Source organism: Erpetoichthys calabaricus, chromosome 14 (assembly GCF_900747795.2).
Source record: "Erpetoichthys calabaricus chromosome 14, fErpCal1.3, whole genome shotgun sequence".
NCBI classification, from domain to species: Eukaryota; Metazoa; Chordata; class Cladistia; order Polypteriformes; family Polypteridae; genus Erpetoichthys; species Erpetoichthys calabaricus.
Genome location: NC_041407.2, coordinates 25,715,413 through 25,859,591, shown reverse-complemented (window position 1 = coordinate 25,859,591; position 144,179 = coordinate 25,715,413). Strand labels below are relative to the sequence as shown.

Genomic DNA, 144,179 nt, shown 5'->3' with positions numbered 1-144,179 from the left:
GTGCAGATATAGAAAACTACTTTAATGAAACAGCATTGCATTAATATTGTAAAAATTCTAGATACGTCACAGTTTTAATAAGGTGAATGAGTTGTGTTTTGGGGAGTGAAGAAATAATAGCTTTGTTACATGCTGGACATTACCAAGCTGACTTTCAAATTCGCTGTACCTTCACTATGAAGCAAGTATGTTAAAATGTCTTGTATATGTCCAAATTAGACATCATGGGGAATTACTGAAAACAATGGGCATTTGGCTTATTGATCTTAAATGACACAATTTTTGGCTAAATTTTACAGGTTAATGAGGAGTGGAATAAATACTTCACTGTTATTGCATACAACATTTATGATGTATGTATCTGTAAGTGGAAAAAAATGATCAAAATTGCAAAAAGTCACTTGCTTGGCATGATTGATAAAAAGTGGGACAAAGTTGGATTCACAGAAACTAAACTCAAAGTGGACTAGGATTTTTTTTTTATGGAATATATAAATACAGTGCATGCCTTTTTAGGCAAAAGCACAAAAATTCATCAGTGCTTGGCGTACACAGGCTGCAATGGACACTGTTGGTGTGCAAGAAGATTTTCACAGTTCAGAGAGTAGCGTGACAGATACACATTATAATCTAACTCACAATCTGACCAATACAACAAATACACTAGTCCCTTAACATTTCTAATTTTTGGGACTATATTTTATAAGCAAAGGAGTAACAATGTTTTTGTAAAAAAATACAGTGTGTAGTAATAAAAAAAAAGAAACCGCAGATTCAGACTCCTAAAGCTAGAGACATTTACACAGAGCCACTATCCTCCAAGGTATTCTCATGGCTCAGAGCCAACAGCATAAGGGTGCTTCAAAGTGACTACTACATTAACTCCATCATTACATGCTGATCCCCACGGACTTTCTTGGCTTTACAGAGCTATAGACCTCATCTGATTCCTCTTCACTCTATGCACATGATCCAGATGTCTAATATCTGCAAATCATTTTGAAATAAGCACTGTATCTTTGGAAACAACAAGCATCATTTTCTGCTTGTGCTGCAGACAGATAATAGACAGACAGCGTAAAGTTATATAACACAACAAATATGTGGCGAGCAAAGCCATTACTTATTAGAATTTGCAGTATACTTTCCCATTACCCAGAGAACATTGCTATGCTTCTCAAAAGTCAGTGAAATCAAGTGTGTGTGTGTTGGTTGGTTTCCAAAACACAAACTGACAAATCTCCAGTTTTGATTTATGTGCAGACACTTCAGACAAATACATGGCCAGACACTCACAATCATCAATCAATACAGAAGAAATAGAAAACAACCAACTACACAAAGTATTAAGGAGCATAATGCTCCAGAGTTGATATCTGTTGTGCATGCCTGTCTGCTTCATATACAATCTCCTAAATTAAATATACTACTTAACACACTAGCTTGATATATTTTCTGGCAATGGGTGACTTTCGATGCTTTAGTATTTAAACATTGTTTCTTTCACAACAGATGTTAGCCTAATGAAATGATGGTGAAGATGGGTTGGTGAATGCTACACAGTAATTCTCCAAACTGTTGAAACCCTTTGTTAGCATCCTGAAAATATTTAACTTCAGAGAAGTATAAGGTGCCAGTTTTCAACATGAGTACCGTATATACTCATGTACAAGTTGGGTCTTGAAACCCAAAAAAAAATCAACCATAAAATCAGACCCCGACTTATACACCCGTTCAAAAACACGACACAGAAATTGCCTCCTCCAATTTCGCATCAGTTTCTCAGACACATCAAAGTTTGTTGCAGCAGCGCAGTTACCAATTTCTTAATTTAAAACCAACTTCATATTTTCATCTGATCGAACACTCCATCGTAGATAAGGGATGCTCTTACGATAAAGGTGTATGAGGGTGTGAGATACAAAAAACACAAATCAGTGCAAACGTCGCTTCGGAATAGTTCGGGTATTACCGTGTGGTCACATAGACACAATATATACTGTAGAAGAAAAAGGCCGTGTGCTCTGTGGTTACTCTCTCAGGTGGGCATTAGCATATCATAATCTCTTGGACCAATAGCATGAGTTTTCCACATTCGATTTATATGACTGACATTATAAAATACTGGAAATTATACTGTAAAATTAAGCCCTGACTTATCCGCATGAGAACTTAAATGCAAATATATACAGTAATTTCTTTCAAGGGTCTACAAATGAAGAGGAGCTGTAAATTCATCAGGAAAGAATTACATGAACAGGCTTCTGTTTTTCTAGATTACCAAAGAATTTTCTAGGGCATTTTTATTTATGTTAGGGCAGGTGCACACTATGGGAATATCGTAAGTTTGGTGCCCTCTCCCACTATCAACACATCTGTACAGATAGCCGTTTGGAAGCAGACAGAAAGCACATAGTGTATGTGGGGGTCAGAAATGGTTGGAGGCCTTTTCGACCATCTCACAATACTGTATAGCAAAACTTTACAGTACTCAGATTATCCAATACTCTGAGGAATGGATTCAGATGAAGAAGTAGCAGAAGGGTACATACATGCTGTACCCTTTGGAATATGCAGATGCTTTTCACTATACCACAGTACTACTTCTTTGAACAATGAATGGGCCCTCCTGATGCTGCTTGATCAATTTGTACTCCTTCTGACACATCTACAAACATTTTGCATCTAACTATGTAAGACTAAATATTAACTCACTTTCAAATTTGGTCAATGGGAACTGAACCAAAGAATCATCGTGCAAGACTGCTCACACTTGATCTTCCCTGACAGACAGTGGCCAAACTTTTTAAACAAGTTAAAAAGCCATCAGGAGCCCATAATCCACTCGGAGTAGGTCAATATCTTATACCTTACGATTAGCAACTTTATGACCATTTAACGACTTTCCAGTTGTCAATTTTACAAATCACTCAGGAGCCCACAGGTTGGGCTAAAATTGCATAGTGTACAAAAGCCCTTAAACCTTGAACAACTGGCTTTTTATCACCATGTCTGTCCTCTTTGAAGCCAATGAAGGATCTTCACAATTCTTACTTGTGTTGAACAGATGAAAGGTTTATTTTTACAATTATATATATATTTAGTTTCTAAGCAAAATAAACAGTTAGGGTTTTTTTTTAAAAATAAAATTCAGAAATGCACTTCATTTCACGTCCAGGATGTAATTTTTTCAGCCAATACTTTCTCAATGAATACAGACACACTAAGCCCCACTACCATCTTCATCTTACTGGTGAAGTGTAGTAACAGGAGGTAAGCATCTGAACATTTCCAACTTGCATCGGGCTTCAAGGAACAAACTGTAATCAATCTATAACTAGTATTATTGAATCAGATTCATTAAATTAAATAATCACTGCATGCACTGCTGTGCATTTCCTGACAATTAAAAAGCAACATCTCACCATCATGGTGTAAAACGGCATATTTTTCACTTCTGGTTCTTTTTCCATATTTACTTTCAACTTGTATAATAACAGAAAGCATGCTCTTTTTGAATCTCTTGGGAGGAGTAAATCTGATGTTATTTTAAAGTTTGTATTGAATGGTGCTGCAGATTTAAGATATACAGTAGATATAAAAAGTCTACACACCCCTGCTAAAAAAACAAAAAAAAAAAATTCAGAGTTTTTGTGTAATTTAAAAAATTAAACCAAGATAAATCCTGTCAGAACTTATTCCACCTTTATTGCAAAATTGCAATCTATATAAAGAAGGTGAAAACAAATCAGAAACTGTTTAGTGAATAAAAGGCTAAAAATATATCATACAAAAAAGCTGGTTGCATTAGTGTGTACACCCCCTAAACAAATACTTTTGATTGTATTACATCACTCAGTCTTTTTGGGTAAGAGTCTGATTAAATAACATCTACTGATAGTAACATAAAATAAAAACCTCGCCATATAATAAATACTTCTGCACAACAAATTAGGTAATACTACACAAACTGGAAACTCCCGAGTAACCATACTTTATATGAATATTTTAACCAAGTGCTACATGGGGCCAAAATGTAACACCAGAAAAGTGCACTCCATGGAGAATAAAAGAGTTTGTTATCTGATAGTTTTTATTCTGTGTATCCTAGACACAGCTTACAGTTTTCAAAACAAAACAAAACAAAAAAAAAACCTTTTAGGTGTATTATTAGAACAAGAGAAGTGTCAGAAAACATATTTTGAAAAACAGTATGTGGCTCTAAAATCCATTATTAAGGACAGAACTAAATTTGCCTAAAATGACTTTGAGGAAATGTTCTTAATTAAACAACTGCCTACATTACATAAAGAAAGCACCATTTCCCCCTCAGTCCTGGCATCCCGAGTTTCAGTTATCACACCCAGTTATTGTCTGTGTGGAGTCTGCACATTCTCAGGGATTCTTCTCAAGAGGCCCAGGTTAGGTTAACTTGCAACTCTAATTATGGGCCTGCAAGAGAGTGTGTGCCCTACAATAGCACATTCACCACGGCCTGGACCATAGTTTACAAATATTCATATGTATCTCTCTATTATATAAAAAATTTCTGGGATGACACAAAACTTTTTAGCCTGGGACGAGACGTGACTTTTTAGTCTGGGACGAGACAAGACTTTTTCAGAGATAATTTCAAGTCCCACAAGACAAGACTTTGTGCCAAGAGATTTAACCATGCCCTGGGCCGGAAATAAAAAACAATGAGTAGAAGACAAAGTAGAACGTTGTAAAGAGGTTCAAAAACGTTGCTGCAATACACATGCAGAGCAGGTTAGAGATTATGAAAGCACTAAAATTCAAAATTCTCAAAAACTGATAGTAAAGATCGCATTAGTGCAAACAAACGGAAATTATTACTCAGTGAAATAACAGAACAGTGAAAAGAGATCGAATATATAGACATAGGTGATATGTTTAGCTTAAAATTTAAGTTGGAGACTTGTTGATAGTATAATTCATGTTGCCATCCAAGTTTTCTTGGATTTCTATAAGAATCTGAAAGATCACGTTCACATATATAATAAACCAACATGTGATGAACTGTCAGCGATAATAGTTTCGAAAGACAGAGTAGATATTTGTGTTTATCCAAAAGCACAGCACGATTCGTCGCAAGTGGCAGATCCGGGAAATGATGAGTGTGTTTGGGGTTGGCGAGCAAAGCAAGCAGGGGGCAGAGCCACCTAGTGTGTGTGTGTGTGTGTATATATATGTACTGTATAAAAATAATAAATAAATAAAAACACAGATACCCTGTAAGCACATTTAAAAAATAAATGAACGGGCATTGTATTATTTTAATGACTTCCTCTGATACAGACTCTTTATTTTCCTGTAGCTCGCTACTCCTAAGTGGGATTCTAGGCTCAGCCTGCGTGTGGGTGTGTGAGAATGTCTAAAGCTGGTTCTTGGTCACATCAAAAACACCAAACCCTAAAAACCAACCCTAAACTGGATTAAGCAGATTTAAGAATGCTATGTTATTTATCTTTTATCACTAAATACTTCAGTGTGTGATGCTGTTATGTGTGCATATGGTACACACCATACCATCATCATCTTTTAATTTAATAATAAAAAGGGCATCACTTACTTTTAAAACCTACAGATTCCTTTTAATGAATGAAATGGAAAACTTTGAAAGAGGGGAAAAACTAAAGCAAGCTTAAAAAAAAACAAAAAAAAACACTGACATACACTATCTCTTGCCTCTTTAAAAAGTCAGAAATAAATTATTCAGAACAACAATGTTGATGGCACATCCTTCCCCATGGTAAATGGGCCATGAGGCTTCCTACCTCATCTGTTGACACCTCGGCGCTACTTGGAATAATGTTCACTGGGTGTCTTGGAATGCTGTTTGGAAATTTATCAAGAATCTGACTGTGGGCAGCTGGAGGAGTTTCATGGTGACCTGTCAGAAAAAATAACCCGAGGAGAGACAAATAGGATTCCAAGTTATAAACTAATACCAAATAGTTTCCGACTTCTGCCCAAACCATGTACAAAAAACACACCTCATTTTGCCAAGACAAAAATCTTGGTTCTTACCGATCAACAGCCAGTGGTTCCTCAGGTAGTTAATCCTGCTTTTCTCCTTCAGACCAGCGGGGGAATATTTCACATCAGTACTTGGGGTAATAAAACATTCCTCACTGCCCCCTATCGTCACACCTTCAGTCTTTGGTCCTTCAAGTAGTGGGAAAGCACTACCTCTAGGCTGCAAAGCCAAATAAATATAAAATTATTCTACATACCAGCTACCTTAAATGGGCATTCAATGTTTTGTCACTTACCACTACAGTCATGCCATCATGAACCAGGGAGGGGGAGGCATAGAGGCTTGTTGAATATTTACCCACATAAAGTGTTGGCCTGGAATATATATATTAAAAAAAATTGATTTAGGTGGTCTTTTACAAATTAGTGTATGCACAATTGACCAAGTAGTCTAAAACATGCATATGGGTAAAGATGGTAAAACCTACATAAGCTTGTTTTTAGCTTTAGTCTCTTTAGGAAAAGGGTATTTCCATTTAGTGATGCGTCCAGCGTCGCCAGAGAGGAAGCTTAAGTACCGCAGGGTCTCGACAGCCACATTGGTGTGGCTTACTTTCCTTAGTGCCTCTCGTTGCCATATGTACATTGCCACCACTGGAGAATTGTAGTTCTGAATCCACAGGACATCACCAGACTCACTGTCAACCGTAACTACTAAGCCATCTTCATTTGACACAAAATGAGACATTTCTAATGGGAGAGAGTCGAAACATGAGTGGAAGCCAAATCATGGCACCTTGAAATATTTAGGCCACAAGCTCTTACTGTATTGACTGTCCTTGTCTGGCACTGTGGAAGCATAATTAAAATATGTGGCATTCCAACGCAGCTCTTTGCTCTTTGTGTCATACATAGTAATGGTGTATTCTGAAGAAAAAAAAATGTGCACCACATTTCATACAAGCCAAAGGAACAGATCTCAAAAAGTAAGAAAATATTGTTGGAACCAAATTTGAATTACCTGTTCGGCCAAGATATAGGAGAGAAGAAGAAGGATGCAAAGATTCAGCTGATGAAGAAGTTAACGTGTGCTGCTTCTCTCCAGTCAGAAGATCCACAACGTACCAAAGGTCTTGTTTCTTTCCTGAAGAAAATCACGAGGAACAATGAATAAGTTTGAATTATACATTTCCACAGCCCAATGTGAGTAACAGTCACTCACCCATATACAGGATCCCATCAGAGCTCCGACAAGGTGAAGCCTGAACCAGCTCAGGAATTGTGAAAGGAAGTTTCTAGATGAGAGAGGCATACAACAAATTTATTAACTGTACTGAGGCAATGATTAGAGTAAACAGCATAAAATGGAATAGAAATAAATTAAGTAGCTAAGATTGAAAAATGACCGTATAAACTAAATAAGGCTGCAGGGGTGAGAAAGCATGAAAGCGAAACAGATCACACAAGCATATTACCATCAGTCCTTCATCATCCTTGCCTCCCAATGAGTAAAGGCTACCATCATGAGGGTCAGGGAGAAATGCTGGTCTATAATATTAAAAACAAGAGAAAATACTATGTACCATAAGTTGAGAAAGCAAAGAAAAGAACAGTAGGACTATGAAACCAGGCATGACAAAACTGAGCACAAAACCACACATCAGCTCTACTTTCTGACAGGAGCTCCCACAACTGCTAATTATCCAAATGTCCTCTGCTTTGGCACCACATCTCGTCTATTAAAGAACTGCCCATGAACCAAACAGAGCATGTAGGAGTTACCAGCACACAACAACCCTTCCCAGTTTGTTCTATTCACTTGCATCTTCTGGTAGAAGATTTGGGAGAAACACAAGATCACTGTTCATTTGTGACTTGACCTGCTTTCATTTTTTTGTGAAAATAAATAGCACATTAAAGTGTTATTCTTCAAATACTATAATGCTACAAACATAAAAAACACGACTTGAATGTTAGTAAAAGTTTTGTACTCATACTTAAAAAAGGTTAAAGATCATGTCACAATTTATCAAATTTAGATAACAAAGCTATCTTTGAATTCTCCCACTGGGAGCTACAATCTGGTAAAACATTCATGAAAAATGTTCCACTGGAAAGCCACATATCCCTTAGCACACAAACAAAAGATTTACTACACATTCCTTCCAACCAAGTAGCAACCAAAAAACCTAAGCCACTTTGTATTAAAAAGATGAACTAACAGAAGGAAAAGATTAAAAAAAACAACACTTACTCTGCCATGTGCATTAGAACTTGAAGGACAGGATCTGAAATTGAAGCCAGAGTTAGAGAGAGAGAAGGAAGTGAAGCATGAAAAATGTCATCTCACCTCCTTTGTTCTCATTTACCACACCACAACTTTAAAAGTATACAGGAACTCCTACAACTTTACACAATGTCCCCGTTACAATCAAGTACATTACATTGGAAACTGGCCAGTTGATCTTGACATTAACTGACTAACACATATTAACCAGAGGTCATTTCACAGTTCAGGGGGCCAATGCTGTTTTTATTAAGAGTGAACATTTCACAAAAATAAAGTCTCAAGGTTACTGACTGTGTTTGTGTTTGTATTCTTATCCCATTCTGTGTGTTCACGGAGACCAACCCGAGTATACTGATAAAGCACTTCTGAACTACTAAGATAAACATCTGCTATCTGAGAGGCCATTTCAGTTTCACTACATGTGTATTTCAGTATGGTGCAGAGCGAGACTGCTTCCCCAAAATGCACACGTGTTTGGTGATTTGTTATAGCAGTTAGCAGACTCTGTTCCTCTACAGCAATAGCAAGTTTGACCCAGAGGGCTCAGTTTCTCTCACCTTCTTTCAAAGTCCAATTAATTGATCCTGTCCTCTTGCTAACAGCATGCAGACTGCCATCAAGTGTGGACACGAAGAGTAGAGTTTCTGGCAGGGTAACCGAGTTGGCATCTGCAGAAAGCTGAGGGGGAGGGAAATAAAAGATAGCATTCATATTGGAACTACAAACATGTGGACACCTCTCAAGCAATCCCATACTGAAACTCTTTCCCCTGTGACTAACAGCTGGAAATCTGCTAGTGTTTATATTTTTCCAACCTTGAGAAACAGCAGGTAATATAATTCAAATAACTCCCCTTGAGCTTACTCAAATAAGTAGGATGTATCAAATTCTGCTTTCATTTGGGCTGATCAATAGGCCAATGACATGGATTACATTCAGATAGAGATATAGATAGATAGAGAGATAGATAGATAGATGTGAAAGGCACTATATCATACATACATACATAATTAATCCCCAAGGGGAAATTCACATACTCCAGCAGCAACATACTGATAAAAATGATATTAATTAAAGAGTGATAAAAATGCAGTGCAAGTTAAAAAAATGCAAGGTGGAGAGTGCAAGGCAGGTATAACAGACAATAACTTTGTATAATGTTAACGTTTATCCTCCCAGGTGGAATTGAAAAGTCGCATAGTGTGGGGGAGGAATGATCTCCTCAGTCTGTCAGTGGAGCAGGACGGTGACAGCAGTCTGTCGCTGAAGCTGCTCCTCTGTCTGAAGATGATGCTGTTATTACTTTTTACTTGCATGTCAGACTAAGGTGCAGACAAATCAGCATGCTGTGTTGGCAATGTGACCTACAGCAATTTATAAAAAAAACTAGAGGGTTTCGCTCGCCCACCCCCGAGTTTGGTGTACTGGATATACACTTTAAAGAGATGGTTAGTTTCATGTGAATTGTTACATATGCACTTTTTCTCACTTTTACTTTAAAATTTTTGTAAAAACAATACTTGTACTTTATTTGCGGCCCAGGGCGTGGTTACAACTCTTTCTTGCAGGACGTATAATGCTTCTCGTGTTGTGAAGGGTGTGTGGCTGAACGCACGCTAAGGAGAAGCAGTCGGATCATCTGCTGGCGAGCTGTGTGTTTTGCTTGTCGCTGGTCATTGTTTTAAGAGCTGGGAGCACATGAAGCGTGTCTGACAACAGCAATCCAACAGCTGCTAGGTTAGATGTCCGTGGACTTGTTTTAAGTGATGTCTCACCACCTTGTCTCGCATGACGTTGTAAAAACAATATTGTCCTTTATTTCCAGTCCCGGGCGTGGTTAAATCTGTTTCTTGCAGGACATATAACGCAGCTCGCATGGTCATTGGGGGGGTGCAGCTGAACGCATGCTAAGGAGAAGCCATCGGATCATCTGCTGTCTTTCTGCTGCTGTTGCGCTGCCTGTCAATCATTTAAAAGCCTGTACAGCAGCTGTCCTTTAGCCACTTTGCATCTATGCCACTCGTGTTTTGAAGGGTGGGGGGGATATGAAGGGATTTGGAACTGAATGCACACAAGGAGAAGCGGTCGGATTATCTGCTGGGTTTCTGATGCTGGCGAGCTGCAGGTTTTGCTTGTCGTTGTTTTAAGAGCTGGGAGCAAGTTAGGCATTTGTATCTCACCAATGCTTTTTTTGAACCTTTCGAATTCCACTGCTTTCATAATCTCTAACCTGCTCTGTATGTGTATAGTGCCAATGTTTTTGAACGTCTTACTCTTTGTTTTTGAACGGTTTACTCTCTGTCTTTTAATTTCTGAGCCCAATTGAACGTGCTTTTTTTTCCCGAATTCCACTTGTTCCAGGCTGATTATTTCCTTATTTTCTGAATTTGCACCTAGATTATTCTTTTTCTTTTTTGCATTTTTTTCTCTCCAACACTTTTGAGTCTCTTTTCTCCGCGCTGCTCTTTCTTCTTTGCTTAGTCTTCGACATTTCATCTATAACGTATTGTCCTTATACGCTTTATATGCGCTGAGAGCCCTGGATCTGTGTGTGCTCAAAGCCTTTACATGAGTGAGTGTTTTGCTGCCCGAGGTCTTATTTGATATTGGTTCTAAGTAGGGTGTGTCTTGCAAGAATCTCATGTTCTATGTCCCCGCGAGACGGTCCTGGGTCAATCTCTTGGCACAAAGTCTCATGATTAAGGCCCCTGCGAGACGCTCTGTGGCCAATCTCTTTCATCTTACGGGTCTTTTAAGTGTCTTCCGTGATCTTCACGTGAAGATCACGTCTCGTCTCCCTAGTCTTTCCCTTTCAGGATTTTTTTTATAATAGAGAGAAAGGATGCATAATCTGTATCTTCCTATTAATTTACCAACAAAACCAAAGATCTTCAGCAGATCACTGGTGCTACTGTTTGAATTGTTGAGATGTTGCTTCACTTTTCTCATAAAAGTACACAAACTGGTCATTTACAACAATATTTCTTGCCTTAAATGTTAAGAATGTGCATCTCATCTTCTGCACAGCACTTTCAATCACATTTCCATACTCTGACTGGTGACAAAATTTGCTGATCAGAAATCATATGTTAAACCTTGTGAGAGGCCAGGTGGTGATCTGCCATAGCCAATCCCAGTACAGGGCATAACCACGTAGAAGCGTCTGCTGCTCTCACAACTGGGCGATCCTTTGCTTGCAGAAAGTGACCTCTGTTGAAAACTGCAAAAATCTGTTTTTGTCAGTTAAAAAAAAAAATGCTGTGCTTTGAATAATTATTTCATGAAAATTAAAGATTTTGAAGGTTTTATTTTCATGGTAAGAGTTTCAATTTCATGTCCTTGCTTGAGAATTTTTTTTTTTTTTTTTTGCTTGTCTTGAGTTTGGTTGGCATCACGTTAACATTTTGAAAGTCGCTGATGGTAACATAATTGTTATAGGATCTTGCCTGGTGGCTTAGGTCTGCCTACAAACTACGAACTCCTTTCTCCAGGATACAGATTTACCCAGTGAACTAGTGCTTGAAGAAACTTTACTATTTGATACCCTGGTTTTGACTCTAGCTCTTGGTATTAACCATGTTTACATCTTAGTACTTTGGCTCAGGGGATGAAATAGGGTTTTCTTGTTGAATGACTTATTGCAATTCAATTCTGACTTAAGAATAAGTTTTCCTATTTGAAAAATTCTTTGTTTGCTCTGAAGTGTTTACCTTTTGGTTTCGAATTTATCCCTCGGTATTTCTGAAGAAGAAGTCTGTTTATTTTGTTTCTGAAGTAAACAGAAGTATCTCTCAGTTAGCCTCATTAAAATTTGTGTCACTGGGAAACAGACTGCGAGTTTGGAAAAGATGATGTTTGGTCGACACCTGTGGTGAATTTTCTGACCATTTTGTGTATTTCTGTGACTGACATAACAGATCTCTTGCTGGCAATTTTTAGAATTTGGAAAATATTTCTTAGATTTCTGCAAAAGCAATGGTTGCAAAAATTTCTTCCAAAACAGAAACACAGATATTGAGTGAGGAGTAAGGCAATGCCATTGTACCCCCCGTACACAGAGAGGAGTCCTTGGTTCACAGCATTTTTCCTGATTTTTGATTATGTGTACATTTAGATTTACTGTTTCTTATTTTACTTATTCCTCTCTTACTGTATTTTTCTTTTTTACCTGAAGTGCATATCAATAGAGCTTCTTTATTTCCAAGGTGGTGCCAGGCAGTTGCTATTTTAAGCCAAAGTGTTCCTTCAGTTCTGCTTTTGTTAGTAAGGCTTGCAAGTTTTTGCATTTGAAACCAAATTAGTGAATTTTTTGTTAGAAATAACATCTTTTATTTAATTTGCTCAAGCTGAAGAATGTCAGCAGTGCCTTTTATTTATGGGGAACTTGCAATTATTTTCTTGGTTTTCCTGGAGCTTGCCCATTTGTAAAGAGGTGCCAGTCTGTTGTCATGTCACATGTTTGGTATATGGAGGCAGTGATGCTTTTGTTGTTAGAGATGACAACTTATGTCGATTACTATTATGTTAGTTAACTGTCACCTATGCTAATATCTGGAAGGCTGCAGGTTCAAATCCAATTACTGCCAGAAGGGATCCTGCTTTGTTGGGCTCTTGAGCAAGGCTCTTAACCTGAAAATTGCTCCAGGGTGCTGTGCCATGGCTGACCCTGCACTCTGACCTCTAAAGGTCATGTGAAAAAGACAATTTCACCTCAACGATTAACAAAGTATATCGAATAAAAAAAAAAAATCTCTATTATATAAAAAAAAATCCTGGGACGAGATGCGACTTTTTCAGAGAGATACTTTCACTTCCCGTGAGACGAGACCTTGTGCCAAGACATTTAGCCATGCCCGGGGCCGGAAATAAAAGACAGAGAAGATGACAAAGTAGAATATTGTAAAGAATTAAAAAATGTTGGCACGATACACATGCAGAGAAGGTTAGAGGTAATGAAAGTACGAAAATTCGAAAGTCTCAAAAAAATAATAGTAAAGATCGTATTAGCGCTAAAAAAGGAATTACTCGGTGAAATAACAGAACAGCGAAAAGAGATTGAATATATTGTTCGGATTTAAACTTTAAGTCAGAGACTTGTAGATCATCTAAGTTGTGTTGCCATCAGAGAAAAGTAGTGTTTCTTCCCAATGAAGAGGCGTATTTGTGAGAAATAAAAGATTTGTTGTTTGGTGAAAGTGAAATCCACATACGCGAACGGCGGAGACGTGAAGTGGCTGGCGCGTAGCTCAGGCCGGAGGGTTGGCGAGCGAAGCTCCCTAGTATTAAAAGGATAAATTTGTTCTAAATCAGAGAATGTAAACCACTTGATGATAGTGTAAAATTATAGTAAAGAATACCAACATATGCTCAGTCGACTACTTTTGGGCCAAAAGGATTTTTTTCAGTGATAAAGAAATAAAAAGCCTGATCCCAAAAACAAACAATGCATTCCTCATAACTTCCAAAACCAGAATCAACAGTGAGGATATTGCATAAAATAGCAAACACCGGAAAGTTCATACTGAATACTGTAGCAGGCACTCTTCAAGATCTGAGTAATTCAAAGCAGTTCTTATGAATCTACATTCCTTTTGTGTGATCATCCTTAGAAATTTCTGATAAATTTACCTCCACAGTATCAAAATGTCAAATGAAAATGTACATCACTCAAATAGCATTTTTAAAAAGATGGTCGACAAATAGCAAACCATCACTGATAAAAACTCAGATGTTACCAGGATACAGGAATGTAGCAACTCAGCTTTCTTTGTAACAATGGCAAAAACACCATACAACAGGGCAAAATGTGCACATTCTCACCTCAGCTGACACAAGCAGCACACCTCTTAGGTGCAGCTAGCGTTGCACTGGTTAGACAGTCTTCAGGTGTTCTTTTGACAGTATATTATATTTCCATTACAATTCAAGTCTTTCATTCTCTATGTTATGAACTTTGATTTAGCCAAGACTAAAACCAAAGCAGCTTATCCAGTACAAAAATATTCCACTTCTTTTTTTCTTGATATTACCTTTAAACCACGTGGTGCTCACATCTACCTTTAACCAGAGTGTTACATCCACATTATAACCCAACAAACATAACAGTTTAGTCTTGAGTGAGTACCACCTCTCCTCAAAAAGAATGGCAGGAGTTAAAAAGGATTGATTGATAAACAACTGTAAAATCACTTTCTCCATTTCAGAAATGTGTTAATACTACTACTACTACTACTAATAATAATAATAAACTTGTAATTTTGTTGTAATTATTTTACAATGACAATCAAGTCTTTCAATTCAATAATAATGCATTTTATGTTTTGAGAGCTTTTCCCATATTCAAAGTATTTCACAGATATTCAAAATGAACAACAGGGAAAATGCATTGTAGTGGAAATGAAGAAGAAGTGGCACTAAACCCACTGTATACCCAGAATCCCTTGGACAGATTAGCCAACATACTCATCCCTTAATTTTCAAGGACATGTGCTCAACATGGATCAAGGTTAACAAGGGATCACCAAAGCTGGAGAAAACTGTCGTCTTAGGTTGTCCATTTTGTTCCACTCTCCCCTACTTACAACTTCATTTCTGGAGACTTCTTTTAAGGAGACAGAAGAAACAAAGTACTGTATATTGGGCAGAAATTTGGCAGTAACTCTTTATCACCTGTCCGCTCCCTCCTTACATTTCAAGGAGGGGTCACCAGATAGTCTTAAGCAGATTTCATTCTCCGCAAAACCTTACATCTCTCAGGATGACTGACTGTCAAATCTTGGGATGGGTTCTCCTTAGCTCAAACTTATCCTTATGTTTGCCCATTGTCTAAAACAGCACTTCTCCAACTATTTTCTTGCAAGGCTCCCTAAGCCAAAACAAAGAAGCTCACAGCCCCCTTTCCCCTCCCAATAAATTAAAGGAAAACTATCATAAAAATTCTTTGGGAGTGGAAATCAGCCTTCTGTACCCCCTGGTGTAAAGCTAATCCCATTCCAAACAGGGCTTTAAATGCATTGATTTACTTTGTACAGAGACTAAGCTCAGGTCTTAGCAAAATGAAAAACTAAATGGCACTTTCCTACAGGAAAAGGTGAGGGAATCTCAGAGTGGAAAACAGGGGACACTACAAGGAAAGGAGATTAAAGGGTAGCTGGTTCTAGCCTTCTAAGAACTCAAGGTCCTCATATCCTGCCAGACTATCACTGTCAGCTACTAGAAGTTTCAAATCAAACACAGTTTGAGAAGCACTGGTCTAAAAGATGGGAATGAATTAAGCCTTTGTTACAACGAATAGGTAGAGAGCTCTCTGCTTTCTTTCCTACTGTGACCCAAGAGCAAAATTACAACGATAGACATACACGAACAATGGAATACAATCAGTAAAACGTCACTTAAGTAGTATGATGGTCAGTGGGGGAGCTAAGGAGAGGTGATCCGAGCTGCCAAAACGGACCACCGTACATTAAGGTTGAAACGATCGGTACCCTTTACTTCATCAAGCATCAAAGCCCCAAGCTAAAACTTGTATAATAAATTGAATCAAGTTTCACACAAAATTCATTACTTTATAATTAACGTAATAACATGACCATACGGGGGGTCGACGCATTTAAAAGCAGCAAAATCCATAAAACAACGCAATAATGAAGTGTCAGGAGAGAAGAAGGGTCTCGCGAAAAAGCGGATTCTCACTGAGGTGAGGTCCCGCAGCTCTTGAAGTTAAGCCCCTTCAGAATTGCTTACTGTAGAAAAAACTCACCCTACTTCGCACTCCAGGAAAGCTTAACATTTCCGTTTATTTACCTGCTTGTGCATTTCATCAGGTCTCGGCAGCAGTACAGTGAAACACACGACTTGACAAGTTTCCGGAAGAGAGACCAGCATGTGCTTCTTCTGTGCCTGCTGATTACACTTCAGTATTTACATAGTTACTACTCGCTCTTTGACCCTGTGTTTTTCCAGGGTACCCCCTCTCTATGACATTACTCTCGCCGATCGGAGTGATAACGATTCCTAAATCTGCTTTCAAGGAATCCTATTTACAGCGAGTGATGCAAAAAAAAACGAACACGGTGAAAACAAAAACAACATAAGGCATCCGGCGCTCGTGGAGTTTGTGCAACAGACGGCACACGTTTACAGTTCGGCCAAGCTGGTTACTCACCATGCGAAGCAGGCCACAGCAGCATACTGCAAGAAGGAGTCGCCAGAGAATACATCCCTTGCTGCCCATGTCTCCTGTCCGTGCAGTTTGGGAAGCGTTTAGGAACGCAACTCCAGATTCTCACACGACGCCAGAGCCATCCCCTACTTCGCTCGTCTCTTCCATCCGTGTGGAAGGTTCGCCGCCACAACTTCCTGTTTCGTTTTCTGACGTCATACCTGACGTTACCTCCTCCCTCCAACCCCACGGCGCGTGCGCCACGTTAGATGTTCGAATCTTTCACTTCTTAGGCCGCTTCGAACAGTTGCGTTCATCGTTAACACCAGGAAGTAAGCATCCCTAAAATTTACATCAATTGAAGAAAATTGTTAACGGTCAGAAACTCTATCATGGAAATTTCATGAACCGGTTGTTCATTTTCAACTTCTACGGGACAGGGAAAACATGGTGGAAGGGTATATGCATGAGGGGTGCTGGAATACGTATTTGTGGCAAAATTATCATACATTATTGCAAATATATGCAGAGTGATCTAAGGACCTATTAACTAATCATGTAACGTTCAGCAGTCTTTGTTCCTTCTTGTAATGTAAGCCTTGGAAAGAGATTGTGAGAAGGATTACCAGTTTATTCGTCTGAATTGGTACCAGTAATTACTGAACTAAAATGGGTTAACAAAGTAATTTTTTCTTTTAAAAAAGGCAGTTATAGTATGTTCAGATTCTATAGTGGGGTGTTAAAAAGCTTGAAATAATTTCGATTTTGTTGGCAGGATTGACTGTTAGGAGTACATTCTGTACTGTATGAGTTTGTAATGTTGGGAATCGAGATTCAATCTCGCTGGGTCTCATCTCATGTGAGGAATGTGAAAATGAACGAGCTGATACAATTGCAAAAGAAGCGCTTAAAAATGGAGATGGGGATAGAAGTTGACTTCGTTAAAGAACAGGTAAAACCCATAGTTAAGAAAATTGTTCATTTAATATACAGCCAATCTGTGTCAAATCAATAGATTTTAGAAAAATGATCACAACTGACCATCTCCTATTTTCTTCATAACTACTGAAATAAAATGTCATTATACTCTATAAGTAGTGTGCAAAATTTTAAGCTTTCATCTTCATTTGTTTATGAGATATGGAGGCTTTTAAATTTATCCATACATCCATTTGTATGAAAACGTGCTAAATAAATAAATGTTGTTGTTAAAAAGAGGAAGTGGCCCTGATTTTACTGTAAAAGCGAGTGCTACTGAAATACAACAACATTCCATAAGTCATAACTTTGGAACTGTTAATGTTAGATGTATGAAATTGAGTGTTATTTAGTATTAGCCGTCTTCAACATCTAAAACGGTCGGTCCGCAGTTACACAGAGCTGGCCAGTTTGACATTCGTGGCAGAGTGACGGGCGCTGAGCAGGCTCCTGTCAATCATGGAGAATCCACTGAACATTATCATCTACAGACAGAGGAGCAGCATCAGTGACAGACTGGGGGGGGGTTGGGTAAACGTTAACATTATACAAAGTTATTGTCTGTTATACCTGCATTTTTATCACTCTTTAATGTAATATTGTTTTTTATCAGTATGCTGCTGCTGGAGTATGTGAATTTCCCCTATAGCAATTTTGGCCTGCTACACTTACTGGCCACTTTATTAGGTTCACTTTGCTAGTACTGGGTTGGACACCCTTTTGCCTTCAGAACTGCTGTAATTCTTCATGGCACAGATTCAACAAGGTGCTGGCAACATTCCTCGGTGATTTTGGTCCATATTGACATGATAGCATCAAACAGTTGCTAGAGATTTGTCAGCTGCACATCCATTGTGTGAAATTCCCATTGCACCACATCCCAAAGGTGCTCTGTTGGATTGAGATCTGGTGACTGTGGAGGCCATTTGAGTGCAGTGAACTCATTGTCTTGTTCAAGAAACCAGATTGAGATGATTTGAGCTTTGTAACATGGCACATTATCCTGCTGAAAGGAGCTATCAGAAGATGAGTATACTGCAGTCATAAAGGGATGAACATGGTGAACAATAATGAGGTAGGCTGTGGCTTTTAAACAATGCTCAGCTGGTACTAAGGGGCCCAAAGTGTACCAAGAAAATATCCCTCACACCATTGCATCACCACCAGCCAGAGCCATTAATACAAGGCAGGATAGATCCATACTTTCAAGTTATTGATGCCAAATTCTGACCCTAGCATCAAAATGTCGCAGCAGAAATTGAGACTTGTCAGACCAGGCAACATTTTTTTCCAATTGTCCAATTTTGGTGAACCTGTGTGAATTGTAGCCTCAGTTGCCTGTTCTTAGCTGACAGGAGTGACACCAGTGTTGGCTCCTGCTGCTGTAGCCCATCTGCTTCAAGGTTCGATTTGTTGTGTGTTCAGAGATGCTGTCCTGCATACCTTGTTTGTAACGAGTGGTCATTTGAATTACTGTTGCCTTCCTATCAGCCGGAACCAGTCTGGCCATTCTCATCTGACCTCCGGCATCAACAAGGCATTTTCACCTAGAGAACTGTCACTCACTGGATATTTTCCCTTTCTCTGACCATTCTCTTTAAACTCTAGAGAAGTTTGTGTGTGAAAGTCTCAGTAGATCAGCAGTTTCTGTAATACTCAGACCAGCCCGTCTGGCACCAACAACCATGACTCGTTCAAAGTTACTTCAGTCACCTTTCTGCCCCATTCTGATGATATGAACTGCAGCAGGTCGTCTTGACAATGTCTGCAGGCTGAAATGCATTGCGTTGCTGCCATGTGATTGGCTGATTAGATTTTCACATTAACAAGCAGTTGAACAGGTGTACCTAATAAAGTGGCCGGTGAGTGTATTTTGATAGGTATTGTTCATGTTATAGTTCTTCTTCAGCAACTACTGTATGTGCCCGTCCAAAGGAAATCAAATTTTCTGATTTATAAAGCATTAAAAAAATAAATCATTTCACACCTATATTTGAAATGCATATTTATTAATTAACTGTTTGTGTAACTAAGTAATTATGGGGCTTCTTAAATAGATTGGATGGCCGGTGATGCTTCAGGTGAGTCATATTAAAGGGGCTGAATACTTATGCCATTGATTATTTTGTGTTTTATAATTAATTTAAGCCACCTTTATTTTTTAAATGTGTATTGTCATCCCAGGCAGCTTTGGGCACAATATTACTGTAGATGTAACTTTTACGGGTGCCAGTCCATCACAGGGGGCACATTCATGTACACACCTACAGAGGGCAAATTTAGAGGTGCTAGTTAAGTTAAACAGGATGGCTTTGGGATGTGGGAAGAAAATGGAAATCCTTAACTAAAAAAACTAATGCAGACACAGAACATGTAAAAAATGCCACACAAAGAATGACTGGGCTGTGATTTGTAGCCATGAGTCTGATGCTGTGGAGCAGCAGCACTCATTCTTTACCCAACATCCTGCCCAGTTTACTGTAGAAATGAGTTATTGCTTAATACCCAAACACAGCAACATAGTTTAAAATATTTAAAGGAGTACATTTTAAAACTCAAAACCAAGCTGCTTGGTTTTCTTGTGTAAAAGGTTCACAAAAGGTACTTCAACCTCTAAAGTTCTTTTTACACTGGTGAACACATTGATACTGCAAATCCGTAAATTATTAGCCTTAATTCACACATAACACCCCACAATACTTACCTACTTGGCATTCAGTCAGCACGCATTCTCATTACAGACAGAAATGGTAGAGGCTGGCTACCTCAACTATAATAACTCAGTATGACTGAGGTAGGCTACCATAACTTAGCAAGGTCCAGAAGTGACACCATTCACAAGCCACACTCTTGTCGGGACACCTGTGTCCTTTACACCTGAATCGCTAACATTTTCAAACTGCCTTAGCAAAGGCCAAGAGCTGCACTCCTGCTGGGATGCCTATATCTTTGGGCCCCCCAGATTGCTACCTTTGCAAGGGCTGCACAAAGAATCTAACAGAGGAGGTCAGAAGAACCTCCTTCTAGGATTCCTTTATCCTTAAAGGTTAAAGTACCTTTCGTGAACATTTTTACTCGATAAAACACTTGGTGTAGTCGGCAGGATGATTTTTTTTTTTTAAGAGACGATTTCTTAATTACCGTATATACTCACGTATAAGTCGGGTCTTGAAACCCGAAAAATCGATCATAAAATCAGACCCCGACTTATACGCCCATTCAAAAATGCGACACTTAATTTTTACTTTATTTTTTTTTTACATTTTCTTGCCTCCTCCAATCTCGCATCAGGTTCTCTGACGCATTGAATTTTCTTCCAGCAGCGTAGTTACCAATTTCTTTTGCTACTTCAACGACGTTTAATTTAAAACCAGCTTCATATTTTCTTCTGATTGAATGCTCTACCGTAGATAAGGGATGCTCTTATAATAAAGGTGTATGAGGGTATGAGATACAAAAAACACAAAACAGTGCAAACGTCGCTTCAGAATAGTTCGGGTATTACCGCGTGGTCACGTGGGCACAATACACAGAAAAAAAAAAGGCCTTGTGCTCCATGGTTACTCTCTCAGGCGGGCATATCATAATCGCTTGGTCCAACAGCATGAGTTTTCCGCATTCGACTTATATGACTAACATTATAAAATACCAGAAATAATATGGTAAAATCAAGTCCTGACTTATCCACGGGAGAACTTAAATGTGAATATATACTGCATTAGAAAAACATCTAAGTTTCAGCTCAGTCATTGGAGTGTGTGATGTTGTGGAGCGTTTATAAGAATGGAAGCACAGTTACATGAGGGATTTCAGCAGTCATATCTAGTATGCTTTCTTGCTGTAGGGTTTCAGTGTTGTTGGATCCTTCCTTGCTAAAGCACCATTCATCAGCACCTTTATACAATAAAACAAGCTGTAATGAATGAAGCAGGAAAATAGTAAAGGACACTGACTCCCTTGGCTAGTTTTCTGTTTTGTTCCTTATGTGTTAGTGTATTCTGTAGAAATTATATCATAGTATTTTCAGGTTTATTATAGGTTTGGGAGACTCTGTGTGGAGTTTGCATGTTCTCCCCATGTCTGCGTGGGTTTCCTCCGGGTGCTCCGGTTTCCTCCCACAGTCCAAAGACATGCAGGTTAGGTGCACTGGCAATTCTAAATTGTCCCTAGTGTTTGTTTGGTGTGTGCATGTGTACTTGTGTGTGTGTGTGTGTGTGTGCGTGCGTGCCCTGCAGTGGGCTGGCGCCCTGCCCAGGGTTTGTTTCCTGCCTTGCACCCTGAGTTGGCTAGGATTGGCTCCAGCAGACCCCCGTGACCCTGTAGTTAGGATATAGCGGGTTGGATAATGGATGGATGGATATACAGTGCATCCGGAAAGTATTCACAGCACATCACTTTTTCCACATTTTGTTATGTTACAGCCTTATTCCAAAATGGATTAAACTCATTTTTTTCCTCAGAATTCTACACACAACACCCCATAATGACAATGTGAAAAAAGTTTACTTGAGATTTTTGCAAATTTATTAAAAATAAAAAAATTGAGAAAGCACATGTACATAAGTATTCACAGCCTTTACCATGAAGCTCAAAACTGAGCTCAGGTGCATCCGGTTTCCCCTGATCATCCTTGAGATGTTTCTGCAGCTTAATTGGAGTCCACCTGTGGTAAATTCAGTTGGTTGGACATGATTTGGAAAGGCACACACCTGTCTATATAAGGTCCCACAGTTGACAGTTCATGTCAGAGCACAAACCAAGCATGAAGTCAAAGGAATTGTCTGTAGATCTCCAAGACAGGATTGTCTCGAGGCACGTATCTGGGGAAGGTTACAGAAAAATTTCTGCTGCTTTGAAGGTCCCAATTAGCACAGTGGCCTCCATCATCCGTAAGTGGAAGAAGTTCGAAACCACCAGGACTTTTCCTAGAGCTGGCCGGCCGTCTAAACTGAGCAATCAGGGGAGAAGGGCCTTAGTCAGGGAGGTGACCAAGAACCCGATGGTCACTCTGTCAGAGCTCCAGAGGTCCTGTGTGGAGAGAGGAGAACCTTCCAGAAGAACAACCATTTCTGCAGCAATCCACCAATCAGGCCTGTATGGTAGAGTGGCCAGATGGAAGCCACTCCTTAGTAAAAGTCACATGGCATCCCGCCTGCAGTTTGCCAAAAGGCACCTGAAGAAAGAAAATTCTCTGGTCTGACAAGACAAAGATTGAACTCTTTGGTGTGAATGCCAGGCGTCACGTTTGGAGGAATCCAGGCACCGCTCATCACCAGGCCAATACCATCCCTACAGTGAAGCATGGTGGTGGCAGCATCATGCTGTGGGGATGTTTTTCAGCGGCAGGGACTGGGAGACTAGTCAGGATAAAGGGAAAGATGACTGCAGCAATGTACAGAGACATCCTGGATGAAAACCTGCTCCAGAGCGCTCTTGACCTCAGACTGGGGCGACAGTTCATCTTTCAGCAGGACAACGACCCTAAGCACACAGCCAAGATATCAAAGGAGTGGCTTCAGGACAACTCTGTGAATGTCCTTGAGTGGCCCAGCCAGAGCCCAGACTTGAATCTGATTGAACATCTCTGGAGAGATCTTAAAATGGCTGTGCACCAACGCTTCCCATCCAACCTGATGGAGCTTGAGAGGTGCTGCAAAGAGGAATGGGCTAAACTGGCCAAGGATAGGTGTGCCAAGCTTGTGGCATCATATTCAAAAAGACCTGAGGCTGTAATTGCTGCCAAAGGTGCATCAACAAAGTGAATACTTATGTACATGTGTTTTCTCAGTTTTTTTTTATTTTTAATAAATTTCCAAAAACCTCAAGTAAACTTTTTTCATGTTGTCATTATGGGGTGTTGTGTGCAGAATTCTGAGGAAAAAAATGAATTGAATCCATTTTGGAATAAGGCTGTAACATAACAAAATGTGGGAAAAGTGATGTGCTGTGAATACTTTCCAGATGCACTGTAGGTTTGGGAAATTTTGTGGACTGGTTGCAAAGAAATGACATGATGCAATCTAGGTTGAGATTTTCCGTGACAAATTGCTGTCTCTCAAAGGTGTGAAGCAGAGAAAAAAATAAATAAATGAAACTATTATTGTGTTTCAGTGAAGATGAAAGTAACATCTGCATGCAGCAGGAAAGTGATGTGCATGTTTGCTGGGGCCTACAAAATATGCCATAGCCATGGGGCTAGTAGTCTGAAACTGCACATCTAACCCTTGGGCCACAAGGTGAGATACACAGCCAAGCTGAAAACAGCCTAAGCGTACATTGAACATCCCCCCCCCCATATTTGAATTGGTGGATCTCAGGGAGTCTTTATCCTTAAAGCTTTGGTTAGAAGGCAGGAGCAGTCCCTGGACCAGATGGCAGTCTATCGCCATGAACATTCACTTACGCAGAGCCATCAATTAATCTAACATGCATGTCTTTAGGATAGGAGAGTGAAAACACATGCAGACATGCGGAAATGTGCAGACTCCACACAGACAGTCATCTTGCTGGGAATCTTCAGTGAGAAGTTCATTTATGGTAGGAATCCATAGTGTTTGACTGATTAGGCAGGATTGAGAATTTTGTTTTATAATAATCTAATTCAGAATTTTAAGAGACTCAGAGCCTACCATGTGTAACCACAAGGGGGCATTACTGAGTCCCAATCTACAGGCACAATAGCACCCAGCACAACCCCAGTCTCAAACAAAGGACTTTATTTCTCAATAAGCACCTTTCCAATCAAGCACCAACCAAATCAACACACGAATATACACAACTTACAAATTCTTCTCGACTTCTTTCCTCCAAGTGAGTTTTGCCCACTGTGTCCTGTCTCTAAGGCAATATGACAGCTTCTTTTAAGCTGGACCTGTGAATGCTTCCAGTATTCCACCAGTGGTCATCTGTAGCACATCTGGGCCATAGGGAAGCCAGGACAGTCCTCCCCTCTTACGTCATCCAAGGACCCTAGTCAGAGCTGCTCTTCTGCACTGTAAGTCCCATGCAACCCTGCAGGAGTCCTAACTGGAACCAGTCTGGAGGAAATGAATACTGGGTAACTTACTGCATCCAAAATCATGCTTATCCAGTCCCCTCTGGGGTGCAGATTGTAAAGTATTTCGGCCAGGTTACTGTACATCTCCACTCCCGCCGTTCTTCCATCATGGCATCCTGGCCAAGCAAGAGATGATATTTACACCTGAAAATATCATGTGTAAGGTAAGTGCCGGTCCATCGCAGGGACAGCTTACACACACCCACATCCAATTAACCTGATCTACATGTCCTTAGCATGTGGGTGTAAAAAGACACAGCACATGGAGAAGAGCCCAGACAGGCATGGGTTGCACACACTTACTCAATACAGACAGTGACCAGGCACAGGATTTTATCTCAAGGTGCTGGGAACTACAGCACTAACTATTACCCCTTATCCACTTCAACTGAGTACTGCCATTTAAATGTAAAAATCAACATCTATAGTGCCCGCGCTAAAGACATTTAGTGTCCCATGCAAATGTTAAATGATTTCTCTGGTCCACTAGTGTTACTAAGCCCGTCTTAAATCCTGAGGCCTTTAAGAATAGTCTCCTTTTTTTTTTTTTTGTTTTGCTCACAGTCATGATAATCATCAGTAAGACTGTAAGCAGCTGCGGTGTCTCGTCTGCTCCTCGGAAGGTATATTTATCACATTTGGGGAAGTTATGCAGCGTACCGTAAGCAATTCATGTGTCAATAAAGCAAGGAAATTACTAAGTGCACTGAGCTGCCAGTGTGGATGAAGCCACCCCTGTGGTTGCACTAAATACAGTACAATGTTTTTTGCACCTACGCCTCTTGTAACTTTAGCCTGATCCCAGCTTACCCACCACTGTGCTAAAGCAATCTGCAAAGACATCTCAATGAAAGCCAGCAAAGCTGTCAACAAACTGCTCCCGAAAAGATGATCTTATATTTACATGCCATTCCGCCTTAAAAAGATGATCTTATATTTAGAGTACATGCCATTCCGCCTTAACAGAATTTTGGGACTAAGTGGGGTGAATGGTGGCGGCTCACAGGGTCACCAGCAGATTTGTCTGAACGATCCTTTGGCTTTTCAAAATGCTATGAATGACAGAGGTTTATTATTGACAAATTAAGTTCTTCTCCTCCTTTGGTCAGTGGCCACCAGGCCTTAAAGATTCAAAAAGATTTTGTGTGGTATTAAATTAATTATTTTGCTGGAAAATCTTTTATTTTTGTTTTATGTAAAACCATATTTAATCTTACAAACTGTTAAATCTACCCAGAAGGCATTTATACAAATGAAGAATACGTTTAAAAGTATTGAAATTAAAAGCTACCGTCGGTCAAGGGTAAGATGGGAGTCAAGATGAAATCTTGGGGTGCCAACCGGCCTGTCCCATTTACTCAAAATAATAAATCGACCCAAACTAACAAATGCTCAATGGCAGGGTAAGTAAATAAAAGCAAAATGTAACCAAAGGCCGTAGTTTAAAGGCTCTGGAGGGCGGTCAGGCTTCATGGTAAGAGCTCAGTAGTGCGGGGTGGCTCATCTCCCAAAGTAGATGCCTCCATGCTTTTATAGCTCATTGGCCAGATGGGGCAGGGTCAGCAGCCCTCAATGGGTGTCTTCTCGAAGTAGTGGCTGACAAAAGAGGCAGAAGAGTCTGTGATTGTGCCCCCTGGTGTCCTGGGGTGGTAGTGCTTACCTCGGACAAGCCCGGTGATGCACATGTGTGACAAAACCGACATTACATTAGTTGCAACTAACTGATCAAAACACTCTAAAGCCCAATAATCCAATTCAATTCAGGGTTGTGGGAGGCCAGAGCTATGCCCAGCAGCACCTTGCACAAAGAGAAGATGTCAGTCCATCAGAAGGTTCACCTAAGAGCTGCCTGCATGTCTCTGAGAATGTGGGAGGAGAATCCACGCAGTTAGGAGCAGAAGGTGCAAACTCCACACAGATAACAAATGGGTGTGGGATTCAAACTCAGAACGTCAGATCCATAAGGCAGCAGTGCTAACCACTTCACCGCCATGCCACCATCTAGAAACCAACAGATAAAGAAACTTAAGATTTTTCTCTGCATTATGGGCAGAAGATAAAGATCAAACAGACGTTCCCTTTGTGTTTCCTTGTGCAGGATTCTGGCAGGATTTTAATTCTGATTTGCAGTCACTGAAAGTCCCTGCAGTGTACTTACAAAAGTTAGGTGTGTTTCATGTCCTATTGCAACACCCAAGGTGGGGGGGATGGGTGTACCCCCTAAACTGTATATATAGATTGGGGAAACCCCTACTCACTATTTTTGCGACTTCTAATATACGTAGGAAGCCCAAATTACCCATGCTCATCCTTTACACTGTACTTACAAACGTTAAGTAACGTCTTCTTTTTAGCGGTTCTCACCATTATGCCGTAAGGAACTTTCGGAACTGACCTCTCCTTTTGGCGGCTTCATTCCTTATTTCCATTAACAGACAATTTATTTCACGGCAGAGATGCACAAGGGCTGTCCCCGGTCCCCCTTCCTTTTTCCGTGCGGCCACTGTCCGCGCACCTATGCCGCGCTCACGTGCCTCCTCACTCGCTTCCTTATTTTCCTCAGCTGTTCATCGTGCTCACTGCTCCCTTCTTCTTTACTCCACCGCTTCAAGCCTGTTATTGTTGGCCTTGTTTCATGTCTTTCTGCTGGCCTTTTCGTTTACTCCACCACTTTACTATGAAACTTACAACCACCAAAACTTTGTAATGGCACCGGGCTTCAGATCTGCACAAGAACCTCACTGAGGCAACTGTCTTCACTGGAACTGGCTCAGGGGAGACTGGATTTATACCCTCTGACCTCCCATTCCAATTCAAATGCCTCCAATTTCCAGTAAGGGTCTGCTTTGCTATGACAATAAATAAGACACAGGGCCAGACTCTAAAAAGGTCGCCATTGACTTGTGTGAGAAGCAGCCCGGACACACACAGACGGACATTGTTTGTTCACCCAACACACGTTTATTTATACTATTTACAAAGTTCTATGTGTACAACCCAGTGCCTCCAGCACCAATCCCCCAAAGCCCAGGCCTCTCTCACACTAGTGCCTGCTTCCTTCAGGCCGCCTCCACTCTTCTCCACCAAGACTTCATCCACTCCTCGCCCGACTCCAGTCACTGTCTGAAGGAAGGCGGCCCCTTTTAAGCACACCCAGATGGGCTCCAGGTGCTCCCCGACGCTCCTCCGCTGACACTCCCCTGTGTGGCAGAAGTGCCGGCTGCGCACCAGGAAGGACTCCGGGTGTCCCCTTTCTTCTTCCCCCCAGCACTTCCGGGTGTGGCGTAAGTGCTGAGGTCCTGGGCTCTCTAGGCACTGGGGTGCCCCCTGGCGGTGACCACGGGCCCCTACAGGGTTGGGCTTCCAAGCCCTGCACCCGTGGCCCCCAACACAACCAGGGCAGTCGCCCCCTCGTGGTCTGGAGGAGGCACAAGCCCTCCTCTGGTCCTCTCGGGCGTCCCGGCTGGGTACCACCCCCAGCGGTCTTCCACACTTGACACAAGATTGCTTCTCACGTGGCCAACTGTACGTTGCATGCTCAAGAGTAGGCTCAGCAGACAGTTTGGTCATTTTACAGCCCGAGGGTAGAACTACAAAGTCGTTTACAAAGAGCTCCCTACATCCTAAAAATGTGCATTTCTCATACACAACATTTACAATCATAGATTAAACTCTTTACAATCATCAAATTCACTCTCAGTACTAAAATAAGCCTATGACAATTACATTGACAATCATCCATCCATCCATTTTCCAACCCGCTGAATCCGAACACAGGGTCACGGGGGTCTGCTGGAGCCAATCCCAGCCAACACAGGGCACAAGGCAGGAACCAATTCTAGGCAGGGTGCCAACCCACCGCAGATTGACAATCATGTTACGTTATTTTTAAAATGTTTCCTTTTCTTTTTCATAACTTCTTTAACACATGTGATGGACGGCCGGCATTTCAGTCTGGCCGGGACGTCCCTAAACAGAAAGAAGGAGGAACGCTAGGTGGCAGCTCACCTGGACAGCAACAGTTCCCCCGGATTCCCTCAAAGCATCCTGGGATGTGGAGTCGTGTGCCAGGGGGAGCTCATAAAGAATCTTACGACAACCCGGAAGTACAGTGCATCCGGAAAGTATTCACAGCGCATCACTTTTTCCACATTTTGTTATGTTACAGCCTTATTCCAAAATGGATTAAATTCATTTTTTTCCTCAGAATTCTACACACAACACCCCATAATGACAACGTGAAAAAAGTTTACTTGAGGTTTTTGCAGATTTATTAAAAATAAAAAAATTGAGAAAGCACATGTACATAAGTATTCACAGCCATTGCCGTGAAGCTCGAAATTGAGCTCAAGTGCATCCCGTTTCCCCTGATCATCCTTGAGATGTTTCTGCAGCTTCATTGGAGTCCACCTGTGGTAAATTCAGTTGATTGGACATGATTTGGAAAGGCACACACCTGTCTATAGAAGGTCCCACAGTTGACAGTTCATGTCAGAGCACAAACCAAGCATGAAGTCAAAGGAATTGCCTGTAGACCTCCGAGACAGGATTGTCTCGAGACACATATCTGGGGAAGGTTACAGAAAAATTTCTGCTGCTTTGAAGGTCCCAATGAGCACAGTGGCCTCCATCATCCATAAGTGGAAGGAGTTCGAAACCACCAGGACTCTTCCTAGAGCTGGCCAGCCATCTAAACTGAGCGATCGGGGGAGAAGGGCCTTAGTCAGGGAGGTGACCAAGAACCCGATGGTCACTCTGTCAGAGCTCCAGAGGTCCTCTGTGGAGAGAGGAGAACCTTCCAGAAGGACAACCATCTCTGCAGCAATCCACCAATCAGGCCTGTATGGTACAGTGGCCAGAAGGAAAGCCACTCCTTAGTAAAAGGCACATGGCAGCCCCCCTGGAGTTTGCCAAAAGGCACCTGAAGGACTCTCAGACCATGAGAAAGAAAATTCTCTGGTCTGATGAGACAAAGATTGAACTCTTTGGTGTCAATGCCAGGCGTCACGTTTGGAGGAAACCTGGCACCATCCCTACAGTGAAGCATGGTGGTGGCAGCATCATGCTGTGGGGATGTTTTTCAGCGGCAGGAACTGGGAGACTAGTCAGGATAAAAGGGAAAGATGACTGCAGCAATGTACAGAGACATCCTGGATGAAAACCTGCTCCAGAGCGCTCTTGACCTCAGACTGGGGCGACGGTTCATCTTTCAGCAGGACAATGACCCTAAGCACACAGCCAAGATATTAAAGGAGTGGCTTCAGGACAACTCTGTGAATGTCCTTGAGTGGCCCAGCCAGAGCCCAGACTTGAATCCAATTGAACATCTCTGGAGAGATCTTAAAATGGCTGTGCACCGACGCTTCCCATCCAACCTGATGGAGCTTGAGAGGTGCTGCAAAGAGGAATGGGCGAAACTGGCCAAGGATAGGTGTGCCAAGCTTGTGGCATCATATTCAAAAAGACTTGAGGCTGTAATTGCTGCCAAAGGTGCATCGACAAAGTATTGAGCAAAGGCTGTGAATACTTATGTACATGGGACTTCTCAGTTTTTTATTTTTAATAAATTTGCAAAAATCTCAAGTAAACTTTTTTCACGTTGTCATTATGGGGTGTTGTGTGTAGAATTCTGAGGAAAAAAATGAATTGAATCCATTTTGGAATAAGGCTGTAACATAACAAAATGTGGAAAAAGTGATGCGCTGTGAATACTTTCTGGATGCACTGTACTTTGGAGTCACGAGGACGGAAGCCTGCAGTACTTCTGGGCTACTTGAAAAGGATGATGTGGCGTTTGACCTGGAGAAGGAACACTTCCGGGTCATGGACTATTTAAAGGACTTTGGGAATCCCAGCACTGGGAGCTGGAGTTAGGAGGTTGGGTGACTAAGCTGCTGGGAGTGGAGGATTGTGATTATTGATTATTGTATTGATTATTATTGAGTATTGTGAATTGTGGAGTGTGCGGTGCTTTGTGAACTGTATTGGAAGAAAATTATTATTAAATTCTTCTTGGTGCTTTTATAAGTGTGTCTTGGACGTCTGTCTGGTGGGTTTCATGGGGCAACAGCACCTCTAGCGTCCACACACACTACATCTCTGCTGTGAAGTGTGGGTATTTTGCTAGTTAAAATATAAAATACAAAATTGATTAATGTTGTTTGTGTGATGTGACCAGCTTGGAAAACAAGGCCAAAATTTCCAAAACGTTGTGATTTTTTGGAGCTGAAAGAGACGTTAAAATTAAAAAGTAATTTGAAACTCAATCTGGAATTCATACTCCCAACACAGATTGGTTGTCATAAAATTGTCTGATTGTTGACGTAAAAATTGCACCTTTTCAACAGAGACAGGAACCAGAAACTAAACGGGGTTGGAGAAAATTGATCTGTTACTATTTATTTTTATTCTAAGAGCCACTCAGTCTTTTTATTATAGAAGCTTTCAAGCAGCCACTGGTTTGCAAATCAATGTTTTCAGGCATTTACAGGATATATAGTAGTAATTATTTCCTAAAAGCCTGAAGGCACCGTTTCATAAAACTGCTGCTTTGTTTTAGTCTTGTTAGCCGAGGCCCCAGCATATGTGCCTTTTATACAGCGTGCATATAATGCTTCATAATGTCAGCTGTTTAATTTTGTAATTTAGCGCGATCCACTTTATTGCATTTCAGGCTCTAATATAGGGTAAATAAAAAAAAATCATTAACTGGATAAAAACCCAGCATTTGAATGATTGAATTGAATTGTTTGATGATGTATAAAATAAACTGTGTGGGTAAATCAATTTAAAAAATACATAGTAACTACAATGGAGTGAAGCTAACCCAATACAACACATTCCCGATGGCTTATGGGTAACTCGAACATGCACAGCGTATCACTCTCCCGTTAGTCGAGCTGAAGCCAAAGTCAATGGAATATGGAAGCTCCACTGCAGGATTGCACCAGTGTTGAACAATGTGCCATAGTGAGGTTTCTTCAGCCAGAGGGAGTGAAACCTGCTGAAATTCACTGAAGGATGTTGGCTCGGTACAGAAGTGAAAACAGTCGGACTCAACGAAAAATGTATGAAGGGGTGGAAAAGGTTTAAAGTGGGAAGAACAAGTGTAACTGATGAAGCTCTACAACTTTAGTTAGTAAATGGGTTTAGTGGCTATTTAATAGCTCTTTTACCCCTATACATTTATTAAATGACCAATATTGTTGGTTTCCATTCATGTTAATCAGTTTGTATTTTCTTTTCTGTGTGTTTTAACAAATCTGTATCTGTATGTGTACTAATTCTGCATTTAGTAATTTGTGTAATCTATTCTTCTGTTTTACCTGAGAGTTTGTCTACAGCACTCTGCGCCTGCATTCACTGAAGTTGCATTGTAGTGTAATATATAATTTATTTATATTTTATGTCTTTAAGTTTTGGTAATTTAATTGAGTTTCCTTAATGCACTCATAAGAATTATAAATGCTTTGAAATCATTTGCTGATCTCCTGACTGACCAGTACAAGAAAGCTCCCACATATAATAAACTGTTTGAGTCATGTTGATATTTAGCAGTACCACATGTTGAGCTTTTAGTGGTTCCCCTTATTGTTGGTCCTCTAGACCAGTGGTTCCCAAAGTGGGGGTCGCGACCCTCTGGGGGGTCGTGAGACATTGGGGGGGTCGCGAGATGATTTCCAAGAAATCAAATACTTTTTAAAAACTTTTTAGAAATTAATTTCATTTTTTAGAAATAACATTTTATCCATAACTAACAAAAGATAAAAACTAGTAGTTAATAGTTACATTTAAAAAAAACATGCAAATTAAAAAGCCATCAGACTGTCTTGGAGCGAGTGCGTCGGTGTGTGTACAGACGGTGCTGGAGCGATGCTGGGGAAAAAGAAAGGTCTTAAAGCAAGAGTCTTACAAGTGGCGCCTCACGTAAAATTCACGCATTGTATTATACACAGAGAAGCTCTTGCGAGCAAAACACTTGACCCAGAACTTATACGTGTTCTTGAGACTTCGATAAAAATGGTCAACAATATAAAAGCGCATCCACTCAATATCAGACTGTTTGCCACTCTCTGTAACGAACTGCGATCGGAGCATGAGTGCTTGCTTTTCCATACAGAAGTCAGGTGGCTTTCGCGAGGGAATGTGCTCTGCCGCCTGTTTGAGCTGCGGGACGAAGTGCGCTTATTTCTGATGGAGCATGGGTCCCAGCTCGCTGATCACCTCACTGATCCTGACTGGTTAACAAGGCTAGCGTATTTGGCTTGCATATTTGAAAAACTGAATGGACTTAATATGTAATTTCAAGGTGAGAACACACACATAATTTCGCTAAATGATAAAATCCACGCATTCAAGAGAAAACTTGAGCGCTGGACTGTGCGAGTTGAAATAGGAAGGATTGATATGTTTTCTGAGCTGGATGAAAAAAGTTATATGGTTGTTAGAGCGTTATGTTCTTTTTTGTTGTCATGCTCTTGTTTGGATAAGATATTTTGTTGAAATTAAACAAATGAGTAAATTACTATTATAAAAAATTATATGGTTGTTAGACCATTGTGTTCTTTCGTGTTGTCATTCTCATGTTTGGATAGGCCTATTGGCGCATGTGCACCGTTGCGCGCAACATTTGTATACTTTAACCACTTCCGAGGATAGTGGGGGTCACGAGTCACTGGCACGGTTATTTTGGGGGTCGTGAGCTGAAAAGTTTGGGAACCCCTGCTCTAGACCAGGAGTGGCCAACCCGCGGCTCTTTGCCTGGTTTCATGCGGCTCTTACGTTCATATCGAAGTTTGTGTTTTTTTTAAATGTTCGTGTTCGCTTCGCTTGAGTTCAATACAGTATTTTCGTCAAATGCGCATGTGCGTGATATGAAAATACCGCAAAGTTTCCTAGTAGGGGCAAGATCATTTAAGTAAACAATTTGTGTCAAGTTCGCTCTCAAAATGGCAGGGAAAAAATGCACAGCAAAATGAAAATATGAAGATGAACACATAACGTTTTTAACAGAGTGGGAGAGTTTATATTTTTTTTGTTGAACGTAATGGCAAGCCATTCTGCCTTATACTGTATGTCAGGCGTCATTAGCGCATTTCAAAGCTTCAAAATCTTCAGCGCCACTTCAGCTCACATCGACCAGGAATTTCCAAAAGGGACTGAACTTCGCAAGCACGAGTTGGTCATCTTTGAAAACTCAGGCAGAAAAGCAGATAAAGTTTGAGTTCTGGAAAAGTGTGCCAATGGAAAAAATACCCCAATGTCAAACGGGCTGCGCTTAAGATACTGTCAATGTTTGGGTCAACATACGTCTGCGAGTCTGTGTTTTCTACCCTGAAACACGTGAAATCAAAGCATCGATCTGTTCTGACTGACACCCATGTGAAAGAATTGCTTCAAGTGGCAACAACGGAATACAAGCCAGATTTGAAGAGGATTGTTCAAGGCAAGGAATGCCAGAAGTCCCACTAAGCAACATGCATAGTAAAAGAAAAACGCGATTGTAAATTATTATATTTTTGTTTGTGGACTTGGTTGAACTGAGAGTTTGTGTGTGTGAGACAGTACACACAATGTTCATTGTTGAAAATGACCGGCCTGTGGTTTTAGTACTGTAGGAGTCAATTTCTGTCATTATCATGTTGGTGTGTGACATTTACAACAAATCTGGCTGAGCAGAGGTGTGTGTGAGGAAGGGATGGATAATGTTCATGTGTGCCCGTGTGTATGATGTGGCTCTTTGCGGTAACACAGTAAAAAATGTGGCTCTTGGTCTCTGACTGGTTGGCCACCCCTGCTCTAGACCTAAAAACTCTCTACTTTTTTTTTACATTTTTTGCAGGGAATTATACCCTAATGATAAAAAGTAAAACAATAGATGTGATCAGCAAAAAAGATCAGAAGGACTTGAAGTTGTGCATGACACATCAACTGACCCCAGGGGTTTACCCCTAATAGAAATGCGTGGGGTCAAAGTTCCTCCTGTTCACAAAACTTCAAAAAAAAATGGGGATCGGTAATATAGATGTGGAGTGTTGTTTGATGCTGTTTTGAGGTGGCTAATCACGAATATTACATTTTTTTTTATTTGATTTTTTACCGGTGGTCCTAACCCTCAAAGAACCAATCCTGGAAGGTTACCAACAAATTTCAAATACAAGCATGAGGGGCGTTGTTTTAGACTACTCCAAGGTCAGTGATTACAAATATGATGTTATTTCTGATTTTTAATCCCTGCTGCTGGAGTATGTGAATTTCCCGTTGGGATTAATAAAGTATCTATCTATCTATCAACAAATGACAAATTTCTATTACAAATAAGAATATTTAGACTTTAAACGTTTAAACTGAAGCATACATTTTGATATTGCAAATATCTGATGCAACTATTCTTATGTGTTATGTACTTCTACCACTGCTACCACAACAAGTAAATCATTATATTTCTTAGGAACACTACAAATTAGAGCAACTTGTACTAATTCAGACTTTGTTCTTAGTTCTTTTTATGGACGTTACACTTTATTCTTAATATTATGATTAAGATGTTTGATTATATTGACAGATATGCTTTATTGACAGTATAATACATCAATAAAGATTTATTTTTAAAAAATCAATAGTCCTTGTCTTAATGCATCTAGAACAATGTGGCACTGATGTAATTCTGGGCATCTCATTATTGGATAGTTGGAAGTAATTCATCTATCCTTTTTTTAAAATTAAATCTTTATTGATATAATATATTTCAACATTCATTGTCTGTAGAATCCCACTAATAAATGAAATACAAAACATACATGTGTACATTTACTCATAGGGGTGTTTTGTAAATGTTATGCACAAATATTTTAAAATAAAGTACATTGAGATTCAATGCTTTACAATAGTGTATAATTTTTGTTATTTTTTTAGCATCTTCACTCTTTCTAATGTACTAATATATTGTGCAAATTTAACTGTATATTATGTAATGTTAGGCATCTTCTTGAACCACTGGACTTTTTACAATTTTGAATGTGGAATTTTCCTTAAATAATAAAAACATTTAAGGTATACCAACTTAAATATATACAACATCGACTCCACATAGAAATGGAAAAAGATGAAGAGGAAGAAGAACAAGAAATATATATATATATATATATATATATAGTAACAGTAGGGGGCGCTAGAGCTCCCTTGAACCCTCAGGTACCATGCCAAACACCAGGTAAAAGTCCAAGACTTTTTATTTTTATAATAAAGTACACAAAGCACCCTCCACTCCACACTACTCATATAATCAATACTCAATCAATAAATAATCACAATCCTCCACTCCCAGACGCGTTGCCACCCTTCCTCCCAGCTCAGCTCACTCGTCTGGGCTTCCCACAGTCCTTTATAGTCCATGACCCGGAAGTGTTTTGCCCTTCTGTCCATGTGACTTGGAACACTCCCGGGTCATATAAAAACTCTTCTTCTTCACCCTGGAAGTACGTCGTTTCCCCTGTCGCGGTTATTAAGACGCACTTCCAGGTTATAGGGCACATATAAGTCTTTGAGCCTCCCTGCAGCGTCCTCTGGTGGGCCCCACGGTGTCCAGCAGGGTCGGGAATAAAAACTCCATTGTCCATGATTCCCTGCTGGTCTTCGGGGCACTCCAATGTTACAGGGAGGGCTCCATCTAGCGGCCTGGGGGTATTGGCCGGGATGAACAGCCGGCCATCTCCCACAATATATATAATATATAATTTATCTACTCTCTATATATAAAATCCTAAGCCTATAACGGCAACGATTTTATGTGATGTTTTCATGTCATGTTTTTTGTCACGCTTTAAATCTGGCTTATTTTAAATCCTAAATATATATGTTTGGTATCAATCTTTTCAGAATTTATCAAACTTTATGTGATGTTGTTAGATTTTCAGATTCTTATTCCGTTTTTAAATTATAAACTAGAACTCACATCCTGCCAAGAGATTTAACCACACCCAGGGCCGGAAATTAAAGACAAAGAGTAGGACAGCTGCTGTACAGGCTTTTAAATGTTTGAAGCGCAGCGCGACATGCAGCTCACACAGCACGGCACAAGCAGAAGCAGCAGCAACAGCAAGGCAGCTGATTGAGCATACAGGAGGTAAAAAAAATGTATTTCTTTCCCATTGTATCATCATTTAAGAGGGGGTCTGGGAGGAGAGACTGCGTCTCCTTAGGGTGCGTACAGCCCTCCTCTTCACAACGTGAGCGGCAGAGATGCAAACTGGCTGGCGAGCAAAGCGAGCAGGTGGTGAACCCCCTAGTGTATATATATATATATATATATATATATATACACACATATACACAAACAGTATATATATGTATTTATCTATAAAATATTTTTTTTCTTAAATTCCACATTCCTGTCAGAAAAGAACAAAAAATTATTTATCCTTTAATGAAATATGAACACCAGTAGTCATCTTAAAGAAAGGTTCAAGAAAATACCAGAAGAACTTTCTGTAAACACATCCAAAAATAAATAATACTTTCCTGCTCAATTTAAAAAAAAAAGTTAAACCGAGATCCTTTTTAAGCCCCGCTAGCACCTGTACTTCATTATTTTAAGATTTGATTTTTCTTAATTTCATAGTTTTGCACAGGGTGTCCAACTGTGATCCTGGAGGACCACAGTGGCTGCAGGTTTTCATTCCTGTGACTTTCTCAGTGATAAATTTCTGTTGTTAGTTTACTTTTTTTCCTTCATTTTAATTGCCTTGTTTTTTAAGACTCTTTCCTCTGAATTGTGTTTTTTGCTTTAAATGGCCCCCAAACAGTTAATGAGCTAACAGCTAAGAAGGGCCGTCAAACTCGACCCATTTCACTGCAACCAGTTCCCTAGTTAGAAGCCACTTCTTGTGGTTAAATAAACCCGTTATTTAATTCCATGACTTGTTGCAGCTCTCATTCTCTCACAGCAGACATTTCCAAAACTTTTGATTTTCTCTTTTCTAAGAACATCGTCAAAATGCTTTGGGGACCCGAGCAGATCAACATTCCTGAGACCTTCATCTTTCTTTATTTTCAGATATTGTATGATGGTCACAGTTTGCTGATCATGTTTAGGCTCATTATGTATCTCATTATCGTTTGGCTGTTAATTATGGAAAGGAAACAATTAAGGAGTCGGAAAAAGTTTAAGAAGGCTTCAAGAAGTTAAGAAGCAAAAGAAGTTAATTAGCAGCATAAACTGGTCACTAATTAAGAAAAGGGTTCGACTGAAAACCTGTGGCCCTCCAGGATCGCAGATGGACACCCCTACATTCTTACCATCTTAAAAGTTTTAAGTTTCTCCGGCTCTTGGGTTGATTCTCCACAGTAAATTTGCCCGTCGTGACTCGCACATTAAGAAAAACAGTAAGAAAATTATCGCTTGTTAGATTATACAGTATGACAATACGCAAAGTAACATAAAAATTAATTATAATGAACATTTAAAGTTAGAATCATTCATTTATAATCGTATATGTTTTAATAAATAAAAACAATAAAACGAGGACATTTCAAACCTTCCAATGAGATGAGAGAAAGCGATGTGACGGAGCGCCCCGCCTTTCCGGAAGTACGTCACGGTAACCCGCCTTCTGTTCCACGGACTCTTGTAAGACGGTCAGCATGCGTTTTGCATGGGCTGTGCGTGTGCGGTAAACGTGGATGAATTGTGTTGTTTGTTCACGTTTTCACCAGGCAATCTAACTTTTTTTGGTTCGTTTGATTATGTACTGTATTTTTTTTTTGTATTAAGTGAGTTTTCGTTTTATTGCTCAGATTTATTTAGAATGTTATCAGGGTTTGAGCTGTCTGGCCTGTCGTACAGCCATGTGGACTCCTTGATGTCCCGAGGTTTGTGGCTTATATATTTTTTTCAAATAGATATCTAGTGGTATAATATACAGTAGAGTGTCTGGGTATTGTTTCAAAACGTGACGTCTCATCAACACTTTATTTTTCAGAGGACGCGTGTATTTGAGCCGACATGAGGCCTGCTGACTGCATTCCATACACGTAAAGCACAACTCTTAAGGTACGTTTTAAATTCCTGGTGGCTCACGTATGGATTGTTATAGCAGCAAGTGATGAAGTTAAAACGTGTTAGACTGCTGAGTGAAAAGCTGAAGTTCAATTTTCTTCTGATGGCCTGACAAGTCTTTGCTGCCACGTGGTGTCGAGTCTTTTTCTTTTATTTTAATTCTGCTTTGCTCATTTCGTTTCTTTTCAGGTTGACCTTTGAAAGAAGGCTTGATTGCAGAGTTGAAAGCCACGAGGGTACGTATCCAGGTTTTTGTAGTGTGTTTATTTTTATTTTAAATGAGTGGCATGGCTTCAGTGACGAATGACGGCGTCTGTGCTGTGCTCTCTTTCAGCCGCAGTCCGGGACAATCATGAGCGAGTCTCGGTTAGAAAGGAGACCGGCATGTGTTTATTTTATTGGAAATTGCCTAGACGCATCCTTCAGGTTTGTATAATTTCATATAATCGTGGTGGTAAAATTTGACATGAAATAAAAGGTTTTTGTAAAACACTGTTCTCCGTCTCATTATTTACATTTTTTTTTTTTTGCACTGCCTTTGAACCCTTGACTCCTGCTGTGGATTTTTAGGGCCAAGCAGTGGTGCAAAATTAACGGACTTGTTCTAACTGGGGTGCCTTAGAATTACAACTATGGTACTCTTGTAAAGGCAAGTTACAAACTTGGTGTGGTAGCTGTACTGGGGCACATTAGTAGGAGGCGAGATAGTATTAACCTAAACCATGGGTGGGCAATGTCGGTCCTGGAGAGCCACAGTGGCTACAGGTTTTCATTCTAACCCAATTCCTTAATTAGAAACCAATCCTTTCCAATCTTAGACCTTATTTAATTTTATAGCTCGTTAGTCTGCAATGTAAGGTTCTTATATCGTAGATTGTTTTACTCTCCAAGTATATCATGTAAATGATTTGAAGCCTAAAACAATTTTCAGTGTCACATTTTCTATTACATGTTTTATTTAAAAAACAGTGCACGATGAACACACAGATGTAAATGAAAACAAAATGGATGGAGAACTGCTGGCTGCTTTGTCATTTACTTTTAATTGCTAATAAGGAGCCATTAAAACGAATGCAGCAGTTTAAGATTGAAATAAGCAATCAAGTGTGGGGAACCTTAACAAGCAAGACCACTAAAATGAAGCATCAAAATGTCACTTAAGTGTTTCATCAGCAATAATTGTTTTCTCATTAAACTGGGTTAGAACAAAAACCTGCAGCCAGTGCGGCTCTCCAGGACCAACATTGCCCACCCCTGACCTAACTGATAATATGCATGTTAGAGATTGGGAGCATGTAGCGCCTCGCCGCTCCCACCACACTGCAAACCATATGGATTGGGATCTGAGTGCAATGGGTGACACTTAAGCTGGAGTGCTAATTCTGCCATCACCCCCCAAGTTTTCCCAGTAAGTTGGACCTGCTTGCAAGGCTGGATGCAGGTTAATGTCCTACCCAGAACGAAGCAATTACAGGTTCAGGGTCTTGCTCAAGGTTCCAATGGTGTAAGAGTCCCTTCTGCCATTTATGGCATTCAAACTGGCAATTGGATTATTTGCATTCCTATATGCATGTTTTAAAATAAATAAAAATGGCATAAGAGTGCCTTTGGTGGTTTTTGAAATGGATTTGTCTTTTAGGAAAAGTGTCGGCTGAATCGCGCACCGTGCATTTAGATACAACTATGTTAAGATGAGTAACTCGGTTAAGACATAAACCTGGTTTCTTAAATGTCTCCTTTTGAGGTACACAAGTCTTTTTGTGGTGGATTTCTCCTTTGGGGAAACGCTCCGATAATCAAATGTGCTAAAACAGTTTCAACATGAATGGTCATAAATCTGAAAACCAGGATGGGAGCCTCTGTCTCCTGAACGTGTGCTGATAAGCTTAGCACTTGTACATTCAGCTCATCTAAATAAATGTAGCAATTTCTGAAATATTAAGACGTTACTGTCGGGAGAAGAAATGATGTATTAAGTAGCCCCTTCTGTTCAGTGTCATTGGCACCTGGGTCTGTACTGCTCATCACTAATCTTCAGTATTTGGATACAATACACGGAGTAAACTACACAGCAAAGGGTGAATTAAAAAGGATATGGTAAAGGAAAGTTAACATTTATAAAGATGAGAAGTGTTTTACTTGGGAAATTTCTCTTTGTGGTCACTTGTTTTTGAACCCACGGCAATTTGATGTCTGTGTAAGGCAAACGCGTGCGCTGCAGGACACAGTGCAACCGACACACACACTACACAATCCTTAACTGCAACGTGTTCAAAGTTTACAAGGCCCACAACACAGGGTTACTTGCAGAGGTTTCTCGGGGCAAATCCCAGTTTCTCAAACTGCAATAAAGGTTTGCCCTGCATTTTTTTTAAATCGGGTTTTTTGTGAGTAACTGTTATTAAAGCACACATAAATGTACTTTGCTGTGAATAATCTGACCAAGACCAGCAATGTGTTTTCCCAAGATCCAGATTTTAAAAAAAATATTTTTGTGGTCTCTGTAAATGTGTTTAAGTCATACATTTGCTTAGGTAATGTGGAAAGACAATTTCTACTTGGTGGGGGGGTTAACAAAATATGTCAAAATCAAAGACAAAAAAAAGGAGTGGTCTTTAGTGCATGGATTCCCAAACTCACTCCTGGGGACCCACTGTGGCTGCGGATTTTTGCTTCAAGCAGATTTGTAATCGGTGACAACACGCTGATCTCATTAGCTGGTATTTTTTTTCTTTTATTCTACATTTAAAGCAGCTTGATTTATACATTTAGAAATATTTCAATTTTTGCTATAGATTTAAATGCTTACCGTTTGTTGCTTTCATTATATTTTGCCCTTGTAGTTTTCCCCCCTTCATTGTATCCTAATAATGACAATTAAAAGCGAGCAGAGCAGACACCCAGGCAAACAACGCTGAACTGTGAAAGGCCGCAACTACGTTAGTGTCAGACCCGCTAATTAGTAAATAATGGATTAAACTATTAGAACGTCTGGAAAAATAGAATGAAAATATAGTTAAAAAAATACAGGTACTTGTGTACTAAACGGACAGCTAGTACCCTTTTCTATTGTGACGCAAATCGGATTTTCGTTTTTAAGATTAGGCACCCGAAGTGGACATTAATATTAGGGAGCTATAGGTGACTATGCTTCACCTCCACTAACTTTAAGGTTAGTATTTGTAGTTGGGGTAGGCCAGTCTAATAATTTAAAATCTAAAAATTAAGCAACTGGGGTGCCACCTCCATGGAGCCCAACACTAGAATGGGTAGAAACTGCCGTCTGTTTAGTACACAAGTACCAAAGTACATTATTCCCATACAACAGTTTGGTACATTTTATTTATTTTTTTCTAATTTCTATATTGTTCACAGAACTTGGGAAATAACAGCTCACTTAATCAGCCCAGGAGTCCAATTAAAAACAGAAACTGGTTAGAACAAAAATGTGTAACCATAGGGGGTCCCCAGGACTGAGTTTGGCAATCCCTGCTTTTTTCGTCCATCTGAATACTTGGTTCCAATAAGTGGACAAGTGATCAATGAAGTGAGGGTTTTAATAGTTAAGGCTTAACCATCACTGGTGTATTGATCATGTTAGCGTACGGTCAGGAGTAAAGATCATAACCCACTTTGTTCAGTCATTCATAAGCTGTGAATTAACAACTGATCAATGTGGTGTCATTGCTGATTAAGACTTTACTATTAAAAAATTCATGATGACTGCTTTATGAGTTCGGTTTCAGCAACTTGAGGTTAACGAGAGTAGCTACAATTTAACTTCTGATTCTTATTGTGGCAGGAATGAATACCAATGGCTACGGAAATCCCCTCACGAGGGAAGCCCCAGAATGGAGTTTTGCCATCCATAAGCTTTAATTTTTTTTTTTTTTATAATATCAGATGACAGTTTGTGTACTAACCGGACGGCACTGAAACCTCCCGCACGGAGCCCAACACTAGAATGGGTCGTGAGAAACCTGTTTGGTGCCATTATGTTAAGTTCCAGTTGGACGTATGAATTTCTATAATATTCCAATTTCTGTATATTTTTTGTAATCCCAATAAATGTTATGAATTTGTCAAAAACTTCTGTTTTCCTTTGTCATGCCATCCGTTTAGTCCATTTTTAATGTGCTTGAAGTACCTGATTTGTGCCCTTGGGGAAATGTAACTTTCCAGATGATCGGGTTGCACCCTTCGCTTCCTTCATTTATCAAACTGCCTAAAGAGCCGCCTAGGGGCTTAACATTAAAATACAGCACAGACATTTGTTTTTAATAAAGTGCTAACATTTGCATCCTCTTGGTAAGAGTGATTAAGGGCGTAAGCAGTGGATTTTTCATGAATATGAATACACAAGTTTGTGGAGGAGTGTTAAAGGTGTTGGGCTTCGGGCCTAACTGACAGTTTGACGGTGAGCAGTCACTTCACTTGTATCTTCTCAAATGGCTAGAAGTTGCCTTGGATGAATGTGACCACCATATAACTAATAGTGTGGTGTTACGAATAACATCATGTGCAATTGAACCAAGTATTTTGCCTCCCATTAGTGGGGTCCTCAGTATTTGTACCAGAAGGTCTAAATGGCTGTAAATTCTTTCTTCAGGTAACTTTTTTGCGGTTTATTCAAACAACAATATCCTCAATGATACAATTTCTTAATCTGGCACAAATGTCGTAGAATGTTTGTGTTTTGTGCACCACAGCCAGTTAATACAAGTGTGAAAATTAAAAAAATTGAAGCCCAGCAACATTAATTTTTGCATTAGTGGCTCCGGTTTCCTCCCACAGTCCAAAGACATGCAGGTTAGGTGGACTGGCGATTCTGAATAGGCCCTAGTGTGTGCTTGGTGTGTGGGTGTGTTTGTGTGTGTCCTGCGGTGGGTTGGCACCCTGCCTGGGATTGGTTCCTGCCTTGTGCCCTGTGTTGGCTGGGATTGGCTCCAGCAGACCCCCGTGACCCTGTGTTCGGATTCAGTGGATTGGAAAGTGGATGGATGGGAACCATTGTCTTGTAACTCGGCAAGTGCAGTGAAACCCTGCAGCCACCGTTACTCTCCAGGACTGAAGTGCGCCATAGCTTGGCTGGTCTGACTGGGCCACAGAGGGAATACCTGCAGGACTTTAACATGCTGATAACTCGCAGCTACTGCTGCAGGTTTTCATTCCAACCTCTTTTATTAAATGAGTGACCTGTTTTTGCTGCTGATTCACTTCTTTTGAACTCATTTTAATTGACTTGTTCTTGAAGACTCAGACCCCTGAATTGTTTCTTTTTCTTTAATTAGCAGACAAATAATAATGAGATAAAAAATGACCCAAAAACAACTGGTGACCATCATACAATATCTGAAAATAAAGAACGATGAAGGTCTCGGGCATGTTGGTCTGCTCAGGTCTCCAAAACATTTTAACAGAGCTCTTAGAAAAGAGAAACTCAACAGAAATGTCTGCTAATGTACCACGAGAGCAGCAACAAGCCACGGAATTAAAGAACGAGTTTAATGAACGACAAGAGTCGGCGCCTCATTGAGCAGCTGGTTGGAGTGAAAGTGGTTGGAGTTTGAGGCCCTCACTTAGGTGGTCTTCTGTTGGCTTCCTCACGTCACATTTCATTTCTGTTTAAGGAAAGAAATGAAGTAATTCAGAGGGACGATGAAGAAATCCATCCATTTTCCAATCCGCTGAATCCAAACACAGGGTCACGGGGGTCTGCTGGAGCCAATCCCAGCCAACACAGGGCACAAGGCAGGAACCAAACCCAGGCAGGGTGTCAACCCACCGCAGGATGAAGAAATCTTCAATATACAGTATATTAAATACTTTTTAAAAACCACGCTTATATTAAGTTAAAAAAGTGTACTAAAAAGTAAAAAATACGACTCTCGTACATCACTCGTAAAATAAAAGGTGGGCGCTTTTGCTAAGATTTTAAGAAGTGTTTGTTGAATGTTGATTTATGAAAAGCGCCTACACTTTTATTTTATGAGTGATGTGACAGACGGTGGTGCAGTGGGTAGTGCTGCTGCCTTGCAGTTAGGAGATCCAGGTTCGCTTCCTGCATAGAGTTTGCATGTTCTCCCCGTGTCTGCGTGGGTTTCCGCCCACAGTCTAAAGACAAGCCGGTTAGGTGCATTGGCGATTCTAAATTGTCCCTGGTGTGTGGGTGTGCCCTGCAGTGGGCTGGCACCCTGCCCAGGGTTTGTTTCCTGCCTTGCGCCCTGTGTTGGCTCCAGCAGACCCCCGTGACCCTGTAGTTAGGATATAGCGACGTTGGATGATGGATGGATGGATGAGAGACATAATTTTTACTTTTTAGTACACTTTTTAACTTAATATAAGCATATAAGTATTTTTTTATATATATATTATTTTCAACTTTTTAGCTTTGGGTTTACTTTAATATAATTTTGTAATCAATATTTTAACACTTCCTTAAATATTTCTACCTGTTACTAGCGCCATCTATTGGTGAAATTTTGAACTATTCTTCATATGAAAATTTCATTCCTTAGTTAACATGGATTAATTGATCAATTAGTGAAACTGATTATTGATTCATGAATTATCATCGGAAGTGAGTAAGTGTGCAAAGTTTTAAGTCATGTGGACAATAGGAAGTGGGTTAAATATCGATTACAAAGTTTGTACCAGACAACAAACAGGTGAAGCGTGGTAATAAAAAGCAATTCAGTTGAAGTGAATTCACAAGAAGTTAATTAGCAGCATAAATACGGCAGTCACTAATAAAAATTAAAAGGGTTAGAATGAAAACCTGCAGCCATGGTGGTCCTCCAGGACCGGAATTGGTGACCCCTGTACTAAATAGATGCAGAAAATACTTGGGAGTGTATTCTTATTTAAACGGTATGGCTGAAATCTCCCTGCGTACTTTAGATTGGGGTCCGAGTAAAAGCAGAAATTGGAGTAAAAAGTTTTCAACCGCTGCTCTGAGCAGAGTTCAGGAGGAAGGACTTAAAAGATTGTTGTCAAGGAAGTCTGATTGAAAGGAAATGATAAGACCTCACTTAGCTGAAACCAAACTTATCTACTTGACTTTACCTTTGTTCACCTCAAAGTATGACATGTGCTACTTTATACAGGACTAAAAATGGCAAGTTAGTGAATAACAAGTACAGAGAGCTCCAGTTCAGTCCATCACCATCATTGCATTATTGTCTCAAGAAGGGAATTTCAGCCCTTCCACATCTGCTAGAAACGTTCTGAAGACTATCGACAGTCCCTTGAGAGGTTTGACCAAGTGAGCGTGTAAATGGTGGCCCATCTTGGGTCGACTCCTGACCTTTCACCAGTGGTGCCAAGAAGGGCCCTGGGCTTGCTTTGATCCCTAGCCAGACAGAGGTTGGACGTCCTGTGGGCCTTGGCTCTGTAGTTGTATCATGCAGGTTCATACAGTGAATGGAGGTGATAAGAGAGTTCAGGACGGTACTCGTGTGACTGGATGGTTTTTCTTGCGTATCTCCACGAGAAACCAAAGAGTAAATACTAAACTTCATGAGAGAGTCCACTAATTATACAGTCACAAATTTAGTATAAAAGGAAAGTGACCGTTAACGTTCTCAACCCTGATCATACAGGTCAAATTTGGAATCTGCCATTAAGCAAACTCACATGTTTGTACAATAAGTTATCATGTTATGAAATTGTCACTGATGTGTTTATGCTATGCAAGTCATATCTCGGTGATAATGTCTATCAAGTACAATGCTCTAAAAAATGAAGGGAACACGACATTATCCCAGTCTAACCCCAAGTCAAAGAAGCTTCAGGGATATCAATTTGGGAAGCAAAAGCGATTGTGAATCAACTTCACCTGCTTTGGTGCCAATGAAAGTGACAACTGGTGCACTGCAGAGGCAACAGCAAGACATCTCCACAAAGGGAAAGGTGGACACAGACAGTTGCTCTCTGCTTCTCCTTCCCGACTGGTTCTCTTGTAGTTTTGCGTTTTGTTAGTGTCCTGGTAGCATGAGGCGGTACCTGCAGCCAATTCAGTTTGCACAGGTACTCCAGCTCCTCCAGGATGGCACATCCATACGTGCCGTCGCAAGATGGTTTGCTGTGCATGGAGGAGATATCAGGAGATGGGCCGTTGCATGAGGAGAGCTGCATAGGGCCGTGGAAGGGCATCAACCCAACAGCAGGACTGGTATCTGCTCTTTTGTGCCAGGAGGAAAAGGAACACTGCCAGATCCCTACAAAATGACCTCCAGTTGGCTACTGGTGTGCATGTTTCTGGCCAAACGGTCACTAAACGACTCCATGAGTGTGGCAGGAGAGCTCGATGTTCTCTAGTGGGACCTGTACACCATACAGCTCGATTGGCATTTGCCAGAGAATACCACTGTTGGTGTTGGGACAGGTTCACACTGAGAAAATGTGACAGATATAAGTTTGGAGACACCATGGTGAATGTTATCAGCCTGCCACATCATCAGTGATGGTCTGGTGAGGCATATCCTTGGAGGGTTGCAAAGACCACCACATGCTAGGCTATGGTACCCTGACTGCTGTTGAAATCCTCAAAGCCATTGTCAGACCTTACGCTGGTGCAGTGGGCGCCTGGGTTCCTCCTAGTGAAGGACAATGCCCAGCCTTATGTGGCCAGAGTGTGTAGGCAGGTCCTGGATGACAAAGGTATTGGCGCCATTGAATGGCCCGCATGAAACTCGGATGTTATGTATCGGTGCATTCAACACCACCAATTAGCACCACGGACTGTCCAGGAGCTCACTGGTACCCTGATTCAGGTCTAGGAGGAGATCCCCCCAAAGACACCATCCACCATCTCATCAGGAGCTCGCCCAGACATCGTCGGGAGTTCATACAGGCACGTGAGGGGTACACACACTACTGAGCCACATTAGGAGTTGCCTTGTTGAAGTTCACACAGCCTGGGATTTCAGTTTTTGACTTTGATTTTCAGTGTGATGTTGAATCAGCCTTCAGTGGGTTGGTGATTTTGGTTTCCATTGACCGTTGTTACACCATTTTGTTCTCAGTGAATTACACGGCGTTACTCAGTAAAGAGTTTCCACATGAATATTTCGTTCATTGAGATCTGATGTGTGATTTAAGTGTTCCCTTCATTTTTTTTGGAACAGTATACACAATTGTAAGTGAAAGAGCCAATCCTATAAAGTTAATACTTCGTAAGTTAAACTCATGTTAGTGTTTGCCTTATTTGAATAGAATTCTAAGGGACTTTGCCCCCCCCATTCGCTTTGCTTACCAACCCCAGGGCCTGCTCTACGTGTTAGCCTCTTTGCGGTTCTGTATGCTCGCGTATGCGGAAGCGGATGTACAATTTAAACAGATTGTTGTTTTCATGGGAATTGTTATATATGCATAATAGAACTAACTATTTTACATTACAGTAAGTAATTAACCATATTAAAAAATAGTAAAATGTAATAATTTGAAAGTGAATTATGTTTCATGTTACGTTAGAGGTATTCATTGCGTAATACGATTTCATTCTGTTTGGCTTTGAAATTAACACGCAAATACTTTTTAAACTTGCACTTTTACTGTAAAACTTCAGTAAAAACAATTTTTGGAATTAAATTTTCGTCAATATCGCATTGAATTTTGATTCTGTGTTTGGACTTTCATGGTGACAATGCAACGTACTGCCCGTGAGTGAATTTTGTTTCTCTCTCTCTAATAAATAAACTGACTTTTTCGAATGTTTGACTCTGAGATTTGTTAACTGTCATAGCAAAACAGGACACTGTTAACATTTGAATACGAATGGCATCTCAAGATCTCCTTTGGTGTCTAATGTTATCCCCTGAAGATGGACTACATTACCTTTCTAGGATACATCCTTCATTCTACAGTAATTTGTGCAGTGGAAGACTGGACGGTGTTAACGGTTATAGATTTTCTTCGTGATACTGTAAGTTGATGTTTTCATCTTCTGCATGATCACCACCATTTCAGCGTAGTCTATTGATACGCGTTTAACCAATTTGCTGTGTAGCCAATCGTCATTTTTGGCATTAATTCGTTTGACTTCATTGTGCTAGGATTGCCCATGTACTCATTTTTTCTGTTGATAACCCTTCACGATGAAATTCTTCAATAAGATTTGGACATAATACGTTTTTTTTAATTGGGAACTTAAAGTGAGGAAAACGTGTCTGACAAAAGCATTCACACAAATGAGAGATGAGAGGACTGTGGACGTGGCTGAATATAATTGAGAGGAGGGCGGGACTTAACAAAATCTCATGGCCAAAGTCTCATCTCGCAAGACTTGAAAAAATCTCTTGAAAAAAGTCTCGTGTTGTCTCAGGATTTTTTTATATAATAGACAGATAATTTTCTTTCATAGTCATAGACAATGGTAGAGCCTTTTACCCCCTGTAAATTAGGACTTTCTTGCTATAACTAAGATCCAGTGTGTTAATTGAGTCAGTTGTGCTGTAGAACTGGTCCCAGTGCTAGCCGAGATTGAAAGACCCATTTACAGCATAGAAGTGGGATAGCATACAGTTTTCTGACTGTTTAGAAATGAGTTTATAACGTTTAGAAATGGTTCAACTGTATAAGTAAACTTATGAATTTTAAGGTTTAAACAGAACTTTTCTTGTTTTTTGCTTTATCAATTTTCTCCTTTTGGCGTGAACTGTTTTTGAATTTTTACTAAAGCTTTTAAAAACGAAGATATTTTGTCTGTAGAATCATTTCAACGTGTCACGCCTTTGCCAAATCCCATTTGCAAACTAGAGCTGCTGAAGTTTGGTAACTTTGGGTAAACGCAGCTACAGTAAATGTTCAATAATTGTTCTTTTACTGTTGTCCACGGTACCTCCTAACTCCGTATTTAAACGAGCCTTTACCATCCTATCACGTAGCACAGCAGCCTGTAATCCATTTCAGAATCTTCCATTTTCACACCCACCAAATTCAGTTCAGGGTGCCAGTCCATCACAAAGTATACTTTTGTACACTTGGAAATTAATAGCGGACCAGTTTACATTCACCAAGTAAGTAGCCAGGGATTTAGTAGGAAAATCTACACACCCAGTGGGATTTGAACCTGGGGGCAGGCTGTGAGGCAGTGTGTCACTCCACTTGAAGACCACCTCCAGCAAGCAGCCTCTGTCTCCATATTTACAGAAGTATGGACCCGGGGCCTCATGTATAATGCCGTGTGTAGAACTCACACTATAACATGGCATAAGCACAAAAGCGGGAATGTGCGTACGCACAGAAAAATCCAGATGCAGGAATCTGTGCGTACGCAAACTTTCACGTTCTTCCACTACATAAATCCCGATCAGCGTGAAAAGTAACGCACGCGCCTTCTGTCCCGCCCCAACTCCTCCCAGAATTATGCCTCTTTGAATATGCAAATCAATATAAATAGCCTTCTGTGAAAAGACAATGGGAAAAGCATGGGAGAAAATATAAGAATTTCAGCAAATAGTACGTTTTTCCTTTGCCTCCACTTGGTATTTGTTGGTTTAAACAGTGGTATAATCAACAAAAGGAAGTTGATCGAGTGACATAGTGACGGAGAAACTCGAAAGATCAAGTTCGCAAAGTCGCACAGTGCCCGAAATAAAAAAGAAGTCACATATCAAAGTCAGCGTGAAAAGGCGACTCGTAGCCGACCGTCTGAGTGTCATATGAAATCTTATTAGGGTACAGACAAAAAAAATAGGCACATAGTGGGGAAAAAGCACAAAATGACAACTTTAATCTCGAAATTTCCACTTTAATCACGTAGTTTATTTTGTCATTAAAGTAGAACATCATAAACTTCATCTTAAAATCATTTATATCAGTAAATCAGTATATTAATCATTACTAGTTTCTCAAATCCCATTGTAACTAAAGTAGCACATTAAATGCTTTGTTCTGTATTTGATCTTCTATGTGTGTGAATCACTACCTGCTTCTTAAACGGGCTTTCTTTTTCTCCGACAGGACACAGAATCCATTACATTCGTGATATTACAGCTCTCTGAATAATTAAAATACTGAGATGTATACGTGATATCATTTTCAGGATGATAGGAATGAAAGCATGTTATTAAACATGGGAACATGGTGGCGCAGTGATTGTTCATATCTCACGCAAGAGGCTTGCTGCGCCATGTGCGACCTTCGATGAAATAATTTATTGCTGCAGTACTGTCTCTTTCAAATGTACTAACCTCCAATTTCTGTCCTTTGTGAGGGATTGCCGGCCATTTATTCCGGTTAACACCTCCAAGCCGCTGGATGGAGCCCTACCTGCAACTTAGGGATGCCCCAAGTTCCAGCAGGGCATCATGGACTATGGAGTTTTAATACACAGCCCTGCTGGATAACGTCGGGGCCACCAGGGGTCACTGCAGGGAGGCTCACAGAGTGCTACGTGCCCTATAACCCGGAAGTGCGTCATAAACACATGACCGGAAGGAACAACATGCTTCCGGGGTGAAGAAATGGAGTTTTTATATGACCTGGAAGTGTTCCTAGTCACGTGGACAGAGAGGGCGAAACACTTCCAGGTCAAGGACTATAAAAGGACTATGGGAAATCCCAGACGCTGAGCTGAGCTGGGTGGAAGGGTGGCAACACGTCTGGGAGAGGAGGATTGGTTGTTATAGTGTATTGATTATTGATTGTATGAATAGTGTGGAGTGGAGGGTGCTTTGTGCACATTATTATAAAATAAATAATAATTGGATTTTTACCCAGTATTTGGAGTGGTACCTGAGGGTTCAAGAGGTCGATAGGGGCCTCAACTGCAACACCTTACTTTTCTTTCTCCAAATACCCAATCGCCACATAATCAGCTCTGTAATAGACGTTAAGCCATCTGTAAGCTTAGAACGCCGATTCTTCAAAACTTTTAAGGAACATTGAAATATCTTCGTAATACGTGTTTAATTATTCTATCCGTCTATCCTTCCAGTGTCGCGTCAGCATCAGCAAGAATACAACGCAATGCAGGAACAATCCCTGAACTAGTTAGCACTGCGGCACCGTGTCCTCACATGTTTAATTAATAACAATACAGATTATTTAAATGAAGTTAAAGTTTTATCTGTATACTATAAGCAACATATTTTGCTGCATTTCATCTTAAAAATGATATCGTCATCATATGTAAATACAAGCTTTATAAAGTGGCGCAGTTTGTGCAATATTATAACTGTAGTGCAAGTTTACAGTGGGGTGATTGTACTTATAAGTACAAACAGTTCTACAAGGAGCACTTGATTGAGTGCGTTTATAGTTCTTGGGATGAAACTGTTTCTGAAGCGCGAGGTCCGTACAGGAAAGGCTTTGACGCGTTTTGCCGTGGCTGAGGTAGTGTGTACTTGAAACTGTATACCGATAATTCTCTTTCCGATCAGCTGCTGCTGTGATTCCCCACTCAGATACAATGATATAAATACTCCGAGTGGTGCAGTGAGAAAAATATGGAAAAAGATGATCCGCTGTGGCAACACCTAACAAGAGCAGCTGAAAGAAGAAGAAGATGCAGTGAGAGTAACAACGCTAAAGCAGTTATGGTATTTGGAATGCTATGGCTATTCCCTGGACCATTATATTGCTGCAGGTTAATTACAATCAGATGCATTACACTAATAAACAATATGCAGTTAATTTCAGTGTATTTATAAAGCCGTGTCAGGAATGTGGAGCTAAGAAAGAAAGGGTAACCACACAGGAACAGTAGCACTGCTTTGACGCTGGGTGCCGCCAGTCTGCAAAACCGAGCGGAGAAATTGCGTACGCCAGGGTATGAGGTACCGTGGAAATGTGCGTGGCTTTACGCCAAGTTTAAGTTTTATACATCGCGATTTGAGTGTGGAAAGGTTCGTACGCGACATTTCTGTGCGTACGCACTGTTTATACATGAGGACCCTGATTATGTGGCAAACGCTTGTTGTTGTAAATTCAGTTGGAGTTGCTGGAGAATAACTGAGACTTGTTAAGATTTTTTCGTGGAAATGTGAGCTCATTTTAAGTAACAATTGCACAATTTTTCATATGGGTGAAGATCCCTAAATAACTTCATAGTTGCTGTTGTTTAATAAGAAAAAAAAGTTTAACAAATAAACCTCATACGACTTCCTTTGTTCAGGGTGTTAATTGAAGACTGTCAACACGCAGTCCACCATTATGGAGCTGCTCCTCGTTTTTATTTATGCAGATTAAATGCATCGCTGTTTCTGGACATTGCTCATGTCGTATCGTATAATGCGTGCTTTAGACCTTTGTTTTTAATCCAAGTGCTTGGTTGTTAAACCTCAAAAGTGAGGTCTTGTGCTCTTTCTTGACCACTCAGGTCTGGTGATGTCACCTCCGCGTGGCATCAGATCTCAGCTCGGACTCTTTTCATGTGTAACTCTAACCGGTGGGACGAGCTGCCCACCTACATTCAAAATTTGGACTCCCTCAACGTGTTTAAGAAGCATTTGAAGTTTTGCTTGTGTGGTGAATTTCTGTCCAACTCTGAATCATCAAGTCTCTTGCATTTTGTTCTGAGCTCGTCACTTGTGATGATCAGTGCCGTGACCTTGTCCTGTCACACATGTTCCCAGGCAATCCCCCCAGACTGATGCTTACTTGATTACGCTGACCTCTTTTGATAAAAGTGTCTGTTAAAAGAATAAATGTAACTGTGCTGTTCTTGTGGAGGACAAATAAATGGACAGGACGCTACATGCTGTCAAGTGTGTTGGCATTCACGACACATTAAACAAACTTCATTAACACGTCATCTCCAGCGGGCACCTGTTGAATTCATAAGCACGTTCACCAAATGTATAGACAATGCATCCAATTAAATTACTTGGCATAATGTCAGCGATTAAATTTTTACTTTCTGGGTCAGCCAATACCACAACTTGTCCTGCTTACCGAGCTGAAGTCATAAACCACAGGCACACGGCAGCTTCCTCGCTTCTCTCACTCAAACCGCCATGACGCTTGCTCAGTCTGCGGCGCCATCTGCTCCATGATAGCTTCAAACGGGTTACCTGCACCAGTTAATGAGAGAGCTGAAGAGTTCAAGCATATTTACAGTATCTGTTTGCTCTAAAACTTTAAAGGAACTTTTACCTGAAGTGCATGTCATCTTAATTTACCATTTAAGGGACTGCGCTCAACTCTTTCGATTATTCTTGAAGTAGGGTACTGTGACCGAGACACAAAAGCGATGGCCTGCTCAGCTGGATGTTGTTGCTCGCTGTGGTGGATTCCTCTACAAATGGCATCTGCCACTGCCCTTAACACTTAGTCATGTTGTCAGCGATACCTCCTCCTGCCAATGCCCATGGGCAACGGCTTAGCCTATGCCTCAGGGACACTCTCTTCTGGCGCAGTGGCCATGTTGGTGAATCTTCCAGACCCCAACAGAAGAGGTCTGAAGGAGTAGGATGGATGCCAATAAACAACTTGATCCATAATGGCTCTGCCTTCTAAATGGCTGTCCGGGTTATTTCCTGCTCAGTCTAAGCACCCCAGTTTGCACATGCCCCCTTGTGACAGATGGTCTGTGGTATTAGGAAGTTTTATTTAAATAAATTTGGGTGTGGGTGTGTGCAGGCACGTTTAGCTCCGTGGCTAATTAGGGTATTGGGCCGATTGCGCTGCATACACATGCAGTGTGGTGGGTCGGTCGGGCACCTCAGTTGTGAAGAACCGGCTTATCTCACCTGCGTGGAAGGAGAGGGGGAGAAGAAAACAGACTGGCCAGAAAGAGGGGGGGGGGGGGGTAAGTAAAGAGAAGTAGAGAGAGAGTGAGAGAGAGAGAGAGTGAATGAGTGAAAGATGAGTGAGAGAGAGAGAGAGAGAGAGAGAGAGTGAGTGAGTGAAAGATGAGTGAGTGAGTGAGTGAGTGAGTGAGTGAGTGAGAGAGAGTGAATTTCCTCACCAGCAGAGACTCAGCAGAGTCCATTACAGCCTTTCCTGGTGTGACTGTGGCACCAGCTGCTTTGGAAGCCGAGGATATTGAAGTCACGTATGTACGCCATCTACAGCATAGCCTGACTTCATTAGACAGTGCTGTGGGGAAGGAGCTGTACAGACTGAGTGCTGGCACAACACCAGAGACACCCTGGCAGAGCAGGCTTGGAGGTGCAGAGACACCACAGCTTATATAGACTACCATTGAACAAAAGGAACTGGTGATTTGCAATGCATGTGCTGCGTGGCATCATCGCTGTTTATTCCTATGTCTCACTGCTTGAACCTTCAGTCCACAATGTCCTTTCTGTGGAGAGAGCGCGACCGTTTTTTCACTGTTTTCTGTTCTAGACTTCGGCCTCTCTTAGATATCCTTACCTCTGTTTTTTAATGTTCCTAACACTTGCCTTTTAATGATTGTGTATTTATTTATGGGGTGAATGGAAATAAGAATAATCGAGATGAACGTCAGCTTGGTAATTTTCTCATTGGAAAGGCTAGGCTGGCCATTTATAAATCCAAAAAAGGGAAAGTGGAAAGTGAAGTCAAGTAAACGTTGGGATATGATAAGAGTATTGTTTGGAATATAAATATAAATTCTACAGAATGACTGCAAATATGAATTCTTTTGAGGAAAAATGGTGTGTTCATTGTAAACATGTACATAGATAATGAATTGATTTTTCTTATGTGACATAAATTAAGTATTGTTTTCTTTTTGGGGTGAGGTGGGGTTTTCTTTGTTTGCTTTACTTCGATATTGTGAATGATTTGTTGAGCATCGATTAATAAAGTTCAATTCAAAATTCAAGAGAAGGAGAGAGAGAGAGAGAGAGAGAGAGAGAGAGAGAGGGGTTAAGTAAAGAGGTGGAAAGAGAGAAAGAAAGAGAGAGAGGGATTAAGTAAAGAGATGGAAAGAGAGAAAGAAAGAGAGAGAGAGAGGGGTTAAGTAAAGAGGTGGAAAGAGAGAAAGAGAGAGGGGGGGTCAAGTAAAGAGGTGGAAAGAGAGAGAGAAAGAGAGAGAGAGAGGGATTAAGTAAAGAGGTGGAAAGAGAGAAAGAGAGAGGGGGGTCAAGTAAAGAGGTGGAAAGAGAGAGAGAAAGAGAGAGAGAGAGGGATTAAGTAAAGAGGTGGAAAGAGAGAAAGAAAGAGAGAGGGGGGTTAAGTAAAGAGGTGGAAAGAGAGAGAGAAAGAGAGAGAGAGGGATTAAGTAAAGAGGTGGAAAGAGAGAAAGAAAGAGAGAGGGGGGTTAAGTAAAGAGGTGGAAAGAGAGAGAGAAAGAGAGAGAGAGGGATTAAGTAAAGAGGTGGAAAGAGAGAAAGAAAGAGAGAGGGGGGTTAAGTAAAGAGGTGGAAAGAGAGAAAGAAAGAGAGGGATTAAGTAAAGAGGTGGAAAGAGAGAAAGAAAGAGAGAGAGAGGGGGGTTAAGTAAAGAGGTGGAAAGAGAGAAAGAGAGAGGGGGGTCAAGTAAAGAGGTGGAAAGAGAGAGAGAAAGAGAGAGAGAGAGGGATTAAGTAAAGAGGTGGAAAGAGAGAAAGAAAGAGAGAGGGGGTTAAGTAAAGAGGTGGAAAGAGAGAAAGAAAGAGAGAGGGCTTAAGAAAAGAGGTGGAAAGAGAGAGAGTGAGAGAGAGATTGAGAGTGAGAGAGAGAGAGAGAGAGAGAGAGGGGGGTTAAGTAAAGAGGTGGAAAGAGAGAAAGAAAGAGAGAGGGGGGTTAAGTAAAGAGGTGGAAAGAGAGAAAGAAAGAGAGAGAGAGGGATTAAGTAAAGAGGTGGAAAGAGAGAAAGAAAGAGAGGGGGGTTAAGTAAATAGGTGGAAAGAGAGAAAGAAAGAGAGAGTGTGAGAGAGAGAGAGAGAGAGAGAGAGAGAGAGAGAGAGAGAGAGAGAGAGAGAGAGAGTGCCCGCCCGCCCATAGAGCAAGGAGCGAGAGGTCAGTTTTGAGCTTCATGGCTGCAGGAGCCCGAGGCTGAAGAAAGGGCGCAGCTACTGAGTGATCACCAGGGAGTAGGAGCGGCCTGACATGCATGGTCTACCATGAGGGACAGGCAGCAGGAGATGTGATGTTTGCAGCTTGGCACATGGGCGTCATAGTCGGGTGGGGAAGGGTAATGTCTAAACAGGGCCCACTTTTGGGGGTTGTCTCAAAGCCTGAAATGAAAGTTAGTTTTTGAATGAAAGGGGCCCACAAAGACCGCATATTTATAGGACCCAGAGTTCTGTGCCACACCCTTGCTCGGCATGGCACCCCCCAGATGCCAAGGGGCTGGCAATGGGGACCCGAGCCTGGATATAGTGGTTGACTACAACTGTCAATTGGGCGTCTCCTCATTTGCCTGATATCATATGGGATAAGCTGAGGAGAAGGCAGAATTGGGGCTCATGACTGCTTTAAAGTAACTGTCCTCTCTGATTTGTTTTAACTTCGTTGTTTTTAATGGAATATATTTATTACTGCTTTTAACCTTCACAATGTTTTTATGGATCATTTATTTATTGAAGAGTTGGCGCACTGCCCTGATCACTTTATTTTTTTTGGAGTGATTTAAAATTAAAGCACTAACTCGCCTTGGCTGGCGACTCATCTCTGTTGTGGTGTCGACGACTCCGGTGCAACAGGCTCCCCAAAGGCAAACGGGAGCGTGGAGCCAACTCAGACTGTCACACCACTATCCAGGTGGATCGAGCAATCGCCTCTCATTCCCCTTAGCTTCATCGTAATGAGGTCTTGTGATACTCCAGAGCCCGTCTGGTCCAGATGCCAGCGTGCCCACTAGGGTGTTGGTCTTCTGCCTTCTGTGGTTGCCACTTTCAGTTCTTAGAGCGATGCCTGCCACTGAAAGTCGCTCGTCAGTTGAGTCTCCATACCTTATCACCTCCCTGGTCAGGCCACCTAACATTCCTTCAATTTATTAATTAGAAAATTGGGATTCCTTTGTAACAAATATATTCGCGTATAACTTGGGTCTTGAAACCTGAAAAATCGATCAGAAAATCAGACCCCGACTTATACGCCCATTCAAAACTGCAACACTTAAATCCCCCCCCCAATCTTCTTGCCTCCTCCAATCTCACATCAGTTTCTCAGACGCATCGAATTTTGTTGCAGCAGCACAGTTACCAATTTCTTTCGCTACTTCAACGACGTTTAATTTAAAACCAGCTCCATATTTTCTTCTGATCGTACGCTCCATCGTAGATAAGGGATGCTCTTACGATAAAAGTGTATGAGGGTGTGAGATACAAAAAATACAAATCAGTGCAAACGTCACTTCGGTGTAGTTTGGGTATTACCGTGTGTATCACGTAGGCACAACAGAGAGAGAGGGGTGAGGAGCGCACGCTGATACAGCACATTGCCGCACCCACATAGAATAACAAGGCCGTGTGCCCGGTGGTTACTCTGACAGGTGGGCAATAGCATAACACAATCTCTTGGACCAATAGCAGGAGTATTCCACATTCGACTTATACGACCAACATTGTAACATACCGGAAATTATACGTTATAATCAAGTCCCGACTTATCCGTGAGTATATACGGTAATTAATGAAAGGGTACCAGTACTTCTGACCATGACAAAAGATTAGTGGTTGGTGATCTGGAGAGCTGACCTGACAGCTTTTTTATTATTATCCATCATTTTTTCTAGGCTAGCTACTTAGTTGAGGGTCGCTGAGGGCTGACCTCCAAACACTGGATGCAGGGTAAGATCCAATCATCGACACTCCATTGCTTCTCTTTATCTGACCCTAACCTCCTTTTCTTCTGTTTAGGTGTTAGCTCCAGTTTTCGTTTGACTTTTCTGCATTTAAATCCCATTTCATGCAGCTGACTTCTTACAATTCTGTCACACACATCATCTTCCATTTCCCCCATTCGTTTTGTTGAGCATTTTCTATTTTTGACGTCTTCCTTGATCTAACTGCCTGTTTTCCTTTCATAACTTTCCCATTTTGTTTATAGCAAATTTTAGACACAGCTGACTTGGAACGGCCTCCATCTTTTAATAACAATAATTCTTTACCTAGCACTTTTCTCACTACTCAAAGCGCTTCAGTGAGTAGGGGGGCCACTTCGTAGCATCCACCTGGATGATGCGACAGCAGCCATTTTTGTGCTAATATGCTCAGCACACATTACCTGTTAGGTGGTGAGACAGATAACCAACAAGGGACAGGGAATGATTAGGGGGTCAGAATGACTAGGCCGTGTTAGATGGGCAATTTATGTAGGACATCAGAATATATCCTGCCCTTTATGGAGGATGCCTAAGGATCCTTTATGACCACAAAGAGTCAGGACCTTCGCTTTTGCATCTCATCTAAAGGACAGCACATTGTCCCAGTCCCCGCACTGGGATCCACATTCAGACCACGGGGTAAGTTCTGGCCTCACCAACACCTCTTCCAGCAGCAACCCAAGCTTTTCTTAGATGGTTTCCCATCCAAGTACAGTAATCCCTCGCTATATCACGCTTCGCCTTTCGCGGCTTCACTCCATCGCGGATTTTATATGTAAGCATATTTAAATATATATCGCGGATTTTTCGCGGGTTTCTGCGGACAATGGGTCTTTTAATTTCTGGTACATGCTTCCTCAGTTGGTTTGCCCAGTTGATTTCATACAAGGGACGCTATTGGCAGATGGCTGAGAAGCTACCCAACTTACTTTTCTCTGTCTCTCTTGCACTGACTTTCTCTGATCCTGACGTAGGGGGATTGAGCAGGGGGGCTGTTCGCACACCTAGACGATACGGACGCTCATCTAAAAATGCTGAAAGATTATCTTCACGTTGTGATCTTTTGTGCAGCTGCTTCCTGAAACGACATGCTGCACGGAGCTTCACATACTTAAAAGCTTGAAGGGCACGTATTGATTTTTGATTGAAAAACAAACTCTGTCTCACTTTGTCTGCTCCTGACAGAGGGGGTGTGAGCTGCCACCTTCAACAGCTTTGTGCCGCGGTGCTTCGCATACTTAAAAGAAAAACAGCCCTATTGATCTGTTTGCTTTTCTCTCTATCTCTGTGACAGTCACTGCTCCTGACGCGCACTCCTTTGAAGAGGAAGATATGTTTGCATTCTTTTAATTGTGAAACGGAACTGTCATCTCTGTCTTGTCATGGAGCACAGTTTAAACTTTTGAAAAAGAGACAAATGTTTGTTTGCAGTGTTTGAATAACGTTCCTGTCTCTCTACAACCTCCTGTGTTTCTGCGCAAATCTGTGACCCAAGCATAACAATATAAAAATAACCATATAAACATATGGTTTCTACTTCGCGGATTTTCTTATTTCGCGGGTGGTTCTGGAACGCAACCCCCGCGATGGAGGAGGGATTACTGTATTGGCTGGGCCTGAACATGCTTAGTTAGCTTGATGTAGATGACCTCTTCTGAAGTGCATGTGCTATGGCTGTTGGATCTTCTGCCGCACTCAGTGTTGGATTTCCTTACTGTTTCGATTTGCCATCTCCTTCGTTTCCTTTCAGTAAGTCAAGTCCACAAGTTCATTAACTGCAGCCTAATTTGCCTTTTTTAGAGTTGTGCCCATATTTGTTTCAGAAACACAAATTACAAGGCAACTCCATAATTCTTTCCACAACATCAAGATATTCTGTAATGTCTTTTCCTCTATTTGACCTGGAAAAAAATTAAGCCATTAATTCAAATAATTTGAGGCATATTTCACAAAGCCAGAATGTTCTACCAAAGAAGAACTGTTCGGCATTATATCGGTGATTTGTTTGCTTGCTATAAAGTAAAAGATCTGGGAGAACCTCCTCCAAGTGTGGTGATTCCACCATTTTTGCCAGGGGTTGTTTGTGCTTACACACTAGGACTGTCAGTGGCGTGATGACCATGTGATGTGTGACCCCCCCCCCTAACCTAACCCATGGGTCTTAAAACCAACTTCTTGCTGTACTCACTCACTGAAAAGCAAAAAATGCATTTAGGTGTCCAAGAATTTGGGAGGATGAATGTAATAAAGAGGAAGCAATTTTCGCAATGCTAGAAATGACCCAGGGATTATGAAATATTTCTGGAATTGAAACAATCTTTTGCATGAAAAACGGCACATTTCACTGGCCAGCTTTTGTTATTAACTTCCAAGCCAATATATGAACCTTCATGAAACCGACCAGAAACACCGGCAAAGGTGATTGTTTTCTTACATTTTATAAATATATATTTAATCAGTACATGAAGGACTTTTATGTTATAACATCAATCCCCTTTTTACATCCTCGCCCTGATCCCCCTGAAGGTTTGCACTATGAATGCAGGCCACTGCATCACTTGTTATCACTGGTTCAACTTATTGAAAGCAAACAGCCAGATCAGGCTGGAGAACATGCACTGGTACAGCACGTTGCCGCATCCACCACACGATGAAACAGCTCAGGATCCTGGTTGGCAACCCCCCAGACATACATACAGTCCAGTCGCACCCTCTATCTGCCACAGCTAGCTGTTACGTGGGTGTCCCCTTGGCCTGGTCCAGCCACTCGGGTCATCAACAATGAAGATCCTGCAAGCCAGATCACCCTCTGGGAATCACGCCATAGAGCTGTAGTGCCGTAACTGACGCTCCCTCACAATACACGTAATGTGTTCGGGACGCCGTGAGCAACACAAAGTCAAACCAGTGATACCCATGGATTCCTCTGAAGAGACACAGTACTGAAGGAGTCCAGTCTTCGTCTCAGATAGCATCTCACAACCATATAGCAAGACAGGAAGCACCAGGACCCTAAAGACTTGGACCTTCATCCTTTTGCATAGATATCGGGAGCACCACACACCCCTTTCCAGCGACCTCATGACCCCCCCATGGTCTCCCAATTGTCTACTGACTTCATAGAAGAGTCACCAGAGACATGAATGTCACTGCCAACGTAAGTAAACCTCTGGACGAGGTCGGCACTCTCTCCGCAGACAGACACACTGCTGATGGCCATGCCCAAGAGGTCATTAAAGGCCTGGATCAAGCCCAGACACTCAGACTCCTGGCTCAGTCTCTCGAGCGCCCCGATCAGAGCCTCCATCGACACTGTGAAGATCTCACAGCTAATTGGAGGATCAGTTTTAAACAGCTGCTCAAATAACCAGATGAAAAATAAACCAGCACTTTATTGAAATTGTTTCTGTTACAGGATTGCACGCTGCTCACTCTTTTCTGGTTGGTTGTGTGGTGCGACTGAGCCCCTCAAAAAAGTGGCATAGCATCCCCCACGTTTGCTTCTTTATCTTACACCTAGTACTGCTGGGAGAATAACAATGCAAGTATTTTTCCATCCATCCAATTTTCTAACCCGCTGAATCCGAACACAGGGTCACGGGGGTCTGCTGGAGCCAATCCCAGCCAACACAGGGCACAAGGCAGGAACCAATCCCGGGCAGGGTGCCAACCCACCGCAGCACACATTAGGGCCAATTTAGAATTGCCAATCCACCTAACCTGCATGTCTTCGGACTGTGGGAGGAAACCAGAGCGCCCGGAGGATTCCCATGCAGACACGGGGAGAACATGCAAACTCCACGCAGGGAGGACCTGGGAAGCGAACCCGGGTCTTCTGTGAGGCAGCAGCGCTACCCACTGTGCCACCATGCCGCCCCTGCAGGCATTTTTACGTCATTAAAATACTGCAAGTATTGCATTAGGTTACGTGTTATGACTGCGTAACTCATTACGTTTAACGCATTACCCACAAACACAGTCCGCAAAATTGTGCTGCTCAGCCTAACACTGTACGTTCAGCTCCTCAACATAAATGTACAGATTTTTGAAATATTGAGACAGATTATTTCAAATAAGGAGAAGTAACGATGCCATTGCCCGAGCACTTGCCTCAGGATTGTGGACGCTTCCACCATTTTTCTACCCTTGGCTGTTTGACGTGTGTGTGAAGCTAACACACCTTCAGGCTAACAGAGTGCAACAGACATGCCCAGGCTATGAACTCTGTTAGTGGATCCTGGTCAAGGGCTTACATGGCCACATAACTGGGTGACTGGTGGCACAATCTACGTGTGTCAACCCAGTTAACCAGAGACTGATTCCCCAGTTTCTCTAATCAGAATCCGGGTTTCTGTGTTTTTAAAGTGCATGCAAATACCCCAAAGTTTTAAGAATGCTACCACAGATAAAAATCTTGCCAAGTACTAGTTTGGGAGTGTAATTTTCGGGGGGTTGGGGGCTTTCATCCATTTACTTGTAACCAGTTTTGCAAGGGTGCCTTGTTGCACTCTATGAGCCATCACCCCAAAAAGGCCATAAACTGACCAGCTCGGCGGTGATGTGAGGACAGTCCAGTTGGATGGAATAGGACTTGCTGAAACAAGAACTGGTATGAAGTAGAGAGTCAGGTTGTAACTGATTAGGTTTGGACGTTGTGTCAGGAGTGCCATTCTGTACCTTAACACATCATTGGTCCATGATGTGTGAGAAGAACTGGTAGAAGTTTGGTCACTCTGCCTCTCTGAGATGCGTCCAGCTGCACACCTCCGCTGGACAGCCAAACTGGATTGTAACCATTGTCATGTTTGGGTGGTGTCATCGTCGTGTTGTACATTCTCCATCATTGCAGGTGGTCAAAAACTGAACAGGTATTAGGAGCACCTGACTCAAGACGGCCAATAAAATCTAACAGGGGAGGGGCTCACCGTACCAAAAAGGGTGAAGGTACAGTGGCAGGGAAGAGGGAAGAAAAAAAGTCAAGGAACAGCACCAGAGGAAAACTGGGAAACTGCAGGAAAAACTGGGTTTCTTACAGGAGGAATCGGGTGAACTTGGGTTCATGCACGGACAGCACATCAATAAGTTTTCCGTGTCACGTTTTACATGGGAGAAGCCCTCACTCACAAGCCTGTCTGCGGAAATTTCCCTGCATTGAGTTATGGCTTGGCGTGACCCTCGCAATATCAAATATAACTATTTCTACAGAAGGACAGGCAAGGAACTTTCTTTTCCATTCAGCTAATCCTTCATGAGAATTGTTCTTGGTGTGCCTTGTTTTCTGCTCCATCAGTGGGGAGGAGCGCTCTGCAGTGTCAGTATTATAATAAGTTTATTATAGTTATCACCCTGTATCTGTTGGTGTACTCCATACTTTTTGTGAGGGTTAGTTGGAAAGTAGTGTTGCTTACTCGTGCTCCGGATTATTTAGTTATCTTCTCTCTTTTGTTGCTGCCCTAGGGATCAATAGTGCATTTTATAATTGTGCCGTCTCGAGGCAAAGAAAGTGGTCAAAGGAGTGGCACAAACCCACCGCAACCCTAATCTTAAGACAGTGTAACCAGGCGTATCATTGACATATAATGTAAGGTGACAATCTCCTCAATGGAGTGGAGCTCTGGAGGCCTGCAGCTAAAGTCTATTGGCCTCTCTACTCTCTCCATTCTCCACCCTAAGACGACCCTCTCTCAGCGGCCATATTCATAAGGGCCGTTAGCTAGCTAGATATGAAAGGCACTATATATGAGAGATAGAATAATTTGGAGGGAGGCAACTGTAATTAAGTATTTTGGTTTGCAGTGCACATTGAAATATATAAGCACTTGTTTTAAATGTTATGAAGAGAGCTGCTGAAATGGCTAAATAAATGTACTGGGAGGAAGGTTGGTGTAATACACAAAATATACCAGGAGATGATTAAGAGATCAGCAGATGTCCTGTAAACAACAAGATCGGACAGTTGTCACATATACAGAGATGTCAAGGGTAATAAATAAATCTAAAAGCTATGAAGAATTTGAGTATGGTAAAACAGACTTTTACTTACGAAGTTATCTGGGTGTGTAAGCCAAATCGGAGTAAATGTCAGGTGATGTGTGTGTACCAATCAGCACTGTTATGTAAATTCAGTTGTTTATCCAATGGACCTCTGCCCTTATTATTCTGACCTTTCTGTAACAGACTGCTCTGACGAATGCTTCCTCTTCAAGCATTTTCTGGTGAGATGATTAAAGGTGCAATGGACACGTTTTCTCCTCCCTTGTTTTGGATTCAAAGTGGTTTTATCAAACTTGTCCTAGTAGAGGATAAGTTTCTTTCTTTAATTAATATGTTAATTGCTACAATCGATAGATAGATACAGTGCATCTGTAAAGTATTCACAACGCATCACTTTTTCCACATTTTGTTATGTTACAGCCTTATTCCAAAATGGATTAAATTCATTTTTTTTCTCAGAATTCTACACACAACACCCCATAATGACAACGTGAAAAAAGTTTACTTGAGGCTTTTGCAAATTTATTAAAAATAAAATAATTGAGAAAGCACAAGTAAATAAGTATTCACAGCCTTTGCCATGAAGCTCAAAATTGAGCTCAGGTCCATCCCGTTTCCCCTGATCATCCTTGAGATGTTTCTGCAGCTTAATTGGAGTCCACCTGTGGTAAATTCAGTTGACTGGACATGTTTTGGAAAGGCACACACCTGTCTATATAAGGTCCTACAGTTGACAGTTCATGTCAGAGCACAAACCAAGCATGAAGTCAAAGGAATTGGCTGTAGACCTCCGAGACAGGATTGTCTCAAGGCACAAATCTGGGGAAGGTTACAGAAAAAATTCTGCTGCTTTGAAGGTCCCAATGAGCACAGTGACCTCCATCATCCATAAGTGGAAGAAGTTCGAAACCACCAGGACTCTTCCTAGAGCTGGCCGGCCATCTAAACTGAGCAATCGGGGAAGAAGGGCCTTAGTCAGGGAGGTGACCAAGAACCCGATGGTCACTCTGTCAGAGCTCCAGAGGTCCTCTCTGGAGAGAGGAGAACCTTCCAGAAGGACAACCATCTCTGCAGCAATCCACCAATCAGGCCTGTATGGTACAGTGGCCAGATGAAAGCCACTCCTTAGCAAAGGCACATGGCAGCCCGCCTGGAGTTTGCCAAAAGGCACCTGAAGGACTCTCAGACCATGAGAAAGAAAATTCTCTGGTCTGATGAGATAAAGATTGAACTCTTTGGTGTGAATGCCAGGCATCACGTTTGGAGGAAACCTGGCACCGCTCATCACCAGGCCAATACCATCCCTACAGTGAAGCATGGTGGTGGCAGCATCATGCTGTGGGGATGTTTTTCAGCAGCAGGGACTGGGAGACTAGTCAGGATAAAAGGGAAAGATGACTGCAGCAATGTACAGAGACATCCTGAATGAAAACCTGCTCCAGAACGCTCTTGACCTCAGACTGGGGCGATGGTTCATCTTTCAGCAGGACGACGACCCTAAGCACACAGCCAAGATATCAAAGGAGTGGCTTCAGGACAACTCTGTGAATGTCCTTGAGTGGCCCAGCCAGAGCCCAGACTTGAATCCGATTGAACATCTCTGGAGAGATCTTAAAATGGTTGTGCACTGACGCTTCCCATCCAACCTGATGGAGCTTGAGAGGTGCTGCAAAGAGGAATGGGTGAAACTGGCCAAGGATAGGTGTGCCAAGCTTGTGGCATCACATTCAAAAAGACTTGAGGCTGTAATTGCTGCCAAAGGTGCATCGACAAAGTATTGAGCAAAGGCTGTGAATACTTATGTACATGGGACTTCTGTTTTTTTATTTTTAATAAATTTGCAAAAACCTCAAGTAAACATTTTTCACGTTGTCATTATGGGGTGTTGTGTGTAGAATTCTGAGGAAAAAAATGAATTTAATCCATTTTGGAATAAGACTGTAACATAATAAAATGTGGAAAAAGTGATGCGCTGTGAATATTTTCTGGATGCACTGTATTTTCAGTTGGGCATCGTGGGGCACCATCTTGGGTGCAGTGGGCTTAGAAAAATTTGATAAAGAATTGAACATGTGCCTTACAGATACAAGGCCCAAACACTCCCTGGGTGGGGTGCCTGTCCATCACAGGGCACCCACACTGGGCCACACTATCATGTCTTTGAATGACTGGCCAGGGAAAGAAAAAAAGAAAAGAATAAAAACACAAAAACAGGAAGAACGTGTAAACTCCACCCAGGATTCCAACCCACCCATGTAAAGCTAACCAACACTCGCCTTCTCACACAGCCCCTCCCCCTTCAACCCCCAAAAGCAACCGAATTCATTAAGAATGAAGAAATGAATTTCCTCAATTTTTATTTTGAAATGGCAGCAGGCGAATTTCAGTTCCCCACAGAGAAAGAGTTCATCGCAGTGTTTTAGTGTGGCTCGCCGCGCCGCACCAGGATAAAGCGCACATGCACATCATTGGTGTGGTGGACTCTTGCAGCGAGAACAGGGAACCCGCAAGGTCTCAATATATTACATTTTCTTTTTAACAAAATAAAGAATAATTTATGGTACAAACAAGACTCTTGCACACTTTTGCACAGAAACTTCATTTTTAATCTCTTCTTGCGTTTGCAGAAAACAGCAGGTCGCAAGTGACGAAGGGGGGCTGACACTTGCTGGTCAGTTACCTGGTGTGTTCCAGCTGGCAGCAAAGTGTTCTAAACAGCAGCAGGATGGGCCACAAACCCTCAACCCTTGACCACCTACATTTATAAACCAGCACTAGAACCCACCTGCCTGGGGTTCACACATCCTGGTGCAAATCAGTAGAATCTAGAAGTCCAGGAGGTTCTCTAGAGGTCTACTGTACTCTTTTTCTGCCCAGGCCACATGATTACAGGCTCCCAAAGGATCAGTATGAATGTCTGGGTATCATAAGGGTCCACAGAAGACTAAATCTGGAAAAAAAAGCAGCTCTAAATTAGAAGTACTGGCCAGCTTTGCAGGCCGGGTCTGGAGAGGGTGAGGGTTTAGCATTCATTAAAACTGGCAACTTAAATTTGGCACAGTAATTCTTTAAGTCAAGCAATAATCTTGGTCCCTGGTCAAAGAGATCAGAACACAAAACAGATGTGAGCGGCTAACTCAGAAACAAAACACCAAATCAGAGAGGGACCATCCAATCAGACAAGCAGGTAGGCCTCCAAAGTGGTGCACACAAAGCCTGTCATGGGGCGCACGTGAGCAGACTTGAAGGACGCAGAGATCCTAATGATTTACTGGTCGGTGTAATGGGTGCTTCTGCAGTGTGCGGCCAGTTTTCTTTTTTTTAGTAAGGGATTTGCAAACACCACACAGCACTTGTAAACAAAAAAGCCAAAAGACAGAAGGTGAGAGCTTGGCAAATGAAAAGCGAACACTGGCGGTAGTCTGCCCATGGAGTGCAAACAAGCCAACAGGTGAACATGTCCACAACAGGAAGAAATGACACCACAGTACACAAAAGACACCCCATTTCACTTCACCAAGGCCTGACCTCTGATTTCACTAAGCAGGTCAGCAGGTTTTGGGCACTCCCGTGTAAGTGGCAGACCAGAATATTTCCATTTCAAGTCCCCACTGGATTCTAAACAAAGCTGCTCTGTCTAAAACTAAGAGTTCACGGGGACAAGCTACTCATTATTATGTCCAGTAGCATGGGCACTGCAACCCACAAGGGGTATACCAGAGTCTAAAATGGCTTCCTTGTTGATTCTGGACATAAGGAAAACAGTGAGGCCATGGATGGCATATAGCAGCGGGAATATTTTCCTTCCCCCTAAATTCCAGCAGGCCTCCCCAGGAATGGTCATCCTGTGACACTGAGATCCTGTGTGTGGTCAGGCATGTGGGACAAAATGTCCTGCCTGCAAGGAACGTGGCACATGTGGTTCAAGGATTCTTCCACAAAAGAGGACGATGCCCTCTGGAATACTGACAAGCAGCAGTCTTCACAGTTTACCGGGGTCCAGCAGCATCCAACCCAACTTCTTTTGCACAGTCCTGCCGTGCTGCTGACCGTGGGTCCATAGCCGAGTGCATTATTGGAATGTACACATCATCCATGTTCGGCATCACAAATATTTTCTGTTGAGAGACAGGGGGGTGGGGGGGAGGCAACAAGGGGTTAATAAGTAGCAGCCACAGAGATGAACATAAAAACCTAAGAAATGTGACAACGAGAGGAAACCATTCAGTCCATCTGACTCTTTTGTTAAGCTAATACAACCGAGTTCAGAAAATTCCATTCACTTAAGGTGAGTTCTTTAAAGCTCACCTTATAACCCCTCCACCGATTTTATACTAACAGGCTATAAATTTTAGCATATCTTTTAAGACCTCTACTTTGTGCAGGATTAAAGCCATTTTCTGGATTGCCTACCACAAGATTCTTACAGCACGTTGCTGAAATTGTGGCCCATTCCTCCAGACAGAACTGGTGTAACTGGGACAGGTTTGGAGGCCTCCTCGCTCACACACGCTTTTTCAATCTGATTGAGGTCAGGGCTTTACGATTGCCCCTCCCATACCTTGACTTGTTGTACTTAAGCCAACTTTGGAGGTCTGCTTGGAGTGATTGCCCATTAGGAAGACCAATTTGCGACTGAGATTCAACTTCCTTCCTGAGCTCTTGAGATGTTGCTGCAGTGTTATCTCCATTATGTTCCTTCCTCAGGATGCCATCTATTTTGTGAAGTGCACCAGTCCATCCTGCAGCCCACAACATGATGCTCCCACCCCCATGCTTGACAGTTGGGATGGTGTTCTTTGGCTTGCAAGCCTCACCCTTTTTCCTCCAACAACATAACAATGGTCATTATGGACAAACCGTTTGATCTTGGATTCATCAGACCAGAGGACATTTCTCCAGGAGATAAGATCTTTGTCCCCATGTGCCAATGCAAATTGTAGTCTGTCTTTTTTATGGCGGCTTTGGAGCAGTGGCTTCTTCATTGCTGAGCAGCCTTTCAGGTTATGTCGATACAGGACTTGTTTTACTGTGGATATCAATAGTTGTCTACCTGTTTCATCCAGCATCTTCACAAGGTCCTTTACTGTTGTTCCAGGATTGATTTGCACTTCTCATGCCAAAGTCCGTTCTTCTCTAGGAGACACAACAAGTCTCCCTTTTGAGCAATATGATGGCTGTGTGGTCCCATGGTGTTTATGCTTGCGTATTATTGTTTGTACAGATGAATGTAGAACTTTCAGGTGTTTGGATATTGTTCCCAAGGATGAACCAGAGTTATGGAGGTCCATCATTTTTTTCTTGGGTCTTGGCCGATTTTCTTTTGATTTTCCCATTATGTCAAGCAAAGAGGCAGTGAGTTTGATAGTAGGCCTTAACATGCATCTACATGTTGACTCCTCTTCTTCTTTCAGCTGCTCCCGTTAGGGGTTGCCACAGCGGATCATCTGCTTCTATATCTTCCTGTCCTCTACATCTTGTTCTGTTACACTCATCACCTGCATGTCCTCTCTCACCACATCCATAAACCTTCTCTTAGGCCTTCCTCTTTTCCTCTTCCCTGGCAGCTCTATCCTTAACATCCTTCTCCCGATATACCCAGCATCTCTCCTCTGCACATGTCCAAACCAACGCAATCTTGCCTCTCTGACTTTGTCTCCCTACCGTCCAACTTGAATTGACCCTCTAATGTACTCATTTCTAATCCTGTCCATACTCGTCACACCCAATGCAAATCTTAGCATCTTTAACTCTGCCACCTCCAGCTCCGTCACCTTCTTTCTGGTCAATGCCACAGTCTCCAACCCATATAACATAGCTGGTCTCACTACCATCCTGTAGACCTTCCCTTTCACTCTTGCTGATACCCGTCTGTCACAAATCACTCCTGTCACTCTTCTCCACCCATTCCACCCTGCCTGCACTCTTCCACAATCCCCATTACTTTGTACTGTTGATCCCAAGTATTTAAACTCCTCCACCTTCACCAACTCTACTCCCTGCATCCTCACCATTCCACTGAGCTCCCTCTCATTTACACACATGCATTCTGTCTTGTTCCTACTGACCTTCATTCCTCTCCTCTCTAGAGCATATCTCCACCTCTCCAGGGTCTCCTCAACCTGCTCCCTACTATCGCTACAGATCACAATGTCATTAGCAAACATCATAGTCCACGGGGACTCCTGTCTAATCTTGTCTGTCAACCTGTCCATCACCATTGCAAATAAAGGGTTCGGAGACGATCCCTAATGACTCCAATTAGCCTAATTGGCTACAAGAAGCTAATTGTCTAATTGCCTAAATGCTCAACATCATTTTCTGGAATTTTCCAAGCTGTTTAAAGGCATAGTTAAAGTGTATGTAAACTTGTGACCCACTGCAATTGTGATATAGTCAAGAAAAAGTGAAAAGTGTATCGAAATGTCGGACCTCAACTGTAGCCAAGATATCCCAATATCTTATCCAGATTCTTCTTAAAGGTTGTCAAGGTGTCTACTTCAACTCCAGTTCTGGGTAGTTTGTTCCAGATTCCCAGAACTCTTTGCATAAACAAGTGCTTCTTGGCTTCATTTCTAAACACACTCCCTTAATTTTGACTGGTGTCCTTGAGTACACAATTCACATCAAGTATATGATGGACAGCTATAAGGTCAAAATAGTGAAACAGAAATGAAAGTAATGGCCCGCACACGCACCTGGAACTCCTGCTCCAGTTTCTTCTCAATCCAGTCAGTCACATGTGCCAGAGTTACTTCTCTCTCGCCCAATTTGGGGCGCGCCTTCAGTTCCAAATGTGGCGGACTGCGAAAACCGTACCTGAAAGCGAATGCAAGGGTGGATCATTGCTCCTGAAACATAGCCAGGACAGGGCAAGCAGCCTCCATAATATGTAAAATGTAAATAAATACACACATACTTACCAGATACGGTCAGTTGGCGGCGGAGGGATGTTAACCGCCAACGTGCCATGACACTCCTGCACCTCGACAGTTAGCAGCAGTGGTGTGTTTGACACTTCCTCCATTTTCTTTTTGATAAATTCAGTCTCGGTTGCCTTTTGAAAGTATTTTGATTTTGTAATTTTATCGACAAACCTCATAATTTTGCTGGCACGGTGGCCCCCAATGTAGCTGAAACAATTAAAAGAAAAAAATTGAGATAAAACAATGCAGGTTGCCATAGAGTAGCTCATTCATGAGAAATAATCGAGAAAGCCAAGGCACTCACTCACCTTTCCGCTCCGGGGGCTAATGGCTTATCTCCTGCAGTTGCTTCTGGGGGATCCTCCTCATCTGAAGATCCAGCACTTGATGACTCTTCATCACTGTCTGCCAGGCAGTAAGTCCTTGGACGGCCTCTGGAAAGATGTGCAACAGCTGTTTAGATTAAACCTGGATACGTACCTTTCCAATTGTTGGTGTGAAATTAAAAAGTGTCACAAATACAGTAGTGCATTCAATTAAAGGTCCCAGACCCCTTCACTGTTTTCACATTTTTGTACATTGCAGCCTTGTGCTAACATTTTCTCAATTAATTTTTTCACTCATCAAGCAACATTCCCTACCCCAGAATGACAAAGCAAGAACTGGATGTTAGAAATTTCTGAAAATTTATTAAAAATAAAAAAAGTGTGAAATATCACAGTGACAAGTACTCAGACCCTACAGTATTTCATGGAAACCCCTTTGGCAGTCATTACAGCCAGGAGTCTTCTTAGGCATGGCATGTTGAGCTTTTCAGCATGATTTTCTGCCATCTTTCTTGGTCAGGCTGGGAGAAGACCAACAGTCGACAGCTATTTTCAGATCTCTCTAAAGATGTTCAAGTCTGGGCTTGGGTTGGGCCACTTAAGGAAATCAGAGTTGTCCATAAGCCACTCCTGTATTATCTTTGCTTTGTGTCCTGTTGGAAGCTGAATGTTCTGCCCAGTCTGAGGTCCACAGTGGTCCGATTCAGGTTTTTGATAAGGGTATCTATGTACTTATATCTCTGTTCAGCCTTAACTAGTCTCCCAGTCCCCAACTCAACAGCATGATGTTGCCACCATCGTGCTTCAGCGTTGAAATGGCATTGCACAGGTGACAAGCAGTGCCTGGTTTCCTCCAGACATAACAATTGGAATGGAGGCCAAACAGTTCAAGCTCAGTTTCAGTTGACCAGAGTCTGCCAGTCCTTTAGGCATCTTTCTGCATACATCAAGCGGGCTTTCGTGTGCCTTTAATGGAGAAGAGTTTTCCGTCTGGCCACTCTACCATAAAGGCCCAGACCAGTGAGGTACTGCAGTGGTGATTGGCCCTCTGCATGTTTCTCCCATCTCCACACAGGTTGTTTTTTTCTTTCAGCCACAGTGACCATCAGGTACCATGGCCCTTGTCCCAAGACTGCTCAGTTTGGCCAGGTAGCCAAATCCAGGAAAAGTTGTGGTTGTTCCAAACACCTTCCATTTAAGAATTATGGAAGCCACTGTACTCTTCAATGCTGCAAAAACTTTGTTTCCTTACCGAGATCTGAGCCTCGGTCCAATCTTGTCTCTAAAAACTCTTCTGGAAATTCCTTCAACCTCATGGCTGGGTTTTTTACTCAACTGTGGGATCTTCTATATACAGATGTGTGCCTTTGCTCATCAGTCCAATCAATTGTGACCACAGGCAACCTCTCCTCATTGATGAATAACAGAATGGATGCGATTAACTCAAATTTTAAATTGTCGTAGTGAAGGGTCTGAATACTTGCGACAATGAGATATTTCACTTTTTTATTTTCAATAAATTTGCAAAAATTGATTACATCTTGCCTGAAGAAGGGGCCGGAGTTGCCTCAATAGCTTGCATATTGTAATCTTTTTAGTTAGCCAATAAAAGGTGTCATTTTGCTTGGCTTTTCTGAAAAATTGCTAAAATCCTATTTAGAGTATTGAGTGCTGCTTGATGAGGGAAAAAATTAAATAATTTTAGCATAAGGCTGCAACATAATAAAATATGAAAAATTAGTGAAGGGGTCTGAATAATCTTTGAATTCACTGTACACAGATATGGCCAATGCCAGATTAAGCAAATTCAGAAGATATTGATTACTTCAGCACGGGAAAAAAAAAATACCGGTACTTGGCAAGAACTGGAAATCAATTACGTTTTGTTAATTTTGTAAAACAATATTGCAGCAGCTGGAGGAGTGACAGTATGTTGTAAATATTAGCAATCCCCGAGCTGACGGACAGTCTTGGCCTATCGCTGGACAAATGTGTGTGATGGGTTTTCTGATAAGGGGACTCTTTCCGCATGAATAGCTGTGCAACAAGGTAGCTGTAGGTTACAATTATTAGTATGTTGTGTATGTCTGGTCATTAGAAAATGGCTTCCTCATGGGTGTACTTTAAATAGATGTTCAGACTTGAACTGCAGGTCTTTGGCAGATCATTTCAAGTATGCAAGGTGCTAAACATGAAGTCTTATTAAGCAAGGAGTAATTAAAAGTGTATACAGCAGGGTCTCCAACTCCAGTCCTGGAGCGCTACAGTGGCTGTAGGTTTTTATTCTAACCCTTTTCTTAATTAGTGACCAGCTTTTGCAGCTAATTAACTTATTTTCCTTTCATTTTAAATTGGCTTGTTTAAACTCAGACCTCTGAATTGCTTCATTTTTTCCTGAAACGGCACCCAAACAGAAATGAGATGTGAAGTGAGCCAACAGATGACCAGCTAAGATGGGGTCTTGCACTGGTTTCTTAATTATAAGCCAATTCTTATTGTTCATTAAACCTGAACTCCATGTCTTGTTGCCGTTCTCAATTTGCAAAATTGTGTTTTTTTTTGTTTTTAAGAGGACCATCAAAATGCTTTGGCAACCTTAAAAGAAGATCAACATTTTTGAGACCTTCATCTTTCCTTGTGTTCAGATATCGTATGATGCACACAAGTTAGCTGGTCATGTGTTGGCTCTTTTTGTATCTCATTAATTGTTTAGCTGCTAATTAGGGAAAAAAGAAATAATTAAGGGGTCTGACTCTACAATAGCAACTCAATTAAAAGATGTTAATTAGCAGCACAAACTCATCATGAACTATAATAAGCTTGAGAATGAAAACCTCCAACCACTGTGGCGCTCCAGGACCAGCACTGGAGACCCCTGGCGTACAGTGTCTACATTTAACCATATTCTAAGATTGAAATGTCTGTCTTCCTGACCTGAACAAGGTATGGTAGTCATACTCGCTATTCATGCTGCAAGCTGATTAATGAACATTTTATTGTACTCTATTCTTTTTTTTCTTCCGTTCTTTATTTCGCCATATACAATTTCTTGTATTAGGAATTTGTTAGTTTTCGCATACCCCTTGGGGTCAGAGTGCAGGGTCAGCCATTGTACAGCGCCCCTGGAGCAATTACAGGTTAAGGGTCTTGCTCAAGGGCCCAGCAGAGTAGGATCTCTTTTGACAGGGATGGGGATTCGAACCGGCAACCTTCTGAATATTCTATGAGTGATAATAATCGATACAAGTAAAATCTTAATACCCTCTTTTTCATTTTTGGCATGGTTTAATATTATTTCTTTCTTTCTTTTTTTTTAACACTATAATCTCATTTTCAGTTCTCAGACTGCATCATGTCTGGCAATCCCACAAAAATGTCTGAACAAATTTTCATGCAGCTTGGCATATAAGTTGCCGTAGGTGCAACATAAAATACTGGCTACATGGCATTTTAAAACTTTTGTCTAGAAGGGGGGCAACCCAAAGACTGTGCATTATTCATTTTCATAATTAAATTTTGTATGTGTAAATTAAGCTGATCCAACTCAAAGCCCTGGGCTACATGGCATCTCAAAAATTTCATCAGGAAGGGTGGTTGTCATGGGGGAGTGATAAACAAAAAAAACCAATGAATCCGTCTAAAAACAGTTGAAGTTCACAAACATTTGCATACATATTACTGTTGCTACAACAAAATCTAGACTTAAGCCTTTTTATAAAGGGGATTAAAATTTGAACATTTTCTTAGTTATTAAAATTAGAGTTGTAATATTTCTAATAAACTGTATTTAGATAAGACGTTGCTTTATGTACGGTAAATACCAGCATATAGGACGATACCATGTATAGGATGCAGTGGATTTTTGACCCTAAAAACCATGGAAAAACCTGTGTACCCGTTTATAGGACGCATCCTGATTTTGTGTTACCGGGGTACTAATTAAAAGCTGCTGCCGCCAACGCCAGTGATTGTATCCATGTGTTTGTGTTAGGCTGGAGTATCTCTGAACAACAACAAAGAGCGAGAAACATACTGGTACTAGACGGCAAAAATGACGTATCGGTGACGTGAATACAGTAGTCTCCCGCTTAAGTACGCAACTTGAACCTGCGAAGTTTGTGCATACTTAGCCGCCACTCCCAAATAGCTTGCATTTCGCTACAATGTCAAAGAAACCAAACGGCAAGCGTCTCAATGAGTCTCAATGCTGCAAAATCATCTCGAAGCTAAGCAAAACGTCTGCACCCAGTAAGAGGGCCATAGCGTGTTCTCGACATCGAGGATTAGCTGCTCAGCTCTGAAGTTCAAACTGAAGCTGATGATACATTCAATGATCTTAAGAAATCGTTTGAATCCTTTCAGAGCAAGATCCGGCTGTCTCCCTCAAAGCCAAATGCAAGAAACTTCAAAACCTTTGCCAAATAAAATAAAATGTGTGACCAAGACTACGTTACAGAAAACGACCGATTTAACGAATACCATTTAGCCGACAGACGGGCAATGACCTCATACTGTCAGGAGACAATGATGGCAGGGAGCAGAAGCTGAATGAAGACAAATGTTTGTAGGGCAAGCGAGGAAGGTAAAAGTTTTGGAGGACAAATTGTGGACCAAGTTTGAGACCACTTTTGAAAAGGGGTCCGTTAGATCTGTTCTTCTTTCAAACCATTGGCTATGCAAACTGAAGGGAAAGCATGATGTATTTTAACGAAATGTTGAATTATGGGATCCAAATAAAACAATGGATAGAATTATGGGAAATATGCAAATGTTAACCAAAAGTTAAAAAGAAGTAGGTTTTAGCTCAGGTAAACTAACCAGTGTGTATGTGGTCATAAGATGATATAAAATGGGGACTTTTCAGGACTCTTATTTACCAAGGTTCAATTCACATTCATACAATTTTTTTTTATTTTACAAATGTCACTTATTAAAAGTAGGCATCAACCCACAGTATAGAATATAGCTATCGAGATAGTAGACGTCATGCGGGATTGAGACAGGTAGACGGGATGGCAATGTATCGTTAGCAAGAAAGAAAGAAAGGGTGTAAGCAGTTCTGAATTCACACCCAATCATCAGGCTACAACAGTGCAGTGTCACTTAAAATGTGCCCCACCGAATTAGAGGACAAAGTCATGGCAGTGCATACTTTAAAAGAATCTCTCAGTTGGATTAAGAAGAATGAACTCCTTAAGTTACATGGACATCCCTCTCCTGGTTATACTAAACCCAAGCTCGCTTCCACAGACACTGATTTGAATTATTCAGGTTGTATTTTTTCCATCTGCTTTTGACTTCTGGCATTTAATATCTGGTTTTTCTGCCAACAAACAGAAATAATGATTAAAGTTTGAATATTTCCATACTGAAACTTGCCTTGTGCATTGATATCTTTTGCCCCAGTCTGCTTGTTTGAGTTTATTTGTTTAGCTCTTTTAAAAAGTAGTAGTCTGGCATGTTTGGAGTACGTCTTTGTCATGTTTGTTAAGTGTGATCCATGCCCGTTCTGTAAGAATTGTGCAGCCCTTTTAGGGGTAATAGTGACATGCCCGGGGGCAGTTTCTGAAACCCTGCTAAGGTTTGAAGCGGAGGTCTCCAGCCTTGTCCATGTTGCTCGGTTTGATTTGTGCAGCCCTTTCAGATGTAGTTTATCTGGTAAGTCCCAACAGGTGCACTGCTCAAGAAGCAACTCTTGGCCTTTGCTTAGGTACTCTGAAGAACAGCCCTGTCAGAGGAAATGGCCACTGGCCACTGCAGAAGTATTACAAAGTTGTTTTGTATTGGATCTGTAAGCCGACAGGGATATTGACCACTGCTGTGTTTGATATATGCATGAATGATGAGTGAATGTAACTTATATAAGCAGCGTGTCATGTAAATCAAGCTTAATAATTTAAGCATTTCTAGTAATATAAAAGGAACCTTTAAAGTTTTTTTTGTTTTTTTTAAAAACACTTTTGCACCACAAAACACCTTTCAAATGTTTCACTGAGAAATATCAAAACCAAAAAGATGTTGTCACTCCAAAAACGGTTTGGGCAATACAAATGAATTTGACATGTTGTTTAGGTTTTGACCTACTTACTGGGACGGCTTCATTCCACGTCAAGGATTCAACAGAAGCAAAAGGCACATCACTCAAAGACAGTTATGTCTACTTTTACAAAATTTTGTATTTACATTATTATTCATGACTAGCAGTTTTTGCCCAGCTTACATGCCATATCAATGATTCACTTATTCCTCCAATACAGTAACCATGAGATTAATGGACAGATTTTCTGAAGCAGCTTATCCACCTCAGGGAGCCACAGCTGACCACAGGAGGAACTGACAAGGTGCCAGTCTATCAGGGGCCATACCCACGCTCAGTCCTATGAAGGCATTTTAGAAACCGTACCCTGAATGTCTGTAAAATGTGGGGGAAGGCCAGGGTAGCCCAGGCAGATGCCACCAGACAAATACATAGTGTTCATGGTTGGAGCCCAGCATGGAGATGCCAAAATTATGAAATTCAATACATACACAAAAAGAACAAATTCTCATCACATGAGAGCAGACAAATTGATAGGTAGTGTAGGCAATGGCAGACCTACAGTTTTGGGACCAGCGATGAGGTCTGTGTAACCACTGTTCTCTTCTTCTATGAGTTTATTCCACAACAGGTTACCACAATTTAAAAAAAAAAAAGAAACAACAACTACACGTAGGAGGTTTTAAAAACACCCAAAATTTTAAACAATGCAGACTAAAGTTGTTTCTGGGGCCCCTCCGGGATTCAGGGTTTTCTAAAGCATAAGCTACATTAGTTTCATAGTAGGTCTGCCCTTGAGTGTAGATGACAGATGGAACAGCCATCAAAGACAAAATGGTCAACATTTAAAAAACACAAATATATTTGCTTTCTTACCTTAACCCATTATACATGTATACTCGGGCAATGCCAAGTATTTCATCTGGAAAGCCTATTCATATTAAACGGCAAAGGGCAAACCCATGGTGTTGACTGAGCAGAATCCAGTTGGTCTATCCTGTAAGGGCACAACCAGTGCCAGCTGGGTAGCAATTATAGCTAAACCTTATCTTATGCCCTAAAACTTTCCTTTTTAGTGAATTTTTTTTTATTTATTCAAGAAATTTAAAACACACATAAAATGAGTCAGATGTGAATGGGAAAGACTATATACCCAGCTGTGGTGCCCAATCCCCCAACTAACAACAAATAAGAGTCTAGCAGCACAACAAAATGCATAGAAGAAAACAAGGAAAATATAGGCAACATAAAACAACAGGCACACCACAGCATAAAACCAAGTGTGCATAATTATGATGTCAACAGGCCCAAAAAATAGAACTTTCCTTGCTGAAACTGAAGTGGACCAACTCTGAGTGGATTCTAAGAATGCTCCATTATGTCAAGAGGTAGTTTCAAAAGATTATCAAGTACATCTGTCTCGGTTAAAAATGGTCCAAAATGTTCCCAGGGCAAGATCCAACTTGTGAATGTTGCAGTCAAGCTCCAGCCTCACTGGGTCACATGTTTTGGGCCTGCACCAAATTAACATCATTCAGGACCAAAACCTTTAAATGCCTTTCAGACAGCCTTGGTGTCCCAATCTCTCCTAATCCACTAACAGCTGTGTTTGGTGGTCTTCCAGATGGGCTTAAAGTGGAGAAGGACAAAAACTGATTGCCTTTACTACACTATTGGCATGCAGACTTATCTTGCTCAACTGGAAGCATCCTAGCCCACCTCTTTTAAGTCAGTGGGCAACTGATGTTCTATACCAGGGGTCTCCAGCCTTTTTTCCCCTGAGAGCTACTTTTACAAAATGAAAATGGCCGAGAGCTACTCCTGTTTTCTAACGTTTATTCTCATAGCTTATTTCAACCCAAACAAACTGAATAAGCTTGCTTTGCCGGAACATTTACAAAATGTTGGTGTCCACAACTCACATTTTACATTAAAAATATTTAGTTCACCTGCAAGCGCATTTTATGTCATGTCTGTATGCATTTCCTAGTGTATCTCACACTATTGAATTACAACATGAATGCTGTCAAAACAACACAATTCCAAATACACAGATATTACTTCTTCATTTGTCATTGTGTTCCATGTCACTGTGTCACTTTATTCACATGTCCAGTTGCATTTGTGATGTATTTTTTAGTTAGTCAGATGATGTCAACAAGAGAGGCAGATGTATGGTGGAGTGGAGCCACTTAGGTTCCTTCTTATGGAGTCATTTCAATGTTCGTCTGTCAGTCTTGTTCTGAACTTTGATTTCATGACGTTCATGTCAGACTCACAGAGGTATGGAGACCCAAACAAAGGAGACAATTTCTGAGCTGCTTGATGAAGATTCTTATAGTTAGCTGGCTCTACTAAGCTCCAGAAATGCGGAGAATACTGTTGAGACTTTAACTGCACATTATTTTGAAGGTTTACTAATATATAAAATATAAAATCCAATGTCTGTCTGTGTCCGCTTTTCATGTGAGAACTACTTAACGGATTTAGATCGGGTTTTTTTTCTATAATTTGCTTGAACATTCTGGTTAATTTTGCGACTTCTCTCATTTCACTATGTATCGTAGTTCGCTTGCGGTACCGATTTATTTGCATGAATCCGAGATCCACACAACGGGCCAGGGGAGAGGGGCCTTCCTCACTCTTTCGCCAGCTTCGGGGCATGGTCCTTAACTCCACTTAGCTGGCGAACGAGAGAACAATTGAATTCAACTTTGTTTGATACTTTAAATAAAGTATTACTAAGGTCTTGATGAGTTTGAGTCCAGATATTCTCTTAAGTGTATGCCACATTGAAAAGAGATTGCAATTCAGATTGTGGATCGTGATTTTGTGTTAAAAGGATCGTGATATGATTTTTTGGAAAGATCGCCCACCCCTAATTTGACTAATCAAGTTTTCAAATTTATCTAGGAATCATTAACCCTTTGGCGAGCTACTTGGAAAGGGGTTGCGAAATACCGGTAGCTCACGAACGACGTGTTGGAGACCCCTGTTCTATACTATTTGAATTTGGAAAAAAAAAATTAAAAATTCTCACTTAGAGGATCTGTTGAAAACTTTTAAAATCTGGCAGGATCTAATCAAAAACATTGTAAAATAAGCATTTACATTGGGGAAAAAGGGATTTTCTCCCCCTCTTTTTTTCCTACTCTTAAAGTTTTACTCTGGCTGTTGGCCTAGCTCTTTTTTTCATGGTTGGAGGTTGATTTGAACTTAGTTTTGTCAAGTTTGTCTTGCTTGTATGGAATGTTACTTGCTTTTAATAAATTCAATAAAATGTTGAATATTAAAAAAAGGAAGATCGACAGTCGTCAAAAGAAAGAAGCTCGGGGGATCTGCATTGACAGGCAAGAAGTAATTTATCTGTTGCAGTGCTAAGACAGAAGTTCACATTGGTGAGAGGAAGCAATGGTCCAACAGAAGCAGAGTTTGAAGAATAAATCCAATGTTTACAGACAGAAAAGAGACTAATGGTCTGATCTGTAACCAGAAAGAGAAGACTTGAGGGCAGTGCCAAAATATATGGGGATGCCGCGCAGTTTCCATCTTCAGCCACACCTTGCATACCTACCCTTCCCTTCCGGAGTCACCAGGCCGTGGTCCCTCTCCGGGGAGGTCCTTCCCCAGACGAGTCAGGTTCATTTTGGTTTCCAGAGTCATCAAGAAGGAGCCAGTATAGGACACTTCCAGATCACACCAGAGGCCTGAAACACAAGGACAATAGTCGGCACTCACCAAGTAACACCATGGTACAGTACAAAATGGCACATAAACTGGCAAAGGGTACTCCACTCCATTCCTGGAGGTCCACAGTGGGGGGGAGTGGGGACACTTGGTTAACTCTTGGGTTACAAGTACAGAACCCTTAACTGTCAATGTCAATTTTAGTTTTAAGTTGCCTTATTTAGGTTTTAATTGTTGCCTGTTGTCTTAACTAATGATCAGTTAATAATGATGTGCAAGTGACAAAGGAACTGCCAGCTCACCAGCTCTCCAGATAACATGCTTCCATTTAAAACTGCGTCCATGCATCATCAAGTATCTGGGTTGATGCAATGTTTTGAAATAAACGCGAGAAGGAAAAGACCAAGAGGTACAAATCTGTTCCGGACCACAAAACATATGAAGAATGCTCTCAAAAAACAAAAAAAAGGGATAAAGATTTATATGGAAGAATGTAGACACCACCAAGCTGTATAAATAAATATCAAGTTTCAATATCTGCCAGGCCTGGCTTCTAATTACAAAACTAGTTAGAATGAAAATCTGCACCATTGTGGACCTCCAAGTCTGGGGTGGAGTACCCCTCAACTTGAAACTCATGGCTAATAGTGTTTAGGTTCTGAGGTATGCCCTAAAAATCAGGCCTTTCAGTTTCTAGGAGAGTTCCAAAGCTTGGCCTTGCAGGTAGTGGCAAGCGAGGTTCAACTTCATGCCTATAATTCAGGGTCAGACAGGCCGCCCCGCCACAAGTAGTGGTAACTTTTGGTAGAAATGTACAAAAACAATATTGGTATCCTGCCACCCTAGCTTAGATAAGCAGACATAAAAAGGAGACAATATAATTATTGAAGCTTTTAGCAAGTTATACTTAACTTAACTCTTTGCAACAGTGCCTACAGTAAATTACCGACTTCATTTACCTAAGCCAAGCGAATATGGACAAGACAAGTCAAGTCGGATTCACTACAAATGAAATCTCATATCCATGTGGGCATGTTGCGGAATCCAGCAAGTTATGAAAGCAGAAACCCTGCAACTGGCATAAAGCCTGCCCTTCTGAATATCATTCAAGAACGGGATTGGCACAGTTACACCACTATCCCGATTTCGCATGGTGCCTTGTGCAAAAGCATTTCATCATTAAAAAAAAAAAAATTTCTGAACCACTCTCAGTGAAGAAAGCATTGACGGTGACAATAGGTAGTACCATAGCTGCTCGGTGTTATCACAAAAAGTCCAGTATTGTTTTCTAGAGCTTTATTTTCTACTGCCGTTAAGTTTTAGGTTTCCTTTGTTCATTTTCTGCTTAGTGCTTGGACACTGGTTTATATACCACTCTACTGATCAAGATTTTTCTGTGCTTCTCTTTCTATTGTACCTTTTGGAATCACTGAGAAGCATCTGAATCTTGACCCCAATCTCCTCGTTCAAAATTTGTGAAGAAGTAGAGCACTTAAAATCTGCAAATTAAAAATGTTTTTGTGATTATACAATGTGCAAGTGCCATGAAGGACAGACGGGTGTACTGGCTGGACAGGAAAATGACTTCTTGCTTGGCCGGATGTACAGTGGTGTGAAAAACTATTTGCCCCCTTCCTGATTTCTTATTCTTTTGCATGTTTGTCACACAAAATGTTTCTGACCATCAAACACATTTAACCATTAGTCAAATATAAACACAAGTAAACACAAAATGCAGTTTGTAAATGGTGGTTTTTATTATTTAGGGAGAAAAAAAAATCCAAACCTACATGGCCCTGTGTGAAAAAGTAATTGCCCCCTGAACCTAATAACTGGTTGGGCCACCCTTAGCAGCAATAACTGCAGTCAAACGTTTGCGATAACTTACAATGAGTCTTTCACAGCGCTCTGGAGGAATTTTGGCCCACTCATCTTTGCAAAATTGTTGTAATTCAGCTTTATTGGAGGGTTTTCTAGCATGAACCGCCTTTTTAAGGTCATGCCATAGCATCTCAATTGGATTCAGGTCAGGACTTTGACTAGGCCACTCCAAAGTCTTCATTTTGTTTTTCTTCAGCCATTCAGAGGTGGATTTGCTGGTGTGTTTTGGGTCATTGTCCTGTTGCAGCACCCAAGATCGCTTCAGCTTGAGTTGACGAACAGATGGCCGGACATTCTCCTTCAGGATTTTTTGGTAGACAGTAGAATTCATGGTTCCATCTATCACAGCAAGCCTTCCAGGTCCTGAAGCAGCAAAACAACCCCAGACCATCACACTACTACCACCACCATATTTTACTGTTGGTATGATGTTCTTTTTCTGAAATGCTGTGTTCCTTTTACGCCAGATGTAACGGGACATTTGCCTTCCAAAAAGTTCAACTTTTGACTCATCAGTCCACAAGGTATTTTCCCAAAAGTCTTGGCAATCATTGAGATGTTTCTTAGCAAAATTGAGACGAGCCCTAATGTTCTTTTTGCTTAACAGTGGTTTGCGTCTTGGAAATCTGCCATGCAGGCCGTTTTTGCCCAGTCTCTTTCTTATGGTGGAGTCGTGAACACTGACCTTAATTGAGGCAAGTGAGGCCTGCAGTTCTTTAGACGTTGTCCTGGGGTCTTTTGTGACCTCTCGGATGAGTCGTCTCTGCGCTCTTGGGGTAATTTTGGTCGGCCAGCCACTCCTGGGAAGGTTCACCACTGTTCCATGTTTTTGCCATTTGTGGATAATGGCTCTCACTGTGGTTCGCTGGAGTCCCAAAGCTTTAGAAATGGCTTTATAACCTTTACCAGACTGATAGATCTCAATTACTTCTGTTCTCATTTGTTCCTGAATTTCTTTGGATCTTGGCATGATGTCTAGCTTTTGAGGTGCTTTTGGTCTACTTCTCTGTGTCAGGCAGCTCCTATTTAAGTGATTTCTTGATTGAAACAGGTGTGGCAGTAATCAGGCCTGGGGGTGGCTACGGAAATTGAACTCAGGTGTGATACACCACAGTTAAGTTATTTTTTAACAAGGGGGCAATTACTTTTTCACACAGGGCCATGTAGGTTTGGATTTTTTTTCTCCCTAAATAATAAAAACCATCATTTAAAAACTGCATTTTGTGTTTACTTGTGTTATATTTGACTAATGGTTAAATGTGTTTGATGATCAGAAACATTTTGTGTGACAAACATGCAAAAGAATAAGAAATCAGGAAGGGGGCAAATAGTTTTTCACACCACTGTATATAAAAAGGATGGACCAGCAGAAGCCAGGGACCAGGCAAGAACTCATTTTCCCGTCCAGCCGCAGTGTGCTCTTGGAAGCATTTCCAGGTCGTGTGGAAACCAGGGATGTCCTCCTCCAACACGGCCTGCACTTCCCCACATCAACTTCTATCTACCCTTGTAGGTGTCCAAACTGGGACCACTGCCACTTAATTATATGTGGGATGGAACTGCTTCTGGCCTATGGCCTCCACTGGTTCATCCTTATACCTCCAGCCAGGCAAGAAGTAATTTTCCCCATCCAGCTGACATACCAGTCTGCCCTTCATGGCACTTACAAATGTAACACAATCTCTTAATGCTCAGAAAACTGCAACTGAAACAGTGAGGTTTGCATGCTATAGACAAATGCAAGTTAACAGAGGTGTGAATCATAAATCTGATGGGCTTTCTGAGGCGGACATTCTTCTATAATGTTATACATGAAATCTCCAAGGTTCACCTTGTAGTACAAGGGGGATGGATGGATGTATGGTTTAAAATGAGGTCATGTAGATACCACTCTGATTTCTTCCAAGCAATTAGTAACCTAATTTCTTCACCACACAATATTATAAATCTGAAGAATTCATATGCAAGTTATATACTAGACCAATAAAACATCATGTATGGTCAATGTTCTAAAAGAAAACATCAGTTTCATGGTTCAAAGGAGAACAAAAAAAAAAAAAAAAATCAGGTCCAAATGAAGCCTGAGAAAATGAAATCTATTTAGTCTTTTGCAGTAAAGATTACACTGGATCTTACTGAAGTTGTACACCATTTGAAAGAATCCACTATATGGTAAAATGCCAATCTGTGTGTGTGCTTGTGTGTGTGTGTGTGTTGTGGTATGTGGTCTCTCCAAGCCATCTGATTGGTCAGTGTGGTTTTGATGATGTATCAGCAGAGGAAATGCCCGGCAAAAAGAGACTCAGGCACTTGAGCAGCAGTCAAAGCATAGGAAGCATGCTGCGAGTCGCCTTCAAAGATGAGAAGTAGCTGCAAGAATACAAATGATGTTTTTCACAGTGGGTAATAGGAGCCAGTCTACCATTGGTGGTACTCCGCAAAAAACAAAAAAAAAATCAGGATGCAAGCAAGGCCCCTGGAAACGACAGGAATACACTCAAGAGAGGGAGTGCCAGGCAAGATGGGTTCAGACAAAAGAGGATACTGAGGAAAGGTGTTTGAGGAATGCTGAAGGTATATGTACAGTGGGTACAGAAAAGAATACCCCCCCCCCACCCCTTCAAAATATTCCCTTTTTTTTGCTTTACAGCCTTAAATGAAAACACAAACCAATATTTTTTCCAGCTTTACTTACTCAATGCAATCTATAACACCCAAGTGAAAGATATCACAGCTATAGTTCAAAAGAATTAAAAAAAATAAAAAAACAAGAAATACTGAGATGAATAAAGGACCCCCCCCCCCTTCCTAAACTCAATCAGGTGTAAGTGCTCACCATTTCCATTTCAGACCATGGTTACTGGCTTCCACCTGTGATCAATTGTAGTCAATGTGATTAGTGAAGCATAAAAACAGCTCTTCCTGGAGCATTCATTCCCTTGCTTGGTAGTGCAACTGACAGCAAACAACTGACTATGGGTGGCAATCCACTTTCAAAAGATCTCAGGGATAGAGTTGTGGACAGAGATAAGGCTTTATCAATCCCAAGGAGCACAGTAAAGTCCATAATAAAGAAGTGGCAAGTGTTTGGTACGACTAGGATCCTCCCTGGATCTGGCCGTCCCTTCAAACTGGATGGAAGAGCAAGGAGGAAACTGGTAAGAGAGACTACCAAGAGGCCAATGGCCACTTTGAAGGAGTTACAGGATTTTATGGCAAAGAGTGGCCATTGTGTGCATGTGAACAATTTCACAAGCGCTCCACGATTGTGGCTTGTTCGGGAGGGTCACAAGGAAAAGGTCTCTTCTCAAGAAAGGCCACATTCTATGATCTGCTTCCCGCAACTGAAATGAGGGCACCGTGGTGGATGTTAGCTGACTTGCTGACCAACCACAAGCGTTACCTGGTAGGTAACCACCCATACAATCAGATTGTGACACAGACTACGAATGCAATGATATATATATATATGATATACAGATTGTCCCAGATCGGTGAGGTGATGGAAAAATTCTGTAAAATTTTCATTAAGTCTAAAGAGGTTTTTGGTCGCCCAAGCACTCTATCCCACTAAGCAATATGGTCATATATGAGAGTTGAAGGAGACAGATGTTTTCAAACTAAGCTTGTCATTCTGCTTTGAACAGAAGGCCTTTTCCTTTTTAAAGTACCCTCCTTCACACTCTATATACTTTTTTCAGCATTTAGAAAACTTCTCAAAGACATATACAGCTAAATATTTGACATTATCTTCAAAGGAAGAGTTGCATCTTTTCTCGCCTTCCCTCCAAATCTTTGAGATACTTCAAAGCACCAGAATACATGTTCTATTTGCTTGATTCTGCATTTCCAAACTATACACAAAATCCAACTGCCACTCAGATGAAGAAACATCATTCACTGCCACCATTTAAAAAATAAAACTGTTTAACTACTGGGTACAATACGTCAGGGACTGAACAAACAGACGGGAGCACATGGCAGGGCCATGACCTTGACAAGCCTACAGCACACATGCTCAAAGTTTTCAACCTGACCTCCTATTCCCACATCCAGACATTGTTTAAATAACTAACCTTGCAAAAACAAAACTTTAAATACCATTCATTTTTTCATAAATCTCCACAGCCTTCCCTAATAACCCAAGCCTCTCACGACTGCTTCACTTGAGCTTAATAAGGTAACTATAGCTTTTGTCACAGAAAAGCTAAGGACACTGGACAAACTTGTTGGTAGCCTTACCGTTCACTGAAAAAGTGCTGTATGCCTCATGAAAAGTGATTAAATGAAAAGCAGTTGCCCTCTGTGTACCGGAATGCCTTTGATATGTCATCAAGCAAAGAGTGTGAAAAGAGATCAAGTATTACTTATTTTACAAAGATCTTCTAAAATGGCCCAGACACATTTATGGGTACCCCTTGGAAAGATCATAAATAATTGGATTTGATTGATTTTTCACAGTAGGGATTTTCTTTAATTAGTATCACACATCTCCAATTATGTAATCAGTCATTCAGTCCATTTAAATGGAGACAAGTAATCACTCTGCTGTTTGGTATCATTGTGTGCCCCACACTGAATATGGACCAGAGAAAACAAAGGAGGGACAGGCTTGAGGAGATCACAAAGAACATATATACTGTACTTCCTTAGAAGACTGGCATCCTTCAAAATTTGCAGTAAGATGCTGCAGATGTTCTATCAGATGGTTGTGGCAAGTGCCCTCTTCTACGCAGTGGTGTGCTAGGGAGGCAGCATTAAGAAGAAGGATGCCTCACGCCTGGACAAATTGGTGAGGAAGGCAGGCTCTATTGTTGGCATAGAGCTGGACGGTTTCACATCCATAGCAGAGCAACGGGCACTCAGCAGGCTCCTATCAATTATGGAGAATCCACTACATCCATTAAACAGTGTCATCTCCAGACAGAGGAGCAGTTTCAGCGACAGACTGCTGTTACTGTCCTGCTCCACTGACAGACTGAGAAGATCATTCCTCCCCCAAACTATGCGACTCTTCAATTCCACCAGAGGGGGTAAACGTTGAACATTATTCAAGTTATTGTCTGTTTTTTACCTGCATTTTTTATTACTCTTTAATTTAATATTTTTTGCTGCTGGACTATGTGAATTTCCCCCTGGGATTAATAAAGTATCTATCTATCTATCTTTATTATATATATATATATATATATATATATATATACACACATACACACACACAGCATGTGAAAGGCAAGACCATCTCCAAGCAGCTTGATGTTCCTGTGACAACAGTTGCAAATATTATGTTATGAAGAGGTTTAAGGACCAATAGGACTGTAGGCAACCTCCCAGGACACGGCCGCAAGAGGAAAATCGACCCCAGAAGGACAGTGTGAAGGTGTGGGCAGAAGGATAGTGTGAAGGTAGACAAACAACTTCCAAAGAGATACAAGCTGAACTCCAAGCTCGAGGTCCATTAGTGTCTGATTGCACCATCCATCATGTTTTGAATGACAGTGAGTTCAATGGAAGAAGGGCCAGAAGGACTCCACATAAAAAAAGCCAGACTGGAATTTACTAAAATGTACATTGACAAGCCACAATGTTTCGGCAAGAATATCCATTGGGTAGATGAGACAAAACTGGAGCTTTTTGGCAAGTCATATCATCTCCATGTCCACAGATGAAAAAAAAAAAAAAACGAAGCCCTCAAAGAAAAGAATGCCATACCTGCTATGAAACACGGCTCGGTTATGTTTTGGGCCTGCTTTGCTACATCTGGCACAGTATGACTCGAGTCTGTTCAGGGAACAATGAAATCTCAAGACTATCAAGACATTATGGACTGAAATGTAGGGTGCAGTGTAAGAATCATCGGTTTCAGTTGCAGGTCATGGATCCTCCAACAGGACAATGAGCCAAAATACACAGCTAAAAGCACCCAAGAATGGCTAAGAACAAAACATTGGACTCTTCTGAAGTGGCTTTCTTTGAATCTTACTGAACATCTATGGGAAGGACTGAAGCATGCAGTCTGGAGAAGGAATGCCCACCTTCAAAGCTGGAGCAGTTTGCTCAGGAAGAGTGGGCCAAACTACCAGTGGACAGGTGCCTCATGGGGGAAGTCTAGGAATGACTTGTTTGCACTGACTGCCTCTGAAGGTTGCACAACAAAATATTAGGTAAAGGATCCCATGATTTTTGTTCATGCCATTTTCCATTTGTGTTAGAAATATTTTCTAGAATCAAAACTCTAAAGCAAAGTCTGATTTTTGTTAAATATAGAATAAACAATGATGGGTTTCCTACTATTTTTGTCCGTTTCAAGTTATATCAGAGACAATTGTGGGTTCCTTATCCGTGGAAAGATACCAACAAATTTGTCCATGTTTGTTGACAAAGATTAGGACAATCAGTAGGTCAAGGTTCAAGATGTTATGGGCATGTGCTCAATTGTGACCTTGGGAATTTACTTGGGACATCCCTGGGAAAGTCGACATATTTGAAATGGACAAAAAATGAACACAACGTAGCTAGAGTTAGAGAGGAAGCTCAAACAGCAAGGATGAAGTTTAAATTTACTAGTAATATCACATGCTTTATATAATACGCAATAGCCATACTTGAGTAAAAGTAGAGATTTCTGAAAACTTACTCAAGTAAACACAAAATTTGCCAGTGTGCAAACTACTCTGAGTAGAATTTAAACATCTCTCTATTATAAAAAAAAAAAAAATCCTGTGGGAGGGAATGACTAGGAGAGGATACATGATCTTCACGTTAACATCATGGAAGACAAATAAAAGACCCGCAAGATGAAAGATCGCGGGGATATAGAACATGAGATTCTTGCAAGACATGCCCTACTTACAAGCAATATCAGAGCACGGCCAGTGGGAAAAAAAAAAAAAAAAAAAAAAATATCAGTAAGTGTAAAGGGAAGCAGCACACACAGATACAGGTGTCTCAGTGCATATAAAGCGTATAAAGGACAATACGTTATAAATGAAACGTCGACGCATTAGCGCAAACAAAAGGAAATCAATCATCAGGACCATGTGTAATTGAAAAAACAGCAGGACAAAGAGAGGTCAAAAAAAAAAGGCAAAGAGCTGAAAAAGTCTTTTTGTATTCGCAACATTCAATGCACAAAACGTAGATTTACACAATAATGGAACATACGCTATACGAATCTGTGGTCCCACAACAGTTAAAGGAACGACAAGTTTAATTTCAAAGAAAACAATTTGGTCAGGAGTATATTTATGATCACGGAGAAGCGAACACAACGCAAGCAGCAGATACACGAAGTGGCTAAAAGGAGAGAGGCTATACAGGCTTTAAAAATGATTGAAGGGCAGTGTGACAGCAGCTACCCCCCCCATCACAACACGAGCAACATAATACGTCCTGCAAGAAAGAGATTTAACCACGCCCGGGGCAGGAAATAAAGCACAAGTATTGTTTTTACAACAGCCACCATTTAAAACAAGTCCACAGACATCTAACCTAGCAGTTGTTGGGTTGCTTTTGGCAGACACGCATCATGTGCTCCCAGCTCTTACAACAACGACATGCGACAGGCAGAACAGGCAGCTTGCAAGCAGCAAAAAGACAACAGATGAGCCAACAGCATATCCTTAGCGTGCATTCAGCCACCCCCCCTTCACAACGTGAGCAGCATTATACGTCTGGCGAGAAAGAGATGTAACCACACACGGGGCCGGAAATAAAGGACAAGTATTGTTTTTACAAAAGTAAAAGCCAAAATAATGCATATGTAACAATTCACAAGAAAATAACACTCTTTACAAATTGTATACCCGGGAAAACAAACACGGGAGTGGGCGAGAGAAGTGAGCAGGGGGCGGAGCCCCCTAGTATCTAATATTAACAACAATTTAATACAAGTAAGAAATCGCCCCGTTTTATATCCATCTATCTGTCTATTTTTGACTCCCACTCATTTGGAGCAGTGTCACATGGAAGCTGGAGATCTCAGCAAGCATCGAGTGCAAGAAAGAAACAGCCCTGGACAGGGTGGCAGCTCATCACAAGATGAAAACAAACACACACACACACACACACACACACACACATGCACGGAGCCAATTTAGCATTACCAATCTACCTAACCTGCATGTCTTTGGACTGTGGGAGCACCTGGAGGAATTCCATAGACACACAGGGAGAACATGTACTGTACATGCCACACAGGGAGCAACTGGGTGACGAGCTACAACCCTATTTTATATACTGTACAGTCAAAAAAAATAGTCCTTACAAATATAAAATACTTCAGGCATCCTTCATTTTGTGTGTGATTTGTATAAAAACTAACAAAGTACAAGCTAAGTAACTGCAAACTGTAGCTTTGACACTCATCTCAACCAGACATCTTAATTACTGCATACTAATTTAGTGGGGTAGGCTTCATCTGCTTTATGAATTCACAATTGCTTAGCTTCCTAAATGGACAGATTGATATCCCAGAAGCTTCACTGACTTGGTGTTAGCCTGTGATGATTAAGTGTTCCCTTAAATTTTTTTGAGCAGGGTTTGTCAGAGTTAAAGTAGCACCATGGGTTGGAAAATGTAGTAGTAGACAGAAAACTGTACTCAGGTAGAAATATTCTCTAAACATACTCAAGCACAGTATTTGTTTTGTTACTATATAAAACTCTAGCAATGTCTTTTGTACAGTAAAATTCTAACTTGCAAGTCTGGCTAACGTGCAACATGTCACCACTTTCCAGCAGCATGACAAACAAGAATGTATTACAACAAAGAGCTCCATTTTATGTTTATCGCGCTGCTAGGAAACTGACATGTTGCATGTTAGGTGGACGTGCAAGTATGAATTTCACTGTACTTTAATACGTAGTAGTAGTATTATGTCCAAAGTACTTTACTACCACATTGTTATTAAATATCACGAGCAAGGAGAAATCAAGAAAACTTTCTAGGATGACAGTTTACTGAATGCCTGCCAGTTTGTTCCATTCCTTTTGGTTAAACAAAAACTGAAATCTAACGAAACACTTTAAGCATAATTAACACTTAACTGTTATAGTCGAGTTCAAATGTTTTAATATGAGGTCAGCACGCTGTTTCTAAAAGAACTGGGAGTAGAAAGTGGCACCTCTACCACTCCTCCTTTTGAAAGACCCTAACTTGGTGAGCAAACTTTTCCAATAAGCATAACCACCTTATGTTTTGGCATTTTTGGCTTGGTGGCAGAGATGAACCAAACTTACCTTGATGATTGATTGAGGGCTTGTAGGCCTTGCAGATCTTTGGAACGGCCACTCCCATGTCCAGCTCAGTCAGGGTCAGCTCATTCATGAAGTAGGGTAACTGTAGGATAATAAAGACCAAGTCATGTGGTACAGGGACAACTTATCAATTAAAATGTACAGTAGGTCCAGTCAGATATACCTCTTTCTCCTTCCCCATTTTGCTTCTATGACAGCAATGTAGCTGGCTATAGTTTGATGTGAACGAAGAGCTCAGACAAATGAAAACAGTGAGAACAGCCACCAAAATCCACCACTTTTCCTACACTTACCCTTATTTTGCTGAGCTTCATCTGGATCTTCTTGGACACCACATCAGACCAATACTTCTCACAAAGAAAGTCCCAGAATATTCGTCCAACCAAAGCATTGACCCATGCCTCCGAGTCATCTTTGCCCGTCTGACTTGCTGGCAGCTGGGATGCACAAACACACAGGAAACCCACCCATTACTCTTATGACAGGTGCTAACTTTTCCTTCTGCCTCCACACTAGCTAGGGTAAGGGAGATCAAACACTGTCCTGCGGGGCCATAGTAGATGCCTATGTTATTAAGGTAAATCTAATAATCTAAACTTAAATTGCACTTTTGGTTTTTGATATGGTCTTTAATCAAATGGCCAGATTAATTTTTCTCTTTCTGTCTAATCAGTTCACTTTGAATTGTGTCACTTATTTGAAAAAAAAGAACCTTCTAAATCAGGGGTGCCCACACTTTTTCGGCTTGCGAGCTACTTTTAAAATGAACAGGTTGAAATAATCATATTTTATATATATATCTATATACGGAGTATACTTTATACATAAAATATATGTTGTCGTACCTTGCATAACTGAATAACCTTTATGGCACAATAACAATACATTTATGGTCACTACAGTATTTGGATTCAATAATCATGTGGGAAAGGCTGACTCACATAAATAAGTAGAGCCGAGTAATGCAGTCAAGGAGGTAGCACATTTCCTCATGTTTGGGTACTTTTCCTCTGTTAGGAAGTTCCAAAACTGTCTATGAGCCCCAGACTTCAGCTGAATGTCATCCCGTAGTGTCAAAATCTCATCCTCCACTGTAGAGGAGTTTTAGGTGAAACAGTGTTACAATTTTTGATGCGGGTGAATCCCCCTCATCATCTTCCCTAAATGGAGAGCACTTAAATGTAGCGATTGGCTCAAGTAAAGCTGACTCTTGAAACAGTTTGTCTAAGTCTGACAGGCAATTTTCAATCTGCTCTGTGTAGCGTATGCTGTCAAGTTGTGCACACGCCTTCCATTGCGTCTCCAGCTTTGACGCCAAGTTTTGGATGTTCCCCAAATCAAGGCGCTGCAGCTTTGAGATGTTGCATTTTTCGTTTCAAAGCATTAACTGAGCTAATCATATTGACCATCGAGTTCTTTTCCTTGCAGCTGTAAATTAAGCTCATTCAACATGTTGGTCAGATCGGGAAAAAAAAAGCCAAGTCTAGCGGCCATTGATCGTTAGGTTGCTTGTATTCTGCATGTTTAATGACAAGAAGAAACTCCTTTTTCTCTGGCCAGGGGTCTTGAAATCTCAGCAGGAATTTCTCCTTAGCCATCTGCCTCAACGAAGGCCTCTTTTTATCATTTCTCAATCTTGGAAGGACTTCTTATGCTTAATGATCGAGTGACTCACCCGGAAGAATGCCTTCGGTGTGTTTGCCTTTGCTTTTGAATTCAGCCGAGTGAAAAATGACGGCTGTCCGATGAACTGCGATTTTAGTTCCCTCTCCTTTCTCTTTCTCAGATCACTTTTCGGAAAGGAAGTCAGTTTCGTAGTTTTTATGAACAGTTCGAAAGTGCCTTTCCACATTTTCTTTCTTTGGAATAGCAATGATAGATTGACAGATCAGACAAACGCACTTCGATTGTGACATTGTGAGAAAAAAAATCCTCTTCCAATTCCACATCCAGCCCATAACCTCCCCAAACAATTTTTTTTTTTTTTAAATCCCTTCTTTAGTCGATATAAATTGGAAGGCTAACGAGATCACAGACGGAGTTTTGCAGTAGCTTGAGCGTTTGATCGTGCGTGCAGGATGACCAGTGTGTTAGAAGAAAAGAGATCTCAGACTCACCGCACTGTATGTCAATCAAGTGGCAAATGCCATAGGGAGGATATATGATAGACTAACATTTAAAAAAATTTTTTTTTTTTTTTTTTTTTTAATGCAACGCGATCTACCTGCACTACCTTTGCGTTCTACCAGTCGATCGCGATCGACGAATTGGGCACCCCTATTCTAAATCATTAAAATCCTGAGCAGTGCCAATAAGAAGGAGTAATCTAATGTTAAGGAGATCCTCCCATTCACTTAGAGTCATCAGTCTTCCTCCAAGAAAATAAGTGATCTGGTTGGAACTGGAACTGGACAGAAATGTGGTTGTTTAATCTCCAAGGTGAGAGAAAAATGCTTTTATATAATGTGTGGCACCCGGCTGGATTTGTCGCCCGGCCGGGATGCCCAGGAGGAGCAGAGGAGGGCTTGTGCCTCCTCCAGGACACGAAGGGGGTGTCCTCCCTGGTTGCCTTGGGGACCACGGGTACAGAGCTTTGAAGCTCTACCCTGTAGGGGCCCGTGGTCACCGCCAGGGGGCGCCCCGATGCCTTGGGAGCCCTGGACCTCAGTACTTCCGCCACACCCGGAAGTGTTGGGTAGGTTTAAGAGGATTGGGGACACCCAGATGTACCGTCAGAGCTTCCGCCACACAGGAGTGTGGCTACGGAGCCCCTCAGGATGCACCTGGAGTCCTTCCGTGGTGAATAAAAGGGGCCGCCTCCCTCCAGTCGGGGGCAAGAGTCGGGTGGAAGTGGACGAAGCTTGGTGGAGAGGAGTAGAGGCGGACCAGAGACTGAGAGAAGGCATTGTGCATGTGGCCAAGGACTTCAGGGGTGATTGGTGCTGCGGCACTGGGATTGTGCTCACGATAAGTGTAAATAGTAGTTGTGAATAAACGTGTCTGGTTTAAACATCATGTCTACCTGTCTGTGTCCGGGCTGTTCCCCACAAATGAAAAACAAAATGCAACAACCTAAATGGTATGAATAAGCAATCAAGAAGCAGCCTGAAAATGCTGCGGTCACTGCTGCCCTCCAGGCCCAGTCTGTCCATCAACAGTTTGGGGGAAGTCTTACTCTTTCAGACCTGGTGAAGGTGGGTAATCAGAAGTGAAATCTTCTGGACCTTACCTTACTAGGGGAAGCAGGACTGCTATCAGAGCTGTGCACGGGGCTGAGGACTGCGGGGCTAAGGCCAGACGGGCTGCTGGACACAGGAATGTACTTGGCCATGTAGACGCTGTAGTCAAGCAACGTCTTCTGCCGGACGCCAGCCACCAGTTCCTTCTGTTTGGGTTGTGACATCACCTCATCCAGACTACCCTTGCTGCTGTTACGGCTATGAGTCAGAACGCCAGAATGGCTGTTGCTCCTGCTGTGGGTTGGCACCAGACCTGCACAAAAGAGAACAGCACACTATACTAGCTTGTCCATCTGTATACAATGCTGTAAAAATGTACTTGTCCCCTTCCTGATACCCTCTACTTTTGAATAGGTGTCACAACAACTGGCTTCAGATTTTCAGACAAAAATGTAACACACGATAAAGGGGACCAGATTATACACATTTCTAAATTGCTGCTTAATATATTTAATAAAGCTATCCAAAACCTGTACTGACCGCGTAAAGAGGTAATTGCCACCTTAGTCACCCACTCAAACAGCTTACAAAAGTTAACTGATAAATCGGACTGAGCTGAATGAACACAGCCAAACATGATTGCAGTCAGCCCTGTTAAACCTAAGCTTCATGTACTGACACTTACTAGGAGACTGAATTGTCACCACAAGGTTTCTAAAAGAACACCATGACTCAGTCCAAGGACATTAGATTAGATAAACTTTATTAATCCCAAGGGGGAAAAATTCAAATGCATACCTCCGCAGAAAACAAAAAACAAGAATACAGACTCACAGGACGGATAATACATCCTATCAATCAAATAAATAATGTAACAAGTACATTGGGTGGAAGCATTGAACTGCCAGATAGCAGCAGGCAGATATGTCCCCCAGAGGTGCTTCTTAGCCCACCAGAGATGAGGGATGGGGGGAGTTTTTGAAACTTACCAATCAGGAAAGGGTTACAAAACCATCAGTAAAGGGCCTGGGATTCCACTGCAACATGAAGAAAGTCATTATCTCCAGAACGTTTGGAATAGTGAGTAATCGTCTAAGGAATGGCACAGTAACGACTCATTCAAGATGTCCTAGGAGATCTCAGAAGAATATCAAAAGAATTGCTAGCCTTCCTAGCCTCATCTAGGGAGAGTGTTCACAATGACAGGTAGTCGCCGATTTACAACCACGTTCAGTTCCGACGGACCGGTTGGAAGTCAATCTGGACTTAAGACGAGCCAAAATATGTATTCAAGCCTGACCAAATGTATAGTACTGCATAATAAGTCTCTTAAGTCATATTGTTTTATATCCTTTTTTATCATCATTCTTAGTACACTGTGTAGATTTTCTCTCTTTTTTTGTGAATTATTTATTATTTTATTTCATTAATACTGTTGCTCACATGGGCTGAGCCTTGAACAGCTTCATCAATCCTTTTATGTTATCTCTCAGTGCTCATTGTTTTCTGTTTCAGCATTTCAGTCTGTTAATAAGAAACATTAACAGGTAAAAGAATTCAGTGCGATTTCATCATCCCTTTGTGGCGTGAGTCATGAGTCACAATGCAGAAGCCTCAGAGGTTAATGGGATTCAAATGAATAGTGCAGCAGTACAGCGTGTGCCTTGAACGCTGGTTACAATGGGATAACTTAAAAGTCACGTGTGATCGCATTTGCTTTTTTCCTTCCCTCATATTGTTTGATCGCCTTCATTTTTGCGTGGAGATCTATTGCCTTTTTTCTTGTAAATTTTAAGACAAACTTAAGTGAACATAGTCGAAACCGCTGCACATAATAAATGGAGATTGAGATGAAAGAGTCACAGCATACGGAACTGGGGTGGCAAAAATGGTTATTTTCCTGTGAGACGACTTAGTGGTCATAAGTCGAATGAACACAAGATGCATAGGTCGTAAGTCGACGACTACCAGTATAAGAAGGAGACCCAGTAAAAATTGGATTAATGGGATAGCAAGGCAGAATCTACTGCTATCCAAAAAGGAACATCAGCGCACCAAACTCATTTTTAAAAAGAAACACCTGGAAGACTTTCCATTATTAACCCCTAATGGGAAGTGTACTTTAGACACGCTCAGAAGACAAGACAGAATTGGGGAGTATGTCTATAGACACGCTGAATAAAAACAGATTGTTCCCTCCTCCCTCCTTTGGATCTGTGCTCTGTAAGCTTCTGCCGTCCAGTGTGATTTTTTCTAACTTGGTGGTCATAGTGGCAGAGCTGCAGACATCCTTTACTTGGGTGAAAGTTTTATGGTAGTTTCAAGACCAAAGAACCCCTAACAGTACATTTTCTTTCACTTGCCCTCAGCCACATTTCCAAGGGAAAAGGATTTAGCTTTGGCATTTATTTTTAGTGGCCAAATGTCTTGTCTTTCTTTCAGCAGTGTACCTTCACAGTTTATCGTGCGCAAAGTTACTAGCGTGTTTTGAACATTTGAAAATTTCTTTGATTACCGCTCTTATTTTGGTGAGTGGTAATTCAGTTAGTAGTTCTTGCCCGTGTTTTGGAGCTTTACAAGTTTCTTTTTTGAGATTTGTTCCTTCTGTGTAGCAACAATTAGATGTGTGTTACCCATTATTTGATAATGAAGCCTAATAGTGATGCCGGACCAGTTTCTCCAAAGATGTATAAAATCCAGCCTTTCTTTGACCACTGCATTCAAAAATTTTCTGGAAGTTAAGTCTTTCGATCGATGAAAGTTTACTACTATGGGAAGGCCATCTAGGGTGAAAGGTATACATTCCAGAAAAAAGATCACGTTCTGCGCTGGAATCCTCGATAAACTTGGGGTGGAGTGGTGGCTCTGAGGCTAAGGATCTGTGCTGGTATCCCGAAGGTTGCTGGTTCAAATCCCCGTCACTGCCAAAAGAGATCCTACTCTGCTGGGCCGTTGAGCAAGACCCTTAACCTGTAATTGCTCCAGGGGCGCTGTACAATGGCTGACCCTGCGCTCTGACCCCAAGGGGTATGCGAAAACTAACAAATTTCTAATACGAGAAATCGTATAAGACAAAATAAAGAACAAAACTTTGTGAGGCAAAAAGTGGATGTGTGTGGAATATGATGATGTACACAGGAAAATATACAGAACTTGTAAATGATGTAGGAGGGGTTGATGTGCATAATTTTACAAAACTGTCGCGGATTGTGCCAACACTTGCGGAGAAGCTACTGAATCAGGGTTATCCGATAGGATTAGATGATTACTACAGCAGTCCCGAGCTGCATGAATTTTTGAAATTGATGGAAACTGATGCGGTAGGAACAGTAAGATCAAACAGGAAGGACCTGCCAAAATCTGATGGCAAAAAAGTTGCCACTGCATTCAGAAATAAGTTGATGGCTTTGAAGTGGAAGGATAAGAGAGATGTTTGCATGCTGAGCAGACATCTCACAAGAGAAGTGCAGTGTGTGTTTGTCACACAAGCAGAGGAGGGAAACAATATACTGCTGCAGAGACTGAAATGTTCCATTCTGCTCTGCTCCGTGCTTCCGCACGTACCACACGCAACTGGAGTACGAAGTACAAATTTTCCATTTTTTACATATTGTAAATAAATTTACAAAAACAAAAAAAAGCATGAAATTAGCTCATTTTTGCTAACAAAAAACTGTTTAAAATTGTGTTTCTAGTTTAAACTCGCATGTCAATTAGATAACATTCTAGCAAAATTCAACCATTTCTATTGACAGATAAAAGAAAACCCCACCATGGGAGTGACTATTGAAAAAAAAACAAACAAAAAAAAAAACAGCCCCATTAAAGGGGTTAAAGGAACCATGAATTCTATACTTTCATGAAAATTCTTTGAAATAATGTTAGGCCTGTCCGTGACTTGAAGTTGAGGTGTAATTAGGTTATGCAGCAGGACGGAGCCAAACACAAAAGAATGTCTACATCTCAGGGGCACAGAGGAAATAAAATTAAAAGTTTTGGTGTGAGTTAGTCAAGATTCTGACTTGAACCCAACAGAGATGTTGTGGCAGGACCTGAAACAAGCAGTTAATACTGAAAAACCTATCAATCTGTCTAAATTAAAGCAGGGCTGCAAAGAAGAGTGATGTGAAAGAGTGACATCAAATTACTGAAAGTGTTTACTTACAATTATTGGTGCTAAAAGTTGCTCCAAACAAGCATTAAAACTACTTTTTTCCACATGGCTGATAGGAGTGTTAAAAATTGCTCCTTATGATTTAAAAAGTAATGTTTTCACTCATGTTCACATATCCAACACTGCATTTTGTCTAAAGGTTTGAGGCCATTCATTGTGTATAATATGGAAGAATAGAAGGTACTAGGAAGGGGGCAAACACTTTTTCACAACACTGAGGGCTGAGATGAGAGGTAGGTTCTATTAATGAGATGGGTCAAGCAATGGAGGTTCCAGGACTGAAAGAAGACAGAGGTAAGGCGACAGCAGCACACTAAGGGAGACTCCAGTAAAGGTAAACAGTGGCACAATGGTGGCTGATATGTTCTCACCTGACTTGGCTCCTGGCAAGCTAGAGGGTTTCTTAGACTTGGATTTGAGGGTTGATGCCAGCAGAATCCTGCGGAACCACTCCTCCTTCTCACGCCCAGTCCTTCCGAACAGATAGAGTGTTTGGTCCTTATGGCTAGAAGGGCGGCTCTTATCGTGTGCCAACAAGGACTTCTTCTCTTCATCTGCGCTCACCTCATTCTTCCCTTCTTCTGCCCCATCTCTATCTGGCTGTGCCTTTGACATGAAGTCGTCTTGTTTGCCCAGCTCAATGCAGATTGGGTATTTCTTATTCCATATCCGCTTTCTAGCAAGGTTTTGAGGCAACAGGTAAATCTGAAACAAAAATGGTATGTGCAAAATTTGGTAAAAAGTGACTGAAACCTCAGAAGGTAAGAAGGTGGCTGGTAGCAACTCTGCTGTCCTGTACTTAAAAACAGGAAATGGGCAAGGCCAAAATTAAGACAAACCTGCATGGAAAACATGGCACAGGCTACTCACCTTGCTCTCGGTCACGTCATATATTTTCTGGCTCACATAAGTGATATCTGGCCTTGCTTCATTGAAGGAAGCCCTTCTTGAGATGTTTTTGTTGGGCTTGGAAAGCCTGAGGGTGTTTCCTTCTAGCCTCACAAACACAGAGTGCGTCAGAGTTGCGTGGTATGTCTCGGGGTTGTAGCTGTGGATCTCGTTCATCCATCCCTACGGGAGAAGCAGCTGCTTAAAATGTGAAGTCATTGAGGAATTACACAGAAACCACTGGGTGGCGTGGCATGGCCAACAGCAGCCCTAACCCCCCCCAACTATCAAGCCACCTTGCGGCGGCCTTTCATTTCTACCATCTTTATAGTAGTGATTGACCTTGCATACCATCGGAATAGGGGTGAGAAAGGTAAACAAAAGAATAAAACAAAAACATGATGGGCCTGTACGGCAACTCTTTGAAAAGTGCAAAAAAAATGGACAATCTTTCAAACACTATCCATTGCCCAACCTGCCCTGCTAGAGTGTCACCTTGGTATTTTCTCAATTAATACTGCATACAGCTAAACACATGCTTGCACTGAGACAACCAAAACATTAGAGAACAACAGAAGAATCACCTTAGGGACTTGCTCCACTCGGGTAGTTTGAACAGTTCCTTCTCAAACCCTGCTATTGACACATAAGGTGGCAGCAGCAGAGTCCTAATATAAATCTGGAGACTGGTCTTCATCGGCCTGCTGATAAAGCTTGTGGCTTAAGAGTCCATGTAGCATTGTCCCCCTCTAGTATACACCCTGCAATCACACCATTCCATGGAGAAACACAAGCACAGTGGGCAGCAGCACCTTTAGTTATCAGGAATCTAAACGGAGGAATGTTGGATGCCACCCACTCCACAAGTCTGGGCCTACCAAATGAAGATGAGGGCCCATTATTTTAGACTATATGTAATGCCTTATTGTATTAGATACTCCATAGGTCTAATTCATTTATCATTATCTTCAGCACTTGTGAAAAGTGAACCTCCTTGGACATCAATCAGTGAATTTAATTTGGCCTTTTTGATGCTGATCAGCAGAAAAAGACTCAGATGGTAGAGTGAAAACAGATCTCTGCAAAAGGATCGAAATTAATTATAAATATAAAACAATTGAATGCTCAAGTATTCACCCCCTGGAGGTCAGAATTTACTAAATGCACCTTTCACAGACAGGGCTGTCTCGAGGTCTGTGTGCACAGATCTCGATCAGCTTTGCACATCTGGACACTGCCATGGTTCCTCATTCTTCATTACAAAACTGCTCAGTCTCTGTCAGATTGCATAGGGATGCGGAGTTTATCTCCCCCAAAGTCCATTTGCAACTTCTCAATTAGATTGAGATCTGGACTCTGACTCAAGCTCTCCAGGACATTCACATTGTTGTGTTTAAAGCCAGTGCCACTTTATGGGACTTCTGATCAACGGATATGGCACGTCAAATTTAGTGACTGCATAACAACTTACAAGAACAGTTCAGCTCGCCCCTTTTTCTAATAACAAGCTGCCTGACAAAGCCGAACGGGTATGGGGAGTGCAGCCGCAATCTTGGTCCTTTGGTTTCCATACTGTTGTAGTTCATAAAACACAAGACAGACAGAGAAGTTTCTTTTCTGTTTGTGGGGTCCAAAACACCTGCATTTCTTGTCACTGCAGAATTTGCATTGTACTTTCATTGGTTGTCAGCTCAAAGAACCCGCCCCCTCCGACTAAAGTCAAACCAAGTATGATTTTGTCAGAGCGAATCGCATACTTGTTTGGCAGTGAGTCACTAAGCATATCAGATTAGGCGTGTGACCTTCACGGGAGTGTGCCGGCAAGCACCTCTAATTCAAAGATTATGTAAATGAAGGCCACGACTTAAAAATCACTAAAATAAACTCATCTAATGTGACGTGGACTTAAGAAATTCCAGTGCAGCTTTAGCTTAATTTTTGGGGCGTTGTCTTGCTGATACAAATAATTCCTGCAAACTGCATCAGATTTTCCTCCAGGATTTCCTTGTATTTTACTGGATTCATTTTACCCTTACCAACCTTCCAGGTCCTGCTGCAGAGAAGCATCCCCACAACATGATGTTGCCACCATGGTGGGGATATTGCATTTCTGATAATGTACAGAGTAACATGGCATTCAGTCTGATGGCTAAAAGACCCAACTGTGGTCTCATTAGACCACAGAAACATCTTTCAGTTGACTTCACAGTCACCCATATGCCTTCTGGCAAACACTAGCAGGGAAGAGAAACAAAAAGCTGCAACTAGTGAAACACCCAGATAACAGTTGCTATCTGCACAACCACTCCAAGTTTTTCCACTGTAGCTTGCCACTCCTTTACATGGTGTCCTCCCTCACTAGTATGTATCTGTTTTGTGGATGTTCAGCTTTAGGCAAATTTACAGCTCTGCCATACTCTCCAGTTCTTAATGACTGATTTAAATGAACTCCAACAGACATTCATTGATTCTGATATTTTACTGTCTCCATCCCCTGACTTTCCAATCCTCTTTTAACAGGGTCTTCATTGTGTAGGTTAGACATATTCAGGCGCATCTGGAAGTGAAACCCCAGACAGGTGGTCTCCATTGAACTAATTCTGTGACTTTTTAAAACTAATTGGGTGCATCACTGATGATTTAGGGGTGTTATATTAATGGGGGGTGAACTTTCATGTAATCAATTACAGGGCGAGTCAAAATTATGTTAACAATTGAATGGTGGAAACTATTTATTCACAAAACATACTTCATTTGTGCAAGATGATTTACAGGAACATCTCAACCTGTTCGCCATTATGTTCACCACATGTACCATACAGTATGTGGCACATAAATTCCATCCATCCATCATCCAACCCGCTGAATCCGAATACAGGGTCACGGGGGTCTGCTGGAGCCAATCCCAGCCAACACAGGGCACAAGGCAGGGAACCAATCCTGGGCAGGGTGCCAACCCACTGCAGGGCACATAAATTGTCCAAACAAATTGTATATACAGTTATAGAAGTGCTACTATTAGTGAGAACTGCATCTCCCAGCAGTCCCTGCAGGGGCTGTTGGGGCCAAAGGAGTTTAAAAGGAGGGCAGGTGGCCAAAGGAGAGGCAGTGTGTTTTGTTGTTGTATTTTGTGTTCCGTTTACCTGTCGGACTGCCTTCTGTTGTTTAAGCCGTAATTATAGTTGTGTCCTGGATTGGATTCGTTGTTGGGGTCTGGATTGTCTTGTCTACCTGTGTCCTGAGGATTGATTATGGATTCACTGGCTTCCCCACAAGAAAAGGAGCGCTCCTGAACCATCCATCCATCCATTTTCACCCTTACAGTGGCTACCGGTAGGACTGTTTTTTCATTACTTTGCAGCGTGCAGATCTCTGGACTCACTATCACCATCTTTCGCTTCATCTGGTGTTGTTTCCATGGACTTTGCTGTGTGGAGTTGTTTGTGTTTATATGTTTGATGTAATATCGCCGTAGGGGTTCTGGGGTAGTATTATTGGTTTCATTTATATGATTTAATTGCATTACATTCTTTAATTGTGGTTATTCCCCAGTGTGCTGTATTTTTGTCTCAGAGTGTGTGCGGGTCGAGCCAAGGCTGGGAACATCCCTGGGATCCACTATAAAAAAATAAATGAATCGCCGTCATCTTGACAGTGTGAATCTTGGCAGCACCTGACCGCTACACAGTAAATATATACATAGTGTGGTGGATGGCCAGGGCCCTTGCCCGGCCAGCATGCTCAAAGTGTGGAAGGACTGGGGGAAAGCGGATTGTCAGGACAGTTCCTTCCCCGGGCCTATAGAGGGCAGCCCCCTTGGTTTCCAGTGGGGCCACGGGTTCCAACAGGGTTGAGCCCCCATGCTCACTGCCAGGGGGCGCATGGACCTTTCCAGGGCCTTATTTGGTCACGTTTCCTCCACATCTGGAAGTGTGGCCGGAAGAAGCTCATTAGGCACCTGGAATCTATCCAGGTGCCCTATAAAAAGGACCCGCCTCACTCCATAAGTGGCCAGAGTTGGGAGGAGAGGACAAAGCCTGAAGAGGAGTGGAGGGAGAAGGACTGGCGTTAAGAAGGGACTGAACGGTGTTGGTTTGTTGCGTTGTGTTTACTAGTATTGTGGACTGGTAAAACTGTAAATAAACGTGTGGAGTGTGGCAAAACCGGTCTCCTGCCTGCCTGTGTCTGGATTAGGGTGGCACTACGCCTCCTAGTGGCTCACAATAGCAGTACCATTAGTGTTAACATAATTTTGAATCACCCTGTACTTTGTGTTTTATATTTAAAATTAATTTAGACCACTTTGCAGAAATCTATTTTCACTTTGACATTAAAAAATGAGTCTCTGTTGAACAGTGTCAAAAGTCCAATTAAATCCTCTGGGATTCAGTGCTCTAGGGCAGGGGTCCCCAACCCCCGGTCCGCGGCCCACTACCGGTCCGCAGCCGTCTGACAGCCGGGCCGCGAGAGAACTGCCGGCAACGGCGACTCACTCAGACTTTTCAGAACGCTTGGCGAGCGGGGCTTTGCAGCGGTGCAGAGAGAGGAGAGAGACCGAGGTGAGAGAGTATTACAACAAAGTATTTTTATGGTTCCGACAGTTTCCCCATATGACATGAGTCTATAGAAGTCACGTTACTACGAAATACATTCAACAGATGCTTTCATTACAACGAAGTGACCTTGAAATGCTTGAACGAATCATCCACAGAGCAGTTAGATCTGTGGTCGCCGCTCAGATGTGCACGTTTGCACAAACGATCCCCAAACAGAAACATTGTAAAAAAAAAATCTTTCTTTGAACTTTACTGGTACCGTTTTTTTTTTTTTTTTTTTTTGCTGTTTTTGTTTTCTGTGGTTTTCAGTGATTCCTTTTGTTTATTGCTTGTCAACATTTGAAAAACATCCATTGGAATTTAACTCATTGTCACCCTCCTATAGAAACGACAGACACGAAAAAAAGATTGCAGTGTTAATGTTTGTGATGTGCAATCTGTTGGAATGGCAAATGTAAAGCATATGTCTTTGTTATATGCAAAAAAAGAAGAAAAATCTCAGATTGCAAACGTATGCGAACTGCTTAATAACTTTAATAATAATAGAAAGGTTATGTAAATTGTGTATAATGCTGTCAAAAAGGTTGGGGACCACTGCTCTAGGGTAATAAAAATGTACAAAACTTCCAACGGGTGAGCACTTTTTTTTTTTTTTTTTTATAAATTATTATTATACACACACACACACACACACACACACACAATATATACACACTAGTCATTTAGCCCATTACAATAACGGGCGCTAGAACAGTAGTGCATAAACATTAGTAGGAACAGTCTATATTAAATGGCAAGGGACTTTGACCTCATTCTTTTTGTTGGTCGTATTTTTCTTTCTTTCTGCCTTTTTGTTGATGTTTACTTGCTGAGCTGACCGTTCTTTGTGGGCTGCTGTCCTGTATTGTGTGTTAATTTTCTGTGACAGTAATACTGTCTTGTACGTCCGTAATATACCTTTAATTTTCTCTGGCGGGAATACAGGCGTGCGCGTCGGTAATATGCCTTTAATCTCCTCTGACAGTAATACTGGCTTGTATGTGGCTGTAATATGCGTCACTGTATTGTGTACCTTCAATTTCCTCTCGCTGTAATACTGGTTTGTATTTCCGTAAAACGCCTCTAACCTTCTCTGACAGTAATATCGCACATCGCACCGTGCACCGTCCATGCGCACTTCACCAGAAGCCCCGTGCATGCGCACTTCACCAGAAGCCCCACACACACAGGCACCTGGACACACAAAGGGATTTTATTAAAGAGGATATGTAGACACTGTATGATGATCAACTCCCAGGTCCTCCCTGCGTGGAGTTTGCATGTTCTCCCCGTGTCTGCGTGGGTTTCCTCCGGGTGCTCCCACAGTCCAAAGACATGCAGGTTAGGTGCATTGGCGATTCTAAATTGTCCCTAGTGTGTGAGTGTATGTGCGCACCCTGCCTGGGGTTTGTTTCCTGTCTTGCGCCCTGTGTTGGCTGCGATTGGCTCCAGCAGACCCCTGTGACCCTGTAGTTAGGATATAGCGGGTTGGATGATGGATGGATGGATGGATGGATGGATGATCAACAGCACACATCTAGAAAATGCATGGACATCTAGTTTGTCAACATGCTAGTTATGGCTACTGGCAGGCAGTTTGGAGCACTGGCTAACGCCTGGCGCATTAAACAACAAAGCCTGCTGGTTCAATTCACATCTCCAATGCATGGTGTAAACCTGAGCAGGTTATTTAACACACTCCAGATATAAAACAATTTATGGAAAAAACTGTAATGAATTCTGTTCCACAAGAAAGGTGTCAGCCAAATATATAACAATGTGTATTGGCTCTGACTGTGTTTTAAGTTTAGTCTGATGGGCACTGCAATCCCAAGACCAAGTAACAGTTACTAGCTTTGTGAGCTAATTTGGACTCCATAGATGGACCAGCTATGTCACATCAAGTCAGCACCACCTTTCTCTTCCCTCGCCTAGACTGGTCTTAATCTATTTGTTAAGAGGCCATCTGGCGTAGCCCTAACAGACATTTTAGTGTAGCTCACCAGGAGTGATGTTTTCCGTCTATAGTTTCCGTCAATTCTGTGTTCAGCCTTTGCATAGCATTACATAAATTACGTACTATTTCTGCAGTCCCCTTAACCCAGTGCAGGATCATGTGAGCTGAAGTCAATCCCAGTATGCATTGGATGGGCGCTGGTGGGGAAACAACCTAAACAGGGCACCAGTTGATCGCAGGTCCCACTCTCACACACACACTCAGACAGGGCTAATTCAGAATCTCCAATTAACCTCTGGGATGTGGGAGGAAAAACCCACGCAGACACTGGGAGAATGTGCAAACCCTGATAGACAAAGCAAGCAGCCCAGGAAGTGGAATCCATGAGACTAGCCACTTTCTTTTTTGCACTTCCTCCTTTTTTGGATGACGGTTGTCATTTGCTATGCACTGAGCTAATCGTCAGCACCATATAAAGAGACTGTTGTGGTTTTGCTCCACATGAGCGGGTGATGCTGCAGAGAGCATAGCAAGAAACACAACCACTAAACTCATTGCAATACCTGAACACTCTTAGGCTGCTCGCTCTGTAGAGGACACAATTTGGTGACACGATGGGGGCCACTCATTACAATAGACACCATAATACAAGGGGGTTAGTCCTGCAGCCTGTCATCTGTGACAGAGCGCCATGCATCAAAAAATGTCCTAGGATTCTAAATCTGGGTCAGTGCACCCTTGTCATGAACTAAAAGCCTGTCGTGAACTAAAAATGTCTTGCAGCTCATCAACTGGGACAGAGCACTGGGTCATGAACTAGGAAATGCCCTGCAACCCATCAACAGGGAAAGAGTGCCATGTCATGTATTAAAGATGTCCAGTGCACCATCAACTATGACAGCGCAGCATGTCATGAATGAAAGTCGTCCAACACACCGTCAACTGGGACAGAGCAGCATGCCATGAAATAAAGAGGACCTTCACCTTTTCATCTGGGACAAAGCACCCTGTCATGAACTAAAAAATGTCCTACAACCCATCAATGCCATGAATAAAGGATGTCCACTGCACCATCAACTGGGGCAGAGCACCATGCCATGAATTAAAGATGTCCTTCACGTCTTTATCTGGGATGCAGGGCCCGGTCGTGAACTAAAAATGTCCAGAACACTGTCAACAGGGATAGAGCACTGCATTAAAGATGACCATCTCTTCATCTGAAAAAGAGTGCCCTGTCATGAACTAAGAATGTCCAGCAATGTGTCAACTGGAACAGAGCCTTGCCCTGTGAACTAAAAATGCCTCGCACACCGTTGACTGGGACAGAGTCCCATGCCATGAATTAAAGTGGTCCATCACAACATCAACTGCGACAGAGCACCCTGTCACAAACTAAAAAATATCTTGCTGCTTGTCAACTGGGAAATAGCTTACTATGAATTAAAGATGTCCTGCATCCAGTCAACTGGGACAGAGCACCACCCCATGAATTTAAGATGTCCTCTACACCATTAACTGGGGGAAACGGCTAGCATTGCTGCCTCTTTTCAGTTAAGTGACCAAACTGAAGGTTAAGTATAATGTAACCCACCCAGCTTGATGATCAGAAAAGGCTTCTGCCCAGTGAGATTCCATTAAAAATAAATAAACCAAAAAAGGTCAGTCCCAGAGTGGAGAACAGGTCAACCAGAACCAGCATCCACATGTACAAGTACTGGGACAGGATTCACAAAGTACTGGGGTAACTAGTGGAATAAAGGGCCACCTCCACTCAGGCATTAACTCCTGTGACTGTATGAAGTGGGTTTTGAGATAACTGGAGAGACCAAGAGCTCACGGACAGCGAGGTTCAGAGATGGACATAGGATTACAGGAAGCCATTGTTTTTATTGTGGGGGAAAAGAGGCATGGAGATTAGTAAAGGTATGTGCAATACCCCATAATAAGGCACAGATAGACAAAGATTAAAAAATTGTAAACATTCTGACCTTAAATATCCCAGGCTCCTTGATGTCCAGTTGGACAGTATTCCAGGGATGCTTCCTGCGCTTGGCAAATCTCTGATGACCTGTGCCCTTCAGTGTTGCTACCCACACAACCCCGACGGCCGTCATGAAGCCCAGTGCGACTCCCAGAAAAAGACCTCGCAGGTAGGTGGGCAGAGGCAGCACGAGGTAGGCGTACACCAGCATGATGAGGAAAAACAAGGTCTTGCATGGCACATTGGGCTGGATTGGGGTCTCGTCCTCCTCGTCCTCGCTGCCCACATCTAGACTCTCCCTGGGTGACACGGTCTTTCCCTCAGGCAGCTCCTCAAGCCCCTCGGCCTCAGTCTCCAGTTCAAAGTCCTCACTGTACAACTCACAGAACTCTTCGTCCTCTTTGCTCGCCAGGGCTGACAGTGAGCACTTGTCCAGCACTGAGGAGGCATTATTCCTATCATCTTTTGTGGCACTTCCTGCCAGGGTTTTACTTTCTCCTAGTGGCTCCTCCTGAAGCAGGTCTAGGGGGACTTCTCTTGCTGCTGGCTCTGTGTCAATCTGCAGACACTCCCCTTCAGAGTCACATTCTTCCTCCTTGATACTGTAGTTGTTATTGCTCTCCAGGTGCCCATTCAGACTGGCTAGGCTGGTCAGCTCACTAGCACTGGATGACAAAGCTTTGGGCTTGTGGCTGGCACTGCTACTTCCCTCGTCCCCTATGATTTTGCTGAGGAGCTGCAGGGGTTCGTAGATGACCTCTGAGAGACGACGCTTGGTGTCCTCAATGCGCGCTTCCACCTCTGGCACTTTGAAGAAGGAGCGGCCATCTAATGGAGAGGTCAGGGGTGAGGATGGTGCGGTCTTTGAGTCACTGCTGGTCACCCGTGGTTGGGTGAACTGCTTGAAGAGGTGCAGGTTGAGCCGAGAGTCTGGCTGCCGATAAGAGACAGATTCCGTCTCCTGCTTCGAGGTGTCTGTGGACAGGGACTTGACAAGAGTCTTCATTAAATGACGGTGCCTTGGCGATGGAGATGCCTCTTTTGGCTCAACTTCAGTGGACAAGGACTTCACAAGGCTCACCAGCGGCTTGCTGCCCTGGGCAACGGATGCTGAAAGGCCAGAGGAGAGTACTACTGGCCTCGTATGTCCCGAGGAAGAGAGTAGTGCGACTGCCTTATGTTCTGAAGGCCAGGAAGTGCTAGCTAACTTGGTTGTGGCTACGGGCATGCCCGAAATGGCTGAGCTGGACACTTGGGGATCACTGGCTTCCAAGGACTGGCTTAAAGTTGAGGAGAAGGAGCTTGCCGGCAGAGCTGCCACGCTGTGTGAGGTAGAGGAATCCACAGGAAACTGCCCGCCGGTTTCAAAGAGGAGGTCCTCCTTGGCTTCCAGTGCAGTCACAATTCTTTGGTCTTCCAGCTCCTCTGGCGAAGAGGAGGAGCCACCATATAGCTCCTCTTCTTCCTCCTCTTCCTCCTTCCCGAAGGCAGAAAAATGGATGGTGATAGTCTCTCTTGACAGAGATCGCTGTACCTGCAGCTTGGGCATGGCAGGCGGCTTCGAAGACATTGCACCCGGGTTTTCTGCATGACTGCTGCTCGGACTTGTCATTGCAGCCCCACAGATGTGCTACAGCCTGGCAGAGAAAGACAGAAAAGAAAAAAAAAATAAACATGGCAGCAGGACCCACAGACATCAGAATTGGCCAACACAGAAGCAAAACTAGGGACATCCTGTGATCTGCCTGCAAGCCGTCTCCTTGATCCAAGATCTGGGGCTGTCAATTTGTGTCGGTTAGCACTGCTACCTCACAGTCCCAAGTTTCGAAACCAGGTGTGTGCAGAGCCTGGATATTGTTCTCATGCTCCTCCTATATCCCAAGTTGTGTTAGGTCAAGTGGTAACTTTAAACCGATGACCTCTGGGCCCTCACCACCTGCAATTCAGTTGCACATGGAGGCTGGCTGTGAACCCTAGGCCTCTAGGTCACAGCTGAACTAAAGGAGAACACCTTCAGCCCAAATGAGTAATCAGGCTTTGGACTTCTAAACTATAAATGTGAGGCTTGCATATTACACAGCAGCAGATTCTCTCTTTCAGCCGGCTGTCAACCTGGAGTTGCTGGGTCAGAAAGCAGCCGCTTATCCAACTAAACTTCAGAAGAATTCCTACGGCATAAATGAGTAATCAGGCTTCAGACTTTTAAGCAAAATTCTCTCCTTCAGCTTCTCTGATACACTCGCCCCTTCGATGTGCAATCCTGGACGTGCTAACAAATATATGAATATATGAACGGTTAGAAATCTCTCCTGAATTATGGCTTGTTAAGTTTGACATGTTTGTCAAACTGCCTGCAAACTTGGGGTCTCAGAGTCACTTAGCAGCTCAACCAGCTGAACTGAAGGAGAACTCCTTCAGGTTATATTAAAGTATTGCTATATGCATATCTTCTTATATAATACGCTACGGTGGCTGTTCGTTTGTCTGTCCAGGATTTTAAATCACCTGTAGCTCGCAAACCGTTTGACCAATTGACCTGAAATTTGGTACACATCTACTTGACATCTATTATCCGCTTTCAGGGTGATGATTGACCTCCAAGGTTATTCCTCTTTTTTATTTTTATTTTATTGTAAAATCAACTCACGGCAGTGGCCAGCACATGCATACGGGTGCCGTTCTCATTCTCCACTTCCTTTGCCATCGCTTCCTCTACCTCTTCACATTTTAAATCATTCCTGAGGCAGATTGAAGGCTTAAGTGCCAGCTTAAGTGAAAAATTAAGGAAAACATACTAAATGATTGCAACACACAAACTGACTTAATCAGTTTTAACGCGAAAAGATGCCGACGGAAGAAGAGAAGAAGCGGGCCGCTAGGGTGGAGAAAATTAGAGCTGCTCAGGAAGCAGCGAGCGCATCAACCTCTGAGCAAACGAATGCTAAACGTACAGAGAAACAAAGTATGAAAACTAGCAATGCTCAAGTCAAGTGTATTCACTGCACGTTATTGGGCAGTGCGCCATTACTGGTTTTTGTATATTTTATGTTTTCACCCAAGGATTCAATTTTTGTGGTTTATTTTTTGATTTAACAGCTTATTTTTTGCTCACATCATGATTTTTATTCATGCAGTACCTTGTAGAAACATCATGGAACCACAACCATTGATGAAGTCAAGGATGTAGTGGTGTTTATACAGGACTGTCACACTATACATTATTCTTCGATGAATAAACAAAAGAACCCAAATTTCTATTTACTTGTAGTTCAGTTTCAATTTCACGTAGGCCCTAGTGCTAGGCTTGTGCTTCTGGTTACGGCTCTTCTTGCCCCTTGGTTTCCATTTCAAGTTGTTGATTGCACATTTTTGACTCCTTTCCTTGTTTCAACTATGTCTCAATGTTTCTGACCACCTCCTGGTCATGTTTTCATCCCCAGCTACCTCTTGTGCTCTGCCACTGCAATCCAATGAGTAAATCAGGCTTCGGACTTCTAAACTGCAATTGCAAGGTGTGCTCTCTCACTCAGATTCATGTCCTTACACAAAGATGACTGTGAATCAGGGATCTCCAGGTCAATAAGCAACAGCTTATCCAGTCGAGCTCCTATGGCCGAACAGAGTAATCAGGCTTCTGACTTTTAAACTATAAATTGTGAGGCTCTGCTTGTCAGCCTCGCTGCTCTCCCCAATATTCCCCCAGGCATTGAGTGATCCCAGGTAAGCGGACAAAAGTTACTGGCGAGAGCTCTGTCACTTTCAGGGTCACCTATTTGAATATTTGTTACATCTCTCCTGAGGATTCTTTGCATGAACTTTTTTCCCCTCAAAGCTTCATTTATTTTTTTCCATTACTTCCGTTTCTGGCTTTCGATTTGGGCAATTGTATTGCTGCCATTTTGTCCTTTCCGACACCACCATTTTGTTCCCGTTGCCAGGGGGGCGTGACCTCAAGAGGTCATCATTCATGATGCAACAGGATAAAAGATCATTGAAGAGAATACTGTAATTCCTCCTCTGACTACACAGATTCTCAAAAATCTTCTTGCACCATTTTGTTTCTCTGGTTTTGAACTCTTAGCAATTCTTTGTGTCTTTGAATCTGCCTTGCATTTTTGCCTTTGGTTACCATACTGTTCTCCTAGTTTTGACCCTTGCTTCATTTTGACAACATCTTTTCTTTCGAGGCATCGCCTACTCTTAGGGTAGAACAGACACTCTGTTTCGCAATCAAAGAAGGAGAGGCTGGCTATGAACCTGGGGTTTCCAGATAAGTAAATAGAAGCTTATCCAGTTAATCTAAAGGAGAACTCTTTTGGCCCAAATGAGTAATCTGGCTTCTGTAATTGCAAGGTTCTCATATCCCACAGCCCAAGGCTCGCTCTTTCAGTTTCACTGCACTCCGCTACACTCTCCCCTCTTCATCGAGTGATCCAAGTGGAGTTCATGCGACTCTTCAATTCCACCCGGAGGGGGAGTGGACGTTAACATTAGTTATTCTCTGTCTGTATACCTGCATTGTTATCACTATTTAATATTTTCTTTATCAGTATGCTGCTGCTGGAGTATGTGAATTTCCCCTTGGGATCTATCTATCATAAAATGCTACTGGTGAGAAATCACTCAAGCCCACATCCCTCTCCATTTTACAATCACATGCAGAAAGCCTGGTTGCAAGCCTGTGGCCTCAGGGTCAGTAAGCAGGAGTTCATCCAGGGGAGCTAAAGGAGAGCTCCTTCAGCTCAAATGAGTAGTAAGTCCTCAGACTTCTAACCGGTAATTGCGAAGTTTTGTTAACCCCACTGCTCATCGCTACAATCTCCCCACTTCAACAAGTGATCCTGGATGGGCCTACATTTGTTATTGATGAGGAATCACTCAGGGGCCCATCTCCTTCATTTTCTGGTCCCACAAACAGAGGCTGGCTGCAAACCTGGAGCCTCTGGGTCAGTAAATAGTAGTTTATCCAGCTCAAAAACTCGCTCAGCTCAAATGAATAATCAGTCTTCCATAAGTACAATCTTTTCGCATTACACAGAAGAGCAGGCTCACTCTTTCCACCTTGCTGCTATCTGCTACACTTTCCTTTTCAATTAGTGATCACAGACGAGCCTAAAAATGCAACTGGCAATGCCTCTCTTCAGTTTAAAGTCACACACATACAGACTAATTGCAGGCCTGGTGCCTCCGAGTTAGAACTCCTTTAGTGCAACAGCAGGGAGGATTGTTCAATATTCTGAAGAACCCGGAGTTTGTCTCACTCTGCTGATGCTGTCTCGGGGAGGATGAACAGCTGAGCAGACAGAAGTCATCCTGAGCAAGAGACAAAAGGTGCCATGACCTGGCTTCACTCAGGGAAGGGCCAAGTGCAAGGACCCTGAAATCAAGAGCTTCTATAGTTAGGGACCCAATTAGCTCCTTTAGTGCAAGTGGATCAGCTGCTGCTACTTAGATGATCTGAAGGCCTTCAATTTGTGACAAGTCACTCTGTGCGAGAATGCGACATGAAGAGGGATGGACCCCTGAACCATTTCACTCCGGTGACAGTCTCTCTGCTCTCACAAATCTTAAAATGTAATTACATTGGTTACCATAACTGATGAACTGTGTGCTTTCCCAAGCTGACTGGATTGATGTCATCTTTAAGGTCTTGGCTAAAGTTTTTCAGCTGGAAGCCCTTCCTGACACTTACCCGATCTACTTCTCCGGGCTTGTGAATAGTGTGGACGAAAAAGGCACACTGAAAAGCAGGCAGATAATATTTCTCAATTCTCTTTTTTATTCATTCGGAGTCACAGTAAGTAGAGATTCAAAAGAGTATAACTTATTGCCGCAAAGCTCAATTGAACACCGAGAAAAAATTAGGAGGGGTTTTTATAATTCAGCATTTCATGATTAATAAGACAGAAAGAACATCCTTATCAAAACAGTAAAGTTAAACAATATGTCTGTTGAGCTAAGCATTATCTGTGTTCTAAAAGCTAAGCACAGGAGAGACGCCTTTGCATAAACTACATGTACTTTCTGCAGCCTTGTGACCTTGTCCCTGAAACATTCACTCTGAGAAAGAAAAAAAAAACAAGAAACAGCTTAGATTTTATTCATGTGGACACTATTTCTCCTGAACCCTGGAATAACATATTTTTGTTAGTTCATAAGCCAAGCTTCTCTCACTGGCAAGTTACAAAATAGTTATTATAAAAATTCTAATTTACTAAACACACAAAATACATGGTGCTGAGGAGAACATTCTTCTTCTACAATAGCACCAAGTTGGGCTGGTTTGCATTTGGAAGAAGGGTGCAGTGTTTTGGAAGATAAGAGGATTGATGATCGGGATTCTGAGGTTATCCTGCAGGGAGAGCTACTCAAAAGAGGCGATAAGTTTAAATATCTTGGAACAGTAGTAGCCAAAGACAGAGAACTCAAAGGGTGCAGTGTGGATTTAAGAAGTGGATGAAGGTATCAGGAGTATTATGTGGTCAAAGAGTTAAGGTGAAGGATAAAGGTGAAGCTTTTAGGACACTGGTAAGACCATCAATGATGTGAGGAGCAGAGATATGGACAGTAAAGAGAATGCAGGAAAAAAAAGTTGGATGTGGCAGAAATGAAAATATTGAGATAAAAAGTATATATTTACAAAAAAAAAGGAATAAGACATGAGACAAATCAGAGGTACAACAAAGGTGGGAGAGAAATTTAAGTACAGGAATGTAGATTGAAGTGGTATGGACATATGATGAGGACAGACAAGGAACATGTCGGTGCATGAGAGATGGAAATGGAAGTACAAAAGGAAGAGATAGTAACTGAAGCCAAAGAGGAGGTGAGGGGGGATTGATAAAGGAAAAGGGTCTGACTAGAGAGGAGGTGCAGGACCAAGCTATATGGAAAAATGTTCATCTGGCACATCGAAACCCATGTAGAAAAGACAAAAAGAGGAATGTGCATCTACCTCCATTTACAGGACGTAGATTTATTACTCCCATCTCTTTATAGGATCATTATTTTCACATGTACAGTCTAAAGTAAAATGACTTGCTTGTACTAATCAATATACGTGTTGCCACCCTCCAGCACCACAATTAGTGAGTAATACTACCTTACCTCAATGTAGATGTAAATAAACTTGCACCCATTCATCAGTCAATTTGTTTTCTAACTTGCTTATCCGCTTCAGGGTCACATAGATGCAATGTCTACCCTGTCAACATAAGCTGGAAGGCTAGAACCAGCCTGGGGCTGAGCACTAGTCCATGAGAAGTCATAATCACACACTCTTATACCAGACCAGATTTGGAGTTAACAATTATTCCAACTTTAGGGATGGGCAGTTCCCGTTAGCAATCTGAGAATTAGTAAGCCTGCTTTTTAAAAAAAACACCCTTGTTTCAGTCATATGGTATTAGCAAGCAAATCTGACCTAACATGATAGCCCTTGAAATGCCTCCAAGACCCCGCTATTACTTCTGGATATTCATTTCTCCATGGCAAAAAGAGACAGATAGGCTAACAATGGACCATAAAACTCTCCACTAGGGACAGGTAGGCTAACAATGGACCATAAAACTCTCCACTAGGGACAATCCAAGTCCTACCTGTAAGCTGCCCCCTTTGCTTAGAGGTCCAGTGCTTCTCCACTGGGTTTCTTGTTGCTGTCCCTTTGCTCAAACAACCCAGTTGTTACATCAGGATCTCCATATCTATCTGGCAAAATGAGACACCAGCCAAAACCGCACACAACTCTGCTGCCCCTACACACAGACCTGTGCGTCTATTCTGCCTTCTGTCTGCCATTCCATCCTTTTCTTTTTAATTCTACATCTTTCCTTCTGCCCCTCTGCTTAGACTGCCAAACGTCAATTACTTCCTTATTTTAATCCCAAAACTCCCTTCCTGCCACTCTGCGCCTGTTACCCAGTATCCTTAATTTGCACATTGCCTCCATGCTCAACAGATGTGGGTTTGTATTCCAGACCTGCCTTTTTAATGTAGGCCCCTGACGTCCTATGCCGACACGCCATTCTCCACACCCACACCCCTCCTACTGCCACATTACCTTGGGAATTTTCCTCCCTGGATTTCTGACCCTTCGCTTTGCTCCCGTCTGATCTGACTTCTTGCTTGTGCTGCTATAAAGATCAGCTGGGAGAGACTTTGCCAGCCTGCTGGCAGGTGGGTGGAAGCTGGCGAGATTCCAGAGCATGAAGCTCATTTGCTAATTACCATCAAATGGTCTCCAGTCTAAATGGAGCCTTTTGTGTGTGCAGGGTTTTTTTTTTTTGTGGCATCTCAGGAACTCCCAGTTTTACAGCAGGTTAGCAAATTGGTCTTCTGGGTTGGACTTCACATTATCACAGGCATATTAGCGGTCATTAAGGCCAATGCACTATCAGGCTGGGCAGAGTGACCTTTAGACATTAGCTTCCAGGAACAGAAAAACTTTTACAGGTGCCCCCTGGAGTCAGAACAATCTGAACAGAATGTCATGGCCACTTGGCCTACCCGTCCATATCCTGGTAATGTAACTGATGGGGGAGGCAGGGGTGGTTTAGCTCACAAAATACTTTACAAGTGTGCTGGGTGAACCCATTTAACTGACCTAACTACCCGAGAGGTTTATTAAAAAAAAACAACAAAAAAAAAAAAAAAAAAAACACACCACTCCCCTCCCCACCCCGCCAAGCACAGATACGTCAGAGACTGCCAGTCTTTGGCCGACTCCTGGGCAAGGGGAATAAGTGTTGTCATGACAACTTCTTGGCCGTACTTTGAACCAAAACACAGTGGCCTTTGTTTAGCCCCCCTACTGTTGCCCATGGCACTGTTCTGTTCAATGTTCTCATTTGGGGGCATTTCTGTTGCATACCTCATGGATACAGAGGGTGCAGATATGGGCGAGTCCGGGACTGGGAGCCTTCTGGTTTCAAGTTTTTTTTTCTTTTAAACAACACCAGGCTCCAGCATCACCTGGCTGTTCCAAGCTTCATGCAGTTAATCATTAAAAACTTTATTGGTGCCTCCCACAGACTAGGAGATCATGGCGGCACATGTGTAAGCTTATGACGCACCCTGGCATTTGTGTCAATTATTCTTTGTGCCTCAACTAAATGATTCCAGAGTGTCAGCGAGCCGCTATGCGGTTGTGGCACCCTGCCCTGTACCAGTCAGCTCTGCCCACTTTCCGATGGCCCAGTCAGATACATGCAGCTCTTATAAAACTTGCTGGCAACAATTAGGAGAAAAAAAGAAAAAAAAACACAGGGAAACAAAGCCACAGACAGAAGAGGACAATAGCGGTGAAGACCACCATGTTGGTCCAGAGCCTGGACGGACAACTGCCGTTTATTTCTTAGACGGAAAAGTGTAAAGCGGCTTTAGGTGGGCAAATTAGAGTAATACAAGAAATAGACAATACTATTTAGGCCTATCAGAATAAAGGATACCATGATTTCTTTCATGGTCCGCACGTATCCATCTATTTTATTATCCGGTGGACAGTCACAGGTAATTGTCTCCTGTGAGCTCCAACATACAAACCAACTCTAGGTAGGGTGCCAGTTTTCAGCTGGGCACAATGACTTATTCAATTAGGGTCGTTGGGATGTGTAAAAAAAACAAAGCAAAAAATCTAAGCAGACAAGGTAAGATTGGGAAAGATCCCAACAGACAGCAATCATGCATGGAATTTAAGCTATAGCCGACCACGAAGCCAACCAACTCAAGGGCAGAGCGGTGGCTCTGAGGCTAAGGAGCTGAGCTGGTATCCAGAAGGTTGCCGGTTCGAATCCCCATCACTGCCAAAAGAGATCCTACTCTGCTGGGAACCTTGAGCAAGACCCTTAACCTGTAAGTGCTCCAGGGGCGCTGTACAATGGCCAACCCTGTGCTCTGACCCCAAGGGGTATGTGAAAATTATCCATCCATCCATTTTCCAACCTGCTGAATCCGAACACAGGGTCACGGGGGTCTGCTGGAGCCAATCCCAGCCAACACAGGGCACAAGGCAGGAACCAATCCCGGGCAGGGTGCCAACCCATCGCAGATGCAAAAACTAACAAATTCTTAATACAAGAAATTGTATAAGGCGAAATAAATAACAAAAAAAAACTGCTGCCCTAACCTGCTGTCAAAATAAATTGCACATTTGCTCAAAGCTGCACTAGGAGATAGTGGTCTGCTAAAGAGATAAAGGAGATAATGTGTGGCTTGGTATTGGGGAATGCAAATTGAGACAGGTCTTTACTCAACCCCACAGTGAAAAGATGCATTCAAGGGTACTAGACAGGCACAGAGCAGCTGTCCAATCCAAGATCCTCCCATGAACAACCTCACTAGACGGGCAGGACTGGTTCTTACCCTCCATACTTTGTTTTGATAACCTTTTTTGAAATTGCAATGGGCACTAGAGTGGGACCCTAGCTATGCCAGGATCTTCCTTGGCTGGGTAGTTAGAGTGTATCTCATGCAACTAGGCTTTGTATCAGACCTGTACAAAAGATAGATCAACGATTGTTTTCCAGAAACCATCATTAATGATTTTACACATTTCCGCCCATCTCAGGTTTACAGTCAACATTTCCACCAAAACTCTACCATTTTTAGGTAGCAGTCTTTCTATTAGCTTTCCAGGACTTAAAACCTCTTGTCTGTAACAAAACAAATAACTCCGTTACCTTCTGTAAAGCTCCTTGCATCCCTGGCATATTAAAACTTCTACGACTTTTACAGTTTGTTAGTCTCCATTGTCGGATGTCTGTAATGATTCAGCTCCTCATTCGGAGTGCTTCAATGATAAAAGGATACCCTTCTCCTATTGTGGACAGGGCCCTCAATTAAGCCAGGAGCAGGCCTTAAAATAAATAAAAGATGTCATCTATAAACCCTTATTAGGCATATTTCAGCAGTCATTTCAGAAATGAGAAGTACCCGAGGACTGGAAAGTTGCAAACGTTACTCCAATCTTAAAGAAGGGAGACAAAATGGATTCTAGTAATTATAAACCAGGGGTGTCGAACTCCAGTCCTGGAGTGCTGCAGGTTTTCATTCTAACCATCTTCTTCATTAGTTTTTGCTGCTAATTAAGTTCTTTTGCCTTCATTTTAATTAACTTGATTCAGGCCCCTTAGTTGTTTCTTTTTCTTTAATTAGCTGCCAAACAATAATGAGACACAAAACAAGGTGCCACATGACCAGCTCACCCGTGCCCATCACACAATATCTGAAAATAAAGAAAGGTGAAGGGTCTCCGTAAGGTTGATCTCTCAGATCCTCAGAACATTTTGACAATGTTCTTATAAAAAACAGAAAATCAACAGTTATGGAAATGTCTACTGTGTGAGAATGAGAGCAGCAACAGGCCATGGAATTAAATAACGAGTTTAATTAACAGCAAGAACTGGCTTCTCATTAAACTGGTTGGAGTGAAATTAGTTGGAGTCTGAAGTCCCAATTTAGCTGGTCAACTGTTGACTTGTTTCACATTTGATTTCTGTTTGGCTGTCATTTAATGGAGAAAATAATTCAGAGCACTGAATCCTTAAAAACAGGGCTACTAAAATGAAGGGAAAAAGAAGTTAATTAGCAGTGAAAACTACTCACTGATTAGGAAAAGGGTTAGAATGAAAACCTGTAGCCATTGCGTCACTCCAGGACTAGAGTTTGACCAATTCATCTTACTTCTGTGCCACTCAAAATTATGGAGGCTATCATCCTCTTTAATAAAACCCCTGTGTGCGTCAAGTGTCCGTATGTGTGTGTCTTCTGGTGAAGTGCGCATGCGCGGGGCTCGGTGCGACACTTCAAAGGCCACCTGACGCGTCACACAAGACAGAGGGCGGGACCTATAAATTATCGCGCGGCCGATCCAATTGGCTTTCGGAAAATGAGGTAAGACCTTAAACATAAAACACGAAAAATCCAATCGGGTACTGAGACGCAGAGACCAGCTTCCCTATTGTTGTGCAAGTGTTCACTCGGAGGATGTCAGATTTGCGATTAAGATGCTTAGCTCGGTAAAGTGTCAGTCGTTGAAGGGGTTTTCCTAAATATACGAATTTTCATGATATTACAATACGATGACTTAAAAGTACATTTATTTTTGCGCACATTGCATCAATTGCTGGGGAAAATCTGCTCATTGCTCACTGTTGTGACAGAAAATTAAACGCATATTACGGACAGCAAAGCCAGTATTACTGTCAGAGAAAATTACAGGCATTTTACGGAAAAAATTTAATGAGGTAAAAGGTCCCTTGCCATTTAATATGGACTGTTCCTACTAATGTTTATGGACTACTGTTCTAGCGCCCGTTATTGTAACGGGCTTAATGTCTAGTAAGAAATAAAATTAGTAAATTACCTAAACAAAAATATTCTACACAGCAGCCAGCATGAGCTTATGGGATAAAGGTCCTGCCAAACCAATTTTTCAGATCTTTTTGAAAAAGCAACTGGAATAGTTGACAAAAAACAAAGCATACAACAATTTAGCTAGACTTTCAAAAAGCATTTGATATAGTCGTCCCACACCAAATATTAACTCTGAAACTAGATGCTGTAGGCATCAGAGATAAACTACAAAACTAAATATCTAGCTGGTTTACCAATAGGAGACAAAGAGTACAGATAAGAGGAGAATGAAGCACGTGGAGTGAAGTCGTCAATGGAGACCCTCAGGGGTCTGTCCTAGGACTGTAAGTTTTTCTGATTCATATTAATAACTCTGACTTTGGTATATTTAGTAAATTTGTCAAATTTGCAGAGGACACTAAAATTGGACGGATGGCACACACTGAGGAGGCAGCAAAAAGAATTAAAAATGATCTTGACAACATTCAGAACTGGGCGAACACTTGGAAAGTGCAGTTTAACATAGAAAATTGCTACACGTTGGCAAATGGAACATCAGTTATAAATACAAAATGGGAGATACCATCATTCAGGAAGCAACCTCTGAAAAGGAACTGGGGGTTTATGTTGACTCAACATTTTCAATCAACTAAGCAATGCACAAAAACCAATTAGAAAGGCAAATAAAACATCATAAAAAACTCTTGAATTTAAGTCAGCAGACATTATACTCAAACTATGTAATAATGCACTGATAAGACCACTTCTGCAGTACTCTGTTAAGTTCTGGTCACCATGGTACAAGAGAGACACAGCAGCACTTGGCTGCTCTCCTCTGCACAGCTTCAAGTGCATCCCAAGACGTAAGGACATGTCCAACTGTGACAAACTCTGAGAATTAAACTAGGAAAGTGCATGGGGACCTAATTCAGGGATTTAAATTCTTCAAAGGCATTGTTAAAGTAGATCCATCAAACTTCTTTCGGCCCAAGGGTGAATATCACACTTGAGAACACCAGTGGATAAGGGGAAGAGCATTTAAAACAGAAGTCAGGAAGCACTTAACACAAAGAGTTGTGGAAATCTGAAACAAACTACCAAGACATGGAGTTAAATCAGAAAGCCTGATAATCTTTAAGAAAAATATGGAGGAGGTATTGAGAAAGTTAGCTATTAGCCAAACAAACGGGTAGGATGGACTGAATGGACTCCTCGCATTTGTCATATTTGTGTTGTGACATCTAAATCCAAGTGAAACCCCAATAATGAAAGCCACATACCGCTGGTCCTCCCATTCTACCCTTTCACTCTCCTTCCCAAAGTTCAAGCTAAAGTTTCTTAATTGTGTAGGCTTTTCCTTTCACAGGAGCCTTTTTTCCCCAAACCCTCCCTTGATCTCCTTCCATCGACCTCCTAACTTATGCAAAACTACTTGTCCCACAGCTCACTTCACATAAGAGAGCAACATTCCTCACCAGGCACTGTAAGCTGTGTAACAGGAGCTGCTGGGTCTCTTGCGAATGTCACCAACAATACGCTTCTATCTGGTCCTCCTGGTAAATTCAATAAATAAAACAGACCTCTCACCAATCTAAAATTTGTATTTACTGCATTTCTTTGTATTTACTGCATTTCTTGTAGAAGTGTCCAGCCATCTACATAGATGAAACAGGGAGACAGCTAGTAGGCTGTTTCAGGGAGCACATTGGAGTCATTAAAATCAAAGAACACCTGACATACTTTATCACAGCCACACTGATCTCAAGGTATATGTTCTTTCACAGGGCTACAAAGACAAATTGAAGAAGCCAAGCTCAGTCTCACTCTGGGATCACACATTTCTCCAGGTCTCAATGAGCAACTGATGTGTCATTCTCTCCTTTCACCTCTAATAGTAGCTTTTTACACTACTCTGACCTTTTCTCCATATACCATGACTTTGTTTTTTCCATCCCCTCTTGTATGTTACTTGTTCTTTCCTTTAAAGTTGCACAGCTGACAAAGGGTGTACAGCCAAAACATTGCAACATCCTGTGGTACGGTGGGTCCATGGCTAAACAGCCACTCGGTTTTTAAAAAGCTGGCTCGATCTTCGTGCATTGGCCATGTGTGCGCTTATGCGGCTGTGGGAGGTTGGTGTGGTGATTGTGATAGAACACACCCATATATGCAGGCGTGCTCCATCTTAATTGCTTCCCTGGCTTTCCGCACCTCGCAATTGAGGTGCTGTGGCCACGGAGGCATAATGGGAGAGCTGGCATGAGAAACGAGGAAGATCAGGCAGAAAGAAAAACGAAGAAGGAGCAGAGAGGCTGTGAGAACAGCATCAGGAGGAAAACCAGGACGAGTCAGCCAGATTGTGTGTGAGAGACAGCATGGTTGATGGCCCCCCACGAAGGAGCTAAGGATCGATGCTCTAGGGGCGGATCATCCCTACAGATTATTTCTCAAGGAGTGGGGGTGATCAAGCGTGAGTCCTACCCCAGGGGTATGAGAAGAAAGAAGGCAGGACAACTGGCCAGCGTCGCTTGGAGGGAGTGAAGACGGAGGTCAGGTGGTAAGGACCACAGCTGCTAGTGTCTCCACTGGCTGAGCGAGCAATGGGAGAACCAGGAAGATGAAGATGGAGTTGGGCTGGGCTCGTCTGACAGATTATGAAGGACCCGATGGCTCTCGTTTTTAATTTGGATTTTTTAACAGTCAGTCAGTCACCTTTTTTTAGGCTTTATTTATTTATTGAAGACTGCACTGCACTTTGGTCACTGTTTGGTTTATGCTTGTAATAAAAAAAATAAATAAATAAATTTAAAAAAAAACAACTATTTCCCCTATGCACCTACCCCTTGCTTTGGGAGTGTCCTGGTTTGCTCGGCTCGTTCCTTGGTTACGTTACAGAGTGTGGTAGGTTCAAGAGGCTCCCAGGATGCAACCGGAAGCATGCAGCCAACCTACAGTGTCACAGCTCCTTTCCTTCCACACCTTTCTACTTCCTTCCCTCAGGAGCATCGCTAGCCTGACCAACCAAGCCTATAATCACCGTAGACACAGTTCTGCACTTCAGTCTGCAGGCCATACGAAAATGATGCCAACTGCCTGAATCTGAAGTACCAGTCACGACACAGTTTATAGCATGTCAGCTATAACAAACTGGATTGTGACACTTTGTTGGCTACTGTATCCCAACTGCCTTTTGTGCCAAATAACATTGTCTGACTTGAAAGCTGTGCCACATAACTCTATTGGGGTGTCTCTAGGGGTTGAATGGTTGGTGCTTGTTCTAGATTTCCCACATAGATTGGCTGCTGGTTGACAAATGGGATGTGAAATTCGAATACTGCACACTTGTAACTCACAACAATCGCACACCATTGAGGCAAAGGATTAATTGGTGACATGCATTTGTTAATCAAACAAGGAACATGCATGTGATAAATGAAGTACACCTCCTCATGGAAATTGACTTTTTGAAAATATCTGAACAGGCAAACAGTAGATATTCATGCGAGCGTTGCTTACAGATAAAGGTGATATATTTAAACAATGCCATTTTAATCATTTATTCAACAAAAAATGTCAAATGCAATGTTCTACTGGGTAAAAAGTAACTCCACCCTTGGCCACAGAAGCTGGTATTACCCCCTTTAGCAAAAATGACTGCACACCAGTCTCTAAATTCGATTCAGTGAATTGTTTTGACTATTCCTTCAGTTTCAAGAGGTTTGTGGGGTTTCTTGCATGTACTGCACGTATCAAATCCCACCACAACATTTCAATGGGATTCAAATTTGGGCTTTGACCAGGCCAGTCCATAACCTTCCATGTCTTCTTAATGAGCCACTCCTTGGTGGATTTACTAGTGTGCCTCAGATCAGCTTTGTTTTGAAAGGTCCATTTCTGGTTCAACCTTCCAACTTTTGGACAGATGGCCTCACATTGTCCTCTAGCACACAGATATGAAGCAGAATTCATAAACGGCTTGATAACTGCAAGCTGCCCAGACCCTGAGCAGGCGGAATAAGCCCAAAGTAGAACATTTCCAACACCTTCACACTTAGCATTTCAGGAGAGCAACCTCACCCTGTCTTTGAATTGTACAAAACATACTATTATTGTGGCCAAACAACTCTTTTCTTTGATTCTTCTGTCCAGACCACATTGATCCAGAAGGCCTGGTCTTTGACTTAACGTTCAATAGCAAATTGCAGGCTTGCTCCAACGTTGTTTTTGGACAGCAAAGCACCTTGATGGAGGTCAAATGTGTGTGACCTCTTTCTAATTGTGTAGATGCATGCACTTTGACTACAACTGTTGCAAGAGTTACCTGCAGATCCCACAGGGAAATTTGGGGGTACTTGGAGACTTCTTTTAGTGTCAAACAGTCAGCTCTTGACCTGAATTTGCTGGACCAGCCAGCCCTGTGCAAGTTAGCAGTCTTGAAATCTACACCATTTGGAGAGGATTCTCCATACAGTGGAATGATTGATTTCAAGTAATTTGGTGATATTTTTAAATCTCTTGCCAGACTCACAGGCATCCACAACCTTTTTTCTGAGGGCCCTAGAGAGCTATTTTGATCTTGGTATGAGGATACCACACATGTCATTTAAAAAGTGAATACCAGCCCCCCTATATCTGTGGTATAAGTAAGACAGGGGGTATCCACATACTCCCAAAGAATGTTCTAAACACTGGCACATAATCTGATTCTACTATTATGGATTGAAAGTGGTAATAAATGTAGGAGTGGATTTACTATTTCCACACGACAAATCAGAATTTTTGTTAATTTAGATAAGAATGAATAAATCATGTCAATTTTGCAAGCATATCACCTTGTAGACACAGTTTGCAAGAAGATCTAATGTTTGCCTGTTCAAATGTGATATAAAAGTCAACAATTTCCATGGGGTGCACTTATTTTCCACATGACTGTACTTTGCCAATTTCAGTCTTACAGATTGTGGTACCCGGCTGGGGTTCATGCCCGGCCGGGATGCCCAGGAGGACTGGAGGAGGGCTTGTGCCTCCTCCAGAACATGAGGGGGCGCGAAGACCTCGGAGAGGGTGCCGAATAAGAGTTCCAGGGTGCCGGAACATGAACCCCAGCCGGGATGCCCAGGAGGACCGGAGGAGGGCTTGTGCCTCCTCCAGAACACGAGTCTGCCCTGGTTGCTTTGGGGGCCATGGGTACAGAGCTTGGAAGCTCAACCCTGTAGGGGCCCGTGGTCACCGCCAGGGGGCGCCCCGATGCATTGGGAGCCCTGGACCTCAGCACTTCCACCACACCCGGAAAGAGGATTGGGGACACCCGGAGGACTTCCGGATAAACCATCAGAGCTTCCACCACATGGGGTGTGGCTACAGAAGCTCCTCAGGATGCACCTGGAGTCCATTCGGGGTGTATAAAAGGGGCCGCCTCCCTTCAGTCATTGGCAAGAGTCGGGTGGAAGAAGGACGGAGCTCAGAGGAGAGGAGTGGTGGCGGACCAGAGACTAAAAGGCATTGTGTTGTGTGGCCAAGGACTTAAAGGGTGATTGGTGCTGCGGCACTGGGTTTGTGCACTGTAAATATGAATAATAAACGTGTGTGTGTGGTGAAACCATCTTGTCTACCTGTCTGTGTCCGGGCTGTTCCTTACAAGATGTTGGTTTATTTAATAAAATGATCAGGCCCACATCTCCAGCTGGGAAATGCATTAATGCGAGGTAATGGAACATGGCACTACAATAAAGTGCCTCAGGCCTGTTGTATTGGCAGCCATCAAAAGACACCATTAGGTCACACAAGTCACTAGAAAATAATCAGATTCCAGTGACTACATACAAATGTTTATAGGGTCATTATTGTCAAGATACAGTGAATTTCTTACTTCCATAGTTCTAACCAACATGCAAGATGTCACCACCCTCTGGTGTCATGATAGACAGGTATAACCACCTTACCTCAACACATACCTGGACATTTTTGTCAACAGACAAACAGAATAAGGAGAATAATAAATATTAGAGAGTATAGTATCCCTATTGCAATTTAAGGCACTACAAAATGAGCCCTGGAATTGGATAGTGAAAATGGAACCAAAGGAATCCACACAAATTATATCTTCAGTGATTGGTGTTGAGCAACCTCAAATGAAACGGGGGGCTTTCATCAAAGTGTTCATGGCAAAGATCTGAGGGGGATAAAGGAGATAAAGCACAAAGGCTGAAACCTGACATGATCAAACAACGGTCAGGACACCAAAACCTGGCACCAAGGGGTTAAATCTATCTGATGCCATTGAAGGTCTGCCAGAACCAGGCATCAGAACACAAAGATGGCAGGATCAAGTACCAAGAAGGGAGGGAAAAAAATGCAAACATACAGCTGGGTAGGGTCAGGCGGAAGAACAAAAAGCTGCCAGGATGAGGTGCCAAGGGAAGTAATCTGCAGGATAATGAAATCTACAAGGATCATGTGACGGGGGAATTAAGCAGAACGACACAGACCTGGCTGAATAAGGAGTAAAGCAAGCAGATCATGAACGGCAACAAGAACAGACCAGGCAGGATCAAAGAAGAAGGGTTAACTAAAAGGTGCAGGACACACAGTTCTTTCCAAATCAGGCCACTAGGATCCAAACCCATTTGGCACAAAGAGGATATAAAATTATCAGGAATAAGGTTGTAGACCACATGAATAAGTATGATCAGGAATCAAACCGCAAAACACTCTAAAATGAATGTGAAGAAGATAAAACTGAAGGAAAAAGAATATCTGACTTGATTAGCTTCCAAGGAGTAACGCGGAGACAACAGATCAACAAAGTTTCAGAATCAGGTACTAATCTAGCAGGATCGAGCGATGGTGAATAAAGTCAGAGAACAAACAGATCAGTCTGAAAACAAGCAGGGCATTGTACTGCAAAATGTAAAGCTGTTGGGATAAGCAGGCTCAGGGGCCTATGTGGTAAATTTCTGGGAGAATCGGGACCAAAAAAGGAGGCCTTCATGGGTTAGGCAATAAGAAGTAACCAAGGAGAATCAAGACCAAAGGGAAAAGTACCAGGGCAAAGAAATATAAAAAGATGAGAAACCTGCATGACATAGATGTAACATTCAGTAAAAAAATGTGGTTCGAGCGTCAGACCTGGAAGGATTAAGTATTAACTAAAAATGCAAAACACAGATCTTTCTGAATCAGGTCACTTGTTAGAAACACAAATCGACTATATAATAAAACGCTACTGTCTGGGTGTGTGTTTGGGTGTGTCCAGTCCCTTTGAGCAATCCGATTGGCCAATTTGGTGACTTTCACATCAGATGCTCAGTCAAACACAAATCGAGAAAGGAAGTGCTGGGCAAAAGAGGATGACACACACACAAGGATATTGAGGCATAGGAGGAATACTGGGAGTGTTGCCAGGAAGTTTTCACAAGATTATGAATGATTCCCCCCCCCCCCCCCCCCACAGAGGTTAATGGGGGCCGGTTTACCATTAATGGTGGTCAAAAAGCAGATAACAGAAATGACAGCATCTGAGAAGCAGACTTTAAGGGAACACGATTGAGAATGAAACCGCTGGGCAAAACCGGTTGAGACACATGAAGATACCGAGGAAAAGGTGTAGGAGGGATGCCGAGAGACGATAAATGGACACTTTATTGATCCCGAGGGAAATTCAAGTACACATAAGGCAAGAGATATCAAATACTTTTAAATTTATTCAATTACCCGTCTTCGACAAGTATATAGTTAATTAATAAAACTGTTGGTCAATAAGAACTAGACTGATCAAGCCCAAAACAGCAAACCGGTCTGGATCAGATACAAAGATGATAAAACGGAGAGTGAGGTACTGTACATCTGACAAGATCAACTTTCAAGGGGTAAAGTTAAAAAGGAAAAATTAGTAAAGTTAAACCAGCAGGGTACTGAAATCTGGCAGGATCAGGCACAAAGTGTAAAAGCCAAAATGACATAGAGTTCCTGAAGAGACCTACCAGGATTAACTCTTTGAGGGCTATATATTACAGTAATTCCTCCTCCATCGCGGGGGTTGCGTTCCAGAGCCACCTGCGAAATAAGAAAATCCGCGAAGTAGAAACCATATGTTTATATGGTTATTTTTATATTGTCATGCTTGGGTCACAGATTTGCGCAGAAACACAGAAGGTTGTAGAGAGACAGGAACGTTATTCAAACACTGCAAACAAACATTTGTCTCTTTTTCAAAAGTTTAAACTGTGCTCCATGACAAGACAGATGACAGTTCTCTCTCACAATTAAAAGAATGCAAACATATCTTCCTCTTCAAAGGAGTGCGTGTCAGGAGCACAGAATGTCACATAGATAGAGAAAACAATCTCTAGCAAACAAATCAATAGGGCTGTTTGGCTTTTAAGTATGCGAAGCACCGCGGCACAAAGCTGTTGAAGGCGGCAGCTCACACCCCCTCCGTCAGGAGCAGGGAGACAGAGAGAGAGAGAGAGAGACAGAGACAGAGAAAAACAGAGTGAAAAATCAATACGTGCCCTTTAGAGCTTTTAAGTATGTGAAGCACCGTGCAGCATGTCGCTTCACTAAGCAGCTGCACAAAAGATAGCAACGTGAAGATAATCTTTCAGCATTTTTAGACGAGCGTCCGTATCGTCTAGGTGTGCGAACAGCCCCCCTGCTCAATCCCCATACGTCAGGATCAGAGAAAGTCAGCGCAAGAGAGAGAGAAAAGTAAGCAATCTAGCTTCTCAGCCATCTGCCAATAGCGTCCCTTGTATGAAATCAACTGGGCAAACCAACTGAGGAAGCATGTACCAGAAATTAAAAGACCCATTGTCCGCAGAAATCCGCGAACCAGCCCAAAATCCGCGATATATATTTAAATATGCTTACATATAAAATCCATGATGGAGTGAAGCCGCGAAAGGCGAAGCGCGATATAGCGAGGGATCATTGTATTTCCAAAAAACAGTTTCTGAAAAGCAATCATTTCACACAGAAATCAACATAAAACGTCTGTTGCCACATGCTGTGGCTGCCAGTTTGACAAGAATGTGTGGCAGGCTGTCTTTGCATGGCTGGGACATGGTCACAGTGCATTGCAATCTGGTTTCTACCTCTTATCATTGTTAAGTGGCAGTCCTCCCTGGCAAACATTGCCAGTACAACGATAACCTGGGGACCAATCAGCTGAAGCTAGAATCTCACATTTGTTTTCGATCACTAGTTTCAAAATTTGAGCTCAACAAGTCATAGTCCAGTTCAGAGAGAATAGGCAGAACGTCGTCCACGGAGTATTTTGCTTTACGCATTCGCTTGGATCTCTCGTTAGATGTCCATGCCATTTTTGCCGTTGTTTGCGCCTTGTTACTCGCACGGTCAAACCAATGAATCTAACTTTCCTTCTAGCAACGAGAGTCCAACTAAAACATAACGGTTGGTATTGTCACAGTTAACAGTGAATTACCATCGTCAACTCCTCCTTTTGACAAAAGTCGACATCAGCCCTGAAAGAGTTAAACCATAAAGATATTAACTAGGATAACAGGCTTAGAGACAAGATGATTATTTGACTTCAACGGGTAAAGGTAACAAGACTAAGGAAGAAAAAGAAAAAAAAAAAAGTTAAAACTGCAGGACACTGCAATCTGATAAAAGCGAAAGACAAGAAACAAAATTGTTAAAAATTATGCATCACTCCCCAGGACACAAGGTGACCTAACAGGATAAACCATTAATGAATAATAAGGGCAGCAACTGGACACTTTGAAAGCAAACTGAGAATTAAATTTCAAAAGTAAAATTTAAAGATGCAGATATTGAAATCTGGTAGAGGAGACACGGAGAAGAAAATTAAAAAGGACATGAAAGATCCAACAAGATCGGGCAACAATGACTTAATTAAGAGAACAAGCAGACTGTTAAACATGCTGGGCATTTGGCTCCAAGGGATATGTATTTAACAAGGCCAAGCAACCACATTTAAAGCTGAAATCTGGTAGGATCAAGCACCAAGTGTTACAACTGGCACCAATCTGTAGGCCAGGAGAAGCAAGGAGGAGAAATAGCAGGCATTAAGACTTTGAGGGCTAAAGCTTTCACAATCAGGTGCTAAATGGGTAAATAAAACTGCAGGGTGCTGAGATCCAGGAGGATCAGCTGTCAACGGGGTGTAGCAGCAGCAGAATCAAGCCTATAGAGAAGTAAGCTGCAACATATTGAAATATGAGATGATGAAGCTCTAGCAGGAATAGGCTGAAGGTAACCAGTAATTCTGGCGGGACATGCAAGTAAGCATTTTATACTGTTACATACACATGACAATTAACATGAACTTGAATACGCCAGACAAGGAGGTTTTTCTAGGAGACCGAGATCAAACATCAAAAGATTACAGCGGACAGGATCGGGCAACAAGAAGAAGCGGTAAAAAAATGCAAATATATATAGAAACTGCCAACCTGGCTGTCCAAGTGAAAAAAATCATCAATAATCTGCAGTTGCATATAAGCCTATCTCTGAGGCCTGGCTGCTAATGAACAATCACCTTCTTTCCGTGCCATTTGTTTGGTGGCAGGCAGATCACAAGCCTATCTCCAGTAAGACAGATTTATACAAAAAATGTTGCACAGGATCAGCTGCTTGCAAACATGTTGACTTGTGAGATTGTTGTGCTTTACTGCTCCTCCCTGAGCTCCACTCACTAAAGAAAAAAACAGCTTGCAGCCCAGAAATGTCTTTTACTAGAACACTCGTGAAGCAAATAAACGTGGCTGCAGATGAAACTACAGACTGGTTTATCCAGCTGCAGATGTAAGATGACCAGGGCTTAGCTACAAACTGGTCAGTTTTGGCATCACCCTCGTCTGGCCTGCTCAGTTTAGATTCAGTAAAGCATGCCGCTTCCTGGACAAAAAGACTGTTAGGAGGACACACATTCAGTAGGCTGGTTTCTCTCATGTACCACACAGATTCCATATTTGAGGTGTCATGTTGCTGTCTAGCTGGTAATTAAGAGCGGCTGTCTGATGTACTCGGGTTTCCTCTCAATGTTACACTGTGCAGGTAAGAGTGGACTCTTTCAATTTGATAGGCAGACTATCCCTCTTTGGCACCTTCTGCTTTCACCATCCATCTGGGTAAACAGGGGTCAAGATGTATTCACTTAATGGACATCCCTTTCTGGCTCAATAGATGTACTGGGATCAACACTGAGAGTTGTCTGGGCTCCAAAACTTTCCTCCCAAAAGCCAACTCTAAAGCAAAAAGGTTGCCAATGCCCAATGGAACCAGGAGCTACTTTAAGAACACTCTGTACTTTAAAAAATAAAACTCTGGTGTAACCAGTATGCAAAACAGAATCCACTAAAAGCAGTTAGGTCATTGCCACACCTTTTTGGGTGCTCCAATTTCTGCAAACTGGAGCAGCTGTTCTATGGCCCCAACAGGAGCAGATCTGATTTAGGGGAGAAAGGTGCTAACCTACTCAGACACAGAGGTGCAGGGTCATCTCTCATAGAGTCCACAATGCAGGCTGCCATAGCTGGCCTACTGCCCAATATGTCCTGATCAACAGACCAACTACTCTTCACCTTTGGGTTCTAGAAACACCTGAAAGATATCCAGAAACTGTAAACTGCTCCCCAATTCTAATGGGACTAGTCCTCTACAGATAATGATAGTGCCAAATGGCACCTTGCAATCAACTTACCTGGATAACTGCGGGCCATTCAGTGCTGCAGGATTACAGTGCCAGGAGGCTTCATTGTTCATCCTAAAAAGGAGACCAGAGGGGCGCAGTTAACATTGGGAAAAGTAGTCCTTAATCCTGCCACCAACTCCGGGATCCCGACTGGTAATTTAATGAGTCACGGACTCACTGGAGGCTTTAAAGGTGACTTGAAAAGGATGAGGATAACGAAGCAGCGGGAGCCTTCAGCACTCAATTAGTGAGGCAGCGGGGCAGCGGCTTTTATAGGGACGCGTCCTGACAGGAAGCTTACCAACAGGTCTGGTAGTTATCAAAAAAAATGGGGGCGTACCCTGACAGGTGTTGTTAAAGGCACAGCTTCTACTTAATATTACCGAAAGGCCCACCCGGGCAGGTGCATTGAAAAGTGGTCCATTCTTTCAGGGGCTCAGGCAATTTTTAAAAAGATAGGTTTCACCCGACAGGGGCTTCAGGTGGGTCTTAACAAGGAACGGGCTGAAAACAGATCTCATTCCCAGATACAACGATGACGCCCACATGTCAGGAGTTTTCAAAAACACAGGCCACCCTGACGGATACTTCTGTGGTGCGATGTCCGTTAAGGCGGATGCAGTGGCTCACAGGATTGCGCGATCCGCGGCTCCCGTCGCCTTTTTTTTCTCCCTTTCCTTCTTCTTTCAGCAGGAGCCACCCCGCCGCATCTCAGCCTCGAGCCCGCCGACTAAGCTGCTCAGCCTGCCGACGGCGCCAGCATAAAGCGTTCGGAGGAGAGGCCTCCTCTACGAGGAGGTAACGCTTTTTCTCTTACCATCTCCTGTCAGCCACCCTCGTGTCCTAGCCGGGCTGCTGTTCCGTAGGTCTTAAGATCGGCTCTGGATCCGTGGTCGACTACAGCGACGCTCCCTGTTCCCTGCCAGGCCGCCCAATCGAGCCGAGCAGAGCCAATCACAGTCATGCAACCGGGGAGAGCCGATCTAGACCGGGAAGAGCCGAAGAGAACCGACGACACGAAGAGCGAGAAACGATCGGGTGTGAGGTTGTTTGGGGACACACTAGCAAGCAGATAATTGTCAAGAATGGCGCTGCATGCACCGAAGCCGAAATAATAAATGTCAACAAGAGTCGAGGTAGCCGGATGTCGTATGTCCCAAAAGGGTAGTTTGTCTGTGGTTCAGCCCTTACGGCATGGGACACGTCATGGTTCTGCTTGGCTATATAAACGATACGTTTGTAGCAATTAGTGTCACAACTTGTTACTTAAACTATTACAAACCTGTCCTGATGACATCTTCCTTTTACCCTGCACATTTTACTTTTAGACCTTTTTGTCATAGTCGTTTCTGGATCACTTAGGAAACATCTCAGGAGGTCAAATTCAACAAACTGTGAGGAAAAATAAAACCTAGCGGAGCTGTTCAACAGTCCTGAGTGACTAAATAGAAACGCCGTTCCAAAATGTGGGCGGTAAGGTGGCGCTGCTGACTCACAATCTGCTCCGTAGTTCCGCCGTGACAGTTTGTGTGGCGTTTGTGTTTTTCGAACATTCTCCTTTTTTTCCACTTTCATCCCACCCATAACCTCCGCCTCCAACCCGTGTACAATGACTTTCCTTGTTGTTTGTGCTTTAAAAAAACGTCCTAATATGTAGAAGAAACCTAAAATCTTTAATGTAATAGTAAGCTACCTAGCAGGACGATAACGGACGAAGAAGGCCTGGACGCGTCCTCTGTTACTGTATGTATAGCCTACATTGAGAGTGCTTTTAAAATTATAACCAATTTTTATTTCACAAATATGTTACCATCTGTTCATAGTTATTCACTGTATGGAGCCACAGAACTAAATAAATAAATGTTCTTTCTGGAACCTTCATGTTAATGGGTCTTTTGGGAACCCGTATGACATCGCTCTGAAGAACCACTCTGACACCTTTGTTTTTAAGAGTGCATAGCGTGTACTCAACAATAAAAGAATTGGTGCCTGTCTTGGATCCAGTGCTGCTTTGATCGATATTAAACCTGTTAATTTGCAATAGGCGTTTATAGAAACAGGATACATGGATACAGCTACGTCAGTGGTCAAGAATATTAGATTCAAACCCTGGCCCAGTTGTTTTATGTGTGTGTAACTCATGTAGTTCTCGCCATATCTGTGTGGGCTTTCATCCCACTATTCTGGTTTTCATCCCATATTAGAGATCAGTGTCAGTTCTAAATTTGCCCTAGGTGAGTGGGTGCACCATGTGATGGACAGACACCATGCCCAGAGTTGGCTCCTACATGTTGCAAATGATGCTTCTTCAAGGATGGTTGCCAAGTCCATGGGTCCCTTTGGTCTGACAAGACATTGAGTCCCAAAAGGTGCATCCAACCTACAGAAATGTCACAGAAAAATATATTACTCAACCTCATGCAGATGTTGATTTGTAATTATAGGACATCCATCAGAATCTAATACCTTCATTATATTAGCTGAGTAGCTACAACACAACTACTTAATTTACACAACATTCATTTGGTTTGGGATTTGCATGCTTTACATAAAAAGCACTCAATTGGGGGAAAACATAGGCTTTACACACTGCACTCAGTAATAAAGCATACATATAGTAAAACACCACAATAACAAGCTCAGCAATAACAACAGTTAGCAAATAACACAATCATTGTTTGTCTGCCTTCCTTCCACACAAGCAGTCAGAAAAATCACAGCCACTAGTTTGCTCAAACTGATAATCTCCCCAGCCAAATAAGCAGTGTGGTGACGTGTAAGATGCCTCAGAAGTGCCTGAGCAATTCTAAGAGTTACAAATGATAGATGTTATAGCCATCAATATTATCTCGGTTTAATAACTCAACCAGCCAATGCAGACCCGATCTAAATAAAATAGAAAACACAATACAGAAGGGGGCACAAAATCCTTAACATCAACCACACTTGCGGCCTTGCTCCAGGAACTCCGTTTAATTTTCATGAAGGCACCTGACCCCTGGGCACGATAGCCCAGTGGCATTCAAGTACCATCTATGTGCTTTCTAGGTGGGTTTCTGCTGTCGGCGACCCCAAATATGGATTCAGGGGGTTTCATAATGTTACGTTTATCATTAAACAAATTAATTGCTTTAAATATCCATCCATCCATTTTCCAACCCGCTGAATCCGAACACAGGGTCACGTTGGAGCCAATCCCAGCCAACACAGGGCACAAGGCAGGGAACCAATCCCGGGCAGGGTGCCAACCCACCGCAGGACACACACACACAAACACACCCACACACCAAGCACACACTAGGGCCAATTTAGAATCACCAATCCACCTAACCTGCATGTCTTTGGACTGTGGAAGGAAACCCACGCAGACACGGGGAGAACATGCAAACTCCACGCAGGGTGGACCCGGGAAGCGAACCCGGGTCTCCTAACTGCGAGGCAGCAGCGCTACCACTGCGCCACCGTGCCGCCCCTGCTTTAAATATATAAGGTTAAAATGAAAAATTGTGCATGTGAAAATAAGTGAATGCGGATTTCCTCAGCGTGGCAAAGACTTTGGACTTCAAACCCTGAGACTGTGGGTTTAAACCTTGGTGACCTGCCTGTGCTCCAATTGGAAAAAAAAGAAATGTAACCGATTCTATCAAGTTTCTTTGAATGAAGGCGTTAGCCAAAAAATAAGCAATATACTGTACTATTACTACTAATAATAATAATTGTAAAATAACGAGAGAGGAGGCGCCTTAATAATCGAGTCTTTTAAAAAATCAACTGAAGCTATTAGATACATACCTGTAGTAATACTCTGTTCAAGGTATTATACAAATAATTTAAGAAAAATGTTCTTGTTACGCTTGTATTAAATTGTATTTAAAATCTCGATGTTGCAGCGGCACCTGTCCGGCTTATTATTACATCCTTTTACTTAGAAATGCGTACAACACGAACACGTCACCGTTAACTGAACACGTAAACGGTTGCAAATGAACACTTCCTAGGTTACTTTAACACTATAAGAGTTCATTTAACACTGTGTTTGTGTCTCCTAGCCAGATTCTGTACCCACGTCCCGGGGGTCTTGGGCTCAATTTGTTGAGTTTACACGTACAGTATTGTCTCATGTTTGCGTGAATTTCCTTAAAAAGGAAAGGACTCTTACACCCCCTCAAGGACGAGTATGTCACTAGAAACCGATGCTTCAGAGATCTAAAACTGAGTATTTTTTTTATGACTGCCCGAGTGAGAATGAACACGAGCATTATTGATTTCATTATACGTTCACAATCCCCTAATCTATAATTTAAGGAAACCATATTTCACAATGGGGGTAGGCTTTATTTTGTATTTCGAAACAATAACGTAATCATAAGCATATGGTCATAGTCACAAGAGTGTTACATAATGCATACCACCATGTGTACAGCTGTCTTTGTTCGTTCATTCATTCCTTTTCCAAGCCTGCTTAATCGAATACAGAAACGCTGGAAGCCAAAACTAATCTGCAGCAATAGGAACAAAACCCGGATGGGACGTCAAGTTTAATTTTAGTCTGTTCAGTGACTCCCCCTGCACAAGGCACCTAAGGCACTACAACGCACACTGTGGAAATGGGCTTGATATTCACTGTGGGGGCAGACACAATATAATACAACATCTGTAGAGCTGAATCTGTAATGTGGGAATAAGTGTCTTTCAGCGTGCATTAAACACTGCTCTGAAAATAAAAAATAATAACTAATGATGATGATGACGATAATATATTCTAAGTATTATATATTGTCCCCACACACTCTCCTTCGGAGCCATGATTAGACATTATTATTATTAGAGAGGCACGGTTGCGCACTGATACCCGTTGCTGGTTTGTGGATCAAGGCCCAAGGTTCGAATTCCGAGCCCGGATGTTGTCTGTATGGAGTTTTGAACGTTCTCCAATTCTGAACGCAGTATTTCCTTCCATGGCCCATAAACAAGCCGGTTAAGTTGATTGCCAGTTCCAAGTTGTACTGCGTGTTAATAAGTGGGGCGATTTGCCGACTGCTTCATGCCTTGCGCCCTGTGCTGGTGGGATTGGCTCCGTCCGCACTCAATGATCAATACCTAGACCCCCCAGTTTACCCAGTACATCATATTTGTCAATATATGGAAAAGTCTATCCAGATATATACTTCACCTTATCATCGTAATATTGAGCAGGTCAATTTGACCTCTTTTCTGTGTAAATTGGATTAGGTTAGTGACATTCAACACTTGGCGGCACGGTGGCGCAGTGGGTAGCGCTGCTGCCTCGCAGTTGGGAGATCTGGGGACCTGGGTTCGATTCCCGGGTCCACCCTGCATGTTCTCCCCGTGTCTGCGTGGGTTTCCTCCGGGCGCTCCGGTTTCCTCCCACAGTCCAAAGACATGCAGGTTAGGTGGATTGGCGATTCTAAATTGGCCTTGGTGTGTGGGTGTGTTTGTGTGTGTCCTGCGGTGGGTTGGCACCCTGCCCAGGATTGGTTCCCTGCCTTGTGCCCTGTGTTGGCTGGGATTGGCTCCAGCAGACCCCCGTGACCCTGTGTTCGGATTCAGCGGGTTGGAAAATGGATGGATGGATGGATGTTCTTATAAAAACATGGAACTGATCCAGTCTGGTGTGCAAAGCAAACATTGTGCCAAAGCGCATTCCCGCTTTTGCTGGATTTGTTCAGCATTTATAAGAAATAGGTGAAAAAATTACTTCGTCGGCCTAATGACTGATTGCAAAGTGCTGGCGAAATCTAAGGACCAAATGTCGTGTTTCTGTTTTTCGTTCCTATTGTTTTCGATTTTGGAATAACTTTACGTATTTTGTTCCTTTAATATTTAAGGTTGGACATACTGTTTCCTTATTCCAGAACGAGTGGACTGAGATGTGACGATCATTATATTGCTGCCTCACTGGTTCCGAATCCTGCGTCGCCGCCAGACTGGAGTTTGCACGTTCTCCCTGTGATTCCGTTTTTGCCTCAAATCATTCAAATTAAGCGACTTTAACTGGCGACACCAATGTTTCTCTATATTTGTCATTTTGGAACTGACGTTCCATCAATGACTGAATCCTCACTTTGCTACTGCTGATGATCCTAAGATGGACTAAAATGGACGGATTTTATGTTGTTAAATTGGCTTGGGAATTACTGAATTTGTGATCATCCATCCATCCATTGTCCAACCCGCTGAATCCGAACACAGGGTCACGGGGGTCTGCTGGAGCCAATCCCAGCCAACACAGGGCACAAGGCAGGAACCAATCCAGGGCAGGGTGCCAACCAACCGCAGATTTGTGATCATGTCAAATATATATATATATATATATATATATATATATATATATATACATATATATATATATATATATATATACACACACACACACACACACAAATGTTCTTTGGTTAGCGTTTGGTGCAGTGAAACGCAAATGGGTAGTGGCAGTCAACATTCTATCATTTGCCCTTTGGGCTGTTTGTTGACAGAGCGCGTGTGTGTCAGGCCATGGACTAGACCGAGTCCTGCGTTGGTTCTTGTGGTCATAAAATTAATGAATCACTCATCAATGGCGCTCGAAGACATGAATAGTAAGTCACTGTAGCCTGCGCAATGAGCAGTACCAATGCACCAGCACGTTGGTGCCAGTGTAATGAATCGTTTTTGCTGCTCAAATACTGAGAAAAAAAATTTACAATAACAGAGTCGATGTTTAGTCTGAAACCAAAGCCAACAAAAACTCAGACATGAGGCAGGCAGGACCGTACTAGAACGCCTTCACCTGTCAATTTTCTTAAAACCCAGAAATGGGTCACCTCAGTGTATGTATGTGTGTGTGCGCGCGTTCACACTGCAATGGACAGGAGCCCCGCCCAGGGGTTGTTCCTGCCTTGCGCCTGATGCATGCCGGGATAGGCTCCAGCTTTCCCACGACACTGTCCTAGATTGTTTAGGAAATGTTTAGATTAATGGATGGTTCATTTGTAACAGTTTTATCACTTACCGTTTTTCTTTGAAATCACCTAACGGTGCGCTCGAATGATCCACTATAAAGAGTTCTTACTCATTTTCCGCCTGGTGGTCGTTCCTGTTTTTTGTTTCGGATGCTCTGATAAATCAGTACTGCATCACTTTACCAGAAGGAGAATGAAACACACTAAGAGTGTCCTCCTCGGCAAATTGTAAATACGGGCACAGTAACTAAAGTACTGAAGTCGGAAGTGTCTGTCGCGCAATTTCTCGTTACATTAAACTGTGATTTGTAGATTTTAAATATTGGCAAATACAGTTATGAGCATTTTTGTTCCAAATCAATACATTTACTGCATTTTGCAATGCTGATTCCAGCCAAGTTTCATTCGGCTTAAGTGATTAATTTTTGAGTTATCGCGTCCGAAGACTCGCATCCCAACAAGTTACTCCGAAAGTGATCTAAACGGTATCCCGGTACTATATGTATACGATAGTTGTAAATCGGATGATGGCTTTTTGACCTCTTCGCAACATCCCCTAGATAAAATAAAACCAGAAGCTCTAAAATAAAGGTGGAACTTTGTGATGTGTGCTGTATGGGAGTGCCTAATACAGGATCATCCTCACTTCTGAGCTCAGCTTCAGCGACAAAATAGGAGGATCAGAAAGAGAGGTGATCCCGCACTAAGGATTAGGATTAAGTACTAGTGTTGTTTTTACAAAGTAGGAAGTGAACAAAGGGGGGTTTAATTAATCAAATGCAATTTCGAAACTCTTAAGAACTGATGGTGTGATTCCAAGAGGAAAGTGAAGGATATTTTAATCAAGCAATCAATCCATTTAAACAGTCACAGGGAGCCGGAGCCTTAGGACAGTCAAATCTCACAGACAATGTTTGAAGTGCATCTGTTCCTCATGTAGAGGGAGAGAGAGAGAGAGGGAGGTTAGGAGCACGCGCTGATACAGTGCATTGCCGCACCCACCACACGAGAAACCAACTCAGGATCCAAATTAGGACCCGAGTACCGCCATGCAACAGGTGACTAGGTGCCACTCTTATAGTTGCTGTTTCATCACCGCTTTTGTACATTCCACCTTCTCCTTTTTTCTTTCATAAAGTCAGTAATAGTGGGCACAACCCTTCTTCTATGCTGTGACATTGTCAAGTCAAATTGGGAAGCTTGCTCTGGTACAGTGTGTTGCCGCACGACGAAACAACTCAGGATCCCAGTTGGCAACCCCCCAGGCAGACACACGGTCCAGTCCCACCTCCAGAAATGACCCTCTATCTGCCAGGTGTTACTTGGGCGACCACTTGGCCTGGTCCAGCCACTCGGGTCCCCAACAATGAGGATCTTACCAGCTGGATCACCCTCGGGGAAATGCGCCACATGGCCGTAGTGCTTTAACTGACGCTCCCTCACAATGCAGGTAATGTGCCTCATTCGGGACTTCATGAGCAACTGCTCATTTGACACAAAGTCAAAGGATTATCTGGAGAGACACAGTACCAAAGGAGTCCAGTCTTCGTCTTGGGTCACTGGATAGCATCCATGCCACACAACCATATAGCAAGACAGGAAGCACCAGGACTCTAAAGACTTGGACCTTCGTCCTTTTGCATAGATATCGGGAGCACCACACACCCCTTTCCAGTGACCTCATGACCCCCCCCCCCCCATGCTCTCCCAATGCATCTACTGACTTCATAGGAAGAGTCACCAGACACATGAATGTCACTGCCAAGGTAAGTAAACCTCTCAATGAGGTCAACACTCTCTCCGCAAACAGATACACTGCTGATGGCTGTGCCCAGGAGGTCATTAAAGGTCTGGATTTTGGTTTTTATCAGGACACTCGCAAGCCCAGACACTCATACTCCTCCCTCAGTCTCTCAAGCACCCCGATCAGAGCCTCCATTGACTCCGCGAAGATCACAGTATTGTCAGCAAAGTCAAGATCAGTGAATCTTTCTTCACCAACAGATGCCCCACTGCCGCTGAACCCCACGACCTTGCCCAACACCCTGTCCATACAAGCATTGACCCTGACGAACCCCAGTATCAACTGGGAAAAACACAGAGGTTCTGCCTCCACTCTGCACGGCACTCACAGTACCAGTGTACAGGCCGGCCATGATATCCAGCAACCTCAAGGGGATCCCGCAAACCCTCAGGATGTCCCACAGGGCAGCTCGATCAATCGAGTTGAATGCTTTACGAAAATCGACAAAGGCTGCAAAGAAACTCTGCCGGTATTCGCTTTTGCGCTCCATGAGAACCCTTAGTGCCAGGATGCGGTCGATGGTAGACCTCTTAGGCATAAAACCAAACTGGTCGATGGTAGACCTCTTAGGCATAAAACCAAACTGTTCCGATCGCTGGTAGGTGAGCAAGTGATCACGGATCCTACTGAGGACGACCCTAGTAAGGACCTTAAACCCGGCACCAAGAGCAGTATTATTCCCCTGTAGTTGCCGCAATCCAATCGATCACCCTTCCCTTTCCAGACAGGGATGACAAGACCTGTTTTCCAGTCAGTTGGGATGATGCCAGTCTCCCAAATGGAAGCAAAGATTACTTGTAATGCCAGGAGGACATCCTTACCACCAGCCTGGAGAAGTTCACCCTGGATACCACAGATCCCTGCAGCCTTTCCTCCCCTCAGCTGGTTCACCACCACCTGTGCAATCTCAGTGAGATTTTGATTTTGACAAAAGAACTGTCACCTACTTACTATTTTTTTTTGTTTATGATTTGCAATATTCATTATGTTTTAAAGTCTGTAAGATGTTCCATGTGTTTTGCAGATGCCACCTGCCAATCATTGTTAGGAACTGCCCTCCACCCGATAAATTTGGAGAGTGTTCCATAGTTCCTGATGGTTCATTGAGAATGTGTGATGAAGTCTATGAGTTTACTTGTGTTTATTTGGTCTTCTGTAATTTATTGGATTTCTGAATTGTTGACTTTCTGCTCAGTGTTTTGACCTTGCTGTTGAAATCTGTATTGGGACTTCTTCAGTTTGGATTGCCTTCTTGTTACAGGCAATTCCATTTTGCCTTTGTGGTCTACAAAGCTTCATTGTGATTAGAAAAAAAATGTTGCGAAGATTAAATTTTTTATTCCATAAAGATTCTACATGGCCATTTTTTGTCTAGTCTGGGTTTTTGAGGGGATTTTCCCCTCTAGTGAGCATTTTTACATACTTCTCAGAGTAGGACTCCTAGTTCAAGACAGTAATAGGCATGGTGTTGACCCTCTGCTTCCACTGTATATGCACCAGTCACAGAAATTTTTTCTAGGGTATATTGTCATTATATAGATACTTGAGGTTGACTTTACTCAAATAAGGTTTTTAAGCTTTAAAAAAATATTTTTGGGAAAATGTATACCACTACTTTAAGTTGATTCAAACAAAAATGAGCATGTTTACAGGCTTTATCTGTCTGCTTTTAGTACAAGTGATATAATTTGTTTGGATCTTATAACAACTCAGTTAATTTATTTATAACATGCACACTTCATTGTTGTAGAATCACCAATCATATTAGGATGGCATACTGCAAAATTGCCAAGTCTGGGGATTATATATTGTGGCGGGTGGCTGGGGGCGGTGCCCAGCCATGACGCCTGGAAGGACCGGGAGAGGGACCACGCCTCCTCCGGACCACGAGAGGGCAGCTGCTCTGGTTTGTATGGGGGCCATGGGAATGGAGCATGGAAACTCAACCCTATAGGGGCCCGTGGTCACCTCCAGGGGGCCCCTGGGTGTGGCGGAAGTGCTGACGGCAGGATTACCAGGGACACCCGGATTGCTTCCGGGTACTCGTGCGGCACTTCTGCCACACCAGAAAGTGCTGCAGGAAGCTTGTCAGGAGGCACCTGGAGCACATCCAGGTGGACTTAAAAGGGACCGCCTCCCTCCATTCGTTAGCTGCAGTCAGGAGGAAAAGGACAGAGTTCGGTGGAGAGGAGTGGAGGCGGTGAAGGACCTTTGGAAAGACTTTAAAGAGGGTGATTAGTGCAGGAACACTGTGTGTGTGAGAACTGTAAATATG

At 42.2% G+C, this 144,179-nt stretch overlaps 2 protein-coding genes, 1 long non-coding RNA gene and 1 other non-coding gene across 7 annotated transcripts in view; 2 read left to right on the top strand and 2 right to left on the bottom strand.

Moving 5' to 3' along the window:
• ern1 (endoplasmic reticulum to nucleus signaling 1) overlaps positions 1-16,662 on the bottom strand; it is a 30,596-nt gene extending 13,934 nt beyond the window's left edge. The window contains 11 exon segments of the mRNA XM_028818953.2: positions 5,799-5,914; positions 6,052-6,220; positions 6,297-6,375; positions 6,489-6,750; positions 6,826-6,927; positions 7,022-7,144; positions 7,223-7,295; positions 7,476-7,548; positions 8,255-8,288; positions 8,848-8,968; positions 16,455-16,662. Of these exon segments, the coding sequence (XP_028674786.1) occupies positions 5,799-5,914; positions 6,052-6,220; positions 6,297-6,375; positions 6,489-6,750; positions 6,826-6,927; positions 7,022-7,144; positions 7,223-7,295; positions 7,476-7,548; positions 8,255-8,288; positions 8,848-8,968; positions 16,455-16,523 (1,221 nt within the window). The 5' untranslated portion in view covers positions 16,524-16,662.
• A 21,709-nt stretch (positions 16,663-38,371) lies between these two features.
• Positions 38,372-39,034, top strand: LOC114664759 (uncharacterized). 2 transcript variants are annotated; one of them, XR_003718300.2, is made up of 3 exons: positions 38,372-38,536; positions 38,732-38,778; positions 38,877-39,034. It is a non-coding gene; the product is annotated as an uncharacterized LOC114664759 (long non-coding RNA). The 2 variants fall into 2 exon arrangements; XR_007933473.1 differs by having other exon boundaries at positions 38,732-38,782.
• A 37-nt stretch (positions 39,035-39,071) lies between these two features.
• LOC114665498 (small nucleolar RNA SNORA76) lies at positions 39,072-39,204 on the top strand. The gene has a single exon (XR_003718423.1). It is a non-coding gene; the product is annotated as a small nucleolar RNA SNORA76 (small nucleolar RNA).
• A 28,325-nt stretch (positions 39,205-67,529) lies between these two features.
• On the bottom strand, positions 67,530-134,584 carry tex2 (testis expressed 2). 3 transcript variants are annotated; one of them, XM_028818937.2, is made up of 13 exons: positions 134,421-134,584; positions 133,148-133,210; positions 109,115-110,744; positions 100,557-100,757; positions 100,058-100,391; positions 95,563-95,825; positions 92,627-92,770; positions 92,316-92,415; positions 81,083-81,215; positions 71,454-71,579; positions 71,143-71,352; positions 70,918-71,038; positions 67,530-68,337 (listed from the first exon to the last, which is right to left on the bottom strand). In XM_028818937.2, exons 3-13 carry the CDS (start codon positions 110,717-110,719, stop codon positions 68,209-68,211), a joined length of 3,366 nt encoding a protein of 1,121 aa, XP_028674770.2. In that variant the 5' UTR covers positions 110,720-110,744; positions 133,148-133,210; positions 134,421-134,584; the 3' UTR covers positions 67,530-68,208. The 3 variants fall into 3 exon arrangements, with proteins under 3 accessions (XP_028674770.2, XP_028674768.2, XP_051774970.1); XM_028818935.2 differs by lacking the exon at positions 134,421-134,584 and adding an exon at positions 133,956-134,150; XM_051919010.1 differs by lacking the exon at positions 134,421-134,584 and adding an exon at positions 133,317-133,858.
• Positions 134,585-144,179: the final 9,595 nt, after the last annotated feature.

What these genes read in the sequence shown, in the direction of transcription:
- tex2 (XM_028818937.2), bottom strand. Translation starts at nt 110,719, where the DNA reads ATGACAAGTCCGAGCAGCAGTCATGCAGAAAACCCGGGTGCAATGTCT. An exon ending in TGAAGCTCAGCAAAATAAGG is followed by an intron (nt 92,416 to 92,626) that starts GTAAGTGTAGGA and finishes ATTATCCTACAG; the next exon opens with TTACCCTACTTCATGAATGA. An exon ending in AACTGGAGCAGGAGTTCCAG is followed by an intron (nt 68,338 to 70,917) that starts GTGCGTGTGCGG and finishes GTCTCTCAACAG; the next exon opens with AAAATATTTGTGATGCCGAA.